The sequence below is a fragment of the Trachypithecus francoisi genome, unplaced genomic scaffold (genome assembly GCF_009764315.1).
Source record: "Trachypithecus francoisi isolate TF-2019V2 unplaced genomic scaffold, Tfra_2.0 Lachesis_group15, whole genome shotgun sequence".
In the NCBI taxonomy this organism is placed as follows: domain Eukaryota; kingdom Metazoa; phylum Chordata; class Mammalia; order Primates; family Cercopithecidae; genus Trachypithecus; species Trachypithecus francoisi.
This window is the reverse complement of record NW_022681460.1, coordinates 84,426,462-84,570,640: the sequence shown is the minus strand read 5'-3', so window position 1 is coordinate 84,570,640 and position 144,179 is coordinate 84,426,462. Positions and strand designations below refer to the sequence as shown.

At 38.5% G+C, this 144,179-nt stretch overlaps 2 protein-coding genes, 1 long non-coding RNA gene, 1 other non-coding gene and 1 pseudogene across 5 annotated transcripts; 3 read left to right on the top strand and 2 right to left on the bottom strand.

Annotated features, from left to right (window-relative positions):
• Positions 1–3,093: 3,093 nt before the first annotated feature.
• LOC117098179 lies at positions 3,094–3,200 on the top strand. The gene has a single exon (XR_004443232.1). It is a non-coding gene; the product is annotated as a small nucleolar RNA U13 (small nucleolar RNA).
• A 25,974-nt stretch (positions 3,201–29,174) lies between these two features.
• On the bottom strand, positions 29,175–31,976 carry LOC117097519. Its single transcript, XR_004442975.1, has 2 exons — positions 29,918–31,976; positions 29,175–29,658 (listed from the first exon to the last, which is right to left on the bottom strand). It is a non-coding gene; the product is annotated as an uncharacterized LOC117097519 (long non-coding RNA).
• A 9,896-nt stretch (positions 31,977–41,872) lies between these two features.
• On the bottom strand, positions 41,873–97,551 carry STX7 (syntaxin 7). 2 transcript variants are annotated; one of them, XM_033235436.1, is made up of 10 exons: positions 97,124–97,551; positions 87,643–87,793; positions 59,991–60,060; positions 56,666–56,759; positions 55,849–55,986; positions 54,993–55,045; positions 54,392–54,488; positions 52,847–52,919; positions 48,473–48,555; positions 41,873–45,089 (listed from the first exon to the last, which is right to left on the bottom strand). In XM_033235436.1, exons 2-10 carry the CDS (start codon positions 87,725–87,727, stop codon positions 44,997–44,999), a joined length of 786 nt encoding a protein of 261 aa, XP_033091327.1. In that variant the 5' UTR covers positions 87,728–87,793; positions 97,124–97,551; the 3' UTR covers positions 41,873–44,996. The 2 variants fall into 2 exon arrangements, with proteins under 2 accessions (XP_033091327.1, XP_033091328.1); XM_033235437.1 differs by lacking the exon at positions 41,873–45,089 and adding an exon at positions 45,714–46,102.
• A 16,700-nt stretch (positions 97,552–114,251) lies between these two features.
• On the top strand, positions 114,252–115,300 carry TAAR9 (trace amine associated receptor 9). The gene is given in 4 exon segments (XM_033236560.1): positions 114,252–114,290; positions 114,293–114,421; positions 114,423–114,474; positions 114,477–115,300. Coding segments are annotated over 4 exon segments (1,044 nt in total).
• Positions 115,301–143,935: 28,635 nt separating this feature from the next.
• The window catches only part of LOC117098077, a 1,023-nt pseudogene continuing 779 nt past the window's right edge, over positions 143,936–144,179 (top strand).

Sequence of the window (144,179 nt, the reverse complement as noted above, 5' to 3'; positions counted from 1 at the left end):
GCCAGTTCTCCTGGCACCATTTATTATATAGGGAATCATTTCCCCGTTGCTTATTTTTGTCAGGTTTGTCAAAAATCAAATGGTTGTAGATGCACAGTCTTATGTCTGAGATATCTATTCTCTTCTGTTGGTCTATGTATCTGTTTTGGTACCAGTGCCATGCTGTTTTGGTTACTGTAGCCCTATAGTATAGTTTGAAGTCAGGTAGCATGATTCCTCCTGCTTTGTTCTTTTTGCTTAGGATTGTCTGGGCTATATGGGCTCTTTTTTGGTTCCACATGAATTTTAAAATAGTTTTTTCTAATTCTGTGAAGAATGTGAGTGGTAGTTTCATGGGATAGCATTGAATATATAAATTGCTTTGGGCAGTACGGCCATTTTCATGGTATTGATTCTTCCTATTCATGGGCATGGAATGTTCTCGCATTTGTTTGTGTCCTCTCTGATGTCCTGAGCAGTAGCTCTTCTTGAAGAGGTCCTTCACTTCCCTTGTTAGCTGTATTTTTAGGTATTTTATTCTCTTTGTAGCAATTGTGAATGGGAGTTCATTCATGATTTGGCTCTCTGCTTGTCTGTTGTTGGTGTATAGGAATGTTTGTGATTTTTGCACATTGATTTTGTATCCTGAGACTTTACTGAAATTGCTTATCAGCTTAAGAGGTTTTTGGGCTTAGGTAATGCAGTTTTCTAGATATAGGATCATGTCATCGCAAACAAAGACTATTTGACTTCCTCTCTTTCTATTTGAATACACTTTATTTATTTCTCTTGCCTGATTGCCATGGCCAGGCTTCCCGATACTATGTTAAATAGGAATGGTGAACGAGACCATCCTTGTCTTGTGCTGGTTTTCAAAAAAAAAAGAGCGTCCAGCTTTTGCCCATTCAATATTTGGTATGATACTGGCTATGGGTTTGTCATATAATGCTCTTATTACTTTGAAGTATGTTCATCAATACCTAGTTTATTGAGAGTTTTTAACATGAAGGAATGTTAAATTTTATCCAAGGCCTTTTCTGCATCTATTGAGATAATCATGTGGTTTTTGTCTTTAGTTCTGTTTATGTGATGAATTACTTTTATTGATTTGCATATGTTGAACCATCGTTGCATCCCAGGGATGAAGCCAACTTGATGGTGGTGGATAAGCTTTTTGATGTGCTGCTGGATTCGGTTTGCCAGTATTTTATTGAGGATTTTTGCATCAATGTTCATTGGGCCTATTGGCCTGAAGTTTTCTTTTTTTGTTATACCTCCTCCAGGTTTTGGTATCAGGATAATGCTGGAATCACAAAATGGGTTGGGAGGAGTACCTTCTTTTCAATTGTTTGGAATAGTTTTGGAAGAAATGGTACCAGCTCCTCGTTGTGCCTCTGATAGAATTCAGGTGTAAATCTGTCTGGTCCCGGGCTTTTTTGTTTTTTCTGTTTTTTGTTTTTTTTTTGGTTGGTAGGCTATTTGTTACTGCCTCAATATTGGTTTATTCAGGGATTTGACTTCTTCCTGGTTCAGTCTTTAGAGGGTGTATGTGTCCAGGAATTTGTCAATTTCTTCCAGGTTTTCTAGTTTATTTGCATAGAGGTGTTTATAGTATTCTCTGATGGTTGTTTGTATTTCTGTGGGATCAGTGGTGCTACCCCCTTTATCATTTTTTATTGTGTCTATTTCATTCTTCTCTCTTTTTTTCTTTATTAATCTATCTAGCAGTCTATCTATTTTATTAATTTTTTTTCAAAAAAACGGCTCCTGGATTCATTTATTTTTTGAAGGATTTTTCATGTCTCTATCTCCTTCAGTTCCACTCTGATTTTGGTTTTATTTCTTGTCTTCTGCTACCTTTGGGATATGTTTGCTCTTGGTTTCCTAGTTCTTTTAGTTGTGATGTTAGGATGTTGATTTGAGATCTTTTAAGCTTTTTGATATGGGCACTTAGTGCTATAAATTTCCCTCTTAACACTGTTTTAGCTGCATCCCTGAGATTCTGGTATGTTGTCTCTTAGTTCTCATTGATTTCAAAGAATGTCCTGATTTCTGCCTTAATTTCATTATTTAGCCAGGATCAGGTTGTTCAATTTTCATTGTTTTTCAGCTCATGTAGTTGTGTGGTTTTGAGTGAGTTTCTTAATCTTGAGTTCTAATTTGATTGAGCTGTGATGTGAGAAACTGTTACGATTACAGTTCTTTTGTGTTTGCCAAAGAGTGTTTTACTTCCAATTATGTAATCAATTTTGGAGTAAGTGCCATGTGGCACTGAGATGATCGTATATTCTGTTGTTTTGGGGTGGAAAGTTCTATAGATGTGTATCAGGTCCACTTGATCCAGAGCTGAATTCAAGTCCTGAATATCTTTGTTAATTTTTTGTCTCAATTATCTGTCTAATATTAGCAGTGAAGTATTAAAATTTCCCACTATTATTCCGTGGGAATCTACGAGACCTCTTTGTAGATCTCCAAGAACTTGTTTTATGAATCTGAGTGCTCCTGTATTGGGTGTGTGTATATTTAGGACAGTTAGCTCTTGTTGAATGGAAACCTTTACCATTATGTAATGCCCTACTTTGTCTTTTTTTGATCTTTGTTGATTTAGAGTATTTTTGTCAGAAACTAGAATTGCAATCTCTGCTTTTTTTCTGCTTTTCATTTGCGTCGTAAATTTTCCTTCATCCCTTTATTTTGAGCCTATGTGTGTCTTTGCAGATGAGATGGGTCTCTTGGACTACAGCACACCAATAGGTCTTAACTTTTGATCTGGCTTGCCATTCTGTGTCTTTTAATTGGGGCATTTAGCCCATTTACATTTAAGGTTAATATTGTTATGTGTGAATTTGATCCCATCATCATGACGCTGGCTGGTTATTTTGCAGACCTTTTAATGTAATTGCTTTATAGCAACTGGTCTGTGTACTTCAGTGTGTTTTTGTAGTGGCTGGTAATGGCTTTTCCTTCAGGAGTTCTTGCAAGGCAGGCCTGGTGGTGACAAATTCCTTCAGCATTGGCTTGTCTGAATAGGATGCTATTTTTGCTTTGCTTATGAAGCTTAGTTTGGCTGGATATGAAATTCTGGGTAGGAAATTATTTTCTTTAAGAATGTTGATCCTTTTGTAGTTCATGAGCATGATGATTGGGTGTTCACACGTTTGTGTGAGATGTGCCACCATATTGAATCCATGTTACGACATTGGCACATTCCCCGTCTGACCTGAAAAAAAAAAAAAAAAAAAGAATGTTGAATATTGGCCCCCAATCTCTTCTGGCTTGTAGGGTTTCTATGGAAAGGTCTGCTATTAGTCTGATGGACCTCCCTTTGTAGGTGACCTGGCCTTTCTTTCTGGCTGCCTTTAATATTTTTTTCTTTATTTTGACCTTGGAGAATGTGATGATTATGTATATTATGGTTGATCTTCTTGTGGAGCATCTTAATGGGGTTCTCTGGATTTCCTGAATTTGAATGTTGGCCTGTCTTGCTAGGTTGGGGAAGTTCTCCTGTATGATATCCTGAAGTGTATTTTCCAGTTTGGTTCTATTCTCCCTGTCTCTTTCAGGTACCCCAATTAGTCATAGGCTCAGTCTTTTTACATAATCCCATAGTTCTTGGAGGTTTTGTTTGTTCCTTTTTATTCTTTTTTCTCTAACCTTGTCTGCTTGTCTTATTTCAGCAAGACAGTCTTCAAGCTCTGAGATTCTCCCCTTCACTTGGTCTATTTGGCTATTGATGCTTGTGGTTGCATTGTGAAGTTCTTGCGTTGTGTTTTCAGCTCCATCAGGTCATTTATGTTCCTCTCTAAACTTGTTATTCTGGGTAACAACTCCTATAATGTTTTATCATGGTTCTTAACTTCTTTGCTTTGGGTTAGAACATGCTCCTTTAGTCAGCAAAGTTGGTTGTTACTATTACCCACCTTCTGAAGCCTACTTGAGTCAATTCATCCATCTCAGCCTCAGCCCAATTCTGTGCCCTTGCTGGGGAGGTGTTGCAGTCATTTGGAAGAGGCACTCCTACTTTTTGAATTTTCAGCATTTTTGCATTGATTCTTTCTCATCTTAATGTGTTCTCTGAGGCTGCTGACCTTTGGACAGCGTTTTTAGGGGGTATTTTTGTTGTTGTTGCATTCTGTTTGTTTGTTTTTCTTTTAACAGTTAGGGTTCTCTTCCAATGGGCTGCTGTGGTTTGCAGGGGGTCCACTCCAGAGCCTATTTGCCTGGGTGTTTCCTGAACTTGGAAGTGTCACCAGTGGAGGCTGCAGAAAAACAAAGATGGCTGCCTGCTCCTTCCTCTGGGAGTTCCGTCCTTGAGGGGCACCTGGCTGATTCTGGCAGGAACGCTCTTGTATGAGGTGTCTGATGACCCCTGTTGGGAGATGTCACCCAGTTGGGAAGTACAGGATCAGGGGCCTGCTTAATGAAGCAGTCTGGCTGCCCCTTGGTGGAGCAGGTTCACTGTGCTAGGGAGAATGCCCCTCGTCTGTACTGCCAATAGGCAGGAAAGACTATGTCCCCTGAACTGTGGAGACTACAGCCTCTCCTCCTGCCAGGGGCTTTTTCCCAAGGAAATCAGAGTTCTGTCTGTAAATCCCTGGTTAGAGTTACTGAAATTTCTGCAGGGTAGTATCTTTTCTTTTTCAGTAGTTAGTACATTCTCTGGCCACCCTATCTAAAATTTCAAGTTTTTTTTTTTCATACTTTCTATTCTCTTTCCCTGCTTTTTTTCCTCTGCCTTACTACTTATCACTATTTGAACATACTAATCACTTCATTTATGTTAATTGTCTATATTCCAACTATAACATATACTCTATAAGGCCAAGGATTTTGGTCTGATTACTTCACTGCCTCATCCCATGACACAAGAACAATACCTGGCAAATAGTTAAGTGTTCAATAAATATTTGTGGAATTAGCAAAGGAGTAGATGTAATTTTAGCCTGAGCCTCAGTGAGATTATCCTGATAAAACCTTCCCCTGTTATACTCTGCTATGCCCCCAAAGCTTTCATGTTCATCGGTTATTCTTCACTAGAATGAAAGGTGTGTTTGTTATTATAAATATGAAAGTGGAGAAGAATGCTAGTTTCCAAATAACAATAATGTGATCTTATTAGAACTATTCCTTCCTCTTCTCTTATAGATTTTTGTTGTGCCAACACAATACCACCCAAAGCATGGCCATTTATTGTATTAAAGGAATACAAAGGAATAGTTAATTTAAACAATATTGCCCTTAGAAATACTATAAGGAGGGGAGCGGAGCAAGATGGCCGAATAGGAACAGCTCCGGTCTCCAACTCCCAGCGCGAGCCACACAGAAGACTGGTGATTTCTGCATTTTCAACTGAGGTACTGGGGTTATCTCACTAGGGAGTGCCAGACAATCGGTGCTGGTCAGCTGCTGCAGCCTGACCAGCGACAGCTGAAGCAGGGCGAGGCATCACCTCACCTGGAAGCGCAAGGGGGAAGGAAATCCGTTTTCCTAGCCAGGGGAACTGAGACACACAACACCTGGAAAATCGGGTAACTCCCACCCCAATACTGCGCTTTAAGGAAACAGGCACACCAGGAGAATATATCCCACATCTGGCCGGGAGGGTCCCACGCCCACGGAGCCTCCCTCACTGCTAACTCAGCAGTCTGCAGTGATCTATCCGCAAGACAGCAGGGAGGCTGGGGGAGGGGCGCCCGCCATTGCTGAGGCTTAAGTAGGTAAACAAAGCCGCTGGGAAGCTCCAACTGGGTGGAGCTCACAGCAGCTCAAGGAAACCTGCCTGTCTCTGTAGACTCCACCTCTGGGGACAGCCCACAGCTGAAGCCCAATAGGGGAAGCAGCGGGGGCGGTGCAGACGTGAACGACTCTGTCTGACAGCTTTGGGGAGAACCGTGGATCTCCCAACGCGGAGGTTGAGATCCGAGAACGGACAGACTGCCTGATCAGGTGGGTCCCTGAACCCTGAGTAGCCTAGCTGGGAGACATCCCCCACTAGGGGCAGTCTGACACCCCACACCTCACAGGGTGGAGTCACCCCTGAGAGGAAACTTCCAAAGGAAGAATCAGACAGGTACACTCGCTGTTCAGCAATATTCTATCTTCGGCAACCTCTGCTGCTGATACCCAGGCAAACAGGGTCTGGAGTGGGCCTCAAGCAATCTCCAACAGACCAACAGACAGTCCTTCTGACCGTCAGACGGAAAACTATCAAACAGGAAGGACACCTATACCAAAACCCCATCAGTACGTCACCATCATCAAAGACCAGAGACAGATAAAACCACAAAGACGGGGAAGAAGCAGGGCAGAAAAGCTGGAAATTCAAAAAATAAGAGCGCATCTCCCCCTGCAAAGGAGCGCAGCCCATCGCCAGCAACGGATCAAAGCTGGTCAGAGAATGACTTTGACGAGATGAGAGAAGAAGGCTTCAGTCCATCAAACTTCTCAGAGCTAAAGGAGGAATTACGTATCCAGCGCAAAGAAACTAAAAATCTTGAAAAAAAAGTGGAAGAATTGACAGCTAGACTAATTAATGCAGAGAAGATCATAAACGAAATGACAGAGATGAAAACCATGACACGAGAAATACGTGACAAATGCACAAGCTTCAGTAACCGACTCGATCAACTGGAAGAAAGAGTATCAGCGATTGAGGATCAAATGAATGAAATGAAGCGAGAAGAGAAACCAAAAGAAAAAAGAAGAAAAAGAAATGAACAAAGCCTGCAAGAAGTATGGGATTATGTAAAAAGACCAAATCTACGTCTGATTGGGGTGCCTGAAAGTGAGGGGGAAAATGGAACCAAGTTGGAAAACACTCTTCAGGATATCATCCAGGAGAACTTCCCCAACCTAGTAGGGCAGGCCAACATTCAAATTCAGGAAATACAGAGAACGCCACAAAGATACTCCTCCAGAAGAGCAACTCCAAGACACATAATTGCCAGGTTCACCAAAGTTGAAATGAAGGAAAAAATCTTAAGGGCAGCCAGAGAGAAAGGTCGGGTTACCCACAAAGGGAAGCCCATCAGACTAACAGCAGACCTCTCGGCAGAAACTCTCCAAGCCAGAAGAGAGTGGGGGCCAATATTCAACGTTCTTAAAGAAAAGAATTTTCAACCCAGAATTTCATATCCAGCCAAACTAAGTTTCATCAGTGAAGGAGAAATAAAATCCTTTACAGATAAGCAAATGCTTAGAGATTTTGTCACCACCAGGCCTGCCTTACAAGAGACCCTGAAGGAAGCCCTAAACATGGAAAGGAACAACCGGTACCAGCCATTGCAAAAACATGCCAAAATGTAAAGACCATTGAGGCTAGGAAGAAACTACATCAACTAACGAGCAAAATAACCAGTTAATATCAAAATAGCAGGATCAAGTTCACACATAACAATATTAACCTTAAATGTAAATGGACTAAATGCTCCAATTAAAAGACACAGACTGGCAAACTGGATAAAGAGTCAAGACCCATCAGTCTGTTGTATTCAGGAGACCCATCTCACATGCAGAGACAAACATAGGCTCAAAATAAAGGGATGGAGGAAGATCTACCAAGCAAATGGAGAACAAAAAAAAGCAGGGGTTGCAATCCTAGTCTCTGATAAAACAGACTTTAAACCATCAAAGATCAAAAGAGACAAAGAAGGCCATTACATAACGGTAAAGGGATCAATTCAACAGGAAGAGCTAACTCTCCTAAATATCTATGCACCCAATACAGGAGCACCCAGATTCATAAAGCAAGTCCTTAGAGACCTACAAAGAGACTTAGACTCCCATACAATAATAATGGGAGACTTCAACACTCCACTGTCAACATTAGACAGATCAACGAGACAGAAAGTTAACAAGGATATCCAGGAATTGAACTCATCTCTGCACCAAGCGGACCTAATAGACATCTATAGAACTCTCCACCCCAAATCAACAGAATATACATTCTTCTCAGCACCACATCGCACTTATTCCAAAGTTGACCACATAATTGGAAGTAAAGCACTCCTCAGCAAATGTAAAAGAACAGAAATTATAACAAACTGTCTCTCAGACCACAGTGCAATCAAACTAGAACTCAGGACTAAGAAACTCAATCAAAACCGCTCAACTACATGGAAACTGAACAACCTGCTCCTGAATGACTACTGGGTACATAACAAAATGAAAGCAGAAATAAAGATGTTCTTTGAAACCAATGAGAACAAAGATACAACATACCAGAATCTCTGGGACACATTTAAAGCAGTGTGTAGAGGGAAATTTATAGCACTATGCCCACAAGAGAAAGCAGGAAAGATCTCAAATTGACAGTCTAACATCACAATTAAAAGAACTAGAGAGGCAAGAGCAAACACATTCAAAAGCTAGCAGAAGGCAAGAAATAACTAAGATCAGAGCAGAACTGAAGGAGATACAGACACAAAAAACCCTCCAAAAAAATCAATGAATCCAGGAGTTGGTTTTTTGAAAAGATCAACAAAATTGACAGACCGCTAGCAAGACTAATAAAGAAGAAAAGAGAGAGGAATCAAATAGACGCAATAAAAAATGATAAAGGGGATATCACCACTGACCCCACAGAAATACAAACAACCATCAGAGAATACTATAAATGCCTCTATGCAAATCAACTAGAAAATCTAGAAGAAATGGATAATTTCCTGGACACTTACACTCTCCAAGACTAAACCAGGAAGAAGTTGAATCCCTGAATAGACCAATAGCAGGCTCTGAAATTGAGGCAACAATTAATAGCCTACCCACCAAAAAAAGTCCAGGACCAGATGGATTCACAGCTGAATTCTACCAGAGGTACAAGGAGGAGCTGGTACCATTCCTTCTGAAACTATTCCAATCAATAGAAAAAGAGGGAATCCTCCCTAACTCATTTTATGAGGCCAACATCATCCTGATACCAAAGCCTGGCAGAGACACAACAAAAAAAGAGAATTTTAGACCAATATCCCTGATGAACATCGATGCAAAAATTCTCAATAAAATACTGGCAAACCGGATTCAGCAGCACATCAAAAAGCTTATCCACCATGATCAAGTGGGCTTCATCCCTGGGATGCAAGGCTGGTTCAACATTCGCAAATCAATAAACGTAATCCAGCATATAAACAGAACCAAAGACAAGAACCACATGATTATCTCATTAGATGCAGAAAAGGCTTTTGACAAAATTCAACAGCCCTTCATGCTAAAAACGCTCAATAAATTCGGTATTGATGGAACATACCTCAAAATAGTAAGAGCTATTTATGACAAACCCACAGCTAATATCATACTGAATGGGCAAAAACTGGAAAAATTCCCTTTGAAAACTGGCACAAGACAGGGCTGCCCTCTCTCACCACTCCTATTCAACATAGTGTTGGAAGTTCTGGCTAGGGCAATCAGGCAAGAGAAAGAAATCAAGGGTATCCAGTTAGGAAAAGAAGAAGTCAAATTGTCCCTGTTTGCAGATGACATGATTGTATATTTAGAAAACCCCATGTCTCAGCCCAAAATCTCCTTAAGCTGATAAGCAACTTCAGCAAAGTCTCAGGATACAAAATTAATGTGCAAAAATCACAAGCATTCTTATACACCAGTAACAGACAAGCAGAGAGCCAAATCAGGAATGAACTTCCATTCACAATTGCTTCAAAGAGAATAAAATACCTAGGAATCCAGCTTACAAGAGATGTAAAGGACCTCTTCAAGGAGAACTACAAACCACTGCTCAGTGAAATCAAAGAGGACACAAACAAATGGAAGAACATACCATGCTCATGGATAGGAAGAATCAATATTGTGAAAATGGCCATACTGCCCTAGGTTATTTACAGATTCAATGCCATCCCCATCAAGCTACCAATGACTTTCTTCACAGAATTGGAAAAAACTGCTTTAAAGTTCATATGGAACCAAAAAAGAGCCCGCATTGCCAAGACAATCCTAAGTCAAAAGGACAAAGCTGGAGGCGTCACGCTACCTGACTTCAAACTATACTACAAGGCTACAGTAACCAAAACAGCATGGTACTGGTACCAAAACAGAGATATAGACCAATGGAACAGAACAGAGTCCTCAGAAATAATACCACACATCTACAGCCATCTGATCTTTGACAAACCTGAGAGAAACAAGAAATGGGGAAAGGATTCCCTATTCAATAAATGGTGCTGGGAAAATTGGCTAGCCATAAGTAGAAAGCTGAAACTGGATCCTTTCCTTACCCCTTATACGAAGATTAATTCAAGATGGATTAGAGACTTAAATGTTAGACCTAATACCATAAAAACCCTAGAAGAAAATCTAGGTAGTACCATTCAGGACATAGGCATGGGCAAGGACTTCATGTCTAAAACACCAAAAGCAACGGCAGCAAAAGCCAAAATTGACAAATGGGATCTAATTAAACTAAAGAGCTTTTGCACAGCAAAAGAAACTACCATTAGAGTGAACAGGCAGCCTACAGAATGGGAGAAAATTTTTGCAACCTACTCATCTGACAAAGGTCTAATATCCAGAATCTACAAAGAACTCAAACAAATATACAAGAAAAAAACAAACAACCCCATCAAAAAGTGGGGAAAGGATATGAACAGACATTTCTCAAAAGAAGACATTCATACAGCCAACAGACACATGAAAAAATGCTCGTCATCACTGGCCATCAGAGAAATGCAAATCAAAACCACAATGAGATACCATCTCACACCAGTTAGAATGGCAATCATTAAGAAGTCAGGAAACAACAGGTGTTGGAGACGATGTGGAGAAATAGGAACACTTTTACACTGTTAGTGGGATTGTAAACTAGTTCAACCATTATGGAAAACAGTATGGCGATTCCTCAAGGATCTAGAACTAGATGTACCATATGACCCAGCCATCCCACTACTGGGTATATACCCAAAGGATTATAAATCTTGCTGCTATAAAGACACATGCACACGTATGTTTATTGCGGCACTATTCACAATAGCAAAGACTTGGAATCAACCCAAATGTCCATCTGTGACAGACTGGATTAAGAAAATGTGGCACAGATACACCATGGAATACTATGCAGCCATCAAAAAGGATGAGTTTGCGTCCTTTGTAGGGACATGGATGCAGCTGGAAACCATCATTCTTAGCAAACTATCACAAGAAGAGAAACCAAACACCACATGTTCTCACTCATAGGTGGGAACTGAACAATGAGATCACTTGGACTCGGGAAGGGGAACATCACACACTGGGGCCTATCATGGGGAGGGGGGAGGAGGGAGGGATTGCATTGGGGAGTTATACCTGATATAAATGATGAATTGATGGGTGCTGACGAGTTGATGGGTGCAGCACACCAACATGGCACAAGTATACATATGTAACAAACCTGCACGTTATGCACATGTACCCTAGAACTTAAAGTATAATAAAAATAAATAAATAAATAAATAAATAAATAATAAATAAATAAATAAAAATAACAAATAACAAATAAAAAATAAAAGACAAAAAAAATACTATAAGGAAAGTTTACTTGGACACAGCGTGGAGGGGGAAATTATTTCCGGTTCCTAGAACTTATGGATGTTTTAAATATGCCATGAGACTATCATTTGGCTGACTAAAGTCAGATCTCCACACGGCAACTGAACCCTGCCAGTTGCACAGAGAATGCTTGGTGCTTTGAGATGAATTCAGCTATCAGGGTGGCAGAGCAATGAAACGTTCAAAAATCACTTGAAATCCATGGTCTACCTACCAAAATTGAATACATTTGTAGTTTTCCAAGATTTTTTCATAATATAGAAAATTTAAGAAGAAAACACATACCAATTTTTATAGTGTATTCTAATGATGCAGCCACTATTGTTATTTTCAAGTTAAATAGAACAGTTAATAGTTTTTACAATTCACAATTACATATGAAAATCCTATATTCTCCTTTCTTTGAGATAGACATATCTTGTTTTATTGAGACCAACTCTGAAATGAGTTTAGATTCTGCAATTCACTAGGGAGAACGTTTTTCAGGGTGTGTACAGGGGCAAAGAGCAACGTGTATGTGAATCTGCTTGGAGGTAGGGAAGGAGCACAGATGAGCCTGCCTTTCATCCATCCGTCTAACCTGCAGCCCTCAGATGGAGCTGGCAAGCTTGTATCTTCTCAGCACATGGAACCCATTTTATTGAGTTTGTAAAAACCTAAGTACATGTAATTTTCCTGGAGAAATGTTTCCCAGGACACCTGTGCCTGCATATGCTATTCCAGTAGGTATTCAATTCCAGGCTATTTTCTTCTGGGAAATCTGAACTACATTAATTTAATAGTAATTAATGCAAGAATGTATATACAGATAATAGAGTAATAAGCAGTTGTTTTGAGGTCACAGGGACAACAGCCACTGGGAAGACAAAGAGACTCAGGTCTCAGTGGAATATGAGGAGGAAAAGACTATGCTAACCTTTAGACAATCCCTAAACTTGAGTGAGGAACATGAATTTGGACTGATTCTCTTTATTTATATACCATTGGAGATAGCGAAGTTGTGGAAGGGATAGAGTATTGCAAGTGAAAAGGGAAAGTCTATAAGACAAGACCAGAAACAAGTAAGATCCCATGCCCTTACACGCAAATAACTGATTATTTAGCTCTCTGGGCCCATACTTCCTCCACACATAAGCCTGAGAGGAGCTCAATATGTTAATTTCTTAGGATATCTTTTTAAATGTAGGATAAAAGAGTTAATTTCCTACTCCAAGGGATGGTAACCCCATATACCTACTCATATTGCATCCAACATATCTTCACTCCTAGCTCTGTCTCCTAAACTGTGGGTTCTGGAATATGAGTGCCTGAGACACTTTACGCATCATACACACTCTGCTGCCATCTTCAAATGGAAAAAATAAATACGTACTGCCTGCCTACGTATTATTCACTCAATAAATATGTTTTGAATGTAAAGGGTGAAGGGTAAAAATATAAACATGGAACTCAGTCCCTAACTGAACAACCTCATTCTGCTATGAATTTTTTAAATTTACTTTTATTGACACATAGTAATTGCACATATTTATGGGGCACAATATGAGGTTTCAATATATGCATGCATTGTATAATGATCATGGTAATTAGCATATCCAACACCAATTTATTGCTCCTTTGTTGCAAGAACATTAAAAAAATCCTCTCTTCTAGTTATTTGACATATACAATATTTTACTGTTAGCCATGGTACCCCTACTGTGCAATAGGGTATCAGAACTTATTCCTCCTATCTAACTGTAACATTGCACTCATTGATCAACCTCTCCTCATCTCCCCTCTCCCCCTCCTCCCAGTCTCTGCTTACTCAACTTCTACGAGATCACGAGATCAAGTTTTTTTTAGGTTCTACATACAAGTGAGATCATACAATATTTGTCCATCTGTGCCTGGCTTATTTCACTTAACAGTTCCTCCAGGCTCATCCATGTTGTCACAAATGACAGGATTCCATCGTTTTATGGCTGAATAGTATTCCATTGTGTATATATACATTTCCTTTATCCATTCATTTGGTGATGGGCATTTAGGTTGATTCCATATCTTTGCTTGTTTTGAATTTTTTAAAATTCTGAAGTCACACATCTATATCCATAATGTATCTTGTTGTACACAAGATTTAATACCCTATTTTACATAAGATATTCAATAGATTAACTGGGTAAAATATTTTTATGTGTTTCCTTTCTTTGTGTATTCTGGCTATAAATTCATGATTTGTTACTCTATTCATAACTTATTTCCCAATTAAGAACCTATCAAGTGTTCACCTTTTTGTTTCAAAATAATTTTTAAGTGGGGGAATGTTTTGAACTTAAGTATAATGCAAATGAGGGTTAAGATTGTTGTCTGCTTTGGACATATGGCTTCATTTAGCATGTTTATAGTTATTGAACTTTTGGAAAAATATAATTGAAGAGAAATAATATGAACATAGAATACAGTTTACTTAAGTCTTTATAGACCTCTTTAAACTCATTAAAAACAATCTAGAGTGAACTTTCTTAATTGTAAACAATGTTGATTTTCAAATGTCAAAAGTTGCTCACTCTTTTTGCTTATATTCTTTCTTCAGATGCAGCCAAATGGTGTAGTCATCACCATTGTACAATATAATTTTAAACAAAATCTGAGGCTGCAAACAGAAAATGTCTCTTTATTTCTATTCTTTAAAAGTTAAGTGTTAAGAGGTTTAGAAAGCAAATTTGGTGTTTCCTAGTATTTTCTTCTTTGTGATCCTTATTCTCGATATTCAATGTCTCTTAGTTCTGTCATTTACTGGTTTAAAATATGCTTTTCAATATTTAGATATGTTATTTCCTGGACTAGTTGATTGTATTGTTTTTTCTGTGAAATCATTTATATATATATATACAAAATATATATATATATAAAAAATATATATATATCCATTTTTTTCCTGTATTCAATTGAATCAAATTAGATATCAAGAAATGTGAGTGAGATACAAAAAATTTTAAGACATTTAATTTAAGTATTTTGCTTAGGAATAAACAAATAAGCATGCCATTCAATCTTTCAAGTTCTGCTTTAGAGAGAAATCATGGCATTATAGTTGAAACTAAAATGTGTGTTAATTGTGTGTTTGGTTTACTCCATTCATCCTGTATGAGGCTGATTCTCTGAATACAAATATAAACATAAGTATGTTTAAAAATAATACCACAAATACCCTCAAAATTATAAACCAGTTAAAACAAGTTTTCTGATACACCAATGCTGAGATTATAAACGAATTTCTGTAAGCATGGCTAGACATACCCACAGTCAGGTACCTCCACAGGAGCCAGAAAGCATACCTCAAAGGGGTTAATATAAAGGTGGGCCCACCTGACACACAACAGGCTGGTGAACTGCATCACCAGTCAGGTGTCTGGACTGAAGAATCAATTTACTCATTGAAGCTTTCTATTGAACCAATAACCTGTTAAATTCATGGGAGACTCCCTATTGAAGCTGAGAAGAGAAAGCATCTTTATCTCTGCTAAACACACTGCAATCTTCTCTCAAGTGGGACAGTATATACCACAGAAGAAATTTCCATTTTGAAGTAAAGGGAGCCAAAGGCTACTTTCAGGTCAATGTGCTTGATTCACTTTTTAAAGCTGTTGTCTTACTATTACCATTATTATTTGAGAGATGATAAACTCATTTAACCCATAATGCCAATTGATATGGTTTGACTGTGTCCCCACCCAAATCTTGTCTTGAATTGTAGCTCCCATAATTGCCACGTGTGTGGGAGGGACCCAAGGGATATAATTGAATCATGGTGACAGTGTCCCCCATACTATTCTCATGGTAGTGAATGAGTCTCAGGAGATCTGATGGTTTTACAAGGCGTTTCCCCTTTCACTTGGCTCATTCTCTCTTGCCCACCGCCATGTAAGACATGACTTTGCTCCTCCTCTGCCTTCCACCATGATTGTGAGGCCTCCCCAGCTATGTGGAACTGTGAGTCCATTAAACTTCTTTTTCTTTACAAGTTACCCAGTCTCGGGTATGTCTTTATTAGCAGCGTGAGAACAGACTAACACACCAACCAAGCACCAATACATAAGGAGGATGTCATAAGAGAGCACATGTTCATACTGGAATGTTCACAAGATGTGTAGACGGAAGAGCACAAGTCATGGGACTCAGGTGAGTCCCCTTCGTCCCTGGGGCAGGGGAGTATTGGAGCTGCTTACCTCAGTCACAGAGACTAGTATGCCCACAAATATTTTGGGAGGAGGGGAAAAATCACAATTCATCTAATCTTCTGCTGTCAAGTAAAGTGCTTTTCTAAATATATTAATAGATGGAGATGAGAAAATCAAATCTCTAATCATTTAGTTTCTGGAGTTCTCGGCCAACTTTTGGTGAAAGTGCAAATTGTGCCTATATTGTGCACCAGTCTGCATTTGAATTTGAAAGTGATGTATATTAGAGCATCCCCACTATATAAATATGTACTTCCATGCCCAGATATATGGTGTTGATCTTGATTCTTCACGCTGATTTTTATCTTCCCAGAACATGGTAGATACATGCAGAAAATCAGTGCCAATTCTTTTCTTATTTTTTGTTTTAATAAAAAAGTTAACTGATGATGATTTTTCATAGGGAGACTTCAAGAAGCAGGCCAATTATGTAAAACATAATTGACAGTCTCTTTCAAATAAATACTATTGTTGGATGAATGATTCAATCAAGAAATGGGAAACATGCTGTTTTCTGGAGGTTATGCAAATCTTTTTAGTATTTTGGTAAATTAAAAAGGAACTTTAACATATAATTTATTTGCTTGTTTTTGTTTTTCTATATTGAATTGGGGCAGGGTGCCACAAATATAGGTCAAGAGGAAGAGACTATAACCATATGTCATGAGAGGATTGTGACATAGAGAATGGTGATATTTTGGCAGGGAAGTCATTAGTGAATGTTATTGATCCTCCCCAATTCCTCATGCCTCTTCCAAAGGTAAGTGAGCAGAGGACAAATGTGGGGAATGTTTGAGAGACATACGGTATGGGGTCTAGTTGGTGAACTGTGGAGCTGCAGAGCTACAGCTGCTTCTTTATAGTATTTTTTTAAGTCAAGCAGTGCTGTAAAGCACATGGAAAAGCAGAAGTACAAAATTCAGAAATCCTAGGTTCCTAATGATAATGGGCCTTGGATGGCAAACCTGAGGTGCAAAACCAGGGAGGGATGCAGAGCCAGGGAGGCAAGAGCCAGCTGAAGCACTAGTAATGCAGGAGGAAGGGAGGGGGTGAAGCCTGGCAAGGAGACAATGTGATAGGGTATCATAGTTCTGTGAAATTTTCTGGGAAGGTTAGCAAAATAAGATTCCTGGACCATAAAAACAGGGATTTCTGATGCTGTGGGTTTCCTACAATCTCAGGAACATGTGGTTTGTTTTTTTTTTTTTTTTTTTCCCCTGCAACTCCACCTCCCGGGTTCAAGGGATTCTGCTACCTCAGTCTCCTGAGTAGTAGCTGGGACTATAGGTGTGCATCACCATGCCCAGCTAATTTTTGTATTTTTAGTAGAGACGGGGTTTCACTATGTAGCCCAGGCTGATCTTGAATTCCTGACCTCAGGTGATCTGCCCCCCTCAGCCTCCCAAAGTGCTGGGACTACAGGCCTGAGCCACCAGGCCCGGCCAGAAACTTGCATTTTAACAAGCACAAGAGGTTATTTCAACTGAAGGTCTACCAACTATACTCAAGAAACCCTAGCTTAAGGGATCAGAGGCAATATGGCCTTGGTCTTCTGGCAACAAGGTATGCACTTAAATATTTGTTCAAGGAGTGGGAAAAGTTTCTGTCCTACTCCTTATGCATGCTCAATTTCTATCTTTTGAGAGGTGTGTGGGTCCACCAGACTCTGGGAGTTATGAAGCTGACACCATTTGCACTTAATTGTAGCTCTGACCATTTTTTACCATCTGAGGTAATAACCCAGGGAGAAGAAACTCCAGGCAGCATGGCAAGCAAGGAAGAAGACCAGGAGTCAGAGAGCAGTCTTCTCAGGAAGCTTTATTCCTTCTTTCAGAACATACAACTACATAATTGACATTGTTGTAAGCAAAAGGAGCACATCATTTTGCATATGCTTTATTTATACCATGTCTTTAACATTATTTCATACTTTTATGAAATCTTTATATTTGCATAATGTGCAATTAAGTACATTCAATAATTTGAACAACTATACCACAATGTTGAGCATAACTTCTAATTTTTTTCTATGACATATGTTTGCAATTAAGATATTGAATGATATAGCATCTTTTCTTGTTTCCTGGAGTAAATACCCACAAGTCCCAGGACACAGGTTGGGACACTGGTCAAATATTATATACGTTTTTAGTTGCATTGCTAAATTGTGATAGTTGTTTCAGAAAAATGCAGCATAACCTTTTTTTCAAGATGATTCCATTTGTAGTCAAAAAGGAGTGTCATGAAATCATCTTTAGAAGACAGTGGTTCATAAGTCTAGGAATTCATTTTCAAAGCTGCTGTGACATTACACCAGATTTCTCAATATATTTTTCAAGCATCTGGGATAGGGTGGAGGAAACTAATATTCCATCTGGACCTGCACATTTTATTAATTCACTTGGATGTTAGAATTTTTTTTTTTTTTTTTTTAATGGCTGGATGCAGTGGCTCATGCCTGTACTCCCAGCACTTTGGGAGGTTGAGGTGGGCAAATCCCTTGAGCCCAGGAGTTTGAGATCCGACTTGGCAACATGGTAAAACCCCATCTCTACAAAAAATACAAAAAATAGCTGAGTGTGGTGGTGCACGCCTGTAGTCCTAGCTACTCAGGTGGATGAGACGGGAGATCAAATGGGAGGATTACTTGAGCCCTGGAGGTTGAGACTGCAGTAAGCCATGATTCCATCACTGTAGTCCAGCTTGGGTGACAGAAGGAGACCCTATCTCAAAATAAAATATGTTTTTTATGTCTTATGGAAGGGATAGAAATAGATAAGATTGGTCAGATCAGATATGGGTGTCCTTCATACTTTATTTCAATTATTTATTTATTTTTGAGATTAGGTTTTGCTTTGTTGCCCAGACTGGAGTACAGTGGTGCAATCATGGTTTACTGCAGCCTCAACCTCCTGGGCTTAGGTGATCCTCCCATCTTGGCCTCCCAAGTCGCTGGGACTACAGGTGTGCACCACCACACTTGGATAATTTTTTGCATTTTTTGTAGAGACAGGGTTTCATCATGTTGTCCAGTCTAGTCTCAAACTCCTGGGTTCAAGCAATCTGCCTGTCTTAGCCTCCCAAAGTGTTAGGATTAGAGGTGTGAGCCACTGCACCCGGCCCATTACACTAGATAACTGCATCTTTGCTAAAACTCTTTGTGTGTTTTGTGAAGACAAATGCCTTTGTGACAAAGCTCTACAGCATCTGCATTCATGTTCAGGGACTACACTCAGCGAGCTCCTTGCTAATGCACAGTTTGACCAACGTTGCCTAGCATATCATATATAAAATCGCCCATTTGACATTTCTGTGGCCTCTCAGATTTTCCCATGTTTCGTGGAGACTGATTTCTAGAGTTCTCCAACAAGATGCCCTTATAGGAGAAGAAGAAATGTTTTTGGCCTAGGGAAACATGTTTAAAAAGGCAACAGAAAAGTAATAGAGCTTAATATAGACATTGATTTATCTTAATGCCAAGGTGAGTCTTAAAGGGAAATTAAGGTGATCAGGCTCATTTAAGATTATTAAGGTTAGAATGGCCAATGGGGGTGTGGGGGGAGAAGAAAATTAATTTGGAAGGAGATTTTAAGAATAAAACAAAAGAAATGTTTTGAAAGATGAATGTCTCAGTCCATTTATGCTGCTATAAAAAATACCTAAGACTGGATAATTTATGAAGAACAGAAACTTATTTCTCACCAGCTGGAGGCTAGAAACTCCATGATTAAGGTGCCAGCAGGTTTGGTATCTGGAAAGGGTTTGGTCTTTGCTTCCAAGATGGCGCCTTGTTTCTGGATCCTTCAGAAGGGAGGAGCACTGTGTCCTTACATGGTGGAAGGGTTGCAAAGTCAAGAGAGCCTCCCTTCAATCTAAGTCCTTTTATAAAGGTGCTCATCCCATGTATGAATGACCAAGCTCCCAAAGGCCACCTCCTAAAGACCACACCTTTTAATATTTGCGCACTGGGGATTACGTTTCAACATGAATTTTGGAGGGAAGATCATCATTCACAGCAATGGAAATGTATACCACAGTAAAGGCTGTAGCTGCCACGTAGGATGTGATCCAAGTGGGACTAATTTTTGTGAAACACATTAACAATCACTAGGATGAGCAGCATTTATATTCTCATGAAGGCATGAGGGCAGAACAGCATAGTGATTGAAAACATGAACCTTCAGAGCCAGACTGCCTGAGTTTAAAACTTAACCATACTTTAGTTAGCTGTGTGACCATGGATAAATTAGTCTTTCTTAGCTTTGGTTTGCAATATGTAAAATAATGATTAAAATAATAACTACTTCCCAGGGTTGTTATGAAAATTAAATAAGGCAATGCATAAAAAGTCCTTAGCATGAAGACTGGCCTCTAGCAAGCATGGTGTGAATGTTAGTCATTAAAGGTGATATGTATCATAATGGTAATTGGTAATAATTGCCATAAATAGCACAAGACCAATTACTATAACCGAGAAAAAGTTAAATGTAAAGCAAAATAAGAACAAGAGTAAATTTCCATACCTTCTCCCTAAACCCCAAACCTTCAGTAAAATTTAATTTCACACAATAGCTGGGCACTGAAAAATAATGTGAAGAGGCTGTGTTCAGGTTTTGAAGAAAAGTAAACCAGAGAGAACCTGGGGCAGTCATCAGGGGTAAGGAAAAGGCAACAAAACCAATAAGCAATTAAGCGTGGAACAAGAATCCAGAGTAAGAGGTAATAACCACTCTACCAGTGTCCTCCTGGGGAACTGTTGGGACAATTGGAGGAAATGCTAGATTCTCAAAACTACCTAGGATAGGGACTCAAGCTATTTTATTCAGATAGCTATGGTAAAGGTGGTTCCAATGTCCTGGGGAACTTAGGAAGATTTGAGTTATGCATATATAGATATGGATGTGTATGTCTATATAGAAAAAAATTATTGAATGATGTAAATCAAACTGTTAAACAATATTTACTGGAGAGCAGGATAACTGAAAGCTTTCAGTTTTCTACTTTCTATCTTTAAAATAAGCATGGACTATCTTTATAAACATGAAAGAATGAAACATAAAAATCAATTTTTACGATCATGATGTTTATGAATGTAAAAATCATAACCCAGTGATAATTTAGCTGATGGTGTTGTTTATAAGGTATAAACTTTGTCATTCTCACTCCCTCTGCCAGCTGGTCAATAGGAGCATGGAAGCATCCATCATCCCTGCCACATGTTCTAGAAGACTCCTGTGAGAAACAGAGTAATAGCATCTCCTCATTAGCCCCTAGAGTTTGACAACTGCAGAACGAGGAACATAGAGCTGGGCATTTCTTGGTTTGGAGGGAACCAGGTGATTCTCAGTAGAAGTGTCTCTTTCCTGGAGAATTCTTACTGTGAAGGCAATTCAGAATATGCCATCTGATGATCTTCAAAGTTCCACCAACAGCAGTTTCTAGTGCAATTACTTTTACCTTAAATTTGAAAGATTCATAGCCCGTTTGTCAAGTCACAAAATGTCAGGCCTTTCCTTCTTATACCTGTCTGGAATTCCCAGGAAATGGAATGTGTGTTGCCTTCAATGAGCCAGCTCATTGGTCCCTTTGCAACAGCAGGTGCCCTGCCCTCAGAAAAGCCATCTGCACCTGCATCTCTAGCACCTTAAGCACATGCCCATAGGCATGATAGGGGACCCACAGGGTCTTAGTGACTTCAGTGTCATTTCCTGGGTGTCTACTTTCTCACTACAGCTGCCTTCAAGTGCCTGGACTTTAGAAGGTGCTGTTTAACTAAACTAAGAAATGCCCATGACCATGCTGTTGGGGCCTGGCTCATGCTGCCCTAGGGCACCTTTCATGCACTCACTGCAGCTCTTTTCTGAGATCCCATCTGCAATATGCCTCCTGATCCCTAGTGTTGACTGTTCTCTCTGCCAGTTGGAAAAGTTATCTCCTCTCTGTGTCTAATCCTTTCAAAGGTCGTTACCACAGCAGAGAAGCAGACCCAGTGGCAATTCTTTTTTTTTTTTTTATTTTTTTTATTATTATACTTTAAGTTCTAGGGTACATGTGCATAACATGTAGGTTTGTTACATATGTATACTTGTGCCATGTTGGTGTGCTGCACCCATCAACTCGTCAGCACCCATCAATTCATCATTTATATCAGGTATAACTCCCAATGCAATCCCTCTCCCATCCCCCCTCCCCATGATAGGCCCCGGTGTGTGATGTTCCCCTTCCCGAGTCCAATTGATGTCATTGTTCAGTTCCCACCTATGAGTGAGAACATGTGGTGTTTGGTTTTCTGTTCTTGTGATAGTTTGTTAAGAATGATGGTTTCCAGCTGCATCCATGTCCCTACAAAGGACGCAAACTCATCCTTTTTGATGGCTGCATAGTATTCCATGGTGTATATGTGCCACATTTTCTTAATCCAGTCTGTCACTGATGGACATTTGGGTTGATTCCAAGTCTATTCACTATTGTGAATAGTGCCACAATAAACATACGTGTGCATGTGTCTTTATAGCAGCATGATTTGTAATCCTTTGGGTATATACCCAGTAGTGGGATGGCTGGGTCATATGGTACATCTAGTTCTAGATCCTTGAGGAATTGCCATACTGTTTTCCATAATGGTTGAACTAGTTTACAATCCCACCAACAGTGTAAAAGTGTTCCTATTTCTCCACATCGTCTCCAACACCTGTTGTTTCCTGACTTTTTAATGATTGCCATTCTAACTGGTGTGAGATGGTATCTCATTGTGGTTTTGATAATACCATAAAAACCCTAGAAGAAAACCTAGGTAGTACCATTCAGGACATAGGCATGGGCAAGGACTTCATGTCTAAAACACCAAAAGCAACGGCAGCAAAAGCAAAAATTGACAAATGGGATCTAATTAAACTAAAGAGCTTCTGCACAGCAAAAGAAACTACCATCAGAGTGAACAGGCAACCTACAGAATGGGAGAAAATTTTTGCAATCTACTCATCTGACAAAGGGCTAATATCCAGAATCTACAAAGAACTCAAGCAAATATACAAGAAAAAAACAAACAACCCCATCAAAAAGTGGGCAAAGGATATGAACAGACATTTCTCAAAAGAAGACATTCATACAGCCAACAGACACATGAAAAAATGCTCATCATCACTGGCCATCAGAGAAATGCAAACCCAGTGGCAATTCTTTCTGCTCTTCTCTTTCCATCCCAGGGCAGCCTCATGTTGTAAAACAAACCACCAAACCACCGTTATCTCCTTATGCTCAATCACTGTTGATGAGTCTAATTGCAGTTCAATTATGACTAGGGATTTTTCTCAAAGAGCGCTGTTGTCCCTCCCTGCTATCTGTCTTCCTTCACTTCTACACTCTCCATCCCTCTTACCCTACTCAATCTGGCCACTGGCATATCTCCTTTTAACTAAATCCAAACTCTGAATTGACTGCAAGGTTTTTTGTAGGGATGGCATGCTAATGAGTACATGTGGCTAATTGCCTTCTAACATTCTAAGACAGGGAAGCTTTGAGGCTCTGCTTGGCAATGTATACAAGACACCCTCCAGAGGGATGGCAGCTGTGGTAATGTTACAGGAAAGGGGTCCTGATCCAGACCCCAAGAGAAGGTTCTTGGATCTCACGCAAGAAAGAATTCAGGGCAAATCCGCAGTGCAAAGCAAAGTAAGTTTATTAAGAAAGTGGTGAAAGAACAGCTACTCCACAGACAAAGTAGGGGGTTCCCGAAAGTAAGAGGAGGAACATGTCCACCCTAGGTATAATGTTTGTGTGTGTGTGTGTGTGGTGTGTGTGTGTGTATATTTTTATCTGATAAAACAAGATGATGGTGAGATGTGCTCTGCTACAAGGGTTTGTGATAAAGGTTTAATTTTCTTAATTACTACATTTCACAAGAATAAATATCTTTAAAGCAAAGTTAGGAATGCTTTTGTTCTCGAGATATCGGGATATTAGGACACTCCCAAGTCTGAGTCTGTTTAATAAACACCATCAATCTGTTCCCTTAACTGTAAACATCTAGAGGCTAGAAATACCTTTCTTTCTGGGATGCAGCCCAGCAAGTCCCAGCATCATTTTTCCTGCCATCACTCAAGATGGAGTCACTCTGGTTTGAACGCCTCTGACAGTAAGAGGTGGATTTATAGATTTACCAGGGTGTTAATGAAGCTTAATCTCCAGGGCTTGTCACTTGCACTAGCCTATTATAAGACTTGTTGTGTTCTTGGGGGTAATCACAGAAGAAGCACTCACCCCAGCATGCACAGGCAGCATGAAGTACAAAGTATTGCCCAGGCTGGGAGTCACCCTCTGTAATCTGGGCAGTGGTACAGGGACTGCAGTAGGACTAGTAGGCTGTCAACAATACCTCCATTATCAGCTGAGCTCCAAGACACAACCTGAGCTTCAGGACCCAATCTTTGACCTTAAGAGAAAGGAATAAGGACATGCCTCCCTGCTTGTAGGCCACTATGACCAAGGATTAAAGACAATTTTTTGTTCCTCTCACTCCTCTTCTAAGGTACTTCCCAGTAGGAACAGGAGGCAGCAAAGACCTAACAAAAGCAGACCATACGCATAGTAGCAGCCATCAGTGTCCATAAGCCATGATATCAAAGAGCTAGAGTTTTCCCATTTCTTTTCTGAGCACTGCCTGAACCAGAAACTCAGATGTGACATTACCAGTAATGAGTGGTGAAGCTTCAAGAAAGTTTCTGAAGTTTCCCTTTCTATCCATTGTGCTAGAAAGAAAATTGAATTATATTTTCAATCTCTAGAGAAAATGTTATAAAATTTTTCATGAGGAGATAATCAAAGTGTGCAACCCAAAAATGTAGAAAACAATTGTTACAGAGGTGACAGGCAGTTAATTAATAACTTATTTTTGTGGATTTTGTGATGTTTGTGCTATTTGTGTGCTTTTTGAAAAACACTGTATTTTGTGATTTCCTCATTTTAAATACTCATTTTCATAGCTAATTTTGTATTCATAATTTCCTGTTCTTTTTCTTAAACAAGGCCCACCCATCTGGCTCTGGTCTGTCCAACACAAGCTGATGTCTGGCTCCCATTTGGGCTGTTATGTATTAAAGGCTAACCTTTCTGGGACAGATGCAGAAGGCACATCTCATCTTTATGAGGTCCAAGTTAATTAAATCAAATGATCATAAATGTAAAGATTTATATCTGAACTCTCAAGTCTCTTTCATTGATCTGTGCCAGTTCCTGTGCCAATACCACACTTTCTCAATTGCTGTGGCTTTATAGTAAATTGTGAAATCAAATGTATAAGTCCATCAGTGTCAGTCTTTTTATTCAGAATTATTTTGGCTACTCTATGTCTTCTGCATTTCTACAATCAGGAAGTCAATTTCTACAAAAAATTTCTATTGGGATTTTGATAGAGATTGCATGGGATCTGTAGATCCATTTGGAGATATTTGCCATCTTGACCATATTTAGCTATCAATAAATACCAAATACATCTCCAGGTATTTAGATATCTTTTGATATCTCTCAGCAATATTTTATAGTTTTCAGTGTACAGGCCTTGTCCTTCTTTTGTAAAATTTATTTCTAAAAGTATTATACTTTTTTATGTTATGAATCAATATTTTTCTTAATTTTCTTAATTTTATTTGTAGAATATTAATAAGAATAAAATTTTAATTTTATTTGTAGAATGTTCATTGCTGGTGTACAGAAATATAACAGATTTTGTATACTGACCTTGTATCCTACAACTTTGTAAAACTCAGTTAATCTATTTGCTTTTTTGTAGACTTCTTATTCTCTACATAAACAGTCATATCATCTGCAAGTAATGAGTTTTACTTCTTCATTTCCCATCCAGATACCTTTTGTTTTCTTACCTTATTGCAATGGCTATAATCTCAATGACAATGTTAAATAAAAGTAGTAAGAATGAATGTCCTTTTTGTATTCTCAATCTCAGAAGCAAAGCACTTTGTTTTTCACCATTATAGATGATGCTAACTTTGAGTTCTTTGAAGATACCCTTTATCAATCAAGCTGAAGAAATTTTTTTTCTTTCTAGTTTGTTGAGAGTTTTTTTTTTTTTTTTGAGACGGAGTCTTGCTCTGTCACCCAGGCTGGAGTGCTGTGGCCGGATCTCAGCTCACTGCAAGCTCCGCCTCCCGGGTTCACGCCATTCTCCTGTCTCAGCCTCCCGGGTAGCTGGGACTACAGGCGCCACCACGTCGCCCGGCTAGTTTTTTGTAGTTTTTAGTAGAGACGGGGTTTCACCGTGTTAGCCAGGATGGTCTCGATCTCCTGACCTCGTGATCCGCCCGTCTCGGCCTCCCAAAGTGCTGGGATTACAGGCTTGAGCCACCGCGCCCGGCCGAGAGTTTTTTTTTTTTTTTTAAATCATGAATGAGTATTGGATTTTGTCAAAAACATTTCTAAATCATGTGGGTTTTTGTTTTATTGCATTAACATAATATATTAATCACTTTCAGATATTAAATCAACCTTGCATCCTAATGTGTTTGCTTTCTTCTTCTTTTTTTGGAGGCAGAGTCTCACTCTGTCGCCCATGCTGAAGTACAGTGGTGCAATTTCAGCTCACTGTAATCTCTGCCTCCTGGGTTCAAGTAATTCTCCTGCCTCAGCCTCCTGAGTAACTGGGATTACAGGCGTGCTCCATCATGCTTGGCTAATTTTTGTATTTTTTGTAGGGACAAGGTTTCACCATTTTGGCCCAGCTGGTCTCGAACTCCTGACCTCAAGTGATCCACCCACCTCAGCATCCCAAAGTGCTAGGATTACAGGCATGAGCCACCACTTCCAGCTCCTAACATGTGTTTTTAATGTCTACACCTAGTCTTTCCTCATTTTTTTTCCTACTATAACTAATTTTTATGAGCAAATACAGAGCTACATCAACTGGGGATCCTCCAAAATTGACAGTAAGAGACATGCTGTTGCATTTGCAGGCATGCCCACGGTCCAGATAAGTATGCATAAATATTGTGTTGCCACAGTAATTAAGGGCATTCTTCCCAAGATGATTTGACAACAGCAAATCTGTTATAAGTACCTTCTCTAGAAGTATTTGGCAATGATCCTACCACTTCTCTGAATATTCAGTAGAAATACAGATGAAGTAGGATGGTCTAGTAATTAAAAGTATGATCTCTGCAGACAGGCAGGCTCCCTAGTTCAAATTCTGGCTCTAGCATCTACTTGCTGTGTGACTGTGGGTAAGTTAAACTCTTTGAGCCTTAGATTTCTCATCTGTAAAATCCCTCTTTGGTAAAATGGGACCATAAAGGCTACTCCAAAGGGTCGATGGTAAGATTGCCAGTAAATGTAAGTAGAACATACAGCTCAGTACCTGGCATGCAGAGCTCAGCAACAAACAGTAGCAATTACGACTAAGACAGCTTCAACATTCCCCTCAGCTTGACTAAACTTTAGACAGGTTTCTTCGTGAGCATAGGCCCCTTTTCTTAGATCATTTACTTTAGAAAACTTGCAATTATAATTTCTTTCTCTATCTCTTTGTAAAATAAATCTTCTACAACCCAGGAGCATCTTTCTCCAAAGCCTAAGAACCATGCCTTTGAAATGTAATCATCAAGAAAAATTGCACCTCTATTTCTTTGTATCTGTGGGAAAGGAGAAGCCTAACTTCAGTAGGTGCCAATTAGCAAGCACAGATAGCCTGACCCCATTTACCAACCGCATCCCTAGTGTCTTTCGGTACTAACTCACCTCAATTCTTAAAATTCTCCTATCTTTTGTTTCAGTGTGATTGAGTTCAATTTCTCCCCCGTTGCAATAGTCTTGATCTCTTTTGCAATAGTCTTGAATAAAGTCTTCCTTCCCTGTCTGACTCATCCCGTGTAACTTTTCTTATATTATAATGGTTATTACACGGAGAAAGAAGCATGGGTTCTCCTTCTGGTTGTTTCATCTGTGTAACTTTAGTCAATATCCACTGCACAGAATTTCAATAAAAGAAAGCTATCTCTTTGTGGGTTAAAAGGGAAGGGCATAGGGGGGCCAAATAAGAAGCACTATGGTTCAATTATAGTGTTCTCATTTCTTCTGAAATCCTCTAGTTGAGTATTGTAATTTAAATGGAACAACTTATCTCCCTAAAAGACCAATTTTGAAAGACTATTTTCCTTTCCCTGTTAACTGCTCCCAACCCAACAACCATCGTCATTTTTAAAAGAATTCTAAGGGCAAAGAAACTAAGAATCTAAGAGAATGTAATACAATTCATGACCCAAAGAAAAGCAGCACATATTAAATTGCGACTTAAATGCTATTCAAAACATAAAATTGTGCCATTGTAGTACGTGTGTGCCTGCGTGTCTGTGAGTGCCTTTATTTCTCAATGATGAATTATGTTTCAATGAAAAAGAACAATGACTTCCAAGTAATAGTATCATTATATAAGAGGCAATTATGCCACTAAATTTAGATAATTTAGAAATAGTCTTAAGGAGAGAAACAAAAATTAGAGAAAAAGTATGGAAATATAAAGTAAGGAACTGAGATGTATTCTTTTTCTCAATGAAGATAATATTTACTTTTGCTTTAAGATCTAGATACGACAAATGTTTTCTGGTTAACAATTTATCCAAAAAGAAAAAAGAATGTCAACTTTTTTTCTCTCTATTCCAGAGAGCTCCAGAAGGTTTTTAGGTTTAAAAAAGAAAACAAAAAACAATAATAATACTCAAATGTCATATCAGAATTCTTAGGCAAGAGCTGTTGGTCTTTTAATTTGCTCTTAATACCATGATCAAAGAAAAAAAAGGAAAATTTTACAAATCATTAACAGCTTTGAGGATGAAGGAAGAGCAGATTTTCAAGCATTCTTCTTTATTTAGTCAGAAATGACAGGCTCAACCTCAGCCTACTTCTCTGAGGCACATTCCTACCAACTCTTGCATATTAAATTTTGCCAGAGCAATGGGCCTGGCATGGCCTTTAGAATCACAGTGAATCACAGTGACCCTTACCCAACTGAATGTCTCCTCCAATCATGTTTAATGTACAAATATTCTACAGTGCCAAGATTAAGACTTGCATTGCTTTTTTAAAATCCACATTACCTTGTCATTGTGTAAGACAAAGATATATTTAGGATTGAAAGGTGCTTCTTATTAGACCTATTCAGGAAGAAAATAAGTCTAGAGGAGCCAAACTCAAAACATACTCTTCACCATACATAATCAAATTCCTCTCAGAAATAATGTTCTTCTTCTCCATCTATACTTTGGAAAATTACATGAAAATCAGTAGGTACCTGTAATGCAATCAGTGCTGAATTAATACCCAACAAACTGAGTCTTTGAGGGCACCAGCAAAACAGAGGAATCAGGAATGACTAAGAAAAGTTTAACTTTCATGAATTTATGTAGCGTCTTGAAATAAAATGTAAAAATGAAGCCATTTTCATTTCAGTATTCATGAGTTTTATAACATTTTTAAAAAGTAAATTTTCTTTTGAAGATTTTATAAATTACACATGGGGTTATTACAATCTCTTCAGTGTTCAAGGTTTCTAAAATTCTCAATTCAGCCCTGGATACAAAAACTCTAAACACAGAGGGTTAAGGTATTAAAGATGAAAGCTAGTACCCTTACAACTATTTATATTGCAAAAGCTTTGCCCTCCTGCAAGAACATGCAGTTTCCCAAACAGTAACCTCTCTTTACAAGGTTATGCTTATTAGCTGGGATTTGAAGCTCAATAGAAACACTGTTCATCCATGGTTCAATTCAGATTGTAATTTCTTTTTAAACTACCTGACCCTTATAATCATATGGTGAGTTGGTCTGATCATTCATCTTCTCGAGGCCAAGTACTTGGTCTGAACACAGAGTCACTTGTGTTTCTGAAGCCTCTCTGCATCAAGATGATTGGGGTGAAAAACTGTCAATTGAAAAAAGTTTGAAAGAAACCTTTTATACAATGTTTTCATTGTCTCGTTCTTTTTCTGGAACTACAATTTCTGATTGGGAAAACAAAAGTCTTCCTAGATACAAGAATGAGGTTTTAAGAGATAATCTTTGTTTCTAATTAAGTGTGGAAGCTATCAACTATTCCATTGTCCCCAGTGTCAGAATATGCTGAATAAGATTTTGCTTTTTCTCAGGGTCTAGCATTTATTAAGCACTCAGCAAATGCTTACTGAATGAATGAATGACTCTGCCCAAGCTCGTGTCTTTGTCTCGAAGCTGTATCTTCCGTCACAGTATTAAAATGTTTTTTATGAACATGAGCATCTGGCTTCACATACAGAGCAGCACATTCCACACGTTGCCCTAACTGGATCACCAATTGGAGGAAAGTAAGTCACAAGCTGATTGCTTAAACTGGGTTTTTCCCCATCTCTGAACCAATCTCTGAGGCAAAAGGAATGCTATTAGGCTGACTGATTTATATAAAGCAGTGCCTATCGTTTCTGCATTAGGATGGAGTCAATTCCATCCAAAGCCAATAGTAGAGACAACACTCTAAAGGAAGGCCTAGGAGCCATGAGTAACTGCCGAGGGTACCACAGATGCTGGGTTAGACAAGCAAGAAATAGTGACGACGTGACTTCTGTTTTTGTGATGGCTCAGTGGAAAACTGATACATATAGCCAGTGTGTTAGAAATAATTCCACATCTCCTAAGATTTAAAGAAAATCTTTACATTGGTTAAAAAGATACTAATAAGTTTTTGGGTTTAATATTTGATACCAGGCTTTTGTTTTTAAGTAAAAAACTCTAAGATGCAATTTACTGTGCAGTGGAAAGAGTGTTAGGACTCACTAGACATTGTTTAGCTGACTGACCTAGAGTGTTTATCAGTCAACAAAACTATTTCCAGAGAGGTTTTAAAGAAAACAGTTGACTTTATGTAGGCTATGGTTAACATCTTTTGCAGATTTTCTAAGAAATATTTCCCTATCAGAAGTCCCCAAAACATTCCTTTATCATTTTCCTTCTAAATCTTTTATACATGCTTAAGGAAAATGTGCATGCTCTAATTTGGGGGAACATGATCCTTTTTAGGCATTAATTGAATCAACTTTGGTTACCATGTTGTTCTATTTATTTTTTGCTGCTTGAGCTAAAAATTGAGTGACTTCAAATACAATATAATAGTTCCATTTTGTTCTATACAATTTTTACTTTAATAATTTTGTTTAGAACTGTTATACCTACTTCAGTTGAAATTTCTATTATTTTTGAGAGTCTCCTTATCCCTATTAATGCTTTTCGCTTTAATATTTGTAAGGCTAATATTGATATAGCTATCCTAAACAGGTATATTTGCTTGTTTTATTTTTCCTAATTCTACTTTTTGTCTTTCTCTGTCCTTGTACTGGCTTTTGTAAATTGTATATATTGAACAAAGTAGACTTTTTTTTATTAATCTGGTGAGATAGGCAATTTATATTTATTGTAACCATTTGTTATATACTATGCCATTTCTTTGCTTTTTCTATGCTTTTTCTTCCTTTCTTGCATTTTTGTGGTCTATCAGAGTTGGGATTTCTAAAATGTTTTTCCCTTTTTTCGAAATGTTTTCTCTCTACTGGTTTGAAAGTTATATTGTATTGCTATTCTTCAATGGTTATCTGAAAATTTCCTGTTAAGTACTTAGATTAACAAAGTCTAAAGTCATTCATTATCTTAACTTCCACCCTAAAGAGTATCCGGATCTTGGAGTACTCACACTAACTTCTAAGTGCTCCCGGACACTTTCCCCACATATACATTTTCTGAGTTATGTAAAATGTTGCTAGTATTTTAATTATGCTCTTTTTTACTCCACAGAGTAACTACTTCTTAATATAGACAGTATTTATTTACATTTCTCAGGATTATTGATTTTTTAGCTCACCATACCTTCTTGCATCTCAGATTTTCCTCCTAGTCATTTTGCTCTACTCTAAAATTCATCCTTATTCTTAAGTGAAAGTCCATTGTTTGTAAATGCTCATTTTGAGAAAAAAGTGTTTTTAATATACCCTTGATTTTGAGAGATAATTTCACTGGGCACTCATTCTATTGAGTTATTCTCTCAGTACCTTAAAGATGTTATTCCACTGTCTTTTGCCTTCCAGTTTTGTCTCTGAAAAGTCCCCTGTCGGCCAGGTGCAGTGGCTCACACCTCTAATCCCAGCACTTTGGGAGGCTGAGGCAGGTAGATCACCTGAAGTCAGGAGTTCAAGAACAGCCTGGCCAACATGGCAAAACACCGTCTTTACTAAAAATACAAAATAATTAGCCGGGTGTGGTGGTGCACACCTGTACTCCCAGCTACTTGGGAGGCTGAGGCAGGAGAAACAATTGAACTCGGGAAATGGAGGTTGCAATGAGCAGAGATCACACCACTACACTCCATCATGGGCAACATAGCAAGACTCTGTCTCAAAAAATAAATAAATAAAATAAAATGAAAAGTTTCCTGTCAATTTGTCATTCCTTTCTAAGTGGATAGTTATTCTGGCTGCTTTTAAGATCCCTTTGCCTTTATAAGTTTGACTAAAATGAATATACATTGGCTTCCTTTTCCTGGTTGATATACTTTTTGTTTCTTGTGTATGTGGATCCACTTTTTTTTTTTTTTTTGAGACAGGGTATAGTGGCACCATCATAGCTCACTGCAGCCTTGAACTCCTGGGCTCATGTGATCCTCCCTCCTCAGCCTCCCGAGTAGCTGGGACCACAGGTGTGTGCCACCATGCCTGGCTAATTTTTGTGTTTTTTGTACAGATGGAGTTTCACCACGTTGCTCAGGCTGGTCTTGGACTCCTGGGCTCAAGTGATCTTTCCACCTCAGCCTCCCAAGTAGCTGGGACTACAGGTTCATGTCACCGCATCTGGTTAATTCTTATTTTTTTTTTTTTTAAACTTTTGTAGAGATGGAGATGGAGTGGGGGCTCTTGCTTCATTTCCGAGCTTGATCTCAAACTCCTGGTTTCAAGTGATCCTTCTGCTTTGGCGTCCCCAAATGCTGTCATTACAGGCATGAGCCACCACACCGGGTCCCGGGCTTTTCTTAGCTCTGGAAATTTGTCAGCAATTACCTCAATTTTTTTCTGTTTTCTACTTCTTAGACTCCAATTAGCACAAATTAAACCTTCCCATTTATCCTTCAGGTCTCATCATCTGTAATTCATATTTTCTATCCCTTTATCTGTTTTTGCTGCAATATGTTGTTTCCTCAGTTAAAACTTGACAGTCAACAATTCCTTTAGTTGTGATGAATCTGCTCTTAAACGATTCATTATGTTATATATTTCAATAATTAAATTTCATAAGTAAGTTGTCTTTGGTTCTTTTTAATATCTGCCTTTTAACATATCTCTTATTTCATGCTCATTTTAATTCATACATTATTTAAACATATAACTGTTATTCTACTTCTGCTAATTGCAATACCTGAATTCCCTGAATATCTAAATCTACTGTTTCTCAATGCAAATGGTGTGTTTCCTTGCATGTTTGATTAATCTAGAAGCATTAATTAGGGAGGCTTTTCTTCAGAGGGGATTTTCATCCACTTCTTAGAGTAATCACTAGAGTCCATTGACTTAGGACTGCTTTAACGCTTTAAAGCATTCCTGGTTTTATGCAGGAGTCTTAGGTTCACTTTCTTTACTTTGCCTGGAGTCCATGGCTTAGTCTCAGAGGCACAGTTTTCCTTTCTCAACTACTTTAATTTTAGCCCACTTTCATTGGTAATAGCCTTTAGTGATTATCTTTCTTTCTAATGAGCCAGGAAATGAACTAATATTATGTGTGTTGTATTTTATCCAAGAACTAGTTGTCTTTTAGTAGAAGGATCCTTGAGTATACCTAGTCAACCATATGGCAGGAAGCAGAAATCATCTACATCTTAGTTGATTTTGGTAATCTGCATTTTTCATATAAATTATTCATTTTCTGTTTTGTGATATATTGGCATAAAGTTGTTTATAGCATCTTATTATTATTTTAAAATCTATATTTGGTTATTTATCTGTATTTTCCTTCCTAAATTTTTTATGTCTTCTATTTTTTCCAGATGAGTTTCACCAAGTTATGTGTACTTTATATACTTATTTAGAGAGACCAACTTTTGTTTAAATTGATCTTCTCTTCTATAGTATGGGTTTATACTCCAGGGGGTCAGCCAACATTTTCCGTAAAGGGCCAGAAATTTTAAAACTGAAAAATGCAGGAATCAATATGAAACACTTAATTGATAGGCTCAATAGCAGAATGGAAGCTACCGCAGAAAGAATGAATAAATTTGAAGATAAAACGATAGCAATTACACAGTCTGAACAACAGAAAACAGGCAGAACAAAGATGAACAGATCCTCAGGGACTTACGGAACTACAATAAATCTAACATTTGTGTCATCAGACTCTCAAAAGAAAGAACAAAGAAGGCAAGACTGAAAAAATTCTTGAAAAAAATGATAGCTGAAAACTCCCCAAATTTGGCAAAAGACATAAACATACAGATGAAGATACATCATAGTTAAAAACTAAACACACACACACAAAGAAAAAGAGAAAAGACAAATGACACCTATCTACAGGGATCAAAACAATGTAAAAAACTGGATTTTTCATGGGGAACTATGAAATTTTCTTTCCTTTTTTTTTTTTTGAGAAGGAGTCTCATTCTGTTGCTCAGTGGTGCGATCTCGGCTCACTGTAATCTCCGCCTATAGGTTCAAGTGATTCTCCTGCCTCAGCTTCCCAAATGGCTGGGATTACAGACGTGCACCACCATGCTGGCTAATTTTTGTATTTTTAGTAGAGGTGGGGTTTTGCCATGTTAGCCAGGCTGGTCTCTAACTCCTGACCTCAAGTGATCTGCCCTCTTCGGTTTCCCAAAGTGCTGGGATTACAGGCGTGAGCCACCCCTCTCGGCTGGAAGTGGCAGAACAATTTTCAAGTGCTGAAAGAAAAGAACTATCAACCTACAAGTCTATGTCTAGTGTAAATATTCTTCAGATATGAAGGGAAAATCAAGACATTTTCAGATGAAAGAAAACTAAGAGAATTTGTTGCCAATGGAACTACAATAATAATAATAAGGCTAAAAGAGTGCTCTAAATAGAAAGGAAATGATAATAAATGAAGGAGTTTTGGAATATCAGACATCAAAAGTCTAACAAAGTACAACCAAAAACTCTACATATAAATCTGACAGCTTAGATGAAATGGACTAATTCCTCTAAAAATATAAACTATTACAAGTCAATATAAAACAGATATATTAAATAGCCATATAACTATTGTAAAAGTTGAAATGATAATAAAAAGAACTCCCTCCCCAAAAATCTCCAGGCCCAGATGATTTCATTGGAAAGTTCTATCAAATGTTTTAAAAAGCACTGACACCAATTCTATACAATCTCCATTAGAAAACAGAAGAGAAAGGAATACTTCCCAGTTCATTTTGAAGCTAGTATTACCCTGATACCACCAACCAGTATGTCTCATTAAAACAGATGCAAAAATCCTTAACAAAACATTAGCCAAAAGAATTACACTATAATACAAATATACCCCATGACCAAGGGGAGTTTATTCTCAAGGATGTAACAATCGTTCAACATTCAAAAATCAATGTATCTACCACATTAATGGGCTAAAGAAGAAAAATGACATGATTATATAAATTAATGCAGAAAAAGCATTTGACAATTCAACACAAATTCATAATAAAAACTTTCAGAAAAAAAAAGGAATAAAGGATAACTTCCTTAACTTTTTTTTTTGAGGCGGAGTCTCGCTCTGTCGCCCGGACTGGAGTGCAGTGGCCAGATCTCAGCTCACTGCAAGCTCCGCCTCCCGGGTTTACGCCATTCTCCTGCCTCAGCCTCCCGAGTAGCTGGGACTACAGGCGCCCGCCACCTCGCCCGGCTAGTTTTTGTATTTTTAGTAGAGACGGGGTTTCACCGTGTTAGCCAGGATGGTCTTGATTTCCTGACCTCGTGATCCGCCCGTCTCGGCCTCCCAAAGTGCTGGGATTACAGGCTTGAGCCACCGCGCCCGGCCAACTTCCTTAACTTTAGCAAGAGCATCTGCTTTAAAAACCTACAGCTAACATTATATTTCATCATGAAACACTGAATCCTTTCCTCCTAAGACCAGAAACAAGCCAAGGATCTCTACTCTCACTGCTCTTATTTCTGCTGGAATTTCGACCCACTGCTTTAAGGCAATGAAAGGAAAAAAAGGAATACAAGTCAGAAATGAAGAAATAAAACTATTCATTATTTGCAGATGATATGACTGTCTATGTAAAAAAAAAAGTCCCAGGAATCAATCAAAATCCCCTAAAATGAGTAAGTGGGCTCAGTAAAGTCTCAGTATACAAAATAGAAAAATTCACTTTATTTCTATATACTTAGAAATAAAGAAAAAAATACTCCATGTGAACATGGAAATTCAAAATACAATGCCATTTGCAATCTCTCTCAAAAATTAAATTGCCTAGGTATAAATCTAACAAAAATATACAGAATTTGTATGCTGAAAACCACACAATACTGATTAAGGAAAACAAAATTAAAAAGAAGTGAAGTGAAGTGATCCTGCGATCATTAACGGGAAGGCTTAACATGGTAAAGATATCAAATCTCCCCAAATTGATGTATAGGTATAACATAGTTCCTATCAAAATCCCAGTAAGATATTTGAATAGATACAGACAAGATTATTCTAGAATTTATATGGGAAGACAAAGGAACTAAGTGGCTAAAACAATTTTGAAAAAGAATAAAGTGGAATAAATCAGCCTATTTGATTTGAAGACTTACGACAGTAATCAATATTCTGGTCTTGGTGGAGGTATAGACACATAGTCTAACGGAAAAGAATAGAAAACCCCAGCTATAGACCCACACAAATATGCCCAACTGATTTCTCGTTAACTCATTTTTGTTCAACTGATTTTTGACAGACGTGCAAAAACAATTCAATGCAGAAAAGAGAGCCTTTTCAACGAATATCATGTTGGAGTAATTGAATATCCATAGGCAACAACAACAAAAATGAACCTAGACCTAAGTCTCACATTTTATACAAAATTAACTCAAAGTGGAAAAGTAAAATGTAAACTCTAACACATTTAGAAAAGAACATAAAAGAGAACACTTTGGGGATCTAAAGAGAGAGGCAAAGTTCTTTATACCAGAAGCATGATCCATAAAAAGAAAAATGGACAGAGTGGACTTCATCAAAATTTAACACTTCTGCTCTGTGAAAGGCCCAGAAAAGAGAAATGAAAAGACATGCGGCCGGGCGCGGTGGCTCACGCCTGTAATCCCAGCACTTTGGGAGGCCGAGACGGGCGGATCACGAGGTCAGGAGATCGAGACCATCCTGGATAATACGGTGAAACCCCGTCTCTACTACAAAATACAAAAAACTAGCCGGGCGACGAGGCGGGCGCCTGTAGTCCCAGCTACTCGGGAGGCTGAGACAGGAGAATGGCGTGAATCCGGGAGGCGGAGCTTGCAGTGAGCTGAGAGCCGGCCACTGCACTCCAGCCTGGGCGGCAGAGCAAGACTCCGTCTCAAAAAAAAAAAAAAAAAAAAAAGAAAAGACATGCTACTGACCGGGAGGAAATATTTGCAAATCACACATTCAACAAAGGACTAGTATCTACAAAAAAAAATACACACACAGACACACGGATACACACACACATTATTTAAAAGCCCTCAAAACTCAACAGAAAAAATTCCAATTAGAAAGAAAAGACATGAAGAAACATGTCACTAAAGAAGAGATAGAGGTGACAAATAAGCATATGAAACAAAGATGCTCAACATCATTGCCATTAGCGCAGGGTAAATGGCAAATCAAAACTGCAATGAGCTGTCACTATACACCTATCAGAATGACTAAAATAAAAAGTAGAGATACCACCAAATGCTGAAAAGGACATGAAGCAACTGGATCACTCATACACCACTGGTGGGTATATAAAATAGTACGGCTACGCTATATAAGTTTGGCAATTTCTTAAAAACTAAACATTCAACTACTATATGCCCCAACTACTATATAACTGCTGGGCATCTGACCCTGAAAACTAGATTATGTTCACACAAAAACTTGCACACACATGTTTATAGCAACTTTATTTATAGTAGCCAAAAACTGGCCCAATGTCTCTCAGCAGGTAAACAGTTAAACAAACGGTGGTACTTCTAAGCTATGGGATTCTATTCACACTAAAAAGTACCTGTCAATAGACTTGCTACACACAATAAGCTGGATTAATCTCCAGAAAATCATGCTAAATGAAAAAAAGCCAAACCCAAAAAGTTACATATTATTACGATTCCAGTTATGTAGCTTTACAGAAATGAAAAAAAAAAAAAAAAAAAACAACTATGAAAATGGAGAACAGAGTAAGGTTGCCAAGGGTTAAGAAGGGAGTAGGGATGGGAGTGAAGTGGGTATGGTCATCAAAGGCAAGATGAGGGATCTCTGTGCTAGAAGAAGTTCTGTGTGGAAACGTTCTCTACCTTAGCTATACCAGTGTCAATATCCTGGGTATGATATTGTACGACAGTTCCGAAAGATGTTCACTGTGTGGGAAAAGGTACACGAAAGAGGTCTCTGTATTATTTCTTTACTTCTTTTCTTTCTTTCTTTCTTTCTTTCTTTCTTTTTTTTTTTTTTTTTTTTAGATAGAGTCTCGCTCTGTTGCTCAGGCTGGAGTGCAGTGGCGCGATCTCTGCTCACTGCAACCCACGCCTCCCGGGTTCAAGTGATTCTCCTGCTTCAGCCTCCTAAGTAGCTGGGATTATAGGCGTGTGCCACCGTGCCCAGCTAATTTTTTGTATTTTTAGTAGAGATGGGGTTTCCCAGTGTTAGCCAGGATGGTCTCGATCTCCTGACGTCGTGATCCACCCGCCTCAGCCTCCCAAAGTGCTGGGATTACAAGTGTGAGCCACAGCACCCGGCAGGTCTCTGTATTATTTCTTACAACAGCATGTGAATCCAGGTTTCAAAAGTTTAGTTAAAAATACTAGCATTATATATATTTTACACTTTATAAAGAATGGGATCTTTATTTCAAATGTCCATACCATTCCAAAGGAAAGTATTGGTCACATACTCCATTCTAGATTTAAAGAAAATTTAAAACAACATAGAAAATTTCTGAATGACTAAGAAAAATGTTTGACTGCCGATCAGGAAAAGACATAAAGACAATGGTGTAGCCCTAATTTTGAACAAAAAATGTTTGTGTATTGCCTCCAAGATAGAACTAACGTGAATTTCTTGAACAAGAAATGTTTATTTATTGCCTCCAAGATAGAACTAACATGAATGATATATAAGTAAGGTTATCTTACTTATTAGCAAATTTTGGTATATACCCCACTATAAAATAGTACTTAAATGTTAAAACTATGATAACCTTTATGAGGCTGAACATTAAATGTGGCCCTGGAAAGAGGTTGGATGTGGTGAGGCACATTGAAAATGCCTCAAAATGAACTCAAAACGATCACAGCACCTAGGTTTGAAATAAGAATAAAATAAAATATAATATTCCCCATTAAAATCTTGTTTTATTTTTAAAATCATTACTGACAGAAGGATCAGCTTTGATCTGAGAGCTTTTCACCATCTAGTTTTTAGCTATACAAGTTATTAAAAAAGCAAAAGCTTGTATCTTACTTGGATTAAAAACCTAATTTCTAGAAAATAGGTTCTTTTCTTTCTGTTCTGAGTTTAATATTTCAGATCTCCCATTAAACAACTGATTAAAAAACTTTCAGAGGGCATTAGAAAGTGAAATTAGGTATCAGAAAAATCTTAGTCTAGGCTAAATAACTGTATTTATAAGTTTTCTACCAATGCTATTAGGTGTTGGAGTTAGTAACTACTGTCTAACGATACTTACAGTAAACACTTAAAAATTTGTACTTTGGGTTGGCCAAAGTGGGAATTAATGCCCTTTCAAGTTTATTTAAAGATTCAGTTCAGTTCTAGAAAACTCCCTCTCCAACAAGTAGAGGTGTTGTGCGTGTAACGACTGCACAGGAAATCTGGTTTTGCCTTCCACCACTTACATTTTAAGCATAAATGCCATCACTACACAAAACCTACGGGAATCCCACTCTGAGTAATTACGTGACCAACCTCTTAAAAACTTGCCAGAAGCAACAGTGTCTATAAAAACCTATTTAGTGTGTTATTTAGCTCTATTTCTGCATTTAAAATTAGGATTTGGAGAAAAATATTATGTAATATTCATATTAGCCAAATGATTACCAAAACAAAGAAATAAAATTGGTGTATTGATATGGTATTTAAATTATGAGAAAATGCTCCAATAGGAGGATTTTATCTTTATTCCTATTTGATTTAGAAGACAAAGATTTGTCAAGGGATGGGGTAGGGTTAAATTAAAAACATTTTAAGATACGTTTCTTATATGGAGCATACTTACTGTTTTTGCTTTGAGTGCATTCTGATGAAATACAGATTCCAAATTCCCTTTGGCTCTCACCCTTCTGTCTAGTGCTTTGCCCTCTATTTGGGGCAGTAATTCTATACATATCCTGTAAATGTCTGTCCTGATGATCAGGATGCCCAAGCTCTGAATCCAACTGCTGCCACCAAGAGAACGGCTCCTTTTTGGAGCCATTACACACAGATCATCACTCAAATCAGTAGTTTCTCTTTAGAAAACTAGTAATTTTCTGGTAGTCTGTCAATTAAGAAAAGAAAATGAAATTCGGTTACTTAGTAAGGAAAACTGGATAAACAGGAGGCTGGTCCAAAGGGAGATTTATACTTAGACATTTCCTTTCTTCCTTGCCTCCTTCCTTTCACACAGATATTTCCCTTCTTTTAACACACCAAGTGCTTTTCATATGCCAAATAACAAAACGTAAACTCCCTGAGGACAGGAAGCTTATTCTTTTGGTTCACTCTTAGAACACCCTGTGCCCAGGCATTTGGTAGCCCAGCAAAACACTGGCCCCAAATAAGTGCCAAATTAAGTATTTATTAAGGAACTACTATGGGAGGGAAGGAAGAAGGGAAGGAAGGAAACTGTGTTAAGTCTTGGGGCCCCAGAAGCTTAGTATACGTATTTTTCATTTTGTTTGGAAAAAAATTACTTGCTTACCATCTAGAGCCAATGCTTCTACATTTGTCCATCAAACAATCTTTAATGAAAGTGAAGAAAATTCTGAGGCTTCCACTTCATGTGGTTTGAACTGTACATCTCAGTGCTCGTTTCACAATTATGCTAGACTGACAACTCATTGCTCTTTCTAGAATGTCCTCTGCAGTGCAGGTAGACCAGAAACTGCACTTCCCACAAACTCCTTCTGTCTCTGGTTCTAAGTTAGAGTTGACCAGTGACAGGCATTTCCAGGAGAAAAGGAGAGACCATCTTTCCTCAGAGGCCACTGCAGGTAGAAGTGTAGGCAGGCAGCGGACATGAGTTTCATAGCAGTTTCAAAATCTCTTGCAAGTCACTGGCTTAACAGCTGACAGCTGGGGACAGCTCCCTGAGACACACTGTCAGTGCTGCATGCCAAGACAGCACAGCCTTCTGGATGTTCTCAAGAGTCACAGCAGTGCCTGAGCCAGCTCCTAAGATCCACCCACTTTGCAGCTGCAGACACCTCCCTCACCCACCATTTTGATGTCTAGTTCCCTATGTTAAAACACTTTATACTTATAATCCATCAAGTGGTTTCTTTTTTTCTAACTGAATCGTTAAAATAAGCAAAATTCACATTAAAGAAGAAGGTTTCCTACCTATCTTGTGATCTCAGTGAATGAGATGCTGCTTCATCCAATCTACTGACTTTGGAAAATCCAGCTGAAATGAGGAAAGATAATCGTGCATGTCTGGCAACCAAGTAACTTCTTGTCCTATCTCTCATGTCACAGTATTTTGATGACACAAATTCCTAAATACTCAGAAAAAATGGTTTTTATCTTAATTGATTTATAAATTATGTTAGAGTAGCTGTTAAACAGATACTTTTGTCAAAGAAGCAGTATATTGTAACACTTTCAGGCTCCCATTGGCTTAAAATTTGATTTCTTTGCTGATGAGTCAAACTGTTCAAATGTTATGGAGGACTAAAAAGGCCTGGGATTCACAGGTTTATTTTTTGTTTTAACTGAATCATGAAAATACACAATTTTTTTTTTTTTCCAGGAAAGACAGATGTTATTTACCACCAACGAATTTTTATCATATTTAAATGAACTTGAAAATGTCATTCAACTCAAATCCCTCAATTTACTTCAACCCATTCTGAAACTTTGTATTGCAGCAAACCAGCCATGTGAAAGAAATAAATTCAATTTTGACTTTCAAAAAAATAAATGTTGAATAAGTTACCTTGTGAACCTTAGCTATTAAGGTAGACAATGACTTTATTACTTTATTTTCTTTACATAAGTTTTATATTGTATTATGACATTCATTTTTCTACATGAAGACACAAAGATTATACCAACTACATAAACTGTTTTGTACTTTCCTTGCTAAACCACAGATGTATTTCAAGGAAAGAGGGGCCTTTAAAGGCACTTATTTATCATTGTAGGTGTGTCTAAAAAATTGATATTCAAAAACACAACTTTTTTGTGTACAAAATTTTACGATTTTTAACAAAAGCAGTGAAGACACTAAACGACCCAGTGGCGACCTCTTCAAAGTGCAGTGTCCTTGGTCACCGATGCAGATGCTACTGTGGCAGCCAGCGTGCTCAGAGGGTCCAACTCCAGACACTGCATCCACGGCTGTCCTAGACTGAGCTGTACTTGTAAAAGAGATGGTCCCACGTCTACTAAAAAAACAAGCTACTCTATATCAATATGACATCACTCTTTTACCATCAATCATATTGCAAGACCACAGTATTTAACGACGAATACAACAGCCAAATACTTAATGCCACATTGTCATTCAATGTACCGGGCTGGTTAATATCAATCTGTGTTTGAGAATTTCTTTTGAGCACACAAAAACAAATGTATAGTCACTTGAGGAGGAAATTCTTCAGTTTGACTCAAATGGACTCACCATGCCGTCAGTTATGAAAACAACTCTAATCTTATTCTTCACAGGGCAACCTTCACTTTTCACAGCACTTCTAAAACTGACCTACAGAAAAATTCAAATTTTTTTTTTTAATTTGGCTACCATACTATGTTTCTTATTTAATTTTTTTCTAATCAATACTACTTTTACGTTCCAAATATTCTGTGGGAAGTTTTTCCCTCAAAATTAATGTTTCTTAAAAGAATTGAAACCACTAAAGTTCCTGTTTAAACCACTGATCACTGCCCCAGTTAAAATAATAATAATTTAAAATGATTACACTTCAAATAAAGGTACTAAAATCATGCCCCCCAACTTTAAGTGCTTTTGTTGTTACTGGGTACTCACTGTGAAATGAATAGAAGTAAATGTACTTGACCTGTATGAAAATAAACATTTTATCAAGTACAGTGAAGAAACTGAACTGATGGTGAAAGTCATGGGGCCGGGACTTTAAAACAGCAGTAAGATGCTGGTTTATCACCAGAAACCTCATGTGCCTCTGTGCACTTGAAGACCACATTCGAGCAGGCCTGGTGGGCTGGCCGGGCCTCAGAACAGGTGCTGTTTGTGTGAATTCTCCTCCCTGCATTGTCCATTCTGTTCTAGGGCGGTCTGATTCTGGCAACAGGAGTCTCTGAGTTCCAACCACTTATTCACAAAAGAGTTTTCTGTAATCCCTTTTGTGGAAAAAAATGGAGTTTTTCTGACATGCAAAGAAACTTCTATCAGTCTGACAAAGTAGGTAAAATCGGTGACACCCTAAAATAAAAACCTGGAGTGAACTGGTGCTCCAGAAAGATGGTGAATGGCCACAGTGCATGTGGTGACGTCTCCATGCTGAGGTTTCAGGCAGCGCGGCACTAAGTATCAGGTGACCTGTGGTCCCACCAGAGCATAATTCTCATGAAATAGGCCTAACTAGATACCTTTTAACTCATCTTTATTTTGGATGCAAAGATATGGTTTACTTAGCTACTTACTATTTGTTCCCATTTGAAGTCTCAGAGCTTGCTAAGTTAAGCACTGCCTTCAGTACTGAACTGCTATACAAGAACATTATAAAATACAAAGCATAAACTAAGATAATCCTCTTTACAGAATTCAGATTAGTGCATTAAAACAACATTGATTTCAAAAGGGAAGTGAGATAACTGGCAAACATCCAATTGCTTTTCTAATAAAGGATGGCACAAAAGGTAAACACTAAATTTTAAGTGTCGGGCGTGCAAAAACAGTTAATTGTGGGAAAGTTACTTTCCAAAAGTAATTTGGACCTAAAAATAGTAGCCATTATTCTATAAGACATAAGGGAAGGTAAATAATGGCCCACAAAACCAGATGATATGGTTAAGATAACCAGTTTAGTGGAATAACAAACTGGGATCTTTAGAATCCAAACACGATAGGAATTGGTATTGGTTTTTCATACTCTTCTTCCAAATGATGTTAAACATTTATAGTAACTACACTTTCCCCAGTAAACATCAGACTTAAATAGGTCATATGTAAAAACAACCTGTCCTTAGTAATTTTACTAGGCAATCTACAGCAAAAGCTTAATATATACACAGAAGGAGTATCAAATAAACTAGAAAAGTATTCACCGACTTCAGAGTAAAAAGGATCTTAAAAGAAAACCAACAGAAAAATGAAAGACACTTTGTGCTGTTGTGAACCAGAAAAATATACCCCATGAATAGACCTTAATTATTTTACATTATTGAGAATATTTTCCCTGCTGAAGCAAATCAAAATTACATTTGAGAATTTTAATTGAAGTAACACAAATCTAGGTGTGTCACAGTGACAGGGAGATGCAGACAGAATACACACACCTTTAAATTTACAAATTCCCAAAACTAAGTCAAGCAGGCTAAATAAATTACAAATGAAAGGCATATGCAATGTGGGCAAAAACTTAACAACTATTAAATTGAAGACCATGGCAGTTATGTCAGCAGTGATATTTAGAAAATCTTTCGGTATTAGAAAATATCAGATTTAATCCAAAGGAACCACCCCAACCTCCCAATAAAAATAACAAAGTATGGGAACCATCCTTTATACAATAGCTTTAAAATAATAATTTAAAAAAACATGATTACAGGAACCTTCCTACATAATTTTGACAATGTAGTGCAACAGCGTGCTCCTTCATAACTTCAGCGGTTCAGTCCCCATATGATGAGACCAATGATCACAGCTCCAATGACAAGGATAAGAATGATGATGCACAGGGTTTTTCTGGATTTGCGCTGCAGATGCAAAAACAAAAAAACATGTTTACAGATTTAGTGGAGTATCTCCACAGCAACTAAAAATAATTTGGTTCATTTCTAGAGTAAAATCAGTAGTAGTATAATGCCCTCAAATTTTTTACTGCGTTGTTTCTCAAAAATCTCTTTAATATATATGGCAATATTCTTTCAAAAAAATTATGGAACTAATGCTACAAATAAGGGAGCAATTTTTCAACTTTCATTGGTAATTTTTCTAAGGGTGTGGCTGAGCTTAAGAAAGAAGACACCATGAATAAGTTACTGACTTAAACAAGAGACTGAGGTTACCTATGTATGAAAACAGAACAGCTTAAGAGCTTCAACATTCTTTACCTTTTATTACAGTTTTTCTTAAAAATGAATTCTCTGAAGATATCAGTAAGTATAAATTGGCAACTTTTCTTCATGTGTATTTCTTTCTTTCTTTTTCTTTGTTTTTTGAGACGGAGTCTTACCCTGTCACCCAGGCTGGAGTGCAGTGGCACAATCTCGGCTCACTGGAAATCTCCACCTCCCAGGTTCAATTGATTCTCCTGCCTCAGCCTGCTGAGTAGCTGGGATTACAGGCGCCTGCCACCACACCCAGACAATTTTTTTTTTTATTTTTAGTAGAGACAGAGTTTCACCATGTTGGCCAGGATGGTCTCAATCTCCTGACCTCATGATCCGCCCACCTCAGCCTCCCACAGTGCTGGGATTACAAGCCTGAGACACCGTGCCCGGCCCCTCACACATATTTCTTGTTTCCAAAATACAATGATTTTGGAATGAATTTCCAAAATCATTCTCATTCTTTAATATTAATGGGAAACTACATTCAAAATCTCAACAAACAAGTAAAAACCACAGAGCAAATAAAATCACAATGCTGTCACTGAAAACCGAATGGTTAAGAATTTTGTTTCATTCTTCATTCCTGGTCCAGTTGTACATTTCTGTATTTCTTTAATGGCGTTTGTATCTCACATCAACATGCAGGAATCCTTTTTCTTACAAAGTAGAAAAATTTGTAAATTTACTTTGTGTCAAGTAGAAGTACCAAAATATGTATAAAAAGATACATTTCTGAGTCTGAAATTACCCTGAACACCACAGTTTGAATATTTCACATATTCATCTAATTTTTCCAGTGAATACTCCTCATATATCAAACACAATTTCTCTAAAATTTCAATATCATGCATAAATATTGTTCCCAGACTCCACTTGGTTACCACAAACACATGTGTAATGTACCTGTGAGTCATCACGGGTATCCCACAATGGTGGACTTGACGCCTGGGGTACTTCCCTAGTGTGGGGTAATGAGACTCTGGGGCAATGTGGTAATAAGCGAATGTATCACCTTCGTATCAAGGCTTCCAAACAGAACTATTGGAAAGCTGCCTCTTTTCTCAGCACTTGTGCGGCTTAGCCATCTCGTCCCCGCTTTGGGAACTGGGGGAATGAAGCCTGGGGGCAGCTTCCAGTCCCGGGGTGTAGCTTGGGACATGTGCTTTTTCCTGTAGGCTTGGCCTTCCACAAGGAAGAGAAAGAGTAAAACTTGGCAATACATCCACATTCCCCACAAATCCAAAAGCAAAATAAAATACCACGTGAACCTAGTCACTGATGGATCCTGTTAAGTTTCGGCAGTTATATGCTAACAGCTCCATAAGACTTCTGGCATTTGCAGATCTGTGTGTGTGTGTGTGTGTGTGTGTGTTTGTTTTCAATTATTCATGAGGGATACCTAAAGTCCATGACACAGTGATATAGTGATACTAATTCCACTGAGCTGCGTATCTGATATGCACAAAGATAATAAACAGGAGTGACTGTCGGTGAATACCATTGGTTGTAACTCAGCAAACTCCATACAGCTTCATTATTATTTACTTATCACTGAATATGCAGTAATTTGTCCAGTAAAAGATGGACTGTGAAATGAAAGGCAACTTCTAAGGTTAGTGAGAAAAGCAAAAAGCAATTGAAAATGTCTGAGAAGGTGACAATATCTTAGATAGTTTATAAGAAGTTCACAGCGGCTGGGCATGGTGGCTCCCATCTGTAAAGTCAGCACTTTGGGAGACTGAGATGGGTGGATCGCTTGAGCCCAGGAGTTCCAGACCAGCCTGGGCAACACAGCAAAACTCTATCTCTACAAAAAATACAAAAATTAGCCAGGCGTGGGGGTACACGCTATTCGGGAGGCTGAGGCAGGAGGATGTCTTCAGCCCAGATGGCAGCGGTGGCAGTGAGGCGAGATGACACCACTGCACTCCAGTCTGGGCATCAGAGCCAGACTCTGTGTCAAAAAAGAAAGTTAATAAGGCAAAAAAAAAACGATAATTATGAATGACAGCAACAACGGAATGGAGTTTTAAAAAGGAAATCAAATGCTACATGGTATTTAGGGGTTTCCAAAGAGCCTGGCCTTATCCATGCTGAACATCAAAGGTCTGCATATTGTATAATGTATTAATAGTGGATAGTTCTAATATTTGTATAGTACTTGACACATAATTTATATTTGACACATGCATGTGGGCTCCCCATATTAACCCGACTCAAGAAATAAATTCATTCCTGGTGAAGGGTCTGCTGCATGTGGACAGAATATATAATGAACAGTGACACTCCAAGCTAATACGATTTCCACGAGACCTGAAGCAATCTCTCTAGGACAAGGAAAAATTTGTTTCTTTTATTTTTTTATTATACTTTAAGTTCTAGGGTACATGTGCATAACGTGCAGGTTTGTTACATATGTATACTTGTGCCATGTTGGTGTGCTGCACCCATCAACTCGTCAGCACTCATCAATTCGTCATTTATATCAGGTATAACCCCCAATGCAATCCCTCCCCCCTCCCCCTTCCCATGATAGGCCCCGATGTGTGATGTTCCCCTTCCCGAGTCCAAGTGATCTCATTGTTCAGTTCCCACCTATGAGTGAGAACATGCGGTGTTTGGTTTTCTGTTCTTTAGTCCAGAGTGTCAATGACAGAAAGAAAAAGTAAAAGGGAGCAGCAAGAAATGGAAGGAGGGGCCTATTACAAAAAGGTTTCTGAGTAGAAATGTCACAACGACATCTGAGATCCCCGGCCATCAGGAAAGCCTAGAATTGTCTCTGCGGCCCAAACACTAAACTTTCTCTCCCCATGGGCCAACAATTCTGGTTCAACCCTGAGAAGAACAAAGGCTAAAACCAGTTCTAAACTGACTGGTATCATTTAAACAGACTTCTCTTCCATGGGATTTTAATTTTTAACATCTTCAGCCACTTTAAACCTAATCTTTCCCTGCTTCCCCAACACAAACACACATACACACATGAAAAGGCTAAGTTATAAGAAAATCGATCACAGTTAAATGACCTGATAATCTGCTGCCCGCGACAGCTGCTGATTTGCTTGCTGAACGTGCACCTCTGCATTTTCCACATTGGCTTCTATGCTATCTGTAAAATAAAATACACACACACCAATGTGTTAAACATGTATTGATGCTGTAGTAACAAATCACTAGATTTCATTCAAGGTAAGACTAAATATGCTCATTATTCAAAGGTTAATCGTAATATATCATAAAGTTGAATTTTTTTTAAGATGGCTGTAAGAATTATAGTATACACCTATATTATTTTTCAGGTGATCCAAACAATACACAAGCATTTGTAGAACAGAACCTTGATCATTTTCAGTACAGAGCAACTCTGGCTCTACCTGGCAACCCCTGAAAAGTATTGTCACCCTGACATTATCAAATCAGTGTCAGCACAAGGGATGTCTCAGTGTCAAACTTCACAGCTTGTTCCATGTCAAGACCAATGCACAAGAGATCAACTCTCTTCTTTCTACTGCTGATACAAACTGGCACCTTGACCTTTCAAAGAATATTATCTCGTCAGAGGGAAACAAACAGAAAAACCCAAATGCTACAACTTGATCCCTCACTCATTATGTTAGTCATTAATGTTTCTCAATTTCTTTTCCCTCTATGTCTTTGTAAATGGAGTGTACTTTAAGTTATTGGAGCATAATACCTACGCTCTACCTAGTTTGTGTTCTATAATGGCCAACTCAGTAGCAAGCATGTGACAATATTTATTTAGGGTAAATACAGAGTGCTGAAAACCATTTACTCTGTGGTCATCAACATACTTCTGTGCTAAAATCTAGCCCTCACCAAGGGCCCATGCAGGCTTCTCAAATGGTGGCAGTTTTTCTTCCCACCCTCCAGGGGCCTGGAGGTGGAACGGGTGTCATTTTGAAGCATGAGACCCTCGTCTCTTCCTCCCTACCAACTCTCAGCTTTAAATCTCATGCTATCAAACTCAGCCAACCCTCCTTGTTGCAGACATCTATAAATTGCATGGCCTTTTCTTCTCATTCCTTGAATATTTTAGCCTCTGACTCACTGATGCTCTCTCAGATACTTCTCTTATACATACTGGTGACTTCAAGATCCAACTGCTGACCCTTCTAACACCCCGGCCTCTCAGTTCACTGACCATACTTTTTCCAAAGATGAACACCTTTCCTCATCCACCCATTTCCATGGTCACATCCCAAACCCTGACATTCCAATAACTGCAGTTGTTCCATAATCTTAATTTGAAGGGTCTCACTCTCTTGATTACCACCTTCTATCTCTAGAGCTCACTCCTTCTAATTCCCTGGCTCCAACGATTTTCAACTTTCATTGATCCTACCACTTTTTCACTGTCCCTCACATATGGCATGTCCTCACTTCCCTCCTTACCCTAGCCTTAGAGTCCTTGGACAATCACTTAGCCTCAGCTTACACTCATCCCCAGCTCCTTGCCCCTCCACTTTAGTCATATGACAAAACCCCAATCAGTACTCATGCAGCTGATAATGGATGTAAAAGGGATTAACCATGTTTCACTTTAAAGTCATGACAGTCCAGCAGGTCTACTTCATTTCCCTGATTCCTGAAAGACTATGTCATACTCTCTCTTCTCTCCTCAAGCTTCTCAAGCCTCCTCCGGCATTATCATTCTCAGCCCATGACCTTGATTTCTAGTTCTCTGAGGCAACAGGAACCATCAGAAGACATTTCCACATGTTTTCATGACCCGATCTACATGCAATATCTGTGTGCCCTGACAACTTTCTTGTCGCCAAGAACTATCATACCCCGAGCAAGAGCCAACTTTTCCACTTGTGCATTTTATCACATTTCCCATCATTTAACTCAAAAACCTCAGTCCAGCAAACTCCCTCCCTCTCTTACTTATCATCAATATTTCTTCCCTGGTAGATCACCTCCATCAATCCTACCTTACAAACAAGCAAACCAAAAACCTCTCATTTACTCCACATCCATTTTTGCAACTATGCCTGCATTCTCTGTTTCACTTTCCCTCTTTACTCCTCGAAAGAGTCATCTATACTTGGTATCCACCACTGTTCTCCTCCCATTCTCTCTTGGGCCTACTTTTATCATGCTTTCACCTACACTATTTCACCAATGCAGCTCTTACTGAGGTCACCTATCCCTACACATTGTTAAATCCAGGAGTCAAATCTTAATCCTCATTTTACTTGACCTGACACAGCAGCATTTGAAACAGCTGACCAGCCATTGTTCTTGAAGCACTTTTTTTCCCTTCCCTTCTAGGATGATACATTCATTTGGATTTCCTCCACATCACTGGCTATTCTTTAGTCATTTTTATTTGTTCTCCTTCAATTGTCTGGGCTCTAAATCAGAGGTTAAGAAGCTTTGTCTGCAAAGAGCCAGAGAATGAATAAGCTTTGTGGGTTGTATGATCTCTGTTACAAGTATTCAACTATGCCTTCACTGTGCAAAAGCAAACATAAACAATACATAAATGAATACATGTAGTTTGAAGACACTGTTCTAAACATTTAGAGGATCCAGGGCTAAGTTCTCAGATCTCTTCTATTCTCTATCCAGACTTAATTCCTGGATTATCTCACCCAATCTTGTGGTGTTAAATACTATGTGTACACAGATCACTCCTAAATTTAGATTCCCTGCCCAGACTTCTCCCCTGAACTCCATATTCACTTTAATAATGTCTAGAAAACCTTCACTGGGTGTAAAGGGGCACCTCAAACTTAACATATTCAAAAATGACTGATTTATACCCATCTAAGCCTGTTCCATTTATAGATTTCCCCATCTCAGAAAACAGTAACTCCACCATCATAGTGGGCCAAGCTAAAACCTTAGCATCACCCTCAAATTAACTCTTTCTTTCACACTCATACCCAGGCAGTCAGTAAATATTTTTGGCTGCTCTCCACTTAAAATATATCTGAAATCCATTAATTTCTCACCATCCCTCTAGTTTCATCCTGATCCAAGCCAACAAGATTGTGCATCTGGATGACTGCAATAGCTTTTTAGGTGATCTCCTTGCTTTTGGTCTTTTTCCATCAGCCAAGTGAGTCTTCTGAAACCTAAGCAGGGTTATAGCACTCCTCTGCTCAAATCCTCCTTGGCTTCTCATTCATTTGTAAAACCTGAAGTCTTTACATCGGTTCAGGGTCCTAAATGATGTCATCCCCTGCCCTTGGACATGATCTCCATCTCCTTCTTGCTCATTAAAAATGTCAGCTACACTTCTGCCTCAAGGCCTTTGTACTTGCTGTTCTCTCTGCCTGGAACAGTTTCTCTTACTCCCTTACATATACCAAGGCTTCACTAAAATGTCACCTATCAGTAAGGTCATACCTGACTACCCTGTGTCAAGCAGCAACAATTTCCACCCCAGCAGTCCCATCCCTCTACCCTGGCCTTATTTTCTCCTTCACTTATCACTATTTACTTGCTTTTCTCACCTTTTTAAAAAATTATCTTTCCTCCCATTATAAGACCAATTGAGATAGGGTATTTTATCTGTTATCTAATTTCAGCTGAATCCCCAGTGCCTAGATTTGTGTCTGGACATAGTAGCCACTCAACGTATTTTGGATGATGAATAAATTAGTTTTTGAAATTTTACCCTGTGATCTAATGGGGATACAGAGGAGGGTAAGAATAGATAAAAAATAGTTACACTGAAGTAAAGATGCAAATATCTCAGTTGGACCAAATTCAGAAAATAAACTAAAAGCATCTTTAGACATACCAATAGATAGCTCCAGATTTCAAGACGGTCAGGATCCTGATGAATGCTAACAACTACCCCTTAATTGAAATGCTATTACATTCAATATTTAAGGGATTCTTAGCAACTTAAAAAAAATCACTTCTAAAAAGAATTCCTAAATTCTATGTAATACTACTAAATTCATCTGCCAAAAAGCTATTAAAATGAATGACTAGGCAAATGGCTACCTATTCCCTAATACCTAAAAAACAAGATGTCATGCACAGTTACATATACCACAAGTTTTCCCAAAAGTGCTTAGCATGATGACAATTAAATTGGAGTAAGACTAAAATCAGAGGCCCTGGAAATAAGCTGGAATAATGTTTCATGGTGCCTTCTATGGTCTTGGCAGCAGTAGGCCCTGATTAAATTTGGGCTTCTGAAATAAATCAAGCTGGTTATTTCAACCAGCAGGAGTCAAAAATGAGATCTGTTTTAGATAATGCCAAGGGTGATGCTTACTGTGTTTTATAGACATGCTTTTGGTTCCAGGGAAACCAAAAAAGGGATGGAAAGTGGTTACTCTTGTGTGAGAAAGTTACAGCAGGTAAACTGCATGTAGCTTGCTCTCACCTCCAAAATCTAAGTCAGCAGGTCTTACCTATTACATCTCCTTGTTCATGAATCATCATTCCCAAATCTTTAAATATTTCATTAATATCCATAATATCAGCCTAAGAGAAGAAGGCATATATTATTATAATCAGAAATTCAGTCCCCATTCCACAAAAGAGGAAAAATTTTAAAAACCCAAACCACTACTCACACATGGGTGAGCATGCATCTATAATACATAAATATAATACATAAACTTTGGAAATATCAGGAAAATATTTGACAATAATTCAGAGGAATTTGAACAATAGCCACCAGCTCGCTAAAATAAGTCTGTGGCATTAAAAATACCAAGTGAGTGAGGCAGGATAGAAATAAAGGATCCATAATAGAGAAGAGCCATGGATTGCTGAGTTCATTTTATACAATCTGATAGTTTTATTACCACAAGCAGTATCTATTTACAAGGGTATGAAATATTCTTGGCACGTATTTCTAGTAAAAATTTACATATCAATTTGACAATTTAAAATAAGAAAACACTAGATGTAAATTTAAAGTCTCACATTAATAATTTGAGCATGCAACGGATTAGTGAAATGTCACTACTGAATAAAAAAGTTATAAATTTAGTGAATAAAGAAAATATAAATTTACTTTTCTTCAATGACACAATTAACTATTTCATAAAGTTTTTATAAGGACTAAATGAGATAATTAACATAAAGAATTCATCCCACAGTGCCTGGCACATGGAAGGTCTTCAATAAATTGTAGCCACTATTAGCTATTATTAGCCTTTTTTCTAGGAACTAAGTAGGTTCCATAAGAGCTATGACTTAAAAAATCTTTTAGATCTCTTTGATGTCATAAACATAGCAAAGAGAAATAAAATTCTTTGAAGGCTTTATAAAAGATCTTACTCATGCACATATGATATGTATCATGTATCCTGGGAAGACATCCAGACTCTCGGACAGACATTTATCTCTACACTGGTATTTTCTCAATACTAAGGTAGTCCATAGATGGCTTAATAGAATAATAATAATTTTTAAAAAGCTGCAGTAGGAGGGAGTATGTTCCCTCATCCTAGTACAAACAGTAAGGACAATATTATTTTTTTAAAAAAGGAATTATTCTAATTTATACATTACAAATGCTACCAAACTGATACATTAATTTTCTTTCTCTGGGCCAGACATGGTGGCTCACACCTATAATCCTAGTACTTTGGGAGGCCAAGGCAGGCAGATTACTTGAGACCAGGAGTTTGAGACCAGCCTGGCCAACGTGGTGAAACCCTGTCTCTGCTAAAAGTACAAAAAATTAGCCAGGTGGGGTGGCACATGCCTGTAATCCCAGCTACTCAGGAAGCTGAGGCATGAGAATCGCTTGAATCTGGGAGATGGAGATTGCAGTGAGCCGAGATCACACCATTGCACTCCAGACTGGGCAACAGAGGGAGACTGTCTCAAAAAGAAAAAAAAAAAATTTCTTTCTCGTGCCCTCTCCCAGCATTACCTAAGCATTTTGAGAACAAACTCACTAAGAACAGAGCAGCAGCCCAAGTCTACAATGTAAGCCTTACTTCAAGTTGCCTGATAGAAGATTCTCTCTCATGAATAAGGCGGAGGTCATCCTCTGTAATTTCTTCATCCTGCACCTGCACTTGAGGTTGCGTTTGGCTAACAGAAAAAAATGAATGTGGAAAAAAACAAAGATTGGTATTCAAAACAATGAGATTCATTTCCTATTTAAGATATATTCATTAAATAGGACGTTTTACTCTTCAAAGTCACAGAACCACTCACTTAAAAAACTCTAAGAATATAACAGATACATGAAAACAATTTTATTCATTTTTCACTTCACTTATATCATTATATCTAAGAGGAGTTTAGAGTTATTAATTACTGGAAGCTATGTTTGTCAACTGGGTATTTCTTCTTAGCTGATTTAAACCTCATATCAGGGAAAGTCTATATTATTAATTAAGTCCATAAACATTTATTTGGAAAATTTTATATATTTTATGATAAATACTTTATAATTAAAATTTTTTTTCAAATTTACTCTGTTTTCAACATATAAACAACTTATATTGAAAGCTTTAATTCTGTTCCAGGGGCCTTAATGTATAAACTTTGAAAAATTACCTTCTGATCTGTAAAATGTTTTGTATGTCTTACCTTTCCCAGGATACAAGATTCCTTTCTTTTGAGCTGTCCTCAGGAAAACCGCCCTGAATAATTTAGTAACAGGATGGAATGAGAAGTGGCAAAGAAAGCAAAAATGAGAAAAAATAAACAACACTCATATTTTCCCTAATAATCTAAACGACTTATGTACATGTCTCTCTGTGTGTGTGTGTGTGTGTGTGTGTGTGTGTGTATGTTGTGTGTGTAGAGAGAGAAAGAAGTTCTTGTTCTAATTTTTCAGGTCAACTGCTTCAAGTAATAACATAATTATAAGTAATTTTATATTCTAAGTAGACAAACACTAAACATTCTCAAGGGTCAAATAAGTATTAATGAATAAGAAAACTTGTGATAGTTTGTAAGGGAATTTAAAATTAAATTAATTCAAAATTCTATTGTAAAGCTTCCTTTCATTTATTTTCTCCAGGCTCATGTTCATTTTCAATATTCAGACAACATAGTTGCGCCATTCATCTCCATCATCGTGGTGTAATCCAGGAGGAAAGCGCTTTCTATACTAGCGTGTACACAAACAGAAAGCCTCCGTACCAAGACAATGTGAGAATACTACTCACGGTGTGATCCCTAATCTTTTTTGACAAAATACGTCTCTGTATTTTTATATAATCTGTAATCTTCTGTACAATGACACAGAAAAAAATCACAGTAATATATAATTATCATCTTCTCTAAAAATGGAGCAGAAAAGCATAAAAAATGAATATTCAAGTGCTGATTTCCAAGATATTCACAGATCTTTACGACTTAAAAAATTATGCTACTATAGACTTTGATAGGACCCTTAGGAAGTAAGGGTCATTTCTAGAATGTCTTTTAAAATACTCACAGACACTCTGGAACTGGCTCTTACTCGAGCAACAAACTCTTTCTCTCGCTCAGCAGCTTGCCTCTGAACCTTTTGGAAGTTTGTCAGTGATGCTGTGAACTCTGCCACTAAGCGATCCTTCTGTATTTTCCTTTGACGCTACAGGAAAGAGAAGAAAAAGCCAACTAGAATCTAGCTGTGAAGTAAAACAGTTTGCAGTAGTTGGTTCTTTATTTAATCCTGAAGTTTTCACTTGCTCCTCAATTACAGGGCCTTACGGATTAACTCTCAACAACATTCTGATAGTATGTCAAATACTGAGCATATTTAACTGGAGGCAAAAGACCCATTATGCTGGATTTCTCACCTCAAGTTTTCATGCTGCTAAAAACTAGCTCATTATTTTGAGGCTATTTTAAAGTAATTCCTTTTCAGGCAAATAAAGCCTTATACTTTTAGCTAAGTAATAACTTCCATTAAATAAGCAGGGAAATAAATATGTGCCCCCAGGACACCTCACATCTTGAATGAGCTTGCATGTTCCACACACTCAGCCCCGGAAGGCCAGGAAATAATTACTCAGGAAGCATTTTCTGAGAACTTACTTAATTATGGGTCAGGGCAAATGCATGGAAATAATTTTTGCTTTATTGAACCACAGGATACTACCTGAGCAATTAAATATAGTTTTGTGTTCTGTGAACTAATCTCAAACAGAATTATTTTTGATTTCCTTTCTAGCATAATTTCCTTTCTAGCGTAACAGTTCAAAGATCCTACAACGTATTTGTTTTTTTTCGCATTCAATGCATCAACAATGTGTCTTAAAGCTTGATACCTGTTCACTGGGGGTGGTGGGCAGAGATCCAAACTCTTTAATGTACTTATCTGTTTCTTTGGCAAGCTGGTTAGTATACTGCTGCTTCTGTTGCCTAAAGTGAGAAAACACGCATTACAACCAAAGCACTAATATACTTCTTTAAGCTACAACTCTGCCATTTGAATCAACACTGACAAAGAGTTGTACAAAAATTGCCTTTTCATAAACTGGCTCTCAACTTTCTCTATCAAAAAAATTTCATATCCTATTCTTTGATAAATATTGAGCAAATATTACATGTCAGGTTCTTCACTGACACAGGGTAGGTGAGCTTAGAGAAATCAATATCAATGACCACTTAGAAACACAGATGACTCAAATCAGAGGGAACTTGAAGGAGAGACTGTTGGATGCCTGATCCTTTGTTTGAGATACTGGGGATGTGGCAACCCTTAATCTGCATCTCACACCTGGAAGGTCAGGTGAGCAAGAAAAGATTTGTTGCCTTAGACTTTGCCCAGTTCCCAGATCTAGTTATAACTGGCCTCTCTTATTTCTCTGTGTGAATAGATGCTATTCTCTATATGCTACAGATACTTAAAAAAAAAAAAAAAAAGGTGGTGGTGGCCAGGCACACTGGCTCACACCTGTCATCCCAATACTTTGAGAGGCTGAGGCCGGCAGATCACTTGAGGCCAGGAGTTTGAGACCAACTTGGCCAACATAGCGAAACCCCATCTCTACCAAAAATAAAAAAAATTAGCCAGGTGCAGTGGTGCATGCCTATAATCCCAGCTACTTGAGAGGCTGAGGCAGGAGAATCACTTAAACATGAGAGGTGGAAGTTGCAGTGAGCTCAGATTGCACCACTGCACTTCAGCCTGAGCAACAGAGGAAAACTCTTGTCCCAAAAAATAAAAATAAAAATAAAAAGGAAAGAGACAATATTGATACAAATTTACTATTATTTAAGTTTGCGCTGGAAAAAATAATAGCATTTCCTTGTAAAGGGAAGGAACACAATAAATAAAAGAAGTAAATTATAGTTATCCCTCAGTATCTGCAGGGGATTGCTTCCAGGACCCCTGTGGATACCTAAATCCATTGATGCTCAAGTCCCTGATATAAAAAGGTATATAATTTGCATATAATCTATGCATATCTTCTCATATCTTTAAATCATCTCTAGATTATTTGTAATACCCAATAAAATAATGTAAATGCTATGTAATAGTGGCCATATTTTATAGTTCAGTTTTTGTTTCTTTATTATTGTATTGCTATTTTTTTCTTGAATATTTTTGACCTGCAGTTGGTTGAATCTGGAGACATACGATCTATGGCTACAGAGTGCTGACTACATACCCATATTTTATCTAGCTAGCTTATAAATTGGAAAGATTTCCAATTTGAAAACATGACACTAAAGAAAAAGCTCATATTGTGATGTTTTACAAATTACAACATCAGTACCTCTCATATATTTCATCTCATTTTAAATATGGTCTGGTCACACTTAGGGTCCTTTAAAATAATGAGATATTGTATAAGAATATGCTTAAGAATAGGGATCTGTATTTGGCTGACAAAGGGTAATTAAAATCTGTTTCTATCTCTATTTACCAAATACCCTACCTTTAATGCATTTTTGTAAATCTTTGGAAATCATAATATAGTCAAAGTTTTAAAAAGAAGACCTTAGGCCCGATATGGTGGCTCATGTCTGTAATCACAGCACTCTGGGAGGTTGAGGTGGGGGGACTGTCTGAGTCCAGAATTGAAGACCAGTCCAGGCAACATGGCAAAACACCATCCCCACAAAAAATACAAAAATTAGCCAGGCATGGTGGACATGCCTGTATTCCTAGCTACACAGGAGGCTGAGGTGGGAGAATCGATTGAGCCTGGGAGGTCCAGGCTGCAGTGAACCGTGATCAAGTCACTGCACTCCAGCCTGGGTGACAGCATGAGATCCTGTCTCAAAAAAAAAAAAAAAAAAAAAAAAAAATTCTTAGTGACTACGGATATATATTCAGAATCTTCACTATTAACTCTATGAAAATATTAGAACTATTATGAATTATGTACTTCTATTCCATTTTAATTTAGTTTAATGAATTGTGGTTTGGAGCATTTTTACCATTCTGACACTTACCCACTGTGGAAAAATAAAATATAAATTAGAGATAATTGTAAGTTCTTCAAATTGTACTGCCTAAAAATATGAATTCCTATTACCTATCTTTTAATATCATTCTCTTTGCAATTTTCCCTCTACAGTTAATGTTATTTAGAAGTATCGCTTACTAGATATATGTGACTTGAAATTTACAGCTGTAACAGTACTGAAATAACATTTAAGAGTTAAGTTTTAAATGACACTGGGCAATTCATTAAACCCATAAGAGACATGAACAAAATGGAAACAGTTCTTTTGGTCTATTTCTCTTACTCCAATTCTGTAAGGTTTAAATGAGAAAATATGTAAAAATACTCTGTAAAATCCATAACATACCACAGACAAAATATTATTGCTATGACTGCTGGTCTTCTAACAGCATATTAATTTACTGGAATATGTACTACATAATTCATTATAACTTTTTTTTTAAACGGAAGCTAATGCTCTCTGAAATTCAAGGATGTAGGTATAAACTTGTGGGGAGACAGCTCATGTAGCTGGATATGTACTGGATCTAAACCAAATAAAACTCTGGTGACTGCAGGGATTGCTAGCTATGGAAAGTAAATCACATAAATTGAGATACTGGAGTATAATTTTTCAACGGCTGTCAAAAACAACCTACCTAAAAACTATAAGAAATGCAACTAAAGAAATTCTGCTTTGATAGGGTAAGCCTATCAAAGAATTTTCTTTTCTTTTTTTTTTTTTGAGACAGAGTCTTGCTCAGTTGCCCAGGCTGGAGTGCAGTGGTGTGATCTCGGCTCACTGCAAACTCCACCTTCCGGGTTCAAGAGATTCTCCTGCCTCAGCCTCCTGAGTAGCTGGGACTACAGAAGCCTGCCACCACGCCTGGTTAATTTTTGTATTTTTAGTAGAGATGGGGTTGCACCATATTGGCCAGGCTGTTCTCAGACTCCTGAACTTGTGACCTGCCTGCCTCGGCCTGCCAGATTTTTTAAATAAAAACACCTTCCTACTCCAGACAGGGAAAAATCTACACAAAAGCTTGGTACAAATGTATGGATAAGGTAGCAGGAAAACTCCATTGGTTTTCCATTTTTTTCCTCCAATAAACATAACACTACATACTGTAAAAGCAACAGAATAATAGCAATAGAGTTTTTCCTTTCTCTTTTATTTGTTTAACTAGATACTTACAGCTGTTGCCTCAATTCAGGTGAATCTTGAGGTGTTCCAAGTTGATTCAGAGTTCTTTGTATTTCTACAGCTATTATAATAGAAAATTCATGTATCAATTGTCACAAAAGTTAAGGCAACAGAAACAACGAGTTAAAAATATGTACAAGCAATTGGGCAGTTGAAAACAGACAGAAAAACAAAGATGAAAATAGAAAATATTAACTGGGAAAAAGAATAAACGGTTTACTTAAGTCTAATTAGTAACAAAAATGAATTAATTTTCAAGAGGAAATTGTGTGGGAATATTAACTTGTGGAAATGCACATATGACCCCAAAATACTATCTTCTTCCTTATCCCATCAGGATATTAAATACAATGGCACACAGACTTTAATGCTACTAGCATAAAAATTGTGAGGAAAATAAGTAACGATTACACATTTCATTAGAATATGATATAAATAAGTTATAGTTAATAAATGAGAAAGGAATAACAGAATTAGAAAAAATCATTTTTCAATTATCCATGTAATAACCGATTTTAGCAAGATCATCAAAAAATGCTAAAATCACAGGACATTCACACAACTTAAATTATCACCACACAGATGACATTAATTACAAAAGACATAACTTTATCATATATAAATCTGTTGTCTGAAAACAAATGACCAAATTTAGCAGTGAGAATGGAAAAAATTGACATTATGAACCTTGTGACATGCTGCAGTGAGAAAGTCACAATATGCTCTATGGATTTTTCTTGCCAAAATATTTAACATGAATCTAATCACAAAAAGAAATTAGACCAGTCTAGATTGTGGGACAATCTACGAGATAACTTGCCTGAGCATTTAAAGAAGTCAATGTCAAAAAAGGGAAGAAAAAAGTTGACAAAGACAGGGATGCTTTCTAAATTAAAGAATTAAAATACCCAAAAGACACTGTATGATTTTTGACTGGATTCTGAATCAGGAAAAAGCAAGTACTATAAAAAAAATCGTAGGGACAATTGGAGAAATTTGAATACAGAAAGTAAAAAACACATTAAACAGAAGTTGAAAAATGCCCACAACTGGTGAATCCAGATGAAAGGTTCATTGTACTATACTTTTACATATGTTTTGTGAGGTTTAGAGTACTTAAACATTTTAAAATAAGAAGTGCAGGGCTTAAAAGTCATGTTAAACTCACAATCCGGAAGTCTACGACTATTGCAATTTTTTAAAAAAAAGGCTCTACACAAAAGGGGAGGATCTATACAATTTTATGTGTGTGGGAACATAAATAAAATGTCATGGTACATAAATAAAACGTCAAGTAGAAACAATCTGAAAATCCAAAGAACTCTTACAATCTAACCCCCCCATTCTTTTTATTTAAATGAGTGGTTTACTTATATAGCTTAAATGCTTTAAAAATATTCATTATTTACATGCTCAAGGGAATGATAAAGTATTACAAAATGCAGGATAAGTTTTGGTCACTGGGAATGAAGTAATAAACACTGCTTTTAAGTCAAAGCTGAAAAACAGAAAGACTAGAGAGGAGTCAAAGCATATAGCAACTGTTAGCATTTGGCTAATTTAATAGGAATTTATTTTTGCTTTTTGGGAGTTGATTTTTCCTTTCATAACATGAACGAATTTTGTTTGCTGTGTTTAACTTCTGGCTGCTTGTGATGAGCTATATATTCCCTCTCAACCTCAACAGATTTTCTTGAACTGCCTTATAGGGGCTTTATTTTCTTAAGTGTATTGATAAAACAAACTGTAGTATGGGCATCGATAGACTACTGGCAGGTGTTTATCTCAACTCTAAACGGTTACTGTTCTTTAGGAAAAAATCATAGCAAGTGAGAAAAAATAAATTATTTAATAAATGACACCAGGAAAACTGACTAACCATTTGGGCGGGGAGAAAGAACCCTACCTCCCAGCATATAGCAAAATACATTTTTAATAAACCATTAATTTAAATAGTAAAATTGAAAATATTAAACTGCTATAAGAAATATAAATGTTTTTATCATATGAGCTTATATATGATCTTGGAGTAAGGGACATAAAATATTAGCTAAGGATGATACAAAACTAAAACCCACAGAAGAAAATATTGACAACTTTGACTACATAAAAGAACTTTGTTAAATGTTATATAAAAAATGTGTACATATATCACAAGTACTTATGTAAGTGTGTGTTTATATACACATGGGAGACTGCAGGATATGAAGAGGAAAGAGGTTAAACTACAATGGTAGTTATTTTTGGTAACAGAAAAACAGCCCCCCCAAAAATGGACAAAGGTTATAATCTTGCAATTTACAAAAGCCAAATGTATATATAACAAAATTTCAACTTCACTGATAATTAAATTTTCACATTTCTGTTCAGTAAAAATTATGAAAAGCAGTTGAGGATATAATTGCAACCAAAAGCCTTAAAAACAAAAGGTATAGACTACATAATATATAAGAAAGAGGGAGCAATAGTCAACTAGAAATAATTTAGAAAATGTCAGACAATCCAGTAGAAAAATGGGCCAAGACACGTGTATACCTATGTAACAAACCTGCACGTTCTGCACATGTATCCCAGAACTTAAAGTATAACAAAAAAAAAAAAAGAAAAATGGGCCAAGAATAGGAACTTTAATATTCATGAATAAACCGAATAGCACAAAAAGGACTGAAATGCATATCAATCTTGCAAAGTACAAACAAGTACGCTACATGAATGCTATATAAAATTACTCAGCCAATTAAAGAATTGAGTAGAAATGGATTCTGACAGGCCCAGTGGGTGCCTAGTTCCACTATGTGGTAATTTCCGGTTTCTGAACAGATAACAGATACACTCAGCAACCCCCAGTTCTTACTCATACTCCCTAAGTAAGGGCTCTTATGGAAGAAAGAAATCATTGGAACTCCTTGGGGACCCACTCTAATAAAACAATAAAACCAAGGGCATTATCTGTTCCCTGGGAATTACTCAGAAATGCCACCACAAAGGACAGAAAGAGCAGGGAGTGGACATGCCTCTCATTCCCATTTAACGGGTCTATCTGGAGGATGCAGAAGGCTAAAGCTCATGACAACTAGCAAAAGCTATTCAGGTGGTGACTCCAACTGCAATGTTCCTCAAAATGTGATAGATGTACTACAACAGAGCATCACAATCTCTAGCAACTTGTATATACCTGCTGATATGGCAAATACTTTTTGCTCTATCCTAAAAGACAGAGAACATGAGGAAGGATTTACTATCAATGGGATGGGACATCAGCAAGCCTTCACAGGCTTATCTCATGGTTATGTACACTCTCTATCTCTGTACTACAATTTCGTCGTCAAGGATACGGATCATCTCCTCCTACAGGACACTACATTAGTCCAATAGACTGGTTACATCTGCTTTTAGGACCAGAAAAGCAGGAAGCAACATGTACTCTTAGATGTCTGCAAAACATAAGCAAGCCAGCAGGTAGAAAATAAAGCCATGAAAATACAGGGCAGTGTTTCCTCAGTGAAAAATCTTCGTGAATTAATCTGTAGATAACTGACATACTTCTGCAAAGTGCTTTTCTTTGTAGACTCAAGTACAAATGAGAAACAGACTTTTTAATGCTGCTTCCACCCTTTACTGAATGACCCAAAGGTTACCAGCTTCAGCTTCAACTCCCAAAAAGAAAAGGCCATCCAGAGAGCTCAAGTGGTGGTATAACCAGATCTACAACTTGGCTTTAATGACTCAGCTAATCCAATGGTACACCAAGCCTGTGTAATTTCAGGGCACTGAAGAAAACTAGTAGCAAATCCCAACAGGAAAAACATAGGGGTCCCTCAGAATGTTGGAGCAAAACCATCCTTTTGAGGACTCATTCTGGCCTTGCTACTGAGCCCTGGATAGAGTACACAACGGTACAAAGTAACCAAGCGAGCCAAGCTGTTCACCATGAATTGGGTGTTCTCTTGTTGGTACAGCCTTTCTACATTTTGCTCTACGTATGTCAGTCAGCCTATCCCTCACCCCAACTCCTGAAGCACTTGTTCAGTGAAATAATAAACTAGCAATGGTTGTCAGAACAAAAGCCAGAGGGAGGCTCACCAATATGGATTTCCCCTTACTCAGATGGACATGACCATGGGCATTGCCATACACCAATTTGCAGCAATAGCAATCTCATGTTATACCCTAGTAAATTATTTTTGATTTCTTGTATTAATGTTTTCATTCATCCTTTGGACTTCCCAGATGCATATCCATATGCTCTACAGAGATGATTTTACCCATTTTATTTTCTAATTATCTTTACAAACACTTTGAATAACGTGCTAATTTAAAAATAAAAAGCAAACTAGTGATGTGACGTTGTTGAGGGTTGACCCAGCTAGCTGGTGACAAGATAACTGTGCTCCTTCCGTCTTGGAGGAGGCAGAATTTTATATTCACTTCAATGGTACTACTCTGGGTTCTGTTATGCATCCTCTAAGCACCCACTGCGCCCCCTGTCACCTGTCCCCACTCGCCCCACCCCATGCTTCTACCAGACTCCTAGTCCACCTATTAGTCACAATCAAGGTGTTCCACACACTGATGCTTCTGATCAAGAAATTACAGAGAAAAAAAATTAACGGTGTTCTAAGGACAATGGGATTCACTGCTCTGCCATGCATTCTGTTATCTAGAAGCTGCTGGACTTCTAGAATGTTTATGGCCTACTGAGACTCAATCCTGGCACCACCTGGGAGACAAGCATCTTGGGAAACTGAAGTGCTGTCCTATAGGATTTTTATGGTCCCAAAGAACCAGCACTCCAGGGTGCTGTTTCACCTACAGCCAGAAAGAAACTTCGATTTGGGAAGTAAGGGGACAAAGTGCAGTATTTCACAATTATACCTAATTATCCATTTGTACAATTTTTTCCATCTCTCAAGGTGATTTAGAGACAATATTCAAGTGAGGAAAACAATCGCGTTTTTAAGACTACAACTGGTCATTTAGGTCCAAGGTAGTATGTTGATTGAGGTAATTATTAAGCAGAAGTTGGGGTATGCTCATACACAAGTAAAAGGGAGATGACCTGGAGGGGACCTGATAATGCTGCCACCTACAATCATAAAAGTGAGTACCGCATAGCCTGTGAGCAGAAGCAACAAGGACCCAGGGCTGAAAATCTGGGTTATCCCAAACAGCTCAGGTGCTGAAAGAAAGCAAGAGGAACGTGGAATGGTTATTATAACAGGAAAACAGTAATACAAACTGCAGCCTGTGATCAGCTGTAGAGTGGCAACTGAGGACCTGCCAATATTCTTTCTCTTGCTCTGCAATGTATATATTTAGATATATTAACTGTCTCCTTTCCTATCTATTTCCACCACTGTTATATATAGAATGTACTGTTTGTGGTTACACTGAGACACTGTTCCACAGGCTAAGGGATACTGCTGTTCAGTTTTGCTGAAAGAGAGGAGCGCACAGGAAATCACCCCCTAGATTTGGCATTGGCTACAGGAACTGAATAGACCTGTTTTATCCCTTCTGTGGAAATGGGAAAGGAGTTCTCGTTGTATGAGGGATAGCAGCAGTATGTCAGGCAGGAGCTTTTGTTTTTAAGCTTAGGTACAAAAAAAGGAAGTGTATTCACTGTAGAAAACAAAAGGGATAAATTACGGTGAAATTTATTTTGGGTCACCTAATACCCAAAGCTACTATTACACTGGGATCTTTTTGGTTATAATATTATGACCACTGAGAAGCAGCATCACAGAGCCAGTCTTTGGAGGGGGAAAAAAACTGATGGTCAAAGCAACAAAACTGTTTTAAGATTCTTTGAACATTGCTTACCTTCATTATAATTCAGGTGATTAATAATGAAAGTATTAGTCACTATCACTAACAATCTAGTTATAATTAAAAGCTACATTTACTCTGTGCTTTTGGTTTTGTAGATTTAGGTTTTATAGATACTGCAACTTCTTAAAAATCAAATGCTCTGGCTAACAACCTCCTTGTCACTCTGCAACAATTTTTTAAGATAATACAATGACTCATAAAATGAAGCCTCTTAGAAAACAACCATTATGTTATTGCCTAATAGAATGCATTTAACTAATGAGAGCGAGTTGCTTCTCATGAATAGGATGGAAGACAAGTCCCCCTACACTTATGCAGCATACAATCTAGAAAAGGACAAAAAGAAAGTGCAAACACCATACAAACTCAGAGGGAGCAGCAGCAACAAATGCTATAACAACGTTTCAAACAATGATCTATAATATATGTGTTCTATTGGAGAACAATCCAAAAAGCTGTAATGAAGGTGGCATTTGTTATGGTTTGAAGGGTAAGAAATAGGACATTTCAGTTTGGAGATTCAAACCTCTAATGTCATACTCAGAGATACACTGAAATGATCAGAATACCTATTAGTCACCCTAACTAGAAGGCAAACTTCTTAAAGGCAAAAATTAAGTTTTATTCATTTTGTTATTTCCAGAATTTATCATATTGTTGACCCTCAATGAATAGTTTTATGAGTGAACCATAAAAAGAATACTGGAAAGACCAAAACTTATATAATAATATGTATTTCTAAAACATAAAGCACAAATAAATAGAGAGTTAAGAAAGGTAGTTATGCCCATTTATTATTCACTCATTGATTCATTCGACACACATTTACGGGGCATCTACTATGTACCAGGCACAATGGGAGGGCTGTTGAACGTCAACATTAATTTGATTGTGTTCCTTTAAATTGAGCAGGTCTACACTTGAGAATCAATTAAAGGCATCATCTGATCAGGTGATAAAGGGATTACAGAAACATAAATCTGAAACTACTAAATCAAATTTGGAAGAAATATTATATGGTATTAGTTCAATCCTATTTTATAAACAAAGAAGTTGAGAACCAGACAGAATAACTAACTTGTTCCAACAACTAGAGCTATTTATTAGAAGAGTTAGGGTTAGAATGTAGATTTCTTGGTTTTCAAAAAACTTTTTTCAGTGTGTTAAAAGGACTGAAAGTAAAAGATGTTAAAACACATTATTTCATAATCCAGGTGTGCAACAGTTGACAAAGCAAACAAAGAAAAAATAAGTGTGTCTAGATTGAAAAAGTAAACTGAAGGAGTTGAACTGAGATGTTTAGAGGTTTCCAGCAGTGCTCAAAGTAAGTTTAGGTCCGGCAGTGGATCACAGGGGTCCTTCTTCCAGCTGAAAGTGATCAAGAAAGAAATGCCTGCTCTTTCTCCGGGTTTTATGAACTGCCAAGATTCCAGAGACTTCATTTTATATACAACTAGCATTATCCTCCTACACCAGGGTCAACAAATTATGGCCCGTAGAGCCTGAAACCTGGTTTTGTATAGACTTCCAAGCTAAGAACTGTTGCTACAGTTTTAAAGGGTTAACAAAAAAAAAAAAAAAAGAAAATGCAAGAAAGTCTAAAATGTCCACCCTTTACAGGGAAAGTTGGCCGGTCCTTGTCCTCAATTATTAAACATTACAAAAACCTTGTATTTAAAAACTCAACTTGGCATGTTATTTGAATGTACTATCATCCTTCACTATCCCCAGAGGATTGGTTCCATGCCTCCCTCCATCCACCTCCCACAGATAACAAAATCCACAGATGCTCAAGTTGCTAATATAAAATGGCAGAGTATCTGCATATAACCTATGCGCATCCTCCTGAATATCATCTCTACATTACTTACAATACCTAATATAAAATAAATGATATGTAACTTGTTATAGTGTGCTGTGTTTTATTTGTATTTTTTATTTTTAAAATTTTTCTGAATATTTTTGTTCCACGGTTGGTTGAATCCATGCAGAACCCACAGAAATGGAGGATCTGCTGTAGTCACTACACTGTTAAGTCTATCTAGTAAAATATTTAACAATGTCACAAAATTTCCATTGAACATGCATGCATGTACACTGAGTTGAATTTATTTGATTCTCAGGTTATTCACCCATCATAGGTGCTGGCTTGAGTACTTCATTTTCATCTGTTGCTCTCATAACTAATTTAGAAACAAAACACTTTTTCATTGTTTTGGATAAGCATTTTTATAGCATATTTGCTGCAAAAATATTGTTAGCACTCTATTATTTTATTACTCTCTGGTTTTTGGCTATCTCCTAAGTTCTTCCTCTTCTAGAAGGCATGGATAGTAGGATATGTGGGTTCACAGGATCTTCTGCCACACCACAATTGACCATATTCAAAAATGCTTGAGAAAAATAAGCTTAGAGAAAGGGAGATAAGAGGTTTCTAGTCAGATGACAAGCAGTATGGTGATCTGGAAAAATAAATAATCCTCCTACTTTCTCCCAAGTCCAGTCTGTAGGATTTCACTTCATTATCTAGGCTTAGGTGCTATGAATTTATAGGACAGTCATCTTCTATTTTGATTGGCCTAGATCCAATTAAAGAAAAAAACTCATGAAACAAGCTGCAGTTTTTCCAACCATAAAAAAGAATTATTTAAGCATAAACAGTTTCTTGAAGAAAAGTTCATCTAATGCATACAGATAGGATTAAATCAACATGTGTCTCTATGAGAATATAAAGAAAAAATTATTTTTGCATTATCTACGATTTTGAACTATCTGTACCACTACTCACTTCCACAGACCTGACTTCAAAGAGTATGTTACATTTTTTCATAACAGAAAAAGAATACCATTTCCTACACATCCAAAAATGAGGCACTACTGGGTCATCAAAAACAAAACAGTGTCCCATTTCTGGCTCTTCATCTATAGCAATGAAGACCCATTCTATTCTACATGGATCTGCTGCCATCTAGTGGATTATTTAAGAAAAAAAGCTTTACAGTAAAGAATAGTTTGTCATAAAATTGTAGGCTGAATTTGGTATCAGGGGCTATTAATACATAATGTTACCACCTGTCAGAGTTCACCAGCGAATGGATGCTGTCTGACAAATGAGACTGGCCAGGCTGTGGCGACATGGCAGATCAACCTAACACACACACAGAGTACCTTCAAAGAACTGTCTCCAAATAACTAAGAATAGCTGTCTTCTCTTTTAGCAGAAAACATCTGTTTTCAACATAAAATAACCAACTTGTAACAGCCAAACATAGAAAAAAATAATGGTTAGTAAAATCCCTGGACAGGTGATTTTGAGATTCCAACACAGACTTAGCCACATCACATTGAGGAAGAAGTACAATTGAAGGCTGACCAGCAAGCACAGTTGGAGCCAGAAAGCCTGATTTGGAAACCTTATCTCACTTCTTCCTGGTTGCTGACCCTGGACAATTTACCTAACATCCCCAAGCTATAAATGCTTCAACAGTGAGAAAGCACCTATTTCTCAGTTGTCATAAACTTTAACCAAGAACAATATAGGTAGGCACCGTGTACTGGATATAGCAAGAGTTCAACAGAGTCTGTTGTTCTCTTGAAGGTCAGAAATGAATTAATAAGAATATTCTTATTAACATTGTTTTATTAAAATGCCACTTTACTGAGGTACAACTGACAAAGTGCATATATATAAACTACAGTTTTACAAGTTTGGACATATGTGTACATCTGTAAAACCATCATCACACTTAAGACAGTTATTAGATTCTTCACCCTCAAAAGTTCCCTTGTCATAGTTTGCAATTTCCTCCCTCCTGCATATATCTGTTCCTTCCTCCCTTCATCACTAAGCAATCACTAATATGCTTTCTGTTGCTTTATGTTATTTTGCATTTTCTGAAGTTTTATATAAATGTAATCACGGAGTATTTACTCTTTTTTGAAAAAGTGTGGTGTCTGGCTTAAGTTAGCCTAATTATTTTATGATTCATCCATGCTGTATATATCAATAGTGCATTCCTTTTATTGCTGAGTATCCCACTGGATGATACAACACAACTTGTTTATTCACCTATTGATGGACCTTTGTGTTGTTTCCCGTTTTTGTCCATTACAAACAAAGCTCCTAGTAGTATCTGTCTACAAGTCTTTACATCAGCATATATTTAATTTTTATGTGTGAATAAACAGGAGTAGAATGGCTGGATAGTACAATAGGTGTTACATTTAATTTTCTTAAAACAGCCAAACTATTTGACAAAGTGGTTCCATTTTACACTTCCACCAGCAGTGTATGAAAGCTTCTGTTCCTCAACATCCTCTCCAGTACTTGGTACGTTCAGTCTTTTACATTTTGTCAAATAGGTTAATAGTGGTATCTGTGTGTTTAATTTGTATTTTCCTAACAACTAAGGATGCTGAGTATCCAAACATCCATAGTTGAGATGGTAAATATGTGCTATTTACCATCTGAATATCTTCTTTGTTGAAGTGTCCGTTCAAATAACAATACTGTCTTCTGATGCATGATCAAGGTATATCTTCCCACTTGTACAGGCTTTCTTTAATTTCAGCAATATTTTGTATTGTTCAGTGTTCAAGTATTTCACTTATTTTGCCCCCTAAGTATTTCATAATGTTTGATGTTATTGTAAATGCCAGCTTTTTAAATTTCAAATTTTTATTTTGATTGCTCACTGTCAGTATAGAGAAATACAATTTATTTTTGTACATTGATCATATATTTTGCAACCTTACTAAATTGACTTTTTTGTTCTAGTAGACTTTTTTAAATTGTAGATTCCATCAGATTTTCTAGACATTTATGTCTGTGAAAACAAATGGTTTTAACTCTTTTCCTAATGTGAAGATCTTTTATTTGTTTATATTATCCATCTGCACTAGCTGGATCCTCCAGTACAATTCTGAATAGAAGTGGTGAGGGCAGACATCCCTGTCTTGTTCCTGATCTTATAAAGGAAAGTATTCGTCTTTCACCATTAAGTATGACACTGTAAGTTTTCACAGGTGCTCTTTTGTCAGGTTAAAGAGTTCACTTCTACTCCTAGTTTACTGATAATTTTTGTTAGGAATGGAAGTAGAATTTCTCAAATACTTTTTCTGCATCTAATGAGATAATTATATAGGTTTTCTTTTTAAAGTTTGTTAATATAATGAACACCATTGATTGCTCTTTGAATATTAAACCAACCCTGAATTCCTGGGATATATTCCACTTGTTATATCCTTTCAAAATATTGGTGGATTTGATTAAATTTTGTTTAAATTTTTTGCATTTATGTCATGAAATGAAATTGATATGTAGTTTTTTTTTTTCTGTTTTTTGTTTTGTTTTTTTTTGAGATGGAGTCTCGCTCTGTCACGCCCAGCCTGGAGAGCTGTGGCGTGACCTCGGTTCACTGCAACCTCCCGCTCCCGATTCAAACGATTCTCCTGCCTCAGTCTCCCAAGTAGCTGGTGCCCACCACCACTGCCGGCTAATTTTTTGGATTTTTAGTAGAGACAGAGTTTCACCATGTTGGCCAGACTGGTCTTGAACTCCCGACATCAGGTGATTCACCAGCCTTGGCCTCTCAAAGTGCTGGGATTACAAGCATGAGCCACTGCACCCAGCCTAGTGTTCTCTTCTTTTACTGTCTTTATCTGGTTTCAATATAAGGATTATATTGACCTGATAAAATGAAGTCTTCAATTTTTGAAACAGTTTGTGTACAATTAGCTAAATATTTGATAGATTTCACTAGTGAAGATATTTGAGTCTGGTTCTTTGTGAGAAGGTTTTAAGTTGTAATTTCAATTTGCTTAATATAGAGCTAGGCAGGTTACTGACTTCTTTTTGAGTGAACTTTGATAATTTGTGTCTATCAAGGAATTTATCCATTTCATCTAAGATGTCAACTTTATTGTCATAAAGTTGTTTATAATATTCCCTTAATTGCAGCCACAAAGAAAAAAAAAAAAAAAAACGAGTTCACGTCCTTTGCAGGGATATGGATGAAGCTGGAAACCATCACTCTCAGCAAACTAACACAGGAACAGAAAAGCAAATACTGCATGTTCTCATTCATAAGTGGGAGTTGAACAATGAGAATACATTGACACAGGGAGGGGAACATCACACATCAGGGCCTGTTGGGGGATGGAGAGCAGAGGAAGGAGAGCATTAGGACAAATGCCTAATGCATGTGGGGCTTAAAAACTAGATGACGGGTTAGTAGGTGCAGCAAACCACCATGGCACATGTATACCTATGTAACAAACCTGCACGTTTTGCACATGTGTCCCAGAACTTAAAGTAAAATAAATAAAATAAAAACCATTTCAAAGGAAAAAAAATCCTTTAAATAAATGATAGATTCTGTAATGTACAGAACTGATGTAAATATGTATGGATTTTTACATATAAAAATATGTAGAATCTGTAATAGATCATCTCTCTCACTCCTGATATTAGTAATTTGTTTCTTCTATTTTTTTCATATTCAGTCTGGTTAGAGGTTTATCAGTTCTATTGATCTCAAAGAAATAGCTTTTGGTTTCATTGATTTTTTTTTTCCCTTCGATTTCCACTATGACTGAATTTCCTTTTTCCTGCTGACTATGTAATTTCAGTTGTTTTTACTAAATTTATTAGTGTGAAAACTGAGGTCATGATTTGAGACCTGTCTTCTTTTCTAATGCAGGTATTTAGTGCTCCCTTAAGTACTGAGTTAATACCATCCAACAAATTTTGATATATGATGCTTTCATTTACATTCAGTTCAGAATATTTTCCAATTCCTCTGTTTGGCCTTCTCTTTGATCCACAGCTTATTTGAAATGTGTTTAATTTTCAAACATTTGGGGATTTTCCAGGGATCTTTCTGTTACTGAGTTCTAATTTAATTTCACTGTAGTCAAGGAATAGATCTTGTGTGACTTGAGTCTTTTAAAGTTTGTTGAAACTCTTGCTTAACGCCAGGAATATAGTCTCTCTTAATAAATGTTCTGGGTGCACTTGAGAAAAATGTGTGTTCTGCTGTTGTTGAACAGACTGTTGTATAAATGGCTGTCACTATCAAGGTGATTAGTACTTTCAATCTTCTGTATCCTGATTTTGTATCTACTTGTTCTATCAATTATTCAGACAGGGGTATTGAAAGCCATAGTCGCGGCTTTGTCTATTTTTCCTTGCAGTTTTGTCCGTTTCTGCTCCATGTATTTTGAAGCTGTCTTATGGGGGAGTTCTGTCAGTTTTTTTAAGTGTTCAGCTTCTCATTTACATTTCTTAACTATCTAATGTGAACCATACTTGAGTGCTAATACTTAATAATCTATGATATAATTATAAGAACTACAGAGATGATAAATATCAATTGATACAAGATAGTTATAGCCCGTAATTGGGAGGGAGGAGTCAGCTACTATGTGACAGTGATATGTATCTAGTAGCTGCATATAAGTGACATATTTAAAACAGGACTAGAAAAAAAAACTTAAATATTAAAAGAAACAAACTCTGTTTAGACTCCAATCTTTCCTCGTCTATCAAGCCTTCTATCTTTGTTAGACGGTGGTTTGGAGTATTAAACAAGATGATATAGGCCAGGCGCAGTGGCTGATGCCTGTAATCCCAGCACTTTGGGAGGCCAAGGTAAGCAGATCACTTGAGACCAGGAGTTTGAGACCACCCTGGCCAACATGGAGAAAACCCATCTCTTCGAAAGATACAAAAATTAGCCAAGTGTGGTGGCACATCCCTGTAGTTCAAGCTACTCGAGAGGCTGAAGTACAAGAATAGCTTCAACCCAGACGAGGAGGTTGCAGTGAGCCAAGATTGTGCTGTTGCACTCCAGCCTAGGTGACAGAGGGAGACTCTGTCTTAAAAAATAAATAAATAAATAAATAAATGTATATATAAACATTTTAGAAATGGCATAGATCTTTGTAAGAATAAAAGTACAAGATGGTATTACTAATAAGTCTTGGACAATTAGAGTTAGGATCCAGGTTCTTTATATGGTACAATGTGCAGAGAAAAATGTATCATTAGAAATATCCACGTCTATCTATTTCTTTTATCAAGAAAAAACAAGAAAAGTGTATTAAAATTCTAAAAAGCATATCACAAGTGGAAAAATTTCCTGGAGAATCTGAAGGATGGCTACTAAAACAATTTTGGCTTCTCCCCTCTAGCATTAGCATATCTCATGGTCTGTCTTATGACCTGAAGAGAACACGTGTCTTCTTTGTGAGCAAAAGCACTGATCCAAACTGCAGAGACAAGAAGGGATGAGAAGGGAGATGGAGAAGGATCTTCTAAAGGATGAGTCTCGAGGCTGGAAGCTCAATGGAGAGTGTCCACCCGCAGGGCCCAACTACACTGGCTTCCTGTGCTCCCCTTCCCAGCACAGAATATCCGAAGGCATAGCCCGCTTCCACAAAGCAATCTCAAATTTACAACACATCTAATTTTCACTTTGTCATTGGTTTTCTTCCCAGATACTTTAAAGGTAGAAAGGCATAAAGGCCCAATCAGTGGAAATTTGGGGCATTTTAAAGCTACTGTAGATTAATAAAGGGTTAAATCTGAGGGCACAGTTCTTAAAAATAAAGCACAAAAACAAGTCATCTAAAATTGTATGTAAATAATAATTTGGACTTCTAGATGGCTGGAACATTACAAGCTGGCTCTTTTAGCAAATTTACTCACCCTAACACTTTTCACATGGACCTGCTCAGTTTACCTGCTCTGAGGTAGTCTGGAATCAGAAGCAACAACAGTTCCATGAAAATGTGATTTGTGTAAGAAGCAAACAGGTCAGGACTGGGCAGTGGTGAGGCCCTGCGCCCTGCAGTTCCCCAACCCCGCTGACACAGCTTTTGCCCATCATGATGAGCTCCCTTCCTGTCATCCACTCGAGGGCCCAATAATTCTCCGACTGCTGCAAAAGCAGCTGAACTCTTGTCGCGAGTTCCCCTCTAGTTTACAGGCAGTGATTCCCAAACCTTTTACTTCAGTCATTTCTGATCAGTTCTAAGTGCCAACACATGCTGGCAGCTGTATCTAAAACACTGAAAATCGATTTCTGCTTCTTACAGAAACACAGTAGAAGCATGTTTCTGAATATTCCTCCTTCTTCCCTCCTCAAGGCATATTACAGAATGGGGGAGCAGGGAGAAAAGCCACAAAAATTACATTTCAGAGAAATTAACACAAAATGTGTAAATACGGTCAAATTCTCAAAAACATGTAAATATGGCCAAAAGCAACAGAAAATAGTAGGTCCTGAGCAGGAAGCCGTATGGGTGCGGCGGAGAATAACCGGGGTTGCAGAGCTCCACACTGTCACCAGCAAATCATCAGAAGAGCTGATCCCACCCGAAGCTGGGAATGGGCAGAGAAGCAGGGCTGAGGAGCACCTGGGACTGTGCTGGAAGTGGGAAAAGGAGAGACAGAACAGATTCAGGAGGCCGTGGGCTGCCGACCCTTCTCAAAAACCAGGGGAACACCTTGGAAAGGGGGGTCTGTGCATCTTGGGGCTGATGCAGTGATTGGGATGACATCAGGGATGGAGCAGGAAGCCCTCCTACACCAGGCTAGGTGCTGAGAGGCAGAGGAGGAAAGAAACAGTCCTGTCAGGGCAGCAGAGAGAATGGAGCCCTTGAGCAGAGAAACAGGCACTTCCCTCTCCATCCACTGTAATCTCCTGCCAGGAAAATCAAACTCATTCCATTGAAAAACAAAAAAAATGGGGAGAGTAACCACACAAAAGACTATTTTAAAATGTGGAAAAGAACAGTAAAACTCCCTAAGAGAACTCGCAGCAGGAAAACATGTTGCCACAAAGTGAATATGGTAAAAATTATACCCCAAAATACCCACAGGATTTAAAAAAAAAAAAAAAAAAAAACTCAATGAAGCAATCACAGTTTAAAGGAAGATCACAAGAGAACTCCTCAGAGACGGCCAGATAACATGCATGCACTGACAAACTAGAGACTGGAGGAACTCAGAAAAGAAGGACAAATTCAAAAATAAAGGCCCCATGAAAAGGAGCACAACAACAGACAGACACACAGAACACATCAGTCCCCATGATCACCACCCACTGCAGGGTTAGTCATTTTTGGTTCCTCGGGCCACCCCTCACTCTTCATTGGTTGTAGTTCCTGGCTCACCGCCATTCTGTCCATTATGACTCCTGTCTTAATTTTTTTGTGATTTCAATCCACAGGTTGACGATCCTTCCACCATCCTGGCTGGCCTCCACTCTTTGCACATGTCTCCTATTGAAATGATCCTGTCCTCCAACCTCCCTGAGCCACACACTCCAAGATCCCATCAAACACCTTCTCATTACCAGGAACTATCACTCTTCCATAATCTTGGTTTCAGGCAATCTACTTACAAATCACCTGCATGTCCAGCTCACTCTCCTGGCCCCAACTCCGACCTGCCATCCATTGATCCTGCCACTCTGCCATGTTTCCTCACCTCCAATGTCTTCACCCACTCCCTACCCAACTTAAACTCTGGAGTCAGTCATCATATCCAGACTCTTGCCATGTATCTTAAGCCCCCCTCTCCCTTCTTAACCACTTGACAAAATCTAAAACTCTGGTTGAGTCCAACATTGCACTGCCTCTGCACCAGCACTGCACTCCTCTCCCCGCAACCCTGGCTTCACCCAGAGTAAAAGTCCTTACACCAGCCTGCAAGGCCCTACCTGACCTGGTCCCAACTCTCTCTCCTTCCTCCTCTCCATTCGTCTGAAGGCCAGGGGTGCTTACATCTGACGGCCCATGGACATGCTATTTCCCCATCTAAAATACTCTTTCCCTAGATACTATGGGACACATTCCCTTCCTTCCTTCAAACATGTGCTCAATGAGGAACTCCTCAGTACAGTCCATCCCGACTCCCCATGCACCCTATTTGTCAAATGCAAACCCCTCTCCAGCACGGTGGATCCTTGCCGGTATGTTTTTTGTCATTGTTCCTTTTCGTAACACTTAACATCTCCTTCTGACATATTATATAATTTACTTATTTATTTATTTTATGTCTGTCTTCTCTCACTAAAGATTCACTCCATAAAGGCAGATATTTTTATTTTATTCACTGACAAAGCTTTAGCATCCAGACAGTCCCTAGCACGTCACAGGTGTTTAATAAATACTCACGCAGGGAATGAACATAAATGCACAAGTAACACCCTGGTAAAATATACAGCATGATCCAAATGCACCGTGTTATATGCACCAGACTCTCCTGGGCTCAAATACCAGCCTTGCCACTTAACAGCTGTACAAACTTGAGCAAGTGACAACCACTCCAAACCTAAATTTTCTCACCTGACCAGGGTGACTGGAAGATCAAAAACAACGCACAAAGAAAGGAATAAAAGATACCTAATACAAGGCACAGAGTAAACAATTAAAAATAGTTTAAAAATACTAGCTTATATATCTTCCAGAAAGAGATTACTGAACAAAGCAGGGTATATAGGAAACACCATACAACTAAAATCACTGGATGTACTTGGGCCACCCTGCCCTACTCTCCTCCCATGCCCAGCAGCAAGGCAGTGAACTGGGTATTCACAAATAAGCAGGCCTTGGCTGGATATTTGTTGAAGGCTGCCAAGCAGGAGACTAGGATGGGATCTTGGTGATGTCTGTGGGCATTTTCTTTGACTTTATATGGAATAAAAGGCAAACTATATTAAAGAAGTGGGTGGCCACACTCAATATCATTAATACATAACTTCAAATAATGATCATGATAATGATACTATAATGAGAAAGAAGAGTAGGAAAAATAAATGTACCAAGACTTGCAGAATAATACCTTGTATGACTTTTAGTTTTTCCTAAACAACTAATAGCCAAACAAATTAATAATTGCTTTAAAAAAAAAAAACCCAGTTTGGATTAAGTGTAAAGGGCAATCACTGTTTGACATGGTTTGGCTGTGTCCCCACCCAAACCACATCTTGAACTGTAGCTCCCACAATTCCCACATGTTGTGAGAGGGACCCAGTGGGAGGTAATTGGATCATGAGGGCAGGTCTTTCCTGCGCTGTTCTCATGATAGTGAATAAGTCTCATGAGATCTGATGGATTTATAAAGGGGAGTTCCCCTGCACAAGTCCTCTCTTGCCCGCGGCCATGTAAGAAGTCCCTATGCTCTTCCTTCGTCTTATGCCATGATTGTGAGGTCTCCTCACCCACGTGGAAATGTGACTCCATTAAACCTCTTTTTCTTTATAAGCTACCCAGTCTTAGGTATGTCTTTATTAGCAACGTGAGAATGGACTAATACACTGTTTAATAAAAACACTGTTCAGTAATTGGTCAAAACAACAAAAAGGGATCAAACTGACGAGGGTGATGATTGCCAAAATCACTACAGGAAACCAAAACTAAATGCCAAGCCTAACTCATACTGTTCGATTCCTACTTCAGCACCAAATCAACCAAAATGTACAGAGGGATAGCCTCACAGGGCAGCTGAGAGGCCACTACACAACTAACGAATACGTGTAATCAAAGAGAAGCTACCCTGTCACACAATTACTGAGCATAGATTATGTTGGAAAAAAACTAATAATTATGATAGAAATTCTTTTTTTTTTTTTTTTTGAGACGGAGTCTCGCTCTGTCACCCGGGCTGGAGTGCAGTGGCCGGATCTCAGCTCACTGCAAGCTCCACCTCCCGGGTTTATGCCATTCTCCTGCCTCAGCCTCCCGAGTAGCTGGGACTACAGGCGCCCACCACCTCGCCCAGCTAGTTTTTTTTTTGTATTTTTTTTTTTAGTAGAGACGGGGTTTCACCACGTTAGCCAGGATGGTCTCAATCTCCTGACCTCGTGATCCGCCCGTCTCGGCCTCCCAAAGTGCTGGGATTACAGGCTTGAGCCACCGCGCCCAGCCAGAAATTCTTAAACAAATGTAGTATCAAAACAGACATATGGGGATTTTTATCACATGGTCACCATGACACTTTATCTACAGAGAACTCAGAGGAGTCATTTGTGGAGGCAACACAAATGGTTAAGTTCTCAGGTTTTTAAACATATACACCTAGGACAAAATGTCTGTTAATGGAGAATTAATTAAATGATGCATGGCATAACCACATAAAAAAGTAAGCAACCAATAAGAAGAGAAAAAAAAGTAAGCACCAAGAAACCTGTATAGTGTGATCTCAATTTCATTAAAAAAATGAAAGAATAAAATTATGTGTAAATACTTTTGTAGCCAAGATATATTAAGCTCTTTATCTCTGGGGGCCAAGATTTTAGCAGGAAAGTCAAAAAATAAGTAAACACTAACAGTACTTTAATTTACTGATAAAAGGCATTATAAAAACAAAACAGGTTAATGAGACAAAGAATGACTGGAGGAAGCAAAACAATAAGGCAAGGAAGACATTGCTAAGGAAGCGAGCTTTGGGCCCTGAGACCTGAATGCCGGAAAGGAACCAGTTACACGCAGATCTGGGAAGATGTCTGAAGCAGAAGAAGAGCAAGTGCAAAGGCCCAGAGGTGAGGATGAGCTGACTGTTCACTAAGCAGAAAGAAGATCTACCTGGTGGAATGTGGAGCAGCAGAGCAGCACCATGGGACAGAGTGATAGTTGACAAGTAGGGGCAGGGATCAGATCTTGGGGATATCGTGGGGCATGGTGGGGATTTATATCTGATTATAAAAGCCACAGAAGTAACTGTTGCCTTTCAAGCTATAGGATGACATGATTAGATTTATAGTTTTACAAGTTTACCTTGGCAACTATTTGGAGAAGACTGAAATAGGCGGGAATGGAAGTGAGGAGAAGAATTTGGAGACTGCAGTCATTCAAAGAAATAGCAGCAGCTTGGGCATATGTGATAATGGCAGAGATGGAGAGACACAGATTTGACCAGCAGAACCACTAAGATTTACACTTATATTGAATACAGGGAATGAAGACATCCACTACTATGGTTTGGGGTTGGAACCAAGGGTAAGAAAGTTCACGTTCAGGGCAGAAGCATGTGTATGGTTCACAGATAGGAGAGTGAGGGATAAAGCTCCCTGAAGCATCCTGGAGCCACATCTTAAAGATTTAGTTCATAAAACAAAGAATTCACTCACATCTGGCCATAAACACCATGTTCAGTCATATAGGAAAAGTCACTGAAGAGAAGAAAAGTTGTCATACTGTTAAAATTTCCTTGGATAAGATATTAACCTTCACATCTATCTCTGCTTTATGTCAGCATGTTAGGCATGAAGAAAATCACATGGAAATAAAAACTACTGAAGCTTTTCTCCTCCAAGGCAGGGAAAAAAAACCACCCACCACATATTTTCAGATGTGCGATCTGAGACATAAATAGCTCAAACAGCATTTTAGGAAGGGGGAAGGGACAATTTTTCAACTCTTTTTCCTCAAATAAACTGCCTTTCCATCCCACCAACAGACTACCCCGAAAAAAAGGAAACATTCTTAATTCCTGAGTAAATATACGGTTCCAATAAGTTTATTAATTTCTCAGGACTGGAGCTCCTTTTTTAAAAAAATATTTTCCCTGGCACAAAAAAAAAAAAAAAGCTGATAATATTAGCTTCCCTTTTGTGCAGTCATGTGTTAAAATGCAAAAACAAGTGTCCCCTTCACCAGACCCTAACTAATTAAAAGAACTGTGATCATTCTCAAAAGTAACAAAGGGCTCACACTTTTATATAGACTTTTAATTTCATCTTAAAGTCATAAGAACCTTATGGGGACAGGAGGCATGCACCAATTCTTAATAAACAATTTTGAAACGTACACTCGCAGCATGGGAAGCTAATTACGACACAGAGAAACCAACAGCATCTGTTTCGATTTGAAACTGAAGTCTGTGATCTGTAGGAGAGATATGATTAAAAATGAAACAAGTGAAGATTCAACAAAAATATTTTTCAGTCACCTTCTCTTAGCACTTATAAGCTTATGTTCATACTTTATGTGCCCCTAGAAGGTTCTGTCTTTCCAAATTTTCTGGAAAAAACACACATACACAAGCCCATGTGATACATGACGCATATTTTAGCAGAAACTTCTATACTCATACACTCGGATGAGTAGATTTTATGTTTCCAATATATCTGTTTTATTCACTTTCCAACTTTAGTCACACTACATCTTCCTCTTTCAGGTTATTATTTTAAAAAGAAATACTCATATGCAAGAATTCACATTAGCACAAGTGGAAAGGCTTACTATGTTATTTAGGGGTTGGGGAATTTTCATGTCAAGGACTATGTTTCACAGTCAGCTATTCTCATTTCTATTCACCAATTTCCTTCAATACAAAATTAATTCTGACAGGATTCAAACCTCTGTGCCCCAACTTTACCATCTCCTAACACTTAAAAATAATACATAAGCCTTGGTGGAACTCTAGCCAGTCTTGAGTGTGATGGCCTCTTCTATTATGGGTTTTTATGAGCATGAATTATGGATTCAGATATGGCAATTGACCTCTTAACAACACAGAATAATTTTGTACCTGTTAGAAGAGTTTCGGGACTCTTAAAAAATTTTGGTTAGAATTATTGCCTGTTAAAGTTTGAAGAGACCATAATCTAGCCCACAGAAAATACACATGAGAAAACCATGTCCTGGAAGGCTCCAGAGCTTACTCAAGGTCTTACACTGCTTACACTGCTATTTGTATGATTTCAGGAAATGTACATGCAATCACATACAGCTTGCCTGATTAGAAATGTTTCCTATCATCTCACTGATTTCTTTAACTCAGCTACATTCTAAAAACTCTGATTCTAATCAGAGAATTGCAAAAGCAAATCATGAGAAACCGATGACTAAAATAAATAAAAAGCTGTAAACATCAAATGTTGGCAAGGACTCTGAGCAGCAAAATCTCTGATACACTGGCTGTACTCATATCTGGTACAACCACTTCAGGACACTGCTTAGCTGTTATCCACAAAAGCTGAACATACACATATCCTATCAGCCAGTAACCCAATTCCTGCACGTACATGCACCAAAAGAACATGTAACAATGTTCAGGGAAGCATTGTTCATCCTAGCAAAAAATAAAAACAAAATTAAAAAATGGAAACACTACAAACAGTAGAAAGAATAAATAAAGTGTGGTATGTTTAAATGTGGAATACTATACAGTAATGAAAACAAATGACCTGCAGCTACATGGATGAATTCCACAAACATAATGAAAGAAGCCCAGCAAAAAATAATTCTACTTGATTATTCATTCTATTAGACTAAGAAAAGGAAAATTAGTCAATGATGCTAACAGTCAGGACACTGGTTATCTCTGAAGGGCATGGAGGGGTGTAAGCACAAGAAGGGTTTTAGGGGGTTACCTAATGTCCTATTTCTTGACATTTGTGGTAGTATGATAGAGAATTCATTGAGCTATACACAAACAATTTGTCTAGTACTCAATGTATACATTATACTTCCATTTTTTAAAAGTCTGAAAAAACAAGCCCATGTTTACTCATGTGATGTATTTTGATATATTGATTCTGCTGCTTTTTAAAACCTGAGTTTCTCTGTGTGTTCTCAAGATATTTTTCTACATTGTTTATGTTTGGGGAAGGATGAATGGCCCCTGTGAAAATGCCTACTCTGGGTTTACCTTTATGACAGGTACCTTATACCTATATGACGACCAAGCCTATCATACAGGTAAACCCACAAAGGCTTGCTTATCCTTACACTATACATCACAGCTAGGAGTATGTCTGACAGAAAATATGGAGAAATGATAGAAGGTAAAGGGGCATAGATGTTGCTAATAAAAATGTCACTTTTGAACATCTCAATCCAAAGTTTGAAAACTAAATCTAAGCATTTCTAAGAGGCGTGATGATCTTCTAGACCTGTGAAGAGCTAAACAAACAGTTTTGTTTGCCTGCCAACTCCAGTCTACTTGGAATGGTCGCCTGGAGCCTCGGGTTGAAAAAGACTGGATGGCATGCTAGGCCAGCAACAGAGAATACTGTCTATGCCATGGCCAAAAGACAGAGTGTGCGTGGCACGAAGGCCTTGCTGGCTGTTATGGAGTCAACACTTTCTCTCATAGGACAAAAAGATTTTCTTAATCATTTTAAACTGTCTACAGGACCTGTAATAAAGTCATAGTTTGTTATAACTATTTAACAGTGTTATTATTTTAATACAATTACATTTCTAATCTATTTTACATGTAAGCATTTACAATATTCAAATATTTTATGCTTAATATAAACTCTATCATTATAATATGGTTTAAATGCTTTACTAGTGAAACAAACTCAAAAGACCACAGATGATCTTTGACAAAAAATGGTTTAAAATATTTTTGACGGCCATTTTCTTTTTTTTTGGCATAAACTAAACCGTATAACTTAATATTTTATAAGTGTTTATTTATTTCATCAAAACTAATGTGAAAATAAACTTTCCCACCACAACACTCAAGAAGACTTTAGCTTTAGTTTAACAGATGCTGCTCATATTCTCATTACAGGTTACCTTACAGCATCTTCTCTTTAGCTTTCTTTTGTCATATCAGATAATTGTACTGACACAATTTCAAAAGTTGCAAATGTAGTGTGAAGAGAACCTAAATGCAGTGCAAAGTATCATTTTATTCAGTCGCACCCAGTATTATTAGCATTACCAAATGGGGAAAAAAGTGAACTGAAATTTCACACTTCTGCCTTTCACTTCCACGTGATTTCTGCATAGCCCTTATCAGTACACATTCTTGACAGTAGTTAGATTTTTAACAATATTTTATCTAATCTAAACTCCCCTTCATTTAGACATTGAATCTCAAAATTAGAAAAAGTACAGTGATGACTGGTTTCACTAAATTCGTTACCCCAAATCTTAAATGTATACTCAACACAGGTGCTAAACCCCCTTCTTTCCCTCCCATTCTCTATCTGATGACCTTGTTTCCCATTGCATTTAAGAACAGACCACTCAAACAGGAAATCTACGTTTGCCCACCACGTTTCCATCTGTTCTACATGTAGCCTCGCCTCTATACAGTGGATGAAATGTGAACCACTTTCTAGTGGTCCATTCCCACGCCCTCTCACTTTCAAAACATTTCCTTTGCAATTCTACTCTTACGAGAATTTCTCTGTTGCAGTGTAAAACGGAACCCTTTCTTTGATCCTCTTCCTACTTTCATGGCAGAGTCTGCTAGTTGCCTACTAAATATTGATTCTCTCACCCTTCTTTCTCAAATAGAATAATCACAATTTTAGTGAGCACACTGAAATCCTGCATCTTAAGATGTTTTCAGCCTCTCTGGCAGCTAGGTGTAGCCACATGATCAATTACATAAGCAGAGGTGAGGAGGAAATCTGGAAAGTCTCTTTAAAATGGAAACAGTGGGTGCTTCTCCTTCCCTTCCTCCATCTACACTTGCAATATGGCTATGAGAACATTATTTTCAAAGTCACCAGTTTACCAAATCCAATTATCTGCTTTTATCTTAGTCTCTCAGCAGCGTTAGAGACAGATAATGCCCCACTCATTCTTGAAACATTCTTTGTTTAATTTCTAGAAATCTACCACATCTTGATTTTTAGCTTACCTCACAGGTCACTCCTTAGATTCTTCATGCTACTTTCCTGATTTCAACATTTTTTAATGTTCCAGGCCTCTTCTCTTTACTCGCTCTCACGTGATTACTTTACACCCATGGTGTTAAATACCGTTTATACTCTGACGACACTCTCACTTCCAAATTCCTGTATCTAAAGTAGATGCTTGATATCTGCACTTAGATATCTAAATGATATCTCAAAATATACTTAGTCAAAACAAAACTCTCTCCTACTTGTCCTGAACTGTAGTCCCTCCCATCTCAGTACACACTTGCCACCAACTAGTTGGTTGCTCAATGCAAAAACTATGGAGTCTTCTTTAACTCCTTCCTTTCTCTACCATCCCTACCCACATGCATCAGCAAGTCCCGCTGGCTCTACCTCCAAAATACACTCATTGCTTCTCTCCATCCCCACTGCCATCACCCTGGTGCAAGCCAGCATCTCTCTCCCCAGACCTCTGTGATGACCAGCATACCTCCCTGCTATTCCCCCAGTGTCTATTTTCTAAGCAGCAGCCAAAGTAATTTTTTCACAATGTAGATCTGATTATGTTTCTCCCCTGCTTAAATGCCTCCAGTGATTTCCACTGCCTCTTAAAATGAAATTTAAACTCCCTGAACGACCTGCAAGGCCCCAGCTGACCTACCAGATTCCTCTGGTTTCATCTCCCGGCACTCTTACCCCAGATGCTGTGCTTCAGCCACGTAGGCTTTTTCCCTTTTCCTTATTTTCTGAGTATTTCAAGCCCAGGTCTGCTTTTGAATTTTTAATACTAGTTATTCCTTCGGTCTGAAACGCCCTTTCTCTGAATCTTCTCACTACCAGTCCCTCTTCATCCTCAAAGACCATCTAAAGTAAAGGCAGCTTCCCCTGTCACTTGCTCTCACCTCACTTTCACTGTACTTTCTTTACAGAAAATTAAGTTGCTCATTATTTCTCCTTACTACACTGTAAACTACAATGAGAATAGGACCTTATAGATTGTTTACTGCTACATTCCTACAGTTTGGAACAAAATCTAGCAAGTACTATGTGCCCTCAAAATTATTTGTGGAATGAATCCCAACACAATATCAAAATTAAAACCCTCTTAGTCTGAACCATTATTCCTATGTTTAAAATTCTTATTAACAAGTCTGAGAAATATCTGACCATCCTTTTTCTGGTCACTGATAAGGAATCTCATTCCTCCTGAGGGAGGCAATTCTCCCTTAACAACTTGGATTATTCAAAAGCGCTTCCTCCTTCTCAAGTTGAAATCTGACTACCTGTAGCTTCTGTACATTTGTGGAGGCTCCTACGTTCATGCAGAACATATGGCTTCTGTTTCACACATGACAGTGATTCAAATATCTGGAGGCGGTAACTGTACCTTCACCTGCATGAACAGTCCCAGTCTTCTTAACAGCTCTTCACACAGACTGTGGAGTATCATCGCCAGTCCTTCACATGCTCCAAGACTGCCCCGAATGTATTCACACACTTAGCTACCAACTGTGCCATAAATATTCAACTCTGGCCCAGTTTGTCACTTCTCATCCACTGAATCAACTGATCTCCTTCTTAGGGAACATGGCCTGATTTAAGTCGACGCTTTTCTCCTTCCAGTTCATGTTCACACACAATCTTCAATCCATGTATCTTTCATACTACCTACTGCTTGCTACTTCAGCAATCTCGCTACAGGACAGTCATTCCTCATCCTCAATTCCTGACACTGTTTAGCTTTCCCAACACAGGATGCTTATTCTATTCTTTGGAGGAAGGCCTCTTGGCCGCCTTTCTTGCATAAAGGTCCTAATTTTCCACATATGTAATTAGAATTATAAACTTCCTTAATTTTTGCACAGGTAGCCAGATACACTTGGGGCAGATCAGTGCTATTTCTAACCAGCAGCAAGGGAGCCATTAAAAAAAGAAAGAAAGAAAAGAAAAGATAAGAAAAGAGGCTCTTCTGTGGCCACCATCAGAACAGATCTGATGCCAGAGGAGCAAAGCAGAGCCAATGCTGGTGGCCTGTGACAAACTGCAGCAGTTCTCAGTGTACCATTCCTATATTCCCTGCTGCGTACAACACGGTGCCTGGCACTGTGCACTTTCTTGTTCTTCCAGGAATAGGTAAAAAACCCAGAAATCTCCCAAATCAGAATAAGGGTTATTTTATACCATTGTACACAGCAGCACCTTTTTAGAGTCTAGTTTTATTCTCTTTGCTCCTAAAACACACTGGCATCTCATTTAAATCATTCAGGTAGAGGAACAGCTGTTGGGGAGTTAATGATTAGGTAAAGAAACACAGTATGGTCATTTGAAAACATTATTTCTGCCATGTGTTAACATTCTGTAAAAAAGAATAGCCTTGTAAGGAAGTAGGCTGAAGAATAAAACTGTACTAACATACTCTGAAGGATGAGAGTTCAGGTAATGCCCCGAGGGCCAAACACTGAGAGGAAGATGACTAGATGCACCTGATTAGCCAAAATTTAGAAACAAAAAACAAAGGTAAAAAAAAAAAAAAAAAACTTATCTGCTCCAATCTGCTATAATGATTTTTTTTAATACATATCCTGACGATGAATAGTTCTGAATGAAGTGTCACGCTGCATCAGTCTACTGGTATTCTATCTCTGACAAGTATAGCAAAGAGTAATTTGCGTGGAATGCAGATCTGATTTTCTATAATATCTTCCTCAATAGACTAAAACATCCCCTCCTTAGTTCTTCTTGCTCCTTAATAAGGTACCACATACTTGTCTGTCGTAAGATTAACCTAACCCACATCCAGTTAGATTTTACTTTTAATAAGCTTTATGTTCCTTAAGCCCTTGGTAGTGCTACCTGGTTCCAAACCTATGAGACTGAGTCATCAGGTCTCATCATCTCATCTAGAACCAGATAGCTTTAAAGCAGATATAAGAATCCATTATCCTTTTAAATCTTTATTTTATTTAATGAAATAATGTATTATGTGCCTGGCCCTGACTTCCTATGGAAAAATGCAGTAAGTGTTATCTCAAATATAATTCTCTTGCATTCATTCTAAAGAGTGTGAGTCCTTTAAAACTTGTTGTTAGAGGAATGTTCCTCCCTCTCTCAGAGTTGTCCTTTTATGAACCTCCACCAAGTTCAGTTAAGAGTGGATACAAACAGTGAAGACCATTTAAATCTCAACTCACAACATTGTGTGATCTTCTGGATGTTGGAAGAGATCCTCTGGGCCAGTTGGGCGGGGTCACCACCAACTCCTGGAGTGTAAGACATGGCTGATGTGCTTATTCGCTAATTTCATCAGATGTTGGTAGGCTGTGCAGTTTTCTAAGCAGTCACCTAAATAATATAAAAGGCACACAATTATATTTTTTAAGTTACTGGCTTACATTTTCCAAATTAACAAACTGTGAGGTTACAAGGACAAACTTGATTAATCTAATAGAGTTGAAATCTGGCAAAGTGACATATCAAATAGCAAAACTCTCATGTCTATTAAAAAAACTGGACTTCAAAGGACAGAGTCATGTTAAACACATCAAACAATTAAAATAAGGTTTAAATTGCATATTCCCTTTGAAAACGTCTTTGATCTCTTAAAGAAAAATTACTAAATCCCTTTCCTGTATATAATTTTAGTTGTTTACATATTTTTTCCTTAACTAAACCCCAAACAATTATAAGGCAGGGCCCACATGCTATTTATCTTTCTCCAATATTAAAAACAACTCTTAGCACAAACAGGCATTTAAACATTGATTAAATGGAACACAGACTCCAGGCTGTCCCCAGAAATTTCACTGTATTAGGTTGGTGCAAAAGTAATCACGGTTTTTACCATTACTTTTAATCGTGGTTTTTGCCATTAAAAGTAACGGTAAAAATGGCGATTACTTTTGCACCAACCTCAATATCTAATTTAACAAACACACAGGACTTGCTCAGGAATGTATGGTTAATAGGGCTCTAATTTTAATGGAAAAGGTTAAATTTGAAATAGCAGAGCCAACTACTGAGAAGCAAATGTCATATAAAATGTTTATCAAACCTTCCTGACAGAGGAAGGAGAACGAATGACTCTCCCCTTTCAGCAGCCAGCATCTCAGAATGGAAGAGACACTGAGATATTGCCACTGGAGGCAGGTGAGATGACATTCTCTACCTCTTCAATCCACACCACTCCAATGAGGGTTTGGAAAGAAGGTTGAAAAGGAATGTCCCTGCATACTGAACTGTGCACAGCAAAGAATTTCAACTACTGCCACTCCATCTTTTCCATGAATATGCACTGGAATACCGCAAAGTTGTTGGTGGTCAATTTGTAAGCCAGCTCTCTACTAAGAGCCTGCTACATGCCCAGCATTAAACTAAGCGCTTAGGAGATGCAAACAAAACAAAACAAAACAAAACAAAACAAACAAAACACACTGACACAGTATCTGCTTAAATCAAGTTTGTCATTTAGGAGGAAGGATACAGTTAATAATGCAAACCAACAAAAAACCCCACAAATCCATAAAAGATCACATGCTAGGCTAAAATGAGAGGGGCTACAAAAAGAAAAAACGACCATCACCCTCGTCTAGAAAGAATTTATGAAACAGAAACATAAGATCTGGATGCTTGGTTATGACCCGTATGCAGAACAACAAAGGCAAGGACACAAAGGCTGGGGTGGAGAGACCCAGAGCGCATGGAAAGGCCACACGCAGTATGGTATTTACTAAAGGAAGGGAAGATTCCTGGTCAACCCTGAATCAGATGATTCGCAGCCGGGACAAGGGGGAAACAACAGAAAGGGAAAGAGAAGAATGAATGGCCTAACATTTCTCACACATTTGCGACATGAAAAGTATTTCACATAGACTAATTTTCACAACCTCCTCCTTAAATTAAGTGGCATTATTCTTGTTTTAATGATGAGCAAACAGCAGGCTTATTATGATTAAGTAATGGCAACCCAACCCACCCACAGGTGGAGGTGGGATTCAGTCCCAGGGTTCTGATGCCAAGGCTATCCATGCTTGCTACCACATAGAACTAAGGCCACAGAAGATTTCTGGGAGAGAAGAAGCCACAGTGAAATGTGTCTTCGCTCTAAGGCACAGTGTTGGCAGGAAGCACAACAGCTGTACTGTTGAGACCGTTAGAACAGTACTGGTTCCATGCCTGGAACTCTGGTGCACTTTCAATGTGTCTGGTCACCCTGAGAGCCCTGGCTGCTTTTAGATATTCTCCAATTTCCCTCGCAGGTACAGTTGATCTATTCTGCGCTCTTTGGGTCGCACCAAATCCTAGAGGTAGATCCAAAAGCAATTTCATAAAAGGATAAATTCAAACCTAAAGTCAGACAGCTGGACCACTACAGTCGGGAGACAGGAATAAACTTCCTTCCAGGTAGCCTTGGACTTGGGCCCAGGCAGAAAAAGAGCAGACATGGGGATTCATTGACACCAACACCATCCGGGACATCCTTGAAACCATGCAATTTTAAATGTATCTCCAAGTCACTTAAAAAACAAACACAGGTTTTGAATAGCCAAAACAATTTTAAGCAAAAAGAACAAAGCTGGAGGCATCACATTACATGACCTCAAATTATACTAAAAGGGTATAGTAACTAACACAGCACGATATTCATATAAAAACAGACACACAGAACAATGGAATGGAATAGAGAAGTCAGAGGTCAAGTCACACATCTACAGTCAACTGATCCTTTTGGCAAAGTTGACAAAAACATACACTGAGGAAAGGACACCCTTTTTGATACATGGTGCTGGGAAAAATGGATCACCACATGCGGAAGAGTGAAACTGGACCCTTATGTGTCATCATATAAAAAAAAAAATCAACTCAAGATGGATTAAAGGCTTAAAAGTGATACCTAAAACGATTAAAATACTAAAAGAAAATCTAGAGAAAACTCTTCTGGACATTGGTTTAGGCAAAGAATTTATGACTAAGACCTCAAAAGCACAGGCAACAAAACAAAAAATAGACAAATGAGATTTAATTAAACTAAAAAGCGTCTGCACAGCAAAATAAATAATAAACAGAATGAACAGACAACCTGCAGAATGGGAGAAAAATATCTGCAAACTATACATCCAATGAGATTAATATCCAGAATTTACAAGAAACTCAAACAACTACAAAAAAAAAAAAAAACCCACAAATAACCCCATTAAAAAGGGGCCAAAGCCATGAATAGACATTTTTCAAAAGAAGACATACAAATGGCGAAGAAGCATATGAAAAACGCTTAACATCAATAAGCATCAGATAAATGCAAATTAAAACCACAATGAGACACCATCTCACAACAGTCAGAGTGGCTATTAAAAAGTCATCCACAAACACATCTTGAGCAGAAAAAAAAGAAAAAAGAAAAAAAAAGTCAAACAAGTACAGATGTTGGTAAGGATGCAGAAGAAAAGGAACACACTGTTGGTGAGAGTGTAAAGTAGTACAACCTCTATAGAAAACAGCATGGCAAGTCATCATAGAACTAAAAATAGAACTAATAGTTGATTCAGTAACCTCATTACTGGGTATCTACCCAAAAGAAAAAAAAAAAATTATGCCAAAAAGATACCTGCACTTGTATGCCTGTTGTAGCATTATTCACAATAGCAAAGATTTGGAATCAACCTAAGTGCCCATCAGGTGTCTATTAACATTCCTGAAAGGATAAAGAAAATGTAGTGTATATAAATGCAACGGAATACTATTCAGCCTTAAAAAAGACTGAAGTTATGTCTTTTGCAGCAACACAGATGGAACTGGAGGCCATTATCTTAAATGAAATGACTCAGAAAAAAGTCAAATGCTGCATGTTCTCACTTGTAAGCGGAAGCTAAATAATGTGTACACATGGACAGAGTGTGGAATAATAAGACACTGGAGACTCAAAAGGATGGGAGGGTGAGGGATGAGAAACTATTTAATGGGTACAATGTACATTATTCAGGCGATGGTTACACTAAAAGCCCAGACTTCACCACTATGCAATATATCCACATAACAAAACCGCATGTGCACCCCTTAAATTTATATAAATACAATGGCTTTATTGAGATATGGCAATACAATACACCTACTTGAAGAACACAATCCAGTGGTTTTTCATATACTCGCAACATTGTACAATCATTACTTTTAGAACATTTCTATTACTCTAAAAGGAAAGTTTGTAATCATTAGCAATCACTCTCCACTTCTCCCCAACCTCACTGGCCAAAGGTAACTCCTAATCTACTTTTGTATCTTTATAGGTTTGCCTATTCTGGACATTTCATAGGAATGGAATCACACAATGTGTTCTTCCAGACTAGCTTCTTTCTCTTAGTATGCTTCCAAGGTCCATCTGTGCTGTATCATATATCAGTACTTCATTCCTTGTTATCGCCAAACAATATTCCAAGGTATGGATGAAGACAATTTTCTCTTAGTTCAATGACATCTTCCTTTCTCCTTTCCCTCTATCACGTAGATCTCTGGAAAAACTGGCTTACAAGCCAAAACAAACACATTGAGTGAAAAATTGTTCAGTTTGTTATTCCTATACTCTCTGGGGACGCTCCTCCACACACATGGTTCCATTTTAATCTATACCTGAATAAGTCACACATCCATGTATCCAGTTCATACCCTTGGCTTTCTCTCGTGTCTACATGTCTGTGAAGCTACAAGAACTCAGCCATTTCCTGTGCAGCACACAATGGAAGTAGCAACAAGAAACCTCTACTTTGGGCAAGACACGTAGCATTTGGGCCCATTGCCAGGATCAAAATGAGATAATGCACATCCAGAGACAATTGCTTTTCCACCCTACACAGAGGAAAGTTATGATCTGTTCTTGCGGCTGCAGGACCAACATCAGCACAAGACCATCAGAAACTCACCTGTCTAAAAACCATGCAACCACACCTGAGGCCTACTCTCTCTCCCATAAACAGTTCTATCAAGTCAAGGACAGTATTCTACAGCATTTTCCTTACCCCTAAAACTCACACCAGTGAAGTCCAAGTCTTCTCACTGTTTTCTTGCAAGGCCACCTTTTTTCCTCTCTGGAAAATCAATCACTTAGTCACAAACACAATCAATTTTCTTCATCACTTTCCTCAAGCTACTAAACGTGAGAAGGTTCCTGCTGGTGAGACAATTGGCAACTGGCTTCATTTACCCAAAGTGGTGCTACTTAGATTGACTGGAATCATAAGTTTTGTTTTACTTTTTCTTTGTTTGGCATTGCTGTTGTTGTCATTGTTTTTTGAGACAAGAGCACCCAGGCTGGAGTGTAGCTGTGTGATCACAACTCACTAAAGCCCTGACTTCCGGGCACAGGCAATCCTCCCATCTCAGCATCCCGAGTAGCTGGGACCACAGGCACCTGCCACCACATCCCACTAATTTTTTGATTTTTTTTATAGAGATGGGGGTCTCACTTTGATGCCCAGGCTGGTCTTGAACTCCTGGGCTCATGCGACCCTCCCGTCTCAGCCTCCCAAAGTGCTGTGATCAGTTTTGAGCCACTGTATCTAGCCAGGAATCACGAGTAAAGAATGAAAAGCAATTTGCGAAAGATAGAAAGATATGTAAAATAAAACAAAGTTAACAATGGCCAATACTCATCTAGGACTTATATTTCCTAAGCATTGTGCTTATGACTTTTAAATTTATTTTCTCAGTTAATTATTATAAGCCTATGATGTGGGTATAATTACTAATGTGATTTTTTTACATGAAGAAATTGAAGCATAATGAGAATAAATAATCTGCTTAAGCAAAGGAGCTAAAATTTGAAAACAACCATAGAGCCGACATTTTTTAAACACTAAACCATACTGCTTCCTCGTACAACAAAATTGAGGGCAGACGAACTCACTCAGTTAGAAAAATCAAATTTGGGCTGGGGGCGGTGGCTCACGCCTGTAATCCCAGAACCTTGGAAGGCCGAGGTAGGCAGATCACAAGGTCAAGAGATCGAAAACGTCCTGGCCAACATGGTGAAATCCTGTCTCTACTAAAAATACTAAAATTAACTGGGTGTGGTGGCATGCGCCTGTAGCGCCAGCTACTCAGGAGGCTGAGGCAGGAGAATCGCTTGAACCCAGGAGGCGGAGGTTGCAGTAAGCCGAGATCACACCACTGCACTCCAGCCTGGCGACAGAGTGAGACTCGTCTCAAAAAAAGAAAGAAAAAAGAAAAACCAAATTTACCACTTTTCTGCAAGCCCCATATGAAGTTTTGCTATTCCCACTCCTAAGATGAAGGAACACGCTTGGGATAACTACAGGAGTTGATCAAGGTAACACAGAGGAATAGCTTACTCCTTTTCTCTATTATTCTTCTAATACGTGGTATCCAAAAGGCAACAACAGTTGGCTCTTTTGATAATGAGACACACAAAGGAAAGGAACCAAATGGTTGTCTTTAAAAAATATATATACAAATACATGCATAGACAGATAGGATAGGTAACTACAAATTGATTAAAAGTTTATGATCTCTGCATACAGGCTAAATGGGTGCTGATTCAGATGTCTGCTTTTGCACATTAAGTCTCCATTACCTAGCCCAGAGCAGCTATGCACTAAAGTACTCTTGTTGAATACTTTTGAAAACCCACTCAGAATTCCTATTTCATTGCTCAGAATAATAATTATATAATTCATTACCTAGACCTGCACTAACAGAGTAGCCACTAACTAAATGGGCTGTTAAAATTTAAATTATAGTGGTTACTAGAAGCAGGGAAGGATGGCAGGAGGGGGGATAGCCAAAGGTTGGTTAACTAACACCAAAATACAGTTAGCTGGGAGGAATGAAGTCTAGTGATCTATACCCCTAAAAGGTGACTATAATTAATTACAATTTATTGCATATTTTCAAATAGCTAGAAGAATGAATTGTGAATCCTCTTAACACAGAGATGTTAAATGTTTGAGGTAATGGATATGCTAACTATCCTGATTTGATCATTACACATGGTATACATCTACTGAGGTATCACATGTACCCCACAAATATGTATAATCATTATCTGTCAATTAAAATAAAAGCAAAAAAAATCTTACAAGCTGCTAACAAGGTAACTGCAGTAAGAAACTACACTTTTACTCTACATTTCATTTTTTGATGTGACAATTTACACCATTTTGTATTGTATATCACTTAAATTACATTGTAGCTCTTGTTTTTAAAAAATTAAAATTAAGTTAAATGAAAAATTCAGTTCCTCGGTCATACCAGACACCTTTCAAACGTTCAAAAATTCTGTGTGCCTAGTGGCCAGCAGCTTGGACAGCTCATTCACAGACCACGTCCATTATCACAGAAAGAGCTATTGCACAGTGCCAATCTCCACATCGCGATAATCATCTTTCTATGAAGATATACAAACACCATAAAGAGAAAAACAGGAAGGGAGAATCAAAGTGCAACACTCAGATGAGCGTCTTCTCAAGACTGCTTCTAAAGAACACAAAAGAATGAACAAAGGGAATGTTAAAATGTCATCTTAAAGTATCAAACACTACTCCCAGTTAAAATCAGATATACTGTAGAATCCTTAAGATTTCCATTTAGCATATATCTCATGCTCTATAAATCTACTCTGGGCAAAGAAGGGGTCAATTTCGCTTTCTTAGTCATTAACATCAGCATAAACGACTGGACTTCTCTCTACCCTCTACCCCAAATAAGTTCTGAGGGGTGGGGGGTGAGCATTTTTTTGTCTGTTTTGTAGATTGCACTATTCTCAGTGCCTGGCTACATCATAAGTGCTTAACAAATATTTGTAGAATGAATGAATGTACTCACTTCCTAAGAACATACACCCAGCGTGAGGGTAAATATTAATTTCTAAAACATAAAATTCCAGTGCCTTCTTTCAGATCCCGAAGGTCCCAGGCTCCTTGCTGCCTTGGGCCTTTGCTGGGTGCCATTTCCTATTTCTAGAAGGCTCTTCCCATGATCTCCATGTGACTGGCTCCTTCTCCCCAGCAAGGCCTCATCACATGCTAGAGAAACCTTTGTGACCACTCTGATCTGAAAGTGAGAACTCACCACAGGCCACTCTTTGTCAATCTAACTTACTGCTTCACAATACTCAATAGTCTAATTAGTTACTGTTTATTATTGATCCCTACACCTCTGGAATACAAACGTTTATTATTGATCCCTACACCTTTGGAATACAAATAGGAGCTACTTCTGGAATATAAATAGGGGATAGATGACCTTGTCATTCTGTGTAATCTACAGTGCCTGGTGCATACTAAATGCTCAAGGAACTGTCTACATAAGTATCCTCTGCACAAACTACATTAACTGCATTCTTTGGCCTTAGCTCTTCCATCACTGAACTTTTGTACTACTTGGTTTTAGTTCACAATATCAAGGATTATTTTTTTTCACACTTTCACACACGAAACTTGCAAATTAAATGGAATCACAGCAAACTGTACTCAGACTTACTGTGGATATTTTCTATAATTTACTTTTCAATCATCAGCACTTAAAGCTTGGGGTCATAATCAAAATGCAGATTGATTTTGTTATCAAAAGAAACATAAGTAATTATCTGAGGAAAAATGATGACGTTAATGAGTTAATATGGTATCATATTAACCCCTGCAGACACTGTGAAGTTAAGAGCATAATTCTTAACTAGTCACAAGTCTGAGGCCAACTTCTCAAAGTGGCCTATAAGGCCTGGCCACATCACAAACACAGTTGAACACCATTATCAGCCTCTGCCCAGGTGTGCTCAGAGAACCTGCAGAAGAAACGTTCACTTCCAACATTATTAAATAACACAGCATTTCATAATTACTTTCTTTTCTTCCAGATTCTGGGCAAGTTTTATATACTATATATAATTATAGTCAGAATACAACGATCTGAGGTAAACAAAAATTAACGTATATAGATAAGAGCCAAGCAAATGTGAGAAATTTGTGGGAAAAAACACACAGCATTTCATCAGAAATGCAACTTTTTTTTCTTTGTCTGAATTTAAAGAAAGTAAGTAACTAGAAAACAAGGTGGAGGAAATACTAGAAATATTTTATGTATGTTTAAAGGTTTTTATGTAAATTAACTAAACGTGTATACTAAGAATGTCAAAGAAAGTATGTTAAAGTCATCAAGTCAAAAAAAACAAATACTACGAGCCACTGAATAAACAAACATATACGGTTTGTCTGCTACAGCCATACATTTTTCAGTTCCTCTATATTCGGAAAGTTTAAAGTGTGTTTTTCAATCCGTGAGTTGAAAAGAGGAAGAGGTCATTTGCTCCTGTCTGGATTCCTGAGCTGGGCCCTAGCCGGGTCTGGCGCCCGCCCCGCCGTGCGCCTCGGGAGCGCTGCCCAGGGGACAGCGGCGGGTGCGTGGCTGGCCAGGCCCACCCAACCAGAGCCGCGCGCTCCAGGAATGCGGAACGCGCCGCGCCCCTGCACCCGGCCTGGGGGCGTGGGGAGCCGCAGGCGTTCGGGGAGCCGGGGCAGTCCGGCCCTTCCTTACCTACCGAGTGCCTGCTGCAGAGCGCAGGGCGGCGGCCACCTGACCACGCGCACAAACAAGGAGGCGCAGCGCCGCAGGGGCACTGCGCCTCCCTGTCGCACGGCCAGGGAACCTCCCTCCCCAGGGTCCTCTTACCTGGACCTCCGCGGCTCCCTCCTACACCTCCGACCACCGTCACCCACCGACCCTGGAGCCTTCAGCTGCAATTCTCAGCTGATGGGCGGTGGCGTGGGGACGCCCAATGCGCATGCCCGCAGCACAATTCAAGGAAGAAGGCGGGGTTCAACCCTTTACTATTGGTCCGTGGGGCTGAGTGACAGCGGCCCTCACCGCCCCTCCGGTTCCAAGCTAAGGAATGGGGGTATCAGCAAAATTGCAAGGGAGATGTTCTTTGAAGCCTGACGTAGAGATGGTAAACGCCTCTTAGCCTGCGTGCAAAAAAGCAGAAGACAGAATGGAGGACGGTTGTCTTCTTTATCTGGTGAAGCCAGCCTTCTTGCACGCGGGTCTTCACCCCGCCCCTTAGCTCCTGCCTATCTTGTTTGCTAAGCTTTAACTGCAGTAGATCGCGTTCACAGCTCTATCGAAAAATGCAAAGGCGAATACACAATCCTAGCGGGAACAATGAAGGAATAAGTGAAGAGTCATCTCTGGGTCCTCACTTAGTAAACAAGTTTTTCTAGTACATACAAGTCATTCGAAGCATTCCTGAAAAGCAGGGCATAGTTTTCACAGGGTTTAAAACAAGCAGAGACTGTTCCAATGATAAATATGCAAATATAATGTAATTGTTAGATGAAAAGCATCAATTGCTACAAATGAAAGAAAGCCCTCACCAAATTAATTAGAAGATAGATTGGCTTGGCCTTTGCCTATATTAAGGAAACACTATTTTCTAAAATGATTACCCGGATATGTGATATCAAAAGTCCAGATGCACTTAGGTGGAAAAAAGCAAAGCCCAGTGTAGAATTCTGGTTGGAACTCACCAACACTAAGTGTGGAATGTTATCTGTTTAAGAGAGATGGACAGAGAAAGAATAACCCAGAAAAGGAGTAACCCACAAGATAGGAAATAAACCAGGAAAAGGCAAACTAGAGAATGAAGGGAAAAAAGAGGGAATGGTCCATCATGTCACCTGTCACAGAAAGTTCAAGTAAATAAAGAACTGAAAGTAGTGCATTGTACTTGAGAATTAGGAAGTGGCTGGTGAACGTAGGAAGAGACATTTCAATCATTGAAGGAACTCATGAAAGGATCTTACATCCGTGTGAGGTTTAGTGCACTTTCCAAATACCATTCATATTATCTTTGATAGAACTCTGGGCTCTGGGAGGGGAAGGTACAATGCACTACAGAAGAATCTGAGATTAAGTGGCCTCTTCAAGTTGCCCTGATAGTTACTGACTATGCTGGGACCAAAACTTAGCTGTCTGAGCCCTCATCCTGGGCTTATTGCAATTTCTTGATTTAAAATATGTTATGAGTGGATTCCTTCCAGGTCTTTTGAAAACTTAAGAATAATATTTCATCCTTTGGTATTCAAATGGAAAAAAATAAACATAGTCTAGACAACCTTGCAAAATTTAGAAGTATTAGTATAAATGAATTACAAAGAGTTCCTGATACTTATAATATTTCATCTGTGAATCTGGTTGCTACCAAGTTAAATTCAGCCAGGTGTCTTGAACCTGGTAGGGCTTTAAAAGTCTCCTAATTTGATGAGTGATAATGTCACATCTCCCCAAATAAATCCTTTCCATGTGTAGAAGTTACCTGTGACTGAAGGCTTGTAATTTGGATTTTCAGAAATAGTAATTTGGAGATTTGGGTCTTCTTGGAGAGATTTTGAAGGAAACCAGAAGTTCTTGAGTGGGGAATGTTATCTGCATTCTTGTTGTGTCCTTATTAATATAAATACCTCCTATGTAATGTCTCTCATGTAGGATGGAGAACTGTCCACTGCTGTCTCTCCAGTGTCTGGGATAGCAATTCCAGGGAATAGAAGGAGATAATTGCTGGTTCATTTAATAGTTACTAAACTAAAAATATTTTTTACATGACCACTGTATGATCTTCTGGGAAAGCCAAAGAAGTAAAAGACACAAAAAGGTGAATAGAGCAAGATAGGGACTTATTGGTAAGTGAGAAGTACAAGCTAACTTAGGAAAGTTTGTTTTTTATTTATAATACAATGGGAAAACCACAACTAGTTTTAAAAGTCTGTGCTAGATTAAAAGGAAGTTTAAATTAATACTTAATAAACAAGAGTTAGTTCAGTTGTACCTTATTTTTAAGCACCTTCCATGTCTCTCTCCAGTCTACTTGTTTTCTGTTTAAGATCACACAAGTGCCTAGTCATATGCCAAGTACAGGATCGCTTTTGCCCTAGCTTTTGAGCATGGAGGTAATAAACAGGTATCCCATGGAAATCTTACATGGAGCATTATAGCATGATGATTGGTATATTTGTTTCTAATTTTACCTCCTGATGACTGGTATTTTCATTTCTAATTTTACCTCCTAAGTGTTGTTCATATGTGCCCTCGTCTCTCTGTCCCTCACAGTTGACATCCTGATCCACTGCAATAGCCTCCTTGTTGGATCTTCTATCCCTGGGTCTACTCAACTTTATTATTGTCAAAGCCACCACTGAATATTTGAAGCTCCAATCTGAGAATTTTGCTCCAGGCTTCATGCCATTTCCATGATTGCAGCATTCCCTGAACTGTAAATCTTAAGAAAAAAAACCCAAAATGATTAAATTGGGGAGAGCCGGGGAATTATGTGGGTTGAAGTAAGGAATCAGGGACTTGGTCTACAAAGAAATGTTTGGGAAACATATTATATTACATTCTTGAAGATTCACAGAACATATTTGTAAATTAAAGGCACTGAGAAGTGGTTCAGAAAAGAAACGTGTATAAATTTCTTTTACCTGGTATTTTATGAGTGTATTTGACGGTGGAACTTGTCTGTAAAATTTTTAAATATGCGTAATGGAAAACACTGCTCTCAAAATCAAGTTCAAGCCCCCTGCATATACACAGGGTGACCACACATTTAGTTTGCTAGGACAGTCCTAGTTAATGCTTGTTGTCCTGGCCGCCTGTCTCCTGAGCACGCCCTTTCATTCTCAAATGTGCTTCAGTTCAGATGATGCATCATATAGTCCCTACACATATAAGTCCCTACACATATAAGTAGGGACTTATATAAGTCCCTACATATATAAGTCTCAATCCTGCCTTTCCAAACATCAAAATTTATGCTTGAAATATGTTGACTTAAATAACTTCTCTATATCTGTCTGCTCACCCCTCCCTCCCAGCATGTTTCTCCTAATGTTCCTCTAATGTTAACATCTTACATAACCGTGGTCTACTTGTCAAAACGAAGAAATTAGCATTGGTATAGCAGTACCAATTAAACTAGCTTGTATTTTCCCCGCTCCAGCTCTAGAAGCCGTCATTTTGCTATTGAGCTCTTCTTCCTTTTATTGGAAAACGTTATTTAGAAATCAAGGGCCAGGACCACCAGGCACAGTAGCATGGCTCACACCTGTAAACCCAGCACTTTGGAAGGCGAAGGCAGGCACATCCTTTGAGCCCAGGAGTTCAAGACCAACCTAGGCAATGGGGCAAAACCCTCTTGTGATCATTAATACTGAGTATCAACTTGATTCGACTGAAGGATGCAAAGTATTGATCTTGGGTATGTCTGTGAAGGTGTCACCAACAGAGATTAACATTTGAGTCAGTGGGCTGGAGAACACAGACCCACTCTTAATGTAGTGGGCACCATCTAATCAGCTGCCAGCAAATATAAAGCAGGCAGAAAAACGTGAAAAGGCTAGACTAGCCTAGCCTCCCAGACTACATCTTTCTCCCATGCTGAATGTTTCCTGCCCCCAAACATCCAAGTTCTTCAGCTTTGGAACTCAAACTGGCTTTCCTTGCTCCTTAGTCTGCAGACAGCCTATTGTGGGACCTTGTGATCATGTGAGTTAATATTTAATAAACTCATTAATAAACTCATATATATATAATTGTATATATATGTATGTGTATATATGTATAACTCATATATATGTATAATTCTGTTCCTCTAGAGAACCTTGGCTAAAACACCCATTTCTACAAAAATTAGCTGGGTGTGGTGATGTGCACAGTAGCTGTAGTCCCAGCTACTCGGGAGGCTGAGGTGGGAGGATTGCCTGAGCCCAAGAGGTCAAGGCCGCAGTGAGCCAAGATCATGCCACTGCACTGCAGCCTGGGCAACAGAGTGAGACCCTGTCCCTCACCCTACCAAAAAATAGAAAAGAAGAGAAATCAAGATCCAGGCACTAGCCTTCTCATTGTTACTAGGGTGCCAATGCTTCTATGCTCCCCTCAATGGACAGAGCTAGGAAATAAATGTATACATACTAATTCATGTATGTAGGATATTTACTCCAGGCTTCATGCCATCCTCACATTTGCTGCATGCCCCAAAATATATTTGGTAAAAATAAAAGTGCTTGGACTGGGCAGAGGTGGGGTTTGTGTGAGTTGGGGCAGGGAATCAGGGCACTGGTCCATAGAGAAATGTATGTAGTATAAATTATATGCAGTATAAGCCTTATAAAAAATATGTCTATATATTTAATTTTACAAGAAACTGCCAAATTGTTTTCCAATTGTTTCAAATATCCATAACTGTATCAGATTTTATCTATATACATAAAAACATGAATTCATCTAGGCATTCTCAACTCTAATCCAACATTATAGAGGTCATTCTAACCTTCCCTCATCCTAATTTTTAGCTTCTTCCTCTAGAAGTGAGAAACCTAGCTCCCATTATCTACAATTTATGTTCTTATTTGTATAATGTAAAAAATTAGGTTGGTACAAAGGTAATTGTGCTTTTTGCCATTATACCACAATTACCTTTGCACCAACCTAATAGCTTCAAAACTGCTAACTCCTACTTTGTGTGAGAAAAAAACATTATGCCTAACCCCAAGTCCAGGAATGCATTTTTGCCAAAACTCAGTTGACTATGTTTCTGTGAACCTCTCTCTATTTTTCATATTCTGTTCTATTAATCTATGTTTATATTTTCTCCAACATCATGCTGTCTTGATTACTGAAGCTCTCTAGAGTAAGTTTTGAAATTGGATAATATGAGTCCTCTGACTTTTTCGTTTTCCAGAATTTTTGATCATTTCAGTTTCTTGGCTTTTCTATAGAGATTTTAGAAGCAGCTAGTCAATATCTACAAAATCATGCTGGAATTTGATTGGGATTGTTCTGACTCTACAGAACACATTGGGAAGAACTGACATCTTAATATTGAGACTTTCAATCCATAAACATAGTGTATCTCCACATCTATTTAGATTTTCTTATATTGTTTTTCATCAGTTTTTGTAATTTACAATATACAGATTCTGCACATATCTGGTGAGTCATATGTAATTTATTCATTTGGGTACTATTGTAAATGTATTTTTAAATTTTAATTTTTACTTCTTCTTTGCTGAAATATGGAAATATTATTGGTTTTTGTACAACATCCTTGTATTCTGTGACCTTACTAAATGAAGGTATTAGTTTTATGAGCTTTTTGTGTATTCTTTAGAATTTCTACATAGACAGTTGTTCTGTGAAAGGTTATATATAAAAAGTGACCCCCAAATGCCAAAGAAGGCAAGAGACCAAAGAAGGAGGCAGACAAACCTAGTTCATTGATATTGAGTGACTTATTAGAGGGAACTCACAGACAGCAGCATGGTCTTGGGTGGCCACAAGACAAATAGATCTCTGCACTGCAACCCTCGAGATCCAGGGCATATATCTTGAGGGAAAAGTATATGTGCTCTGGAAGGAATATGTAGGTGGCTATGAGCATCAGGGCCTAAGATTTCTGTAACAGCACCAAGGGAGGTTTTGGAGAAAAACTTACAATAAATAGGCATTTCTAAATAAAAAGTAATACATCAGCAAGACATTCTGGTGGCATTCCTGGACTTGGGGTTAGTCAGAAGTCACATGGCAGATTAGCATTTAAAATAAAGTCACTCTTTTCCCCACAAAAACAAATATAATCTGTGAATATAGTTTTATTTTTTTCTTATCCTGTATGCATTTTATTTCTTTTTCTTGGTCTGTCAAAGTAATTAGAACTTCCATTATGACACTGAATAGTACTAATGAGAGAGGACATCCGTGCTGGGTTTCTGATCTTAGGAGGAAAGCATTCAGTTTCTCACCACTAAGCAGGAGGAACAGCATGATATTTGCTGTAGATTTTTTAAGATTTCTTTTCCTACATTAAGGATGTTTTCTTCTACTTCTAGTGTGCTGAGAATTTTAATCATTAATTAATGCTAAGTTTTGTCAAATGCTTTTTCTCCACCTATTGATTATATACTTTCACTTTTTAGTCTGTTAATATGGTGAAAAGATGGTAATTGATTTTCAAACATTGAGCCAGGCTTGCATTCCTAGGATTAATCCCACTTGGTGGTGATATATTATTATACATTGCTGGATTTTATTTGCTAATATATTGTTGAAAATGCTTGTATTTGTATTTTTGAGGGCTATTGTCTGTAGTTTTTGCTTGTTTTTTACTTATAATATTTTTGCCTGGTTTCAGCATCATGACAATGCTGATCTCATATAAGTGGAATGTGTCCCCTCCTTTTCTATTTTCTGAAAATGATTTTGTAGGATTGGTACTATTTTGTCCTTAAATGTCAGTAGGATTCACCAGTGAAACCACAAGGGCCTTACTTTGTATGTTTTTAAAGATTTTTAACTATACAGCACATTCATTAGATGTAGGACCATTCAGTTGATCTATCTCTTCTTGAGTGAGTCTCGGTAGTTTGTTTCTTTTAAGAGGTTTGCCTATTTCATCTAAGTTGTTGAATTTATATGTATAGGGCTGTTTGTAGCATTCCCCATTTTCTCTTTGATGTCTCAGGATTAGTAATAATATTCTTTCTTCTGTTTCTGATACTGTAATTTGCATCTTCTCTCTTTTTTTTTCTCTTAGCCTGGAAACAGGTTTATTAATACGATTGATTTTTTTAAGCTTTTGGTTCCATTAATTTTTTTCCATTATTTTTTGGTTTTCAATTTTATTTATTTTTGTCTTAATATTTATTTCCTTCCTTCTACTTGCTTTAAGTTTAATTTGTTCCTTTTTTTCTCTTGTTTCTTAAGCTGGAAGCTTAAGTTACTGAATTGAGATTTTTCTTCTTTTCTTATATAAGCATTTACTGCTACATATTTTCATTTAAGTACTGCTTTAGCTGCATCACACACATTTTGATATGCTGTATTTTTTACTCTCATTTAATTCAAAATATTTTTTAGATAACCCTTAAGACACCTTCTTTGACCCAGAGTGATTTTTAGAATTTGAGGTGTTTAAGATAATTTTATTTTATTAATATTTAGTGTATTTTTATGGTCAGAAAACATACTTTGTATGATTTCTATTCTTTTAAATTTATTAAGTTTTGTTTAATGGTCAGGAAATCATTACACCTGACTCTGAGTGGATCAAAGATGACAGACAGGGCCCAACTAGGGGCAAGTTTGAACCCTGCCAGTGTGATATTTGGTGCTAGGCCGAGTGGCTAATGTCTATGTTTTGCCACATGTATTTTACTCTGGCCAGAATGGAAAACATTAATTCGGATCCCCATGCAATCCCTCATGTGGCGTCATACAAAATTGAGAGGCTTCTGCCTGTGGATCCATGAAACCAAAAAAGATTATTCTCCTTTGTATTGCAGTTTGACCTCCAAGACTGTGGTGAAGCCAGCAGGGTGACTAGGGCCGCTCAAGGAAAGGGAACCCAGAAATGTGGCATACAAGCAAAAATGGTAAGGATTTCTTACCAGTCAGACTTCTGGCCTCTCTGTCTCTTTGCAAATCAGTTGTAGGAATGGTAAAAAATCACTGTCTCCTCTGCAAAGTTTTAATTAATAAGAAAAAGGATTCATGAGGGTAGTCTTAAGCTGTAGTGAATCTGGTGTACTTTGTGCTAAGAATTTGTCTTTCTGTGTTGTTCTGTCATAAAAAGAGGTCCTTAGGATAGAATGCGGACCTAGGACCCCCATAAGCTCACTGTTCAAGCCAGCCTGGCAAACTGGTCAGGTACACACTTTGCTGCAGGTGCCTGAAACAAAAAAAAAAACTCATTAAGATTTCCCTCCCATCCTGTTTTGTGTCCTTGGGAGCTTCACCCCATAACTACATGGTGCTACTTTCTCTTGGTCTCTGCCATTCAGGAAACAGGAATTTTGGGGTTCATATCATAGTTAGCTCTAAAAATTATCTTAATCAGTTAAAATTATCTTAATCACTTTTGCAAGCTCAGAAGTGACTGCTTTCAGCTCCTTCTGGGAAAAGCAATGGAAACTGCCCAATGCTGTAGCTTGGTGCCTTAGGCTTTATCTTTTCACAATGGCAGAGCCAGGGCTCAATTCCTGGCTTAGGAAATGAGTCCTTTCTGGTTCGTTATCTCTGTGACTTTTGCCATTTATTGATTCTCTTCCCCTTTATAAACAACTTCTGACTTCCCATCTTGAATTTTCCTTTCTCTGAGCACGTGGGAGGTTACCTTTGGTAAGTTCAAAAGTCAGAAATATTTTTTGTTTGTTCTGGCTAGAGTCTGGCAATAAGATATTTGGTTACAAGTCAGCTTCATTAAAAGCAGATATTCGGCCGGGCGCGGTGGCTCAAGCCTGTAATCCCAGCACTTTGGGAGGCCGAGACGGGCGGATCACGAGGTCAGGAGATCGAGACCATCCTGGCTAACAAGGTGAAACCCCGTCTCTACTAAAAATACAAAAACTAGCCGGGCGAGGTGGCAGGCGCCTGTAGTCCCAGCTACTCGGGAGGCTGAGGCAGGAGAATGGCGTAAACCTGAGAGACGGAGCTTGCAGTGAGCTGAGATCGGGCCACTGCACTCCAGTCCGGGCGACAGAGCGAGACTCCGCCTCAAAAAAAAAAAAAAAAAAAAAAAAAAAGCAGATATTCAAGCTATAGGTATATTTGAAAGGCCTTCATGGTTTTTTCTATTCTTGGATCTTGGTTTTTTTAGAAAAACTTTTTTTTTTTAATTTCTTTTCAGTCATTTGAATTGTTTTACTTTATTTGTCTCCTTGCCATGCTTGATGCACACATGAGAGGACCTAAGAGAACTTCAGAAAGCCTGGGACTCCTTGGGGAAAACAGAGGAAGCGCCACATAACCGTTTTGGGAAAAACCTCTGTTTTCCTCATGAAACCCCAGGAATTAAAGCTAAATATACTTTTGGGGATAGTTAATGGCACTTATGGGGGAATACATGGCTCTTTGCACATTTGGATCAGAGAGGCATGCTCTTGGCCACCTAGAAGATATGGCTATGTCCCCATTCCCCTCTCCCCCGCTGAGAGATGACTCCCATGGGAGACGGGCTGATTCCCTCTTTTCTGGGTGTGGGGAAGGATCCAGGATCTGGTATAAAAATAAGACCCTTAATTTTTGGGGATCTCTTTTGCCTTCAGGATGTGCCTGCTTATTAGGCCCTAGAAACTGATGTCTTCCTAGCCTTGCTTTTATGAGGACTCCACTCTGAAGCCAGTAATCCAATTAAGAAACTTGAAAACTGGCAAATGAAAAATCTTACCAATAAGATTTTGGTAAGATCTCCTGTTTTTCTGTGTATGTATATGTGTTGTGTGTGTGACAGTCATAAATAAAAGAGCTCTGGTTAACTGGCTTAACAATAATAAGCACTTAAATCAAATTTTTTTTTCAGAAAAATAAAAACTATAATGTCTTTTACTTTACGTGACTGTAGTAAGCTTTGGGAAATAAAGAGTTTTAAAGACTATTGGTAAAATAAAGATAGTTGGTCTAAATTAGGCAGGTCAGATATTAGGTTTGCAAAATTCTTTAAGGTAATAAACTGCTTCTTTAACTTTTGAAAGTTCTTCAACTTACCTGCTTTGGAGCCATTAGATTCCAGGTAAGGTCTGGAGACATGTGCAGTTAGCCAAGCCCCTGGCTATGCTAAAAAACAGTCAGTCTTGTCTGTCTTGGGCCCTAGGCTTCATACCTAATACATAATTAAAATCCACTTACTTAGCAGGTTTTTCACCAAAAACAAAAATCACTAAGAGTTTATACTGCAACATGTAATTAAGACACTGAAAAAACAGTTTTACATGCAAGCTGTGTGAGGCAGGTGAAACGTGCTTTTGACAAAAGATTATAAGAAAGTATGGGAATGTGTGTGTTTTCTTTTTGTTATTCGTTTTCTTGTTTGCCTAGATTAAAGGGCTAATGGATTGTTTTAAGTTACAAAGGATAAAGCTGTAAGTTTGAGCAAGTTGTGGAAGGTTTGTGAAAAATTAATCTTGTAAAAGAAATTCTGTGTGTGAACATATTGGCTAAATTTAAAGGGGTATTATTCAGTTTTTCCATAAATTGAACATTGGAATAAAAGCACAACAGGGTTCTCTTAGAGCATTGATCTCTTTAACAAAAATTTATAAAGGATTATTAAAGGTTTATGAGAATCTCACCTTATGGTCAAACTGATTAAAATAGGATAGATTTGTCTATAAGATGCTATTAAAAACCGGGGTTGACACTAATAGTACACTAATGGAAAGGTGAAATTTGGCTTTCTCTCTTGAACAAGATTTTCGTAGAATATTAAAGAATGATGAAAGATTTTTGTTTGTCTTTTGAATAAACCAACAGGAAAAAGAAGGAAAAAAAAAAGAGACAGATTGCCTGGAAAGTTAAGTCTTCCCTTATCAATGAGTAAATGTTTTTGCCTTTTTAAAAATTTCAGGTAACCATTTTGACTAAATGAATGACCTGTGGTGGCCTGGAATTCTATTTTATAATAGCAAGTGTTTTAAAGTTTTAACATATTCGACAGGCTTCATAAAATCAAATTTCAGTTTCAAAATGGTCTTTCCTGACCTCTAACTTTGGGATGCAACAGAGGGCCCCTGAAGCATCCCCAAAGAGAGGTAAACAGGATTATTTGACGTGTTAAGTTACATGAAAAGCATTGTCAAAATAAAAAATAATGTTTAACCCTCTTTAGGTTACATTTTAGTGAATGTTATTAATATATGTTCCAAGCTGAATGGAATGTCTAAAATTCTAATACACCCAAGTATATGCTATCAATCATAGTTATGGTTAAGTTACTTCAGACCACAGAAATAACCAAATTTCTTTGTCAATTGTATCTTTAACTATGACTATTCAGTCATTTCCACAGTTAATTGCTTAAGGCTGATGCAGTATCTGGAAACTTCACAAGCATGGAAAAAATCCTAAAATATGGCGTCTTTTAGGAGGATCATGAAATGATGGAAAGGACCAAAAGCACCTTTGAATACAGGTTTTATTTATTTATTTATTTATTTATTATTTATTTTTTTGAGACGGAGTCTTGCTCTATTGCTCAGGCTGGAGTGCAGTGGCATGATCTCAGCTCACTGCAACCTCCACCTCCTGGGTTCTGCAGGGAAGGGAGAGAGTAGAGAGTAGCCATACGTTAAAGTATTTGGGTGGGGATAATTTTAAAATAGACATTTCCGTTTGGGGCATTTACCTGTTTAACCTTGGCGTCCCCTCGTTTGATCAACCCAGTACTGTTCAGATTGACCGCTAAGGGGCAGCAGAGTATGGGAAAGTAAGAGGGCCATGAACAAGAATGACGTTATCTTAAAAATAGTTCAGCAATAAAGAAATGCCAAGAAATAATGAGTAATAGGTCACAATCCCCTTTATATTTTTACCTACAACTTTAAAAATTTTATTTTCAATCACCATAATTTATAATATGGTTAAGTAAATTATTTCTAAATTATGAATAAACTTTCCTCAAAAATTAGTATTTGAAAATACTTTTTTAGAGAAATTAAGAAAACTATCATGACTTAATCTTTCTTCCGATACTGATCAAGAAGTGGAAATTTTTTTAAGTTGTTGAAAAAAAACATTATATCATTTGAACTCTGTAAGAATATCAATTAGATTTTGGTCTAGAAAGAATCTAATAATAGAAATTTCAGACCATTACTATATGATACGGTTTGCCTGCGTCTCCACCCAAATCTCATCCTGAATTGCAGCTCCCATAATCCCCATGTGTCAAGGGAGGGACCCGATGGGAAGTAATTGAATCATTGAGGACAGGACTTTGCTGTGCTGTTCTCATGACAGTGAATAAGTCTCACGAGATCTGATGGTTTTATAAAGAGAAGTTCCCCTGCACACGGTCTCTCTTGCCTGCTACCATGTAACACATCCCTTTGTTCTTCCTTCAGCTTCCACCATGATTGTGAGGCTTCCTCAGCCATGTGGAACTGTGAGTCCATTAAACTTCTTTCCTTTATAAATAACCAGTCTTGGATATGTCTTTATTAGCAGCACGAGAGCAGACTAATGCATTATATCTAACTAGTTCCATAAGTCATAAAGTAAAATACAGCATTTTGAACAATTTTGTTCAGGCCATAGTGCAGGATAGTAATTATTTGACTTGCATGTGACATGAGAAAAGCAATTTCATTACTTTACAATGATATTTGGTAGATACCTGACACACAGTAGATTCATAATAAATAACCATTTCTTCAACTCTTAGTTCCCTGGGTGATTAATTGTGACATATAAGATGATGGCTCCCAAATAAATCTCTCTAGTCTTTTGAGCTCTACACAGATCTAGCCATTTGTTTATTGGACAGTTCCCAATATGATTGTTCCAAGGCATCTCAACATCAAGACATGCCAACTGGAAATCTCCTCTCCTTCCACCCTCTACCCAAGCTTTTTCCTTTACCAGCTTATATAGGCCAGAATGTAAGAAATCATCCTGGAATTTTCACTTTTTCTCATCCACAACATCAAATCCATTTTCAGATTGTTTCAGGCAAAAACTTAATTTATTATAAAAGTTTCAGGAAGACCCCATAATTTACAGGAAGACATAAGAACCAGGCTCAGAGAGGAATCAGGCGAACATTCCACCACTGAATGATCTGCTTAGAAAGCCACCGCAGAAATTTGCAATCTTAGCTGAACCCTGTCACCATCCCCATGGAACAGCATCACTCACTGCAGGTGCTGGGAAGAATCTCTTACACCCACTCTGTTTGTGTCACATCTTCAGTTTCTGAGTGGCTGTGGGGACAAGAAAGACTTTACTTTAAATGCTAATCTGCTAACTAACCCCCAGTCTGGGAATGCCACCAAAATGTCTAGTTGATGTCTAGAAATGCCTATTCATTGTAAGTTTCCTCTAAAGAAATCCGAGATGCTGCTGAAGAAATCATAGACATGATGCTCACAATCACCTGTACGTTTCTTCCAGAACACATATACTTTTCCCCAAAGATAGAAGCCCTGGATCTGGGAGGTTGCAGTATGGAAATCTATTTGTCTTGCAGCTGCCTAAGACGATGCTTCTGTCTATAAGTTCCCCCAATAAAATATTGACAAACTGAATTTGTCTGCCTCCTTCTTTGATTTCTTGGCTCCTTTGGCATTTGGGGGTCACTTTGGTGTATGTGGCCCTTTCATGGACCCATGTGCATGCATGCGTCTTGTAGACACTGGGGAGTCATGGTGCATGGAGAGGGCCAATAGCATAACCTGGGCCCCCATTTCCCCTCTCTTGATATTCCTCACCAATAGGAAGAATATTTGAATATTATGCAATCAAATTAATACATATCCCCTACAATTCACACACTTTATCTCCCTCTACTTATATCTAAATGGTTTTCTCTTTCTGTTTATGTAATAATTCCTTATGTAACCCCAAACACATTCATCTCTTACCCAAGTGGCAACTCAGTCATCCCAGTTACTGCTTCAGCTTCAAGTTCATGACTTCTAGGTGGCATATGTTCCTACTCTAGTTCTCTTAAAATCCGGTCTCGATAATTAATAACTTATTGACTAAATTATACAGTTACATACCACTACACGTTGAGCATCTAAAATCCAAAAATTTGAAATACAGAATTTCAAATCTGAAACTTTCTGAGCATCAGCATGGCACTTAAAGTAAATGCTCATTGGAGTATTTCAGGTTTTGAATTTTCAGATTTGGGATGCTTAATACGTAAGTATGAGTGTTTCAGATTTGGGTTTTTTGTTTTTGGTTTTTTTGTTGTTGTTTTTTGGATTTTGGAGTACTTGCATTGTACTTATTTTTATGTATTTTTTTTTTTGAGACAGAGTCTTGCTCTGTTACCCAGGCTGGAGTGCAGTGGTGCGATCTTGGCTCACTGCAAGCTCCACCTCCTGGGTTCAGGCCATTCTCCTGCCTTAGTCTCCCGAGTAGCTGGGACTACAGGCACCCGCCACCATGCCTGGCCTTTTTTTTTTATTTTTTATTTTTAGAAGAGACAGGGTTTCACCATGTTAGCCAGGATGGTCTCAATCTCCTGACCTCATGATCCTCCCGCCTCAGCCTCCCAACTGTCTTGCCCTTTAGTCTCCTTTATTCTGGAGAAGTTCTTTAGGCTTTTACAACATTAACATTTTTGAAGAATATAACCTCAACCCCCACCGCCCTCCACCCTTTTAAAAATAGGATGTTTCTCAACTTGGGTTTTTCTGAAATTTCTCCATGATTAAATTCAGGTTATGCACTCCAGAGTAGAATATCATGTACAGTATATTTTGTACTTCTCACGGCATCTTATCCAGAGGCGTACCCTGCCATCTGCCCTTCACTGGGGATATTAATTTTGATCATCTTATCAGGGTCTTGTTTGATGTCACCACTATATAGCTACTATTTTTTCTTTTGCAGGTAATAAGCAATTTCTTGGAAACATTTTAAACCATATAAATACTACCTGATTCTCATAAAACTCTACGCCCCTCAATTTAGCATCTAGTGATGATTCTTGCCTAAATCATTATTAATGTGACGTTTCCAAAACAATGTTTCAAATTTATACTCTCTTCATATGTATCAGTTGGCACTTTGCATCCTATTGTAAGAAAGAGCTTTCATTTATCATCTATCTATCTATCTATCTCTGATTAGTGTGGCCTCATTCTTTTGCAACGGTTTATAGTTTTTATTCCCTATAGTTATATAAGGGCTCAAATTGTCCCATATTCAGTCAGTAGGAGTTCATTTATGCTAGCAACATCATTCTTATGAAATACTCTAACATTAAAAAAAAATCCTCCTTAATTTTTGGCATCAAAATGTATTCCAGTTTCCTCCTGTACTACCTTCCCTGTGCCATAAGGGAATGAACCATTTCTTTGAATAAGAAAGAAGCACTAGTTGCTCTTACTGGTTAAAAGTATTAAACACCAAGATGTGGGTCTTAGGGGTGCTCCTTGCTACTCAAGTGTCTTTGCTTCCAGGAATGGGCAAGTTTTAAGACACTCTACAAGACTGAAGGCTACTATTTTAGGGCTCAAGTATAAAAAACTCAGGAAAGTGGTCACTATCTTTTTGCACAATAGCAGCCTTAATTGGGTACTAGTGAAGTGGGGATTTTTAAAGTTTAGGAAAAGAGCATTCTTTATTTAAATAGACATTCAGAATCTCAGGCAGGGCACCATGGATGTGGCAGTGGTGGAATTTGTTTAGCCATTCTGAGAGTAAAACAAGAGATGTGGTGGACCTTATCAGGAGACCTAGGGAAGAAGAGAACATGGGGATATGGAATGTCATTTTATTGGGTAGACTGATCTGTGTGCACATAGATGCACCCTTCTGAGGAATCCTGGGAGTAACCAGGAGACATTTTGCAAGGAGGAGATTAAGTCTTGTGCCATCAAACTAGTGAGGGCTCTGGTAAGAACGAACTGGGAAATAAAAGTAAAAATAAATTGATTTAAAACTCATAGATCAGCGAAGCCAGGAAAATACTAGAGAAACCTGAAAATACCTGGGCACACACACAAACACACACACACAACATTTAAAATTCACAGACTAGTGAAGCCTATTACCTAAAAACTGTAGCTATATAGAGAAAAGATATACACACTTATATGTACACATGTAACCTTTTCTAGGAATCTACACTTTCAACAGACCCCAGACCCATGGCATAGGGTTAATGCCAATAAAAGTAGTTCAGTCTCTAGCTCACAGATTAAGATTCAGATGCAAGGTTGCGCTTATTCATGCTTAAATGAAGTAAAACTATTCACTGTTGTTAGGTGAACTCTTTAAACCTTCTTAAGACCCTACCTCAGTATACCAACAAACTCATACACCTAGAGAAACCAAATTAGTCTCTATTTGCGCCTTGGATGACTCAGCATGAATCTATTCTTCAAGGATATAGCTTATCTAAAAATATCCCTCTCTGGTCCACCCCAGTTTTTGTCCATTCTTCTGTGACAGGTTTAAAACTACACCATTTTTCTAAGGATGGGAAGGTGAGATGTTAGGTGAGTTATTGGTATTTTAATAAATTATTAATTTTAGACACCTGACACTGCCTATTAGCCTGGAAAATACTTTTACACTGACTAATATCAATTCAATAAGATTGGTTCTCTAAATCATCTCAAGCTGTCTGAATCATGAAATAATATAAAAAGAAAAAAACCCACAAATTCTGAAAACATAAGTAGTAGAAGAAATGTATTCCTAAAGTAAGTTTAAAGCTATTATGAGGAAACTTTTCGTCAGTCTTCACACTCTATACCATAGGGATTTTGAAGGTATAGTTTGAAGGAGATGTAATTTACCTCTACCTTCCTGAATAAAAGAAGCATAGTTTGTCATTAATGCTATAGTGCTGCTCAGGGGAGATAATGTAATAAAGCTCAGCTTTGACAGCCAAATTACTTCTCAACTGTGGTGGTTACAGACGAGATTTTTCAGAAGGTAAAGTAACACACAAGAAAAGATTTTTTTTAATGATTAGCAAATTATATCTATATATCTCATTGGACTAAGTGTATTGCCAGCCATTTATTTAGGAGCATATTTGACTATATTTTTAATGGCTTTCTGCAACACGTTTCCACTCTAAATATATTAAAATGTGAATGTGGGAACACTTTTTAGAAAGGTCAGGAGGTTATAGTTAATATGGAAAAATATTGGTAGAAAAATCACAAACTTTTATCAGTTTAACTGGAGATTTTTTTCCCCTCCTAGAAGACTTTGAAATTGCTGCCTTTTAAAAAATTTTTTGAAAGCAGAAATTTGAGAACTTTAAAATTGTTCAAACAAGAAAGCAATGGTGAACAATTTCTCCCAAGCTGAGCCTGTGGAGCTGTGTGTCACGAGAACGTGAACGGATCCTGCATTTAAACTCCTTACTCACCAGCTCCTCAAGCTATCCTCTATGCTGTCCTTGGTTTTGGGGCTGTGCTGGCAGTGTTTGGAAACTTACTGGTCATGATTGCTTATCCTCCACTTCAAACAACTGCACACACCTACAAATTTTCTGATCGCGTCGCTGGCTGTGCTGACTTCTTGGTGGGAGTCACTGTGATGCCCTTCAGCACAGTGAGGTCTGTGGAGAGCTGTTGGTACTTTGGGGACAGTTACTGTAAATTCCATACATGTTTTGACACATCCTTCTGTTTTGCTTCTTTATTTCATTTATGCTGTATCTCTGCTGATAGATACATTGCTGTTACTGATCCTCTGAGGTATCCAACCAAGTTTACTGTGTCAGTTTCACGGATATGCATTGTTCTTTCCTGGTTCTTTTCTGTCACATACAGCTTTTCGATCTTTTACACTGAGGCCAACAAAGAAGGAATTGAGGAATTAGTAGTTGCTCTCACCTGTGTAAGAGGTTGTCAGGCTCCACTGAATCAAAACTGGGTCCTACTTTGTTTTCTTCTATTTTTTATACCGACTGTCACCATGGTGTTTATACACAGTAAGATATTTTTGGTGGCCAAGCATCAGGCTAGGAAGATAGAAAGTACAACCAGCCAAGCTCAGTACTCCTCAAAGAGTTACAAGGAAAGAGTAGCAAAAAGAGAGAGAAAGGCTGCCAGAACCTTGGGAATTGCTATGGCAGCATTTCTTGTCTCTTGGCTACCATATGTCATTGATGCAGTGATTGATGCTTATATGAATTTTATAACGCCTCCTTATGTTTATGAGATTTTAGTTTGGTGTGTTTATTATAATTTAGCTATGAATCCCTTGATATATGCTTTCTTTTACCTGTGGTTTCGGAAGGTAATAAAACTTATTATAAGCGGCAAGGTCTTAAGGAGTGATTCATCAACAACTAATTTATTTTCTGAAGAAGTAGAGACAGATTAAAAACATTACAGTGAAGACCTCAAAACTAACTTGAAGTTAAGGTCAAGTGCAAAAACAAACACTTGGACATAGAGAGGCAAGCATGAACATCTGCCAGGTTGGAGGATGATACGTTCAATAGTTGTTCTAAAGCATTTGTTGTCTTCATGTATTTTGACATATTTTAGATGTAGTGATAGGTGAATAAGATCTGTCCATTCTTTTCCATTTAGCATTCTTTTGTGGTTTTCTGGTTCCCTACTTTCTTCTCTGAGATTCCTACTTGTATCTTCAAATATTTTCAAGTTTTGTAGTTTCTCCCACACTCACGATCAGTGTTCAGCTGTCCAAAATACACAAAGGGGAAAATAAAGCTCGTGCTTTACTTACAAGTTAGATTCTCTGAGGACAAAAATCTTTAATGTATATCTTGCTTGAGAAGAAGACACGGGATTATAAATTCTTGAAACTTTATTTTAATGTAAAAATACTTATAGAGAGCTGGAATGTAGAACTTTCTAGTGCTTGGAGATCATCTGAAAAACGCTTGAGCGCTTTTATTTTCTGAACCCTGGCAGTTCTTTCTGCTCCTTTTACAAAGACTGTGTTAGCAAAGAAAATGTTTAATGATTATGTGAATACACACTACATCTTACTTTTGGAGAATATAATTTATTATTGTGGAATAAGCATGTGAACAAAAAGATGGTTTCTATAGTTCTTTTTTTTAGTAATTTTAAATAAAATAAGAATTTTTAGGGCCGGGCGCAGTGGCTGAAGCCTGTAATCCCAGCACTTTGGGAGGCCGAGACGGGCGGATCACGAGGTCAGGAGAACGAGACCATGCTGGCTAACACGGTGAAACCTCGTCTCTACTAAAAATACAAAAAACTAGCCGGGCGAGGTGGCGGGCGCCTGTAGTCCCAGCTACTCGGGAGGCTGAGGCAGGAGAATGGCGTGAACCCGGGAGGCGGAGCTTGCAGTGAGCTGAGATCCGTCCACTGCACTCCAGCCTGGGCAACAGAGAGAGAGACTCCGTCTCAAAAAAAAAAAAAAAAAAAAAAAAAAAGAATTTTTAAAAGCCCATTCAGATGAGCAGTTTTTCACTTTTGAGTCCCTACTTTGTATCAGATACTGTATTTGGCATTGAAATTGTATAAAGCTGAGTAATCCAAATATAGCCAAGGATTGTTTCAAAATAGCAAATATCCAAATTGGTATTATACACTCTAGGAACAGCTTCAGTTTTCCCATCTGATTATACATTTCTCAATCAATAGAAATTTTAATTCTTTTAAACTAAAAGTATACATTGAGTGTTTCCAGATACAGTCAAAATTTGAGAAAACAAATAATAAAACGGTTTGCCTTCTCAAATCCCTGAATCACAGCCTGAAATCTTTGTTTAGGTAGCTGCTTTTCCCAGACAATTCTGTAATAGGTTTGTTTTATAAAATGAAAAGAAAAAGTAAGTGAGTAAATAGAGCTACACAAATATTGCATGTCATGCATTTTGTAGATGAACCAGTTTGGAAATACTTTACACAAGATTAAGCTCTTTCATATTTGTGTGTTAATATCTTCCAAAAAGATCAGAGAATATTTAGGAGGAAAACACATTAAAGGTAAAAGAGGACAAAAGGAAAATGCAAGTGTTCATAGCAGGGTACTTATTTGTGGTTCAGATAATACTGTTAAGGAACGGCTTTATTGATCAACTTTCAATTGCTCACAGTTAAGGTCCTGTATTCTCTTTCTTTAAAAAGGAGCTCAGAACTTGAGAGTCAGGTAATGTCTTAATAGAAATGTGAGTTCCTTCCTTCAATTGCAAGTGTGAACTTGCATTGACACATAAAAAATAAGGAACACAATTTGGGGGGAATTTAAAAATATATACCATTCCATTTACTTGTACTATGTAGAGTGTAAGATGAACTGATTACAGAAATAAATACTGTATCAGTGATATTTCCAAGATGGTATCCACTTAATAGTGGAGAATATACTTCCAATCTCCTCTTTCTTGCTTATTTTCTTTTCCTCTTCTTGTGGTGCTTAAAAAGGAAGTCTTTTGATCAAAAATTTATTTTCCCCAAAACTAACTAGACTGTTAATGCAACACCACTCCTCTCTTCTACACATCATTTATTTATACAAATAAGCTATAAACTTCTTCACCAGCTGCATACCAAGTTACTGCAGGGCCGTGTATATATTTGGAATAAGACACACTGAGGGTGGAAGTAGGCTTCACTTGGCAAGACTATCTGCAAGTAAAATCTGACTTTGGAACATGCTGCTGAGCTTGGTCTCAATCCTGGAGCACTGTGGTTCCAAATTCTCTGCTTCAGCCAATGGGAGGTTGCAGAACTATTGCAAAGAGGAAATTAATCCACTTACATCCCACGTGGAAGCTATATAAATACTATGTCTTTTATGTATATGTACTATTATAAATAGTATATGTTTATTTTTTATAGATAAAATACATATTTATTTAACACCATTGCTGAATTTATAGTAACTTTTGTCCACATGTATTTTTCTCAATTATCTGATACTAAAAGGACAGCTATTACATTACGTGAAGCTCTTCGTACTTTTAAAAAATATTAAAATAGAGAGTTCACACATAGAAACTTATAGAATAATTGCTGTAGTTTGCTCCTGTTAGAGCAACTTTATCAATTATTTCGTGGCAATGCTGTGAATAATCCATCACTAATTTATTATAGTAGATGATCACGATCACCTAGCTCTTCTCAGAGAGCTGTCAGTATAACTGGCTATTACTGCAACAGAGTTTCCTCATTTATTACTGATGTAGTTGATGATTAGCTGGATTTCCTGAACTTCTCATGTGTTTGCAACCTTTTAAGATGTTATATTTATTTTTCTTCAGCTATGATGCCCTTGACTTATGTTTTCACTATTCATTTTTGATACATTACAACCTATTTAAAGGTCAGTCTTAAAGAATGACATTTCAGAATTGCATTTGAAAAAAGCAGAAATACCCTAGTGATGTTAATTTAAAAATCAAATTATTTTGAAGTGAGCATTAAAAGCAACAGATATGCCCTTTGACACACAAACTGTATTCTGTTTACTATACTTAAATACTAAGTCTGTTACAGTACATCAGCAATAATTTTTAGATTATTTTCTGCCTGTAGACAGATATATTCCTATATTTTATAAATCAAGTAATTTGATGTTTACTGACTATAATAATTTGCTATGTACTTTTTGTTTGCTAGTAAGTCTTTGTTCATATTTATTTCAATACCTAGCACAGTGCCTTGCACTTATTAAGTTCCTAAAGGTATTTTTTAAGCAAATGAACAATCAATTCTTTTATATTTCTACCCATCAAGTAATGATCTATTAGTCTTTTATATTTAAAAAATTGGCTATTCTCTCCTTTATTTGGTTTGCTAAAATAGAAAATGCTTAATAATCAATGTTTAGGAAAAATCCAACTTTAGTCTATTGATAGGGTTTATTTACCCCAATCATTAAAAGGTAATTTTTTATTTAATAAGAAAAAGTGCTAACGCATGTAAACTTACAATACTGAGTTTCCTTACCTTACCTGAAGTGAAGATTCATAAAGTATATGATATCTCAGAGATTTACTGTGAGGGTTGTAAATTTTAAGCTTTTTGAAAACATACACCTTCTTTTTCCTACAAAGACTGTATACTATGCACACTATAAAGGTTCAGAGTGAGGTTCTAAAGCCACATTACCCGGGTGTGAGTCTCATCTCTGTCATCTGCAGCCTTCGATAAGTCATTTACCCTTTGTAGATCAGAGTTGTTTACTGATTTGTTTTTCTAAGAACCACCAGAGAGAGCACAAAAGAACCAGCGAGTAGGCAAGGCTAAAAGCAAAACTGCAAATTTATTCTTTGGTCATCTAGCTTCAGGGAAGAAGGTGTGGGGGTGAAGTCTGTCCGCCTCCGGCAAAGGAGGCCAAGAGAGTCACCCGGTAGAGCTCTGGGGCGGAGTTCCTGATGCAGTCCCAACAAGAATGGGGGCTGAGGAAGCCCGCCCCCCGCATCTGCCAGGAGCGGCTTTTCTAGGAGTGGAAGGGCAATAGGCGGGGCACAGACGTGTTGGGGAGGGGGAGGGGCTCTGCAGGTGCCACCAGGTAAATCTTGGTCTCTTCGGATTGACATCACCTGGCGCATGCCTGGTTGGTCTGCACCTTCCTGGACGCCGGCTGCATTTTCGCACACACGGGAAAAGTTGATGATAAAGAACCCGGAAGTGCGCCATCTTGCCTCCGTTCCTCCAAACACTTACCTATAAAATGGATATGATTATGGAACATTTTTATTGAGGTTTTATGTATTAATGCCCATTATGTAAAACAATTCTGTAGATTTTGGAGACCAAAGAGCCAATAAGGAAACCTCTGTCACATAAAAATTGTTTGTTTTATGTTTTATAAATGTTTTCAGTAGAAAGAAATTTGTAAGGATTTTTTGAAATAGTTTCAAAACATATATTTTTTAGGATTGATTTTCTGAAATCACATAATCAAGACTGTTAAAAAAAAAAAAAGCAATGTTGGAAAGGTAGTTTTTTATTAGAAATTAGAGCTCAGGAAGAGCTCCAGAGTTTTGTTGAAAGAGCCACTTACCCGATTTGGACCCACAACATGAGCTCAAAAGTAAATTTTTCATAGAGAAGAAATTACTCTAAATTTTCCTAAGAGTTAGAGATAGCAAAAATCTAAATAAACATTTTAAAGATTACATACACCTACACAAATAAAAGAATATTTTTATAAAGAGCTTGCATTGCCTTTGTATTTTGTGTGTTTTCAGAATTAGTATTTTCATTTTCTTATTGTTAATATTAATTATAGGAACTATTAATAAAGAAAAAAGCTCCAGAGAGATTATATGCTCTAAATGCTGGAGCCGGGATATTTAGATCCATGTCTGTCTATCATCAAAGCTAACGCTTTGCAAATACTATCATTGTGAATCAGTTGGAAAAAGCAACGACATTTCTTGGAAATGAAAAATTATAGACTCTCTTCCCAGGTGTAACATAAGCACTAACATTTATATTTTATTCTGATTTTATTCTGTTCAAACACACACACACACACACACACACACGTCTAACACCAAAGGGCAAGTTTCATTATTTCCTAAGGGCAATACTAAGCTAAGCATCATAGATCACTTCAAAGACAAGAATATGTAAGGTCCTTGTCATAATTCATCCTCGTTAAATTTATAAAACAGGCAAAATTCCCTGAGGAGTCCCCCAGCTACCCTGTCTCTACTTTCTCCCCTCTCCTAGGAACACTCTGACATTTCAGGCTGTGTTCAACCTATTTGTTCTGTGTCCTTTCCCATCAGTAATACGAGCTGTTAAACAATAACTACTTACCAAATGAATAAAATTCTTCATATGGGAGCATTAACCATAAAACTTACCATTCTCAGAGGGGTTCTCTTTTGGGTTGGTAGTGGATAAAAGTACAAGAGAAATTTTAAGAGATGTTCAAAGAGTAATAGTTTGTAAAAAGAAGAAAGTAACAAGAGTGAAGTTTTAGGAAAGGAGGAGTTATTTAAATGGGACAACTTCCTGGTGTTGCTCAATTAAAACCAATTAGGCAAAACTAAAGCTTCATCTATTAGGAAGATTTTTTCCCTCTCTTCTCTCATTGAAGGCCAAGGCTAAGTGAGTTTATAATGCAACTGCTGTCCGTTTTCAGCTTGCACCCACATACTGAGACAGCCCATCTGTAAACCAAGCTTGGGTGCTTCTCCTCTTTAGTTTCCTGAAGTGTGAAATGGAGGTGGTACTGCTGCAAAGGCAGTAGGTAATGGGCTCTGGCTCATATTGCTCACATGTCCCCTCTGGACTTGTTTGTGTTTGGTCCCAGATGTATCATTTCCACTGGAGGATCCAAAAAGACCTAACTCATAATGGACAGTTACAGACACAAGATAGCTTGATGTCCCATGGTCAAGCATTCCATCACTTCCTGGGCTCAGTAGCTCACCAAGAGCTATCTTTCAAAAAGTGTTTATCTTCCTTACTCTTGACCCCCAGAGGACTGCACTGTGTTTCTCTCAGAGCCTCCCATAAAAAATACACTGCACCTTTTTCCACTACTAATACCTTCAGCACTGAAAGGTCCTCAAATTGTGACAGTTATTCTATTGCTTAGACCCACTGCAGAGCCATTTTCTGCTCCAGGCTCCACCCAGAGCTGGAAGAATTTAGTATTATCCAGTGTATGCACCAGAGTGGTATTCCTAAGCATGGAATATATTTTCTCAAGATCCTAAAGAGGTATACCAAGCATTGTGCTTCCTTTTTCACCTGTAGAGAGTACCAGATGTAACCATTTGTCTTTCACTTTGGATGGGACATCTCTGACCACTATAATGAAGTAGAGAGCTCCTCAATCTTTATAGAGGCTATCTCCAAACTTCTAAGAAGCATGTATATTCCCAAAGCCTCTAGTGTGCTATGTATAAATTGCTTATCCTGTATGATCAGCATAATGTCATCAATGTAATAAATCAATGTAATCTAAAATAGGATGCCCAAGTAGTCCAGATTCCTTTCTTGAAGAGGGATCTTAACAGTGTCTCTCTGGGTCTGTCATAAAGACACAGTAAGTTATGAGAGCATCATTTTGAGGGTAGTAATACATCATATTAACATAGACAACAGGTTTTGATTGATAAGACAAAAAACTTACTGAATATGTTGGTCCAAATCTGATGGACATCATGCTGTTATCTAAATCAGAGTTTCCCAACCAATGCCATGATGACGTGTTGCAAATGGATTACATGAAGGCCTGGAGATACTAATTCACTCAGTTAGTACTCAGGACAATCAGACTGGGCCCAGGATGGTCAGTGCTCTTGGACTAGTAAACTCTGGCCAGTGAGCCTCTTCTGATGGTTGCCCACACTGAGCAAGGTCTGACAGTGTGATGCCTTTTCCACCAGGTGTCAGGTGGAATGAGCAACCTCCATCACTTGCTGTTTTTCCCCATCATGCGGAAAAGAGGTATTTCTTAACACTTTGTGTAGTTGATTTAATTTTGAATTGTTCACTTCTCCTTGTAATCACATCCTTTGTTGTATAATTTTGCAGTTCTGTCCATGTGAGGCAGAGTGAGAGCAGAAGAGACAGTGTGCAAACTCTGAGCCTAGGCCTTATGAGATCTTATTTCTGTTTGCTCTCTTGAACCTCTGCCATTGCCATGAGAACATGCTCAGGTAGCTGGCAGATCCAAGGAGGATGAGAGACACAGGAAGCCTTGCTACAGTGTTAACCAGAGCCACTTCCTCCCTGTCCCCAGCTGCCATAGCCTGAAGCAGAGTCAACTCAGCTCAACCTCAGATGTGTGGGAAATAAATGTTTAATGTCATATATTAGTGAGAATTTGTGATTGTTTGTTACATGCAACAGTCAACCGGTAAACACTATACTATATTTTTATTATTTCAAAGCAAAAAAATTCACCAAAGTTAAAGACAAGGAAGACTTTACTGCAGACAATTGCAACAGATAGAGAAGCCAGAACTCAACTCATCTGAGCTCAACTTCACTGAAAAAAAGAGCTGAAGAGTTTTGAAAAGTTAAGAGAGAGGAGGTTGTAGGTCACTGGTGTTTGCTAATGGGCCTCACCGAAAGGGAAAGTGAGCTTTCTTATATCTTCATGACAGGAGGTAGTTTTCCAACTTGGAGCAAGGCATCCTTTGAAGTTAAGACTTCTACCTTTCTACCGGAACTGGAAAATAAGGATGTTATCATCTTTCTTGATAATTACATTTCAAAGGAATGGCTCCCAGGTCCTTGAGAAAGATGTTCTTGGGTTATAATACCAGCAAGAAGCTTTAAAAAGACTTACCTTGCAAAGGCACAAAGAAAGAATTCACAAATATGAATTTTCTAAAGTAAATGCTCTCAGAAAAGGGAGGTCAGGGGCCTCAAGTTAGGAATAAGCCTGTCTTAAGTTTAGTCAAGCTGAGGGGAACATTAAGGCTAACTGTCTTAATCAATTGCAATGATTATATTATATAAAACAAATATATCATTTTCATAAGATGTCTTATGTTGACACCCCAAATTCCCTCTGGTTTACCCCATTGCAAGATACATATAATAAAGTGAAAAGGATTGGGGAGCATAGACTCAAACCTAGGTGTGAATAAATTATTTTCCAGAAGGAGGCAGGCTCTGGGTATGAAGACATCCACACATTCCATGGTGACTTGAAGGCTTACCCTGTCCGTTATCAGCAAGCCTGGGAGTAGAGTTTATGTTGCTCCAGCAATCGATACCTGCCATTTTCTCACTGAGCTTCGCAAAGCAAACCTCTTCTTCCTTTATGTGTTGACTCTTTTCTGACCACCATTTATATCAAGAAATAGAGGAAAAAAGGAGAAGAAGTACCAGAAGGAATACTTCCATAGAAGGAAGATAGTATACCATATTGAAAAGCCAAAGTGAAAGATCATGTACTAGATTCTCACTTGATAAATGTTTATTTATGGCCTACTATGGATTTTGCATTGAATTGAATATTCTAATAGCAAATACAAAAGAAATAAAATAATATTTCCCATAATCTCATCTGTGGTTGGTGAATTACCTGCAAGTGCTTCTTAAAAACACAGCTCTCAGGCTGCCATCCAAGATCTCCTAATCACTATCTATCAAGGAATCTACATTTGAACCAAAGATTGGAATAGAAGCACTACTAAATAAGTTGTGCTTGTCTTTGTCAAACTACTCTATAAAATACATTTCTTCTGGAATGTTTCATGTTTTGGCTATTGATTTTATTTCTTTCTTATTTTCATTCAAATGAGCGAATTTGTTTAGTTTTAGTTTTTATTTTTCATAAACCAAAAGCAAAGCACACATTTAGTGCTTGGTAGTCTTGTTTTGCTATGTTTTGAGACAGAGTCTTGCTCTATTGCCCAGGCTGCAGTGCAGTGGCGCATTCTCGGCTCACTGCAAACTCCGCCTCCTGGATTCAAATAATTCTCCTGCCTCAGCCTCCCAACTAGCTGGGATTATAGGCATCTGCCACCACGCCTGCTAATTTTTTTATTTTTTAGTAGAAACAGGGTTTCACCATGTGTGCCAGGCTGGTCTCAAACTCCTGACCTCAGGTGATCCACCTGCCTCGGCCTCCCAATGTGCTGGGATTACAGGTGTGAGTCACTGTGCCCTGTGCCTGGTAATTTTCACGCTGTGTTGATCTAGCCCTGAAGTTCCCCCAAATACAACCCTGTTCTACAGTGGTGCTCCAGTTCCTGTTCTGCTGTCATACAGGATAAGTCCCTGATCCAGGGCGTCAGCCAGTGGGTAGCTCAGCCCAATTCCTGGTTGTGAATCTGTGTCTGTGTCCTTAAATCTTCCTAAACTAAGATCTTTCTAAAAGCCAACGTCCTGGGTGGAACTGGGGCAAGGTCACGTGACTTCAGCATCCTTTCACGTGTGCTGCAAGGTCACAAGCTCACTCCGGCCCCTGACTTTAAGTAATGAGCATGTACTATTTCCTGTCTGCACAGAGCACTTTCATTAGACCTCTTTAAAGGAGCAGAGAGCCTAGGTTCCTTTGCTGCTTCCAAAACTGCAAAACTCATAGGCCCTCATTTTCAGCTCTGCTCACATGTGTTTGTATCTTTTCGTGCACACAGAGAAGATGGTCTTATTTATGAACTTTGCTGTATAAAAACTTCCTTTTTATATGCCTGCCCTTTCCACATTTTCATTTGGAGCACAGGGGTGGATGAATGAACTAACTGAACCATCTTGACTGAAAGTCCTAATGAAGTCTTTATCTTGTCTGGGAAGAAAAGGTGGAAAAGGATAAACCTGCTTTATATGAGCGTGTATGTTTTCTAATCTTAACTTTTTTACTTCAACTAGTTCTTTAGTCTCAAAAGGTAAGAACTTGAGAGTCTTGTTTTCTAGCTTCTCTCCTGACAAAGAATGCTCATCCTTCTTACTTTTCTGACTTCTGACTTCTATGCCCGAGGGGATGAAAAAACCTGGAGACAGGCATCTCACAGAGGTGACAGGAGCAGCGGGACACGTCATCCATGGACACATTTCCTGCCAGCAGCAGAAGCAGGTGGTACCTGTGGTAGGCAGAAAAATGCATACCCCATCCCATCCCCACCTTGATGTTCATATTCGAATCCCTAGAATCTGTAAATGTGTTATCTTACATGGCAAAAGGGACTTTGAAGATGTGATTAAATTAAGGATCTTGAGACAAGAAGATTATCCAGGATTAGCCAGGTGGGCCTAATGTAATCGCAAGTCATTAGAAATGTAACAGGGAGGGAGGGGAGTCAGTGTCAGGGTCAGAGAAAGATTTCAAGATGCTCTGCTGCTGGTTTTATGAACGGTGGAAGGGACAGCAACCTAAGGAATGCTAAGAAGCTTACAAAGGCAGGAAAGAAATTCTCCCATAGATCCCCTGAAAGGAATGCGCACCTCTGACAACTTGATTTTGGTGCAGTGAGACTCATTTCAAATTTCTAAAATCCAGAACTCCAGTCATGTAAGACAACATGACAAAAAATTTGTGCTGCGATTAACCACTAAATGTGGGTTAACTTCTTACAGCAGCGATAGGAAATGAATACAATGCCATAATCCCAAGGCAGATGCCCCATTATGGCTACAGATACCTCCAGCAGTTCTGGTGCTTACCTAACCAATGAGCCCAGGTATCAGCAGCCAATCAGTAACATTTGGAGACTTCACTTTGCTAATACAGGACAGAGGCAGTTCATGGCCCTCTGGCTTTAAGAAACTGCCCTATTTCTACTCCCCTGAATCCAATCTCCCAGAGCCTAGATCTGTGCTTGGTTCCCTGCTTGGCAGTAAAACTTTTCCAGTTGGAGCTCAATCTCTGGTCTCATATTTCCCACTAGTTTTTCCTTTAATACCCTTGAATAAAATAACAAATAATAAGACCAAACCCAAACCCAAATAACAACATGAATGTTCCCTGAACCCATGTATCCTGCTATCTACCACGTAACTCTCTTCCATTTTACAGCTGAGCAGTGTCAGTCATTGTTCGTTATTTCACCTGCCTTCCCTCTCTGTTCTCATTCATTCTCAATCCACTGCCATCTAGATTCTGTCTCCAACATTCCACCAGAAGAAGTCCAATCATGCTCATAATTAATCTAGTTGTTAAAGACAACAAACAGTTCTCAGTCTTCATTTAACTTGACACATCTACAACACTGGACACTCCTGGCTATGCCTCCCTTACCTGAACCTCTTTCATTCCATGACATCTATGGGACCACTTTTTCCTGGTTTTCTATCTGTATTTCTGGCTACTCTCTCTTTTTGCAGGCATAACTTTGAACTTGGTGCTCCTTTGTTCCTTTTTTTTCACTGTGCACACTCTAATCCAGTAAACAATACTGAGTAAACAAATACTCTATAAAATACATTTCTTCTGGAATGTTTCATGTTTTGGTTGTTGATTTTATTTATTTATCATTTTCATTCAAATGAGTGGGTTTGTTCAGTTTTAGTTTTTATTTTTCTTCTATTCTCCCCTCACCCAAAACACACGTTTCGGGCCTGGTAGACTTTTCATTTTTATTTATTTTTATTGTTTTCATTTAACTGGACACATCTACAGCATTGGACATCCTGGCTATGGGCACCAGGCAATCACATTCTTTTTTTTTTTTTTTTTTTTTGTTACAGTTAGAAGGGCTTTATTCTTGGTATTATACTGGATTTTGGTACAGATAAATTTCTCATTCACAGGACGCTTTCAGTGTTCAGGTCAGATTTTGCTTTTCTAATAAAGAGGTATATAGATTTCAGTTGATTCACATCATTAATTATCAGCATTGTGTGGATGCATGGATATCCTGGGCGAAGCTCTGTATTTGAGATAATGAAAAAAAACCCCAACAAACCATTTTTGCCTTTTTTGTCCCTCTTAAAGATAAATTGAGTAGGGAAGAGTAACACATGATTTCTGGCCCCTCCATGAAATAAACAGAGCTCAGTTTCATAAAAATAAATTAGGAATTCAACAGAACAAAAGAAGGAATGTAACAATGTAAGCTAAGTATTAAGTAAAGCAGATCTTACACTGACTATGGCAATCAAAGTGTCATCATTTTCTAATATATTTTCTGTCAGGGCAGTTAAATCTATTTTAAAATGTAGAGTAAGTGGCAGTTTTTATGTTAGTTTGTATTCCAGTATCATTGGTGTGAAATCATCAAACTCTAATTTCTAGCATTTCTAGAAAATGAACCTCTAGCTCCCACACGAATTCTAGAATTTTCAGGATTCTTCTCAGTGATCAAGTTGTTAAAAAAATTACCTGAGTATACAATGTGGGCTCTGCTATTTTTAACTTTGTCTGGACCTCTTTCCTTAACAGTTGAAATAAATCAATCATTTTTGGAACTGAGAGCCGTAAAGGATGAGAGACTGTTTTCTTTTTTTTTTTTTTTTTTTATCTGTCTAAAAGAGTCTTTATTTTACCTTCATTTTTTTTTCTTTTTTTTTTTTTTATTATACTTTAAGTTCTAGGGTACATGTGCATGACGTTTATATCATGTATAACTCCCCAATGCAATCCCTCCCTCCTCCCCCCTCCCCATGATAGGCCCCAGTGTGTGATGTTCCCCTTCCCGAGTCCAAGTGATCTCATTGTTCAGTTCCCACCTATGAGTGAGAACATGCGGTGTTTGGTTTTCTCTTCTTGTGATAGTTTGCTAAGAATGATGGTTTCCAGCTGCATCCATGTCCCTACAAAGGACGCAAACTCATCCTTTTTGATGGCTGCATAGTATTCCATGGTGTATATGTGCCACATTTTCTTAATCCAGTCTGTCACAGATGGACATTTGGGTTGATTCCAAGTCTTTGCTATTGTGAATAGTGCCGCAATAAACATACGTGTGCATGTGTCTTTATAGCAGCAAGATTTATAATCCTTTGGGTATATACCCAGTAGTGGGATGGCTGGGTCATATGGTACATCTAGTTCTAGATCCTTGAGGAATCGCCATACTGTTTTCCATAATGGTTGAACTAGTTTACAATCCCACCAACAGTGTAAAAGTGTTCCTATTTCTCCACATCCTCTCCAACACCTGTTGTTTCCTGACTTCTTAATGATTGCCATTCTAACTGGTGAGATGGTATCTCATTGTGGTTTTGATTTGCATTTCTCTGATGGCCAGTGATGATGAGCATTTTTTCATGTGTCTGTTGGCTGTATGGATGTCTTCTTTTGAGAAATGTCTGTTCATATCCTTTCCCCACTTTTTGATGGGGTTGTTTGTTTTTTTCTTGTATATTTGTTTGAGTTCTTTGTAGATTCTGGATATTAGCCCTTTGTCAGATGAGTAGGTTGCAAAAATTTTCTCCCATTCTGTAGGTTGCCTGTTCACTCTGATGGTAGTTTCTTTAGCTGTGCAAAAGCTCTTTAGTTTAATTAGATCCCATGTGTCAATTTTGCTTTTGCTGCCGTTGCTTTTGGTGTTTTAGACATGAAGTCCTTGCCCATGCCTATGTCCTGAATGGTACTACCTAGATTTTCTTCTAGGGTTTTTATGGTATTAGGTCTAACATTTAAGTCTCTAATCCATCTTGAATTAATTTTCGTATAAGGGGTAAGGAAAGGATCCAGTTTCAGCTTTCTACTTATGGCTAGCCAATTTTCCCAGCACCATTTATTAAATAGGGAATCCTTTCCCCATTTCTTGTTTTTCTCAGGTTTGTCAAAGATCAGATGGCTGTAGATGTGTGGTATTATTTCTGAGGACTCTGTTCTGTTCCATTGGTCTATATCTCTGTTGTGGTACCAGTACCATGCTGTTTTGGTTACTGTAGCCTTGTAGTATAGTTTGAAGTCAGGTAGCGTGACGCCTCCAGCTTTGTCCTTTTGACTTAGGATTGTCTTGGCAATGCGGGCTCTTTTTTGGTTCCATATGAACTTTAAAGCCGTTTTTTCCAATTCTGTGAAGAAAGTCATTGGTAGCTTGATGGGGATGGCATTGAATCTATAAATCACCTTGGGCAGTATGGCCATTTTCACGATATTGATTCTTCCTATCCATGAGCATGGTATGTTCTTCCATTTGTTTGTGTCCTCTTTGATTTCACTGAGCAGTGGTTTGTAGTTCTCCTTGAAGAGGTCCTTTACATCCCTTGTAAGCTGGATTCCTAGGTATTTGATTCTCTTTGAAGCAATTGTGAATGGAAGTTCATTCCTGATTTGGCTCTCTGCTTGTCTGTTACTGGTGTATAAGAATGCTTGTGATTTTTGCACATTAATTTTGTATCCTGAGACTTTGCTGAAGTTGCTTATCAGCTTAAGGAGATTTTGGGCTGAGACAATGGGGTTTTCTAAATATACAATCATGTCATCTGCAAACAGGGACAATTTGACTTCTTCTTTTCCTAACTGGATACCCTTGATTTCTTTCTCTTGCCTGATTGCCCTAGCCAGAACTTCCAACACTATGTTGAATAGGAGTGGTGAGAGAGGGCATCCCTGTCTTGTGCCAGTTTTCAAAGGGAATTTTTCCAGTTTTTGCCCATTCAGTATGATATTAGCTGTGGGTTTGTCATAAATAGCTCTTATTATTTTGAGGTACGTTCCATCAATACCGAATTTATTGAGCGTTTTTAGCATGAAGGGCTGTTGAATTTTGTCAAAAGCCTTTTCTGCATCTATTGAGATAATCATGTGGTTCTTGTCTTTGGTTCTGTTTATATGCTGGATTACGTTTATTGATTTGCGAATGTTGAACCAGCCTTGCATCCCAGGGATGAAGCCCACTTGATCATGGTGGATAAGCTTTTTGATGTGCTGCTGAATCCGGTTTGCCAGTATTTTATTGAGGATTTTTGCATCGATGTTCATCAGGGATATTGGTCTAAAATTCTCTTTTTTTGTTGTGTCTCTGCCAGGCTTTGGTATCAGGATGATGTTGGCCTCATAAAAAGAGTTAGGGAGGATTCCCTCTTTTTCTATTGATTGAAATAGTTTCAGAAGGAATGGTACCAGCTCCTCCTTGTACCTCTGGTAGAATTCAGCTGTGAATCCATCTGGTCCTGGACTTTTTTTGGTGGGTAGGCTATTAATTGTGCCTCAATTTCAGAGCCTGCTATTGGTCTATTCAGGGATTCAACTTCTTCCTGGTTTAGTCTTGGGAGAGTGTAAGTGTCCAGGAAATTATCCATTTCTTCTAGATTTTCTAGTTGATTTGCGTAGAGGCATTTATAGTATTCTCTGATGGTTGTTTGTATTTCTGTGGGGTCGGTGGTGATATCCCCTTTATCATTTTTTATTGCGTCTATTTGATTCCTCTCTCTTTTCTTCTTTATTAGTCTAGCTAGCGGTCTGTCAATTTTGTTGATCTTTTCAAAAAACCAACTCCTGGATTCATTGATTTTTTGGAGGGTTTTTTGTGTCTCTATCTCCTTCAGTTCTGCTCTGATCTTAGTTATTTCTTGCCTTCTGCTAGCTTTTGAATGTGTTTGCTCTTGCCTCTCTAGTTCTTTTAATTGTGATGTTAGAGTGTCAATTTTAGATCTCTCCTGCTTTCTCTTGTGGGCATTTAGTGCTATAAATTTCCCTCTACACACTGCTTTAAATGTGTCCCAGAGATTCTGGTATGTTGTATCTTTGTTCTCATTGGTTTCAAAGAACATCTTTATTTCTGCTTTCATTTCGTTATGTACCCAGTAGTCATTCAGGAGCAGGTTGTTCAGTTTCCATGTAGTTGAGCGGTTTTGATTGAGTTTCTTAGTCCTGAGTTCTAGTTTGATTGCACTGTGGTCTGAGAGACAGTTTGTTATAATTTCTGTTCTTGTACATTTGCTGAGGAGTGCTTTACTTCCAATTATGTGGTCAATTTTGGAATAAGTGCGATGTGGTGCTGAGAAGAATGTATATTCTGTTGATTTGGGGTGGAGAGTTCTATAGATGTCTATTAGGTCCGCTTGGTGCAGAGATGAGTTCAATTCCTGGATATCCTTGTTAACTTTCTGTCTCGTTGATCTGTCTAATGTTGACAGTGGAGTGTTGAAGTCTCCCATTATTATTGTATGGGAGTCTAAGTCTCTTTGTAGGTCTCTAAGGACTTGCTTTATGAATCTGGGTGCTCCTGTATTGGGTGCATATATATTTAGGAGAGTTAGCTCTTCCTGTTGAATTGATCCCTTTACCATTATGTAATGGCCTTCTTTGTCTCTTTTGATCTTTGATGGTTTAAAGTCTGTTTTATCAGAGACTAGGATTGCAACCCCTGCTTTTTTTTGTTCTCCATTTGCTTGGTAGATCTTCCTCCATCCCTTTATTTTGAGCCTATGTATGTCTCTGCATGTGAGATGGGTCTCCTGAATACAGCAGACTGATGGGTCTTGACTCTTTATCCAGTTTGCCAGTCTGTGTCTTTTAATTGGAGCATTTAGTCCATTGACATTTAAGGTTAATATTGTTATGTGTGAACTTGATCCTGTCATTATGATATTAACTGGTTATTTTGCTCGTTAGTTGATGCAGTTTCTTCCTAGCCTCGATGGTCTTTACATTTTGGCATGTTTTTGCAATGGCTGGTACCGGTTGTTCCTTTCCATGTTTAGGGCTTCCTTCAGGGTCTCTTGTAAGGCAGGCCTGGTGGTGACAAAATCTCTAAGCATTTGCTTATCTGTAAAGGATTTTATTTCTCCTTCACTGATGAAGCTTAGTTTGGCTGGATATGAAATTCTGGGTTGAAAATTCTTTTCTTTAAGAACGTTGAATATTGGCCCCCACTCTCTTCTGGCTTGTAGAGTTTCTGCCGAGAGATCTGCTGTTAGTCTGATGGGCTTCCCTTTGTGGGTAACCCGACCTTTCTCTCTGGCTGCCCTTAAGATTTTTTCCTTCATTTCAACTTTGGTGAATCTGGCAATTATGTGTCTTGGAGTTGCTCTTCTGGAGGAGTATCTTTGTGGCGTTCTCTGTATTTCCTGAATTTGAATGTTGGCCTGCCCTACTAGGTTGGGGAGTTCTCCTGGATGATATCCTGAAGAGTGTTTTCCAACTTGGTTCCATTTTCCCCCTCACTTTCAGGCACCCCAATCAGACGTAGATTTGGTCTTTTTACATAATCCCATACTTCTTGCAGGCTTTGTTCATTTCTTTTTCTTCTTTTTTCTTTTGGTTTTCTCTTCTCGCTTCATTTCATTCATTTGATCCTCAATCGCTGATACTCTTTCTTCCAGTTGATCGAGTCGGTTACTGAAGCTTGTGCATTTGTCACGTATTTCTCGTGTCATGGTTTTCATCTCTGTCATTTCGTTTATGATCTTCTCTGCATTAATTAGTCTAGCTGTCAATTCTTCCACTTTTTTTTCAAGATTTTTAGTTTCTTTGCGCTGGGTACGTAATTCCTCCTTTAGCTCTGAGAGTTTGATGGACTGAAGCCTTCTTCTCTCATCTCGTCAAAGTCATTCTCTGACCAGCTTTGATCCGTTGCTGGCGATGGGCTGCGCTCCTTTGCAGGGGGAGATGCGCTCTTATTTTTTGAATTTCCAGCTTTTCTGCCCTGCTTCTTCCCCATCTTTGTGGTTTTATCTGTCTCTGGTCTTTGATGATGGTGACGTACTGATGGGGTTTTGGTATAGGTGTCCTTCCTGTTTGATAGTTTTCCGTCTGACAGTCAGAAGGACTGTCTGTTGGTCTGTTGGAGATTGCTTGAGGTCCACTCCAGACCCTGTTTGCCTGGGTATCAGCAGCAGAGGTTGCCGAAGATAGAATATTGCTGAACAGCGAGTGTACCTGTCTGATTCTTTCTTTGGAAGTTTCCTCTCAGGGGTGACTCCACCCTGTGAGGTGTGGGGTGTCAGACTGCCCCTAGTGGGGGATGTCTCCCAGCTAGGCTACTCAGGGGTCAGGGACCCACCTGAGCAGGCAGTCTGTCCGTTCTCAGATCTCAACCTCCGCGTTAGGAGATCCACGGCTCTCCCCAAAGCTGTCAGACAGAGTCGTTCGCGTCTGCACCGGCCCCGGCTCTTTCCCCTGTTGGACTGCAGCTGTGCGCTGTCCCCAGAGGTAGAGTCTACAGAGACAGGCAGGCTTCCTTGAGCTGCTGTGAGCTCCACCCAGTTCGAGCTTCCCAGCGGCTTTGTTTACCTACTTAAGCCTCAGCAATGGCGGGCGCCCCTCCCCCAGCCTCGCTGCTGCCTTGCGGATAGATCGCCGCAACGGCTGTGTTAGCAGTGAGGGAGGCTCCGTGGGCGTGGGACCCTCCCGGCCAGGTGTGGGATATATTCTCCTGGTGTGCCTGTTTCCTTAAAGCGCAGTATTGGGGTGGGAGTTACCCGATTTTCCAGGTGTTGTGTGTCTCAGTTCCCCTGGCTAGGAAAAGGGATTCCCTTCCCCCTTGCGCTTCCAGGTGAGGCGATGCCTCGCCCTGCTTCAGCTCTCGCTGGTCAGGCTGCAGCAGCTGACCAGCACCGATTGTCCGGCACTCCCTAGAGAGATGACCCCAGTACCTCAGTTGAAAATGCAGAAATCACCGGTCTTCTGTGTCGCTCGCGCTGGGAGTTGGAGACTGGAGCTGTTCCTATTCGGCCATCTTGCTCCGCCCCTCGAGCCACATTTCTTTCTATGGTTTCAAAACACCAGAATGTGAGAAATCCCAATGACTGTTTCTGGCACAGCTTCTTCCTGAGCTGAAAACTCATATGCCAAACTCCCTACTGAAGAACTCCAGGGTTATGTCCCTCCGACCAGTCCAAACTTACCCATCATCTTTCTCTCTAGACTCGCTTTTTCTCCTGCTTACTGTATCCTGCCCACTGGCAAGTTGTAAACCTGGCAATCATCCTGGCTCTTTATTTTATTTTATTTTTATTGTTTTCATTTAACTGGACACATCTACAGCATTGGACATCCTGGCTATGGGCACCAGGCAATCACATTTCTTTTTTTTTTTTTTTTTTTTTTTTGTTACAGTAGAAAGGGCTTTATTCTTGGTATTATACTGGATTTTGGTACAGATAAATTTCTCATTCACAGGACGCTTTCAGTGTTCAGGTCAGATTTTGCTTTTCTAATAAGAGGTATATAGATTTCAGTTGATTCACATCATTAATTATCAGCATTTGTGTGGATGCATGGATATCCTGGGCGAAGCTCTGTATTTGAGATAATGAAAAAAAACCCCAACAAACCATTTTTGCCTTTTTTGTCCCTCTTTAAAGATAAATTGAGTAGGGAAGAGTAACACATGATTTCTGGCCCCTCCATGAAATAAACAGAGCTCAGTTTCATAAAAATAAATTAGGAAATTCAACAGAACAAAAGAAGGAATGTAACAATGTAAAGCTAAGTATTAAGTAAAGCAGATCTTACACTGACTATGGCAAATCAAAGTGTCATCATTTTCTAATATATTTTCTGTCAGGGCAGTTAAATCTATTTTAAAATGTAGAGTAAGTGGCAGTTTTTATGTTAGTTTGTATTCCAGTATCATTGGTGTGAAATCATCAAACTCTAATTTCTAGCATTTCTAGAAAATGAACCTCTAGCTCCCACACGAATTCTAGAATTTTCAGGATTCTTCTCAGTGATCAAGTTGTTAAAAAAATTACCTGAGTATACAATGTGGGCTCTGCTATTTTTAACTTTGTCTGGACCTCTTTCCTTAACAGTTGAAATAAATCAATCTTTTTGGAACTGAGAGCCGTAAAGGATGAGAAGACTGTTTTCTTTTTTTTTTTTTTTTATCTGTCTAAAAGAGTCTTTATTTTACCTTCTTTTTTTTTTCTTTTTTTTTTTTTTATTATACTTTAAGTTCTAGGGTACATGTGCATGACGTTTATATCATGTATAACTCCCCATGCAATCCCTCCCTCCTCCCCCCTCCCCATGATAGGCCCCAGTGTGTGATGTTCCCCTTCCCGAGTCCAAGTGATCTCATTGTTCAGTTCCCACCTATGAGTGAGAACATGCGGTGTTTGGTTTTCTCTTCTTGTGATAGTTTGCTAAGAATGATGGTTTCCAGCTGCATCCATGTCCCTACAAAGGACGCAAACTCATCCTTTTTGATGGCTGCATAGTATTCCATGGTGTATATGTGCCACATTTTCTTAATCCAGTCTGTCACAGATGGACATTTGGGTTGATTCCAAGTCTTTGCTATTGTGAATAGTGCCGCAATAAACATACGTGTGCATGTGTCTTTATAGCAGCAAGATTTATAATCCTTTGGGTATATACCCAGTAGTGGGATGGCTGGGTCATATGGTACATCTAGTTCTAGATCCTTGAGGAATCGCCATACTGTTTTCCATAATGGTTGAACTAGTTTACAATCCCACCAACAGTGTAAAAGTGTTCCTATTTCTCCACATCCTCTCCAACACCTGTTGTTTCCTGACTTCTTAATGATTGCCATTCTAACTGGTGAGATGGTATCTCATTGTGGTTTTGATTTGCATTTCTCTGATGGCCAGTGATGATGAGCATTTTTTCATGTGTCTGTTGGCTGTATGGATGTCTTCTTTTGAGAAATGTCTGTTCATATCCTTTCCCCACTTTTTGATGGGGTTGTTTGTTTTTTTCTTGTATATTTGTTTGAGTTCTTTGTAGATTCTGGATATTAGCCCTTTGTCAGATGAGTAGGTTGCAAAAATTTTCTCCCATTCTGTAGGTTGCCTGTTCACTCTGATGGTAGTTTCTTTAGCTGTGCAAAAGCTCTTTAGTTTAATTAGATCCCATGTGTCAATTTTTGCTTTTGCTGCCGTTGCTTTTGGTGTTTTAGACATGAAGTCCTTGCCCATGCCTATGTCCTGAATGGTACTACCTAGATTTTCTTCTAGGGTTTTTATGGTATTAGGTCTAACATTTAAGTCTCTAATCCATCTTGAATTAATTTTCGTATAAGGGGTAAGGAAAGGATCCAGTTTCAGCTTTCTACTTATGGCTAGCCAATTTTCCCAGCACCATTTATTAAATAGGGAATCCTTTCCCCATTTCTTGTTTTTCTCAGGTTTGTCAAAGATCAGATGGCTGTAGATGTGTGGTATTATTTCTGAGGACTCTGTTCTGTTCCATTGGTCTATATCTCTGTTGTGGTACCAGTACCATGCTGTTTTGGTTACTGTAGCCTTGTAGTATAGTTTGAAGTCAGGTAGTGTGACGCCTCCAGCTTTGTCCTTTTGACTTAGGATTGTCTTGGCAATGCGGGCTCTTTTTTGGTTCCATATGAACTTTAAAGCCGTTTTTTCCAATTCTGTGAAGAAAGTCATTGGTAGCTTGATGGGGATGGCATTGAATCTATAAATCACCTTGGGCAGTATGGCCATTTTCACGATATTGATTCTTCCTATCCATGAGCATGGTATGTTCTTCCATTTGTTTGTGTCCTCTTTGATTTCACTGAGCAGTGGTTTGTAGTTCTCCTTGAAGAGGTCCTTTACATCCCTTGTAAGCTGGATTCCTAGGTATTTGATTCTCTTTGAAGCAATTGTGAATGGAAGTTGATTCCTGATTTGGCTCTCTGCTTGTCTGTTACTGGTGTATAAGAATGCTTGTGATTTTTGCACATTAATTTTGTATCCTGAGACTTTGCTGAAGTTGCTTATCAGCTTAAGGAGATTTTGGGCTGAGACAATGGGGTTTTCTAAATATACAATCATGTCATCTGCAAACAGGGACAATTTGACTTCTTCTTTTCCTAACTGGATACCCTTGATTTCTTTCTCTTGCCTGATTGCCCTAGCCAGAACTTCCAACACTATGTTGAATAGGAGTGGTGAGAGAGGGCATCCCTGTCTTGTGCCAGTTTTCAAAGGGAATTTTTCCAGTTTTTGCCGATTCAGTATGATATTAGCTGTGGGTTTGTCATAAATAGCTCTTATTATTTTGAGGTACATTCCATCAATACCGAATTTATTGAGCGTTTTTAGCATGAACGGCTGTTGAATTTTGTCAAAAGCCTTTTCTGCATCTATTGAGATAATCATGTGGTTCTTGTCCTTGGTTCTGTTTATATGCTGGATTACGTTTATTGATTTGCAAATGTTGAACCAGCCTTGCATCCCAGGGATGAAGCCCACTTGATCATGGTGGATAAGCTTTTTGATGTGCTGCTGAATCCGGTTTGCCAGTATTTTATTGAGAATTTTTGCATTGATGTTCATCAGGGATATTGGTCTAAAATTCTCTTTTTTTGTTGTGTCTCTGCCAGGCTTTGGTATCAGGATGATGTTGGCCTCATAAAAAGAGTTAGGGAGGATTCCCTCTTTTTCTATTGATTGAAATAGTTTCAGAAGGAATGGTACCAGCTCCTCCTTGTACCTCTGGTAGAATTCAGCTGTGAATCCATCTGGTCCTGGACTTTTTTTGGTGGGTAGGCTATTAATTGTTGCCTCAATTTCAGAGCCTGCTATTGGTCTATTCAGGGATTCAACTTCTTCCTGGTTTAGTCTTGGGAGAGTGTAAGTGTCCAGGAAATTATCCATTTCTTCTAGATTTTCTAGTTGATTTGCATAGAGGCATTTATAGTATTCTCTGATGGTTGTTTGTATTTCTGTGGGGTCGGTGGTGATATCCCCTTATCATTTTTTATTGCGTCTATTTGATTCCTCTCTCTTTTCTTCTTTATTAGTCTAGCTAGCGGTCTGTCAATTTTGTTGATCTTTTCAAAAAACCAACTCCTGGATTCATTGATTTTTTGGAGGGTTTTTTGTGTCGCTATCTCCTTCAGTTCTGCTCTGATCTTAGTTATTTCTTGCCTTCTGCTAGCTTTTGAATGTGTTTGCTCTTGCCTCTCTAGTTCTTTTAATTGTGATGTTAGAGTGTCAATTTTAGATCTCTCCTGCTTTCTCTTGTGGGCATTTAGTGCTATAAATTTCCCTCTACACACTGCTTTAAATGTGTCCCAGAGATTCTGGTATGTTGTATCTTTGTTCTCATTGGTTTCAAAGAACATCTTTATTTCTGCTTTCATTTCGTTATGTACCCAGTAGTCATTCAGGAGCAGGTTGTTCAGTTTCCATGTAGTTGAGCGGTTTTGATTGAGTTTCTTAGTCCTGAGTTCTAGTTTGATTGCACTGTGGTCTGAGAGACAGTTTGTTATAATTTCTGTTCTTGTACATTTGCTGAGGAGTGCTTTACTTCCAATTATGTGGTCAATTTTGGAATAAGTGCGATGTGGTGCTGAGAAGAATGTATATTCTGTTGATTTGGGGTGGAGAGTTCTATAGATGTCTATTAGGTCCGCTTGGTGCAGAGATGAGTTCAATTCCTGGATATCCTTGTTAACTTTCTGTCTCGTTGATCTGTCTAATGTTGACAGTGGAGTGTTGAAGTCTCCCATTATTATTGTATGGGAGTCTAAGTCTCTTTGTAGGTCTCTAAGGACTTGCTTTATGAATCTGGGTGCTCCTGTATTGGGTGCATAGATATTTAGGAGAGTTAGCTCTTCCTGTTGAATTGATCCCTTTACCATTATGTAATGGCCTTCTTTGTCTCTTTTGATCTTTGATGGTTTAAAGTCTGTTTTATCAGAGACTAGGATTGCAACCCCTGCTTTTTTTTGTTCTCCATTTGCTTGGTAGATCTTCCTCCATCCCTTTATTTTGAGCCTATGTATGTCTCTGCATGTGAGATGGGTCTCCTGAATACAGCAGACTGATGGGTCTTGACTCTTTATCCAGTTTGCCAGTCTGTGTCTTTTAATTGGAGCATTTAGTCCATTGACATTTAAGGTTAATATGTTATGTGTGAACTTGATCCTGTCATTATGATATTAACTGGTTATTTTGCTCGTTAGTTGATGCAGTTTCTTCCTAGCCTCGATGGTCTTTACATTTTGGCATGTTTTTGCAATGGCTGGTACCGGTTGTTCCTTTCCATGTTTAGGGCTTCCTTCAGGGTCTCTTGTAAGGCAGGCCTGGTGGTGACAAAATCTCTAAGCATTTGCTTATCTGTAAAGGATTTTATTTCTCCTTCACTGATGAAGCTTAGTTTGGCTGGATATGAAATTCTGGGTTGAAAATTCTTTTCTTTAAGAACGTTGAATATTGGCCCCCACTCTCTTCTGGCTTGGAGAGTTTCTGCCGAGAGATCTGCTGTTAGTCTGATGGGCTTCCCTTTGTGGGTAACCCGACCTTTCTCTCTGGCTGCCCTTAAGATTTTTTCCTTCATTTCAACTTTGGTGAATCTGGCAATTATGTGTCTTGGAGTTGCTCTTCTTGAGGACTATCTTTGTGGCGTTCTCTCTATTTCCTGAATTTGAATGTTGGCCTGCCCTACTAGGTTGGGGAAGTTCTCCTGGATGATATCCTGAAGAGTGTTTTCCAACTTGGTTCCATTTTCCCCCTCACTTTCAGGCACCCCAATCAGACGTAGATTTGGTCTTTTTACATAATCCCATACTTCTTGCAGGCTTTGTTCATTTCTTTTTCTTCTTTTTTCTTTTGGTTTTCTCTTCTCGCTTCATTTCATTCATTTGATCCTCAATCGCTGATACTCTTTCTTCCAGTTGATCGAGTCGGTTACTGAAGCTTGTGCATTTGTCACGTATTTCTCGTGTCATGGTTTTCATCTCTGTCATTTCGTTTATGATCTTCTCTGCATTAATTAGTCTAGCTGTCAATTCTTCCACTTTTTTTTCAAGATTTTTAGTTTCTTTGCGCTGGGTACGTAATTCCTCCTTTAGCTCTGAGAGGTTTGATGGGCTGAAGCCTTCTTCTCTCATCTCGTCAAAGTCATTCTCTGACCAGCTTTGATCCGTTGCTGGCGATGGGCTGCGCTCCTTTGCAGGGGAGATGTGCTCTTATTTTTTGAATTTCCAGCTTTTCTGCCCTGCTTCTTCCCCATCTTTGTGGTTTTATCTGTCTCTGGTCTTTGATGATGGTGACGTACGGATGGGGTTTTGGTATAGGTGTCCTTCCTGTTTGATAGTTTTCCGTCTGACAGTCAGAAGGACTGTCTGTTGGTCTGTTGGAGATTGCTTGAGGTCCACTCCAGACCCTGTTTGCCTGGGTATCAGCAGCAGAGGTTGCCGAAGATAGAATATTGCTGAACAGCGAGTGTACCTGTCTGATTCTTTCTTTGGAAGTTTCCTCTCAGGGGTGACTCCACCCTGTGAGGTGTGGGGTGTCAGACTGCCCCTAGTGGGGGATGTCTCCCAGCTAGGCTACTCAGGGGTCAGGGACCCACCTGAGCAGGCAGTCTGTCCGTTCTCAGATCTCAACCTCTGCGTTAGGAGATCCACGGCTCTCCCCAAAGCTGTCAGACAGAGTCGTTCGCGTCTGCACCGGCCCCGGCTCTTTCCCCTGTTGGACTGCAGCTGTGCGCTGTCCCCAGAGGTAGAGTCTACAGAGACAGGCAGGCTTCCTTGAGCTGCTGTGAGCTCCACCCAGTTCGAGCTTCCCAGCGGCTTTGTTTACCTACTTAAGCCTCAGCAATGGCGGGCGCCCCTCCCCCAGCCTCGCTGCTGCCTTGCGGATAGATCGCCGCAAACGGCTGTGTTAGCAGTGAGGGAGGCTCCGTGGGCGTGGGACCCTCCCGGCCAGGTGTGGGATATATTCTCCTGGTGTGCCTGTTTCCTTAAAGCGCAGTATTGGGGTGGGAGTTACCCGATTTTCCAGGTGTTGTGTGTCTCAGTTCCCCTGGCTAGGAAAAGGGATTCCCTTCCCCCTTGCGCTTCCAGGTGAGGCGATGCCTCGCCCTGCTTCAGCTGTCGCTGGTCAGGCTGCAGCAGCTGACCAGCACCGATTGTCCGGCACTCCCTAGAGAGATGACCCCAGTACCTCAGTTGAAAATGCAGAAATCACCGGTCTTCTGTGTCGCTCGCGCTGGGAGTTGGAGACTGGAGCTGTTCCTATTCGGCCATCTTGCTCCGCCCCTCGAGCCACATTTCTTTCTATGGTTTCAAAACACCAGAATGTGAGAAATCCCAAATGACTGTTTCTGGCACAGCTTCTTTCCTGAGCTGAAAACTCATATGCCAAACTCCCTACTGAAGAACTCCAGGGTTATGTCCCTCCGACCAGTCCAAACTTAACCCATCATCTTTCTCTTCTAGACTCGCTTTTTCTCCTGCTTACTGTATCCTGCCCACTGGCAAGTTGTAAACCTGGCAATCATCCTTGGCTCTTTATTTTATTTTATTTTATTTTATTTATTTTTGAGACGCATTCTCGTTCTGTTGCCCAGGCTGGAGCTCAGTGGCGAGATCTCGGCTCACTGCAAACTCCAACTCCCGGGTTAACGTTATTCTCCTGCCTCAGCCTCCCGAGTAGCTGGGACTACAGGTGCCGGCCACTACGCCCGGCTAATTTTTTGTATTTTCTAGTAGAGACGGGGTTTCACTGTGTTAGCCAGGATGGTCTCGATCTCCTGACCTTGTGATCCGCCTGCCTTGGCCTCCCAAAGTGCTGGGATTACAGGCGTGAGCCATCGCGCCTGGCCTCATCCTTGACTCTTACCTGCATCGCGCAGCCCTGAATCCTGCATCCTTTTGGTCTTTAAATTGCATGTATCATATTTCAGAAAATAAAGAAGCCAGGTTACTAAGAGTGGGGTGAGATCAAGTTAGGTTTGAGAATTAAAGGGAAAGTAAAATGATTGTTTTTATGTCACACCTTTAATATATGTATTAATTTATTTCTATATATTTTTAGTACCTTTATCCTAACTGGCATATCATATTTATATTTTCAAGTCCTATATATACTGTTGTGGAGGAAAAAGGTCTTTATCATTTCCTAGTTAATAGGTGTCATATATGGTCAAAATTAGCTATTTTTTTTTTCCCCAGGCCTGAAATCCTTTTTATGGAGCTTCATTCCTTAATCTCACTTCCTAATCCCCTAAACTACTGTTAGTATTACGAGGACAAAGCTGCATGTCAGGAAAGGCTGTTACTATCAGAACTACCTGGACCTCAGCTTCTACACCCTCTTGTCTGGAAATTTCACAGTTACCTCCACGTGGGGTATTCTTTGCCTCATCATGAAGCTGCTATTACAAAGAAATAATTTAATATCTGAAATGAAATAGGCAGAGTTATTCCATGGGCATATGACTGGGGCAGCAGTGCAGAGACCTACTATTAGGGTTTCATGCCCATAGTTGCTGTCTTGAATTCCTGTCTTTGAAGTGTGTGTGTTGTTAAGTGAAGGGACAACGGAGTGTGCGCTGGGTGCTTTGAACCTCAGACCACCAGTAGTCCTGCATTACACCTGTCCCTTCTTCCCTGGTATTCAGCCTCATGTTCCCCTGCTCCATGGCACCTTGGGCTCCATCCAGTCTCTTCCTACCCACTCTGACCAGGGACCACTGCCATCCTCTTTTCACCCCTGTAGAGGACAGCATGTATCACAAGGAGAGTTGCAGTCAGGCACATCCTCCACAGTCTCAGGGCTAGGCTAAGACTGTTGTCCCCATCTCTGACTGGCAGGGTCATAGCACGTTTGATGAGCTTCTCAACAGTGCCAAGCCCCTCATCACCTCCAATCCAGGTATCAAGTGCTTTCTGGTGTGCAGGCTGTGATCCCTTGGGGGTCATCGGTCTGCCTTTGGTTGAGGTAGCAGGCCTGTGAGAAGGGCCGATGCCTGGCTCAGCTTCTCACCCCCATCCTGACTATGGCATATTGGTTCAGCAGCTGGTAGGAAGGGAAATCTGGCAGTGGGTGGGCCATGTGCAAGCTGAGTTGCAAGGCAGGGCATGCAGACACCTGTGAGGGTCCTCACTTGCCCTGCAAATACCTCTTTGTCCAAGGACGTTACATAGCAGAGATCGAACACTATGACAGGCCAAGAAAGACCACAAAAGAAAGGTAAAAGCTTTCTATTTCGGTACCTTTAGTGACATTTTTGTCCACATTTTTGAACAAGCGTCTCTGCGTTTTATTTTGTGCTGAATGCTGCAAATTAGATAGACAGTCTTGTAAATAAGGAATAGATAATATTATTGTCAAATACTGGGTTAGGCTATTTCAGGACAGTTGAATTTAAAGAAATCTCATGGTTATGAAAATCATAAGTGTTTCTACCAAGTTGCAGAGCACAGAGAAACAGTTCTCCTCTGGTAGGAGAACTTATTAATTATAATTATCAAAAGTGGGATTCATTTCATGATTCACGCCTTACACCATGGGGACTCCTTGTGAAGAATTTATAATGGATGCGACGGATTGGCTGGCTTCCTAAAATGTCCTAGGAGATGGAAGCTTATTAAAAGGTGACTTCTCAAATGTGTAATTAGACATGATCATCCTTTGAAGAGATTCACATGTGTGTAAAACCAGGTATTTAAATTACATTTCTTCAATTACTTGGTTAATGTGATTACTGGGCTGATGAAAATTCATAGTAGATTTGCTTGAGCTTAGTTACGAGGTTTAGACATAGTGACAGAAATAATTATGAGATTAAAGACAGAATTACGTTTTGTGTTTTGGAATTTAATTTCTCTTGATAATTAACATTGAAAAAGAATATAATATGCAACAATATTTGTAAGTACTCACATATGCAGTTTGTTTGTTTTTGTTTTAATTTTCAGAATCCAAAATTATAATTCCCTATCATAAGGAAGGACAGAAATAGCAAACAACAAACAGCAGAACCATGACCAGCAATTTTTCCCAACCTGTTGTGCAGCTCTGCTATGGGGATGTGAATGGATCTTGTATTAAAACTCCCTATTCTCCTGGGTCCTGGGTGATTCTGTATACGTTTAGTTTTGGGTCTTTGCTGGCTGTATTTGGAAATCTCTTAGTAATGACTTCTGTTCTTCATTTTAAGCAGCTGCAATCTCCAACCAGTTTTCTCATTGCATCTCTGGCCTGTGCTGACTTCTTGGTAGGTGTGA

What these genes read in the sequence shown, in the direction of transcription:
- STX7 (XM_033235436.1), bottom strand. Translation starts at nt 87,727, where the DNA reads ATGTCTTACACTCCAGGAGTTGGTGGTGACCCCGCCCAACTGGCCCAG. An exon ending in CCAGAAGATCACACAATGTT is followed by an intron (nt 60,061 to 87,642) that starts GTGAGTTGAGAT and finishes CTATTATAATAG; the next exon opens with CTGTAGAAATACAAAGAACT. An exon ending in CCACCACCCCCAGTGAACAG is followed by an intron (nt 55,987 to 56,665) that starts GTATCAAGCTTT and finishes TCTTTCCTGTAG; the next exon opens with CGTCAAAGGAAAATACAGAA.